Source organism: Cyprinodon tularosa, unplaced genomic scaffold (genome assembly GCF_016077235.1).
Source record: "Cyprinodon tularosa strain WSP-4 unplaced genomic scaffold, ASM1607723v1 ctg37, whole genome shotgun sequence".
Taxonomy (NCBI): Eukaryota; Metazoa; Chordata; class Actinopteri; order Cyprinodontiformes; family Cyprinodontidae; genus Cyprinodon; species Cyprinodon tularosa.
The window spans coordinates 2333663-2477841 of record NW_024039085.1 but is presented as its reverse complement, the minus strand read 5'-3'; the positions used below and the strand labels follow the sequence as shown (position 1 = coordinate 2477841).

General features: G+C 37.9%; 1 protein-coding gene and 1 long non-coding RNA gene across 9 annotated transcripts; one reads left to right on the top strand and one right to left on the bottom strand.

Moving 5' to 3' along the window:
• Window positions 1–37041: 37041 nt before the first annotated feature.
• LOC119790702 lies at window positions 37042–44921 on the top strand. Its single transcript, XR_005281752.1, has 3 exons — window positions 37042–37187; window positions 44523–44719; window positions 44829–44921. It is a non-coding gene; the product is annotated as an uncharacterized LOC119790702 (long non-coding RNA).
• A 30838-nt stretch (window positions 44922–75759) lies between these two features.
• LOC119790652 (muscular LMNA-interacting protein) lies at window positions 75760–141073 on the bottom strand. 8 transcript variants are annotated; one of them, XM_038296275.1, is made up of 12 exons: window positions 140912–141072; window positions 116773–116898; window positions 108391–108528; window positions 106568–108121; window positions 105167–105244; window positions 102321–102398; window positions 102155–102238; window positions 102013–102051; window positions 99088–99132; window positions 98095–98157; window positions 97834–97956; window positions 75760–76246 (listed from the first exon to the last, which is right to left on the bottom strand). In XM_038296275.1, exons 2-12 carry the CDS (start codon window positions 116884–116886, stop codon window positions 76025–76027), a joined length of 2538 nt encoding a protein of 845 aa, XP_038152203.1. In that variant the 5' UTR covers window positions 116887–116898; window positions 140912–141072; the 3' UTR covers window positions 75760–76024. The 8 variants fall into 8 exon arrangements, with proteins under 8 accessions (XP_038152203.1, XP_038152205.1, XP_038152204.1 ...); XM_038296277.1 differs by having other exon boundaries at window positions 102013–102048; XM_038296276.1 differs by having other exon boundaries at window positions 105167–105241.
• Between the last annotated feature and the right edge of the window lie 3106 nt (window positions 141074–144179).

Here is a 144179-nt window from a genome sequence, read left to right as displayed (position 1 = left end):
AGCAGAGCCTACGGGTTTGCGAGCGTAACAGAGCGCGGTTTGTGCGCGAAGAGAAGGAGGCAAGCGAGAGGAGAAAATATCTGTGCAAGAAGGATTAAATCTGAGAGAAGAAACAAAGAGAGAAGAGAAAATATTTGAGAGAGAGCGCATGTTTTGAGTGTGAGCATTATAAGTTTTGAGAGCAAGAAGATGAAATTCTTTTCTCAAATTGAAATGATGTGCTCTTGCATTATGGCAGGATAATTCTCCCATATCTATGTGCCACTAAGATACTCTAATTAGAGAGCAGTAGTGAAACTTCGATATTGTGTTTTCATGGCCTAGTTTACCTGACAGGATGTTTACATAAATCTGTTTTTAGGCTTTGCACAGACAAGATGTTTTTATTTATGGAGGAACAGCTCTACCGTATATAAAATAAATACATAAATAAATAAATGCTCAATAAATAAATAAATAAGCATTCAATTAATTGCCTCCAAAAATACAATGAATAAATATGTAGGTAGAAATTAAATTATACGGTGAGACATATATATATATATATGTATCTCTTAATTAGCTTCTTTATTTTTTCACCTTCTTTTGTAAACAGTTTTGTTTGTTACTTGAATCAACTGTTTAATTGAGGTCTTTTGTAGGGTTTTGTTTTCCCTAGAGATGTCCATTGAATGCAAACTCATAGCCATGTCTCGGTGTGTAGAACACTACACAGTACCTTTAATTTGGTTCTAATAACAGCAGATTGTTTACTAGTTTGTCTACTAGTAATTACTTTAGTTTTTATTTTAATATGCTGATCATAAAGCAATGTTTACACTGTGATATGTCATTGGCTGATCTTTAATAAATATTTTAACTAGTGTGTCAGACTCATTTTGAATTGACATTAGGTTGGTACAACGTTAAGTAGCTTCTGATGTAGTTAAGCTACTTTTAACACATTAGTGTAACTTAGCTTGCTATAATTCTTTAGGTGGTAGCTTTTGTGTAGTGAAGCTTAATTTATTGTTGAGTAGCTGATAGCTTAGCTCACTACACTGGACAAGTAGCTTGCCCAACACTGATCAGCCCCACCAAAAATATTTTTCACCAGTCGCCACTGGCCTGAGCGTGTCCTTGGATTTGAGCATCTTGCTCCTCCAACCGACGACGGAGGTGGTCTGCTGGGCCTTGTGTTTGGCCGCAGTGTTCTGTCATGATGGGTTTCAGAAAAGCCCAGTATGCAGAACACCACGGAGACTGATGAAAAGTTTAACAATGTTTATTGAGTACAAGCACATGGAATAAACACTGGAACTGGTTCAGGCCTGGGGGCAGGTTCACTGGAGTCTGTGAGGATGACAGTTCAGTTAGCTTGGGAGCAGAAGAGTTTGAGTTTGAGAGTTTCTGATGGATACCTTGAGGAGTCCGGGTTTGGCTTTGAGAGAGGAACTGTTGGGTCCAGAGATTGTTTAGTTCAGCAGAGTCCAATAACCGCTTCAGCGTCTTACTTCTAGCTGGAGGGCAGACCTTGGTTTTGGGTTTCCAGCTCTTAGTCCAGAGCTGCATGGGAATCCAGAGAAGAGTCTTCAGGTTTGGCTCAGAGGGCAGGCTCGGCAGGTTAAGCTCATCCAGAGCTCACAGGGAAACATGATTCCTGAAAGCAGAGACAAGGAGGTATTAGAATCCAATCTTGATCAGAGACAACAAAGATTCTCAGGAGATGCTAGGCTCAGGTGCTAACCAAACTGGATAAACACTGCGGCGTTGAGGCAAGGTCTGAAGGCAGGTTATATACTGGAGGATCCTCTAATAATGAGATGCGCCTCAGGTGTGTAGAAGGCTCAGCTCAGGAGGATCCACGGCGCACTCTGCTGGAGAAAGGTGGAACTTCTCCAGATCCCAACAAAAACTCCTTGCAACATTGCACTTTTTTGCATCTGGGATCTGGGATCTCCGAATCTCGTTTTTCAGAAGTGTTGTCCGACGTTCTAAATGCCATGTCGCCCTGACGCCCTACTTCCCCCCTGCGCCTGTGGAGCAACATGCCAATGCTGCGGGGATGCGTACGCGCAGTCATCTTATCCACAGTCCCTTCTTGTGAGCCATTTGGTATGTGCATTTTTCTACAGGCCAATACAAAACACCTGTTTTTTTTTTTTTTTTACTGCAGTGAAGTAGAAATTCAGCCACATACCACCTTAGGGAATAATGGTTGCCAAAGTTTTATATATATATATATATATATATATATATATATATATATATATATATATATATATATATATATATATATATATATATATATATAGCCTATATATATATATATATATATATATTTTTTTTTTTTTTTTTTTTTTTTTGGAGGGGGTGGGGGTGTCACTGTAAGATTTAAATTTCTTAATGCACTAGTTTGTACAAACTACAAACTACTTTGCCGCAAACCACAAAACGCGCAAAACCCTCATTTAAATAGGGTGTCTCCAACAGTTTTGCACCTTCCACCAGTCACGCAGTCACTCTTGTTAAATCACCCGCAAACCATGGTTCTGCCCCTCGCGCAAAATTCCAGTTTGCGAGCGCAAATTACTGCACGCAAAATTGGATCTTGATAAATCCGGCCCTTAGATGGGTAAGTATGGTTCTTGAATTTCCCTTATAACTCATTGGGCACATGTAAAGTTCTTTGTGGTTTATCAGTAATTGAAAGACGTTCTACAGACATCATAGGATTTGGACTTTTCTTGTCATTTTCATTAACCCTACACTTACCAGATGATGTAATAGGCCAAAAAGCCAATTATGTGTAGAACTGTCTCCTCTCAGTCCTTTTTCCTAATTTTAGATCACATTCTTATGGCCATTTCACAGTAAGTATTTCACAAGTGGGATCACTACCACAAAATCCTTAGTTGGAATATTGTTTATCTTAGAAAAAAAATTGACTTACCCAGAAGTTACTGGAAAGTAACCTAAAGTAGTATACAGTAAAGTAAAGTTCATCTTTGGCTAGTAAACGTCTACTGCCCAAACAACAAGACCCTCCAATCCAATCTCTTAAAGAATATGGTAAAGACTGACCACTTTAAAATTCTCTTTTATATGTTTTGTGTGGGAATTAAAAAACTTCTGCTACTGGCTTTATCGTCTGATTGGTTCTTCATCAGTTTCATCATCTGTTCTACTGGACTTTGTGACCATCTTGCACTGCTTTACACAAATCCTTTTTTTATCTACGGAACTGTTCTGAAAAAAAGAACATTGTTTGGTAGAGAGAAATGATTGCAGGCATAACAAAATGCATTCTCTATTGAGGGAATACTCAAAACGTATGATACGTGTCTTGGTGAAAATCGGTCTTCACATGACAACCTCGTCTTAAATGGGAAAATTAAGTCTTTTAACATTGGTCTCCAATGTCCAGAATTAATATCAATGTTTATCCCAGAGAGTCCTGTTTCAGTTTATGGTTTAAACACAAATTTGAGCAGGACTCACTATAACACAGACACAGTGCAGAACTTTAAAGTTATGCTGCCTTCATGTCTTATCGTAGTTATTGAGAAATACCAGGAAGCAACATGATAACTGCACTTCAACACCCACTCATGTTGCAATTGAGATGGATCTTTTAAAGAGCGGAAGGCCACTGTGACAAAGTGGGTGAGAACACCATTTGTCTCAGTTTATACATTTATTTTGTTTGCTTGATTTAACCATCTCTTTATTCTGTAGTTTGCATTCATTTACTATCCCGGGTTTGTTTATGTTTGTATTTTTACAGATAATTTAGTAAACATCTTGGTTTAAATCAGGTGATAACTTTTCAAGGTTTTGTTTGATTATGTAACTTTTGTTTTATTTTGGTGAACTTACCTTACCTGTCTTTCAGGAGGAAGTGTGACCTCACTTCCTGCAATTAGAGACTCCTGTGTAGAGCTGTGGTCACAGGAAGATACCAGAGGAAGAGGGGGGGATGAAAATCCTTTTACATTTTGTTAACTATTTAAAATCCTTGCCAATGTTACATTTAGATGTAGATATTTGTATGGTGTTTATTCAGAACATTTTGCTTAAAGTTATAGAATGTAACACCAAGCTAGGTAGAGAGTAAATGGAGCAGCCACATTTGTTAATGGAAGAGTCCATTGGAGGCCATTTTGTGTTTCAGACCAAACAGGTATAAGACAGAGCTGTTTGAGGTTCAGAAGGGAGAGGAACCAGGTCAGTGTAGCTGGGTGCACTTGACATTATTTATGGTTGATTTAAGTTCAGTTAATGTTCTGTTGAGCCATGTTAAACCTCTGAGTTATTTTTTTTGGAAATTTCTTTTGTAAATACTTTTTTTTACACCCTTGTTTTGCAATGTAAAAAAACCACCTGCTACATTGGACATCTGCCTACTGCCTTCTTCAGCCACTTGGCCAGGCTATCTCACATTTGGTGGCAGCGGTGACTCCCAGGCCAATTAAGAGGCAGTGAAGATGGTGAAGATGTCAACCCGGTCAAAGAGAGGCTTGGTTCCAGAAGGTGAAGCTGGAGAATTTGAAGAAGCCAGTGACCAACAAGGGGCAGTAAGTGGCTATGTTACCGGACAAGAAAATGTGGCTGAACTGACAAGGCTTTTGCAATCCTTGATGCAACAACAGGCTGAACGTGATGTCAGATTGGAACAAGATTATCAGCGGCAGGAAGACAGATGGAGGCAAATCCGGCATCAGTTTTCCCAGCTTCAACAGCAGGTGCATCAGGAGAAGATGGACAATCAGCAACTACGGGTGGTTCTAGCTTCTACCTCTGCTCAGTCAGGAGGACCTACTCCAGAACCACCTTCCCTTTCACAGGATGTACACCTACCTGACTCTGGACCAGCACATCAACCCAGTGGGATTCAGCATTCAAACCTGGTGAGACATTCTACCTGGAAAGGACCAAAAATGCATCCCTACAATGAAGGTGAGGACATTGAACATTATCTAACCACCTTTGAAAGAATTGCACATGCCTGCCAGTGGCCTCAGGATGAGTGGGCCCTTCAACCTAGGACCACTGCTAACTGGTAAAGCTCGTTCGGCATATATAGCCATGGATATTGATGACACTATGGACTATGCAAAAGTGAAGTGTGCTGTTTTGCAGAAGTTTGAAATAAGTGAGGACACCTATCGAAGGAGGTTTCGTTCCTGTACCATATGAGAAGGAGAAACCCCAAAGGAACTGCAGGTCCGGCTCAAGGACTGGTACATCAAATGGATGAAGCCTGAAACAAAGACAAAGGAACAAATCGGAGATGCCATCATCTTGGAACAGTTTCTTGAGGTACTGAATCCTGATGTTCGGACGTGGATTAGAGAGCACAATCCAAAGACTTCAAAGGAAGCAGCAGAACTGGCTGAAGCCTTCTTGTCAGCACGTCGACCATCGAAAGACTTCATTAAAGCTAAGTCACTTTCGTACTTTCCTTCAAACAAATCATCTGGTGGCACTGACTTTGGACTGAAGCATCCAAAACAGAACTGGAATAACTCAGATCCTGTCAGATCTGAGAACAGAAGTAAAATAAATAAAGCTTGCCATTTCTGTGGCCAAATAGGTCATTTTAAAGCACAATGTACTAAAAGATCTGCTAGTAAAAATTACATGTGTGCAGCTTTAAAAAATCGGCTCAGTAAGGAGGATAGAATTGTAGTTGATTTTCAGCAACATGAACCTTCTATAGGAGTGCTTATTGAGGATAAACCCTGTGTAGCTTTGCTAGATTCAGGAAGTAATCGCACTCTGGTTAGACAGGACAGTCTTCCAAGGGATGTAATATTTTCTGGAGCAATAGTTGATGTTGTATCCATGGTGACAATGTACCTTATCCTATTGCTGAGGTTTCAATTGAAGTTGAAGGTCAGAGTTACACCCTTTCAGTGGGAGTACTGCAAACACTGCCATATCAAGTGGTGTTGGGTCGTGATCTCCCAATACTGACAGAGCTAATAACCAGGCATTCCTGTCGGGCCGAAGTTAGTGAGAGTTTGCTAGCTATCACAAGGTCAAAGTCTGAGAAGCGACAGGATAATTCTTCCGGTTGGGATGAGTTACCTTTTGCAAAGGAGGATGTTCCATTGAGTGAGGTTAGCTTTAGCAAAAATGTGAGAAAGACCAAAAGGGTGAGAAGACGTGAAAAGGTCAGAGGAACAAAAATAGCCGGGCACAATTTAGAACCTTTAAAGTCTGAAGGTCTTCCCAGTGCTAGTGATGTTGCTAAGCTACAGAAAGAAGATCCAACACTTAAACCTTTGTTTGCTAAATGTGTTCATGAGTCAACTCTAGTTAAGGGCAGAGAGGAAGTATTTATGGTTAAGGGGGATCTGTTGTATCGCCGCAGCAGGATTGGTGACCAGTTGGTGATCCCACAGAGTTTGAGACCCATTATTTTGAAAATGAGTCATTCTATTCCCTGGGCAGGACATTTGGGGCAATCTAAGACATTTTCTAGAATGGTTCCCAAGTTTTACTGGCCCCAACAGTTCACTGACACAGTAAAATACTGCAAAGCTTGCCCACAGTGTCAACTAACAGCTCCAAACAGAAAATCTGATAGGGCTCCACTAGTTAGCATGCCTATCATTGATAAACCATTTTCACGCATTGCTATGGACATAGTTGGACCTTTAGAACGGAGTAAGGCAGGTTATAGGTATATACTTGTGGTCTGTGACTATGCCACAAGATATCCTGAAGCATTTCCCCTGAGGAAAATAAAGGCTCGTCAGATTGTAAACTGCCTTATATAGTTGTTCTCTAGAATGGGAATCCCTAAAGAAATCATCACAGATCAGGGCACCAACTTCACTTCAAAGCTGCTTAAAGAGGTCTACAGTCTGCTGGGAATTCAAGGTGTAAAGACCAGTCCCTATCATCCACAAACAGACGGTCTTGTGGAGAGATTCAACAAGACCTTAAAATCAATGCTCAGGAAGTTTGTGAATGATACAGGGTCAGATTGGGATCAATGGCTTCCATTTCTTCTATTTGCCTACAGAGAGGTTCCACAAGCGTCTACTGGGTTTTCACCATTCCAACTGCTTTATGGACATCCAGTCAGAGGTCCAATGGATGTTTTGAGAGAAGCTTGGGAAGGATATAGGTCAGAAAAGATGTGCACTGAGCTCTCATATGTTCTTAAAATGAGGGACAGGTTGGAGAAATTTCAAGAACTTGCCAACACTAATCTGGCTCATGCACAACAACAACAGAAGCGGAGGCACGATAGAGCTTCAAGAAGAAGAGTTTTTAGTGAAGGCCAAAAAGTTCTTCTTCTGTTGCCAACTTCAGAGAGCAGTCTTCTTGCAAAGTGGCAAGGACCATATCAAATCACAAAGAAGACAGGCCCAGTCACATATGAGCTTTATCTCCCGGACCGTCGGAAGACCCATCAAGTTTTTCACGTAAATCTGTTAAAAGAATGGACTGATCAGCCAGAGGCTGCAACTTCTATGTGGGCACGCACAGTTGTGGATGAGGATGAACCTCAGGAGCAGTACTTTCCTACTTCAACTGTCGAATCTGTACTACCAGACCTTCATCATTTATCATCAGAAAGACGTCATGAGGTGCAGCTTCTTATGACAGAGGAACTCTTCAGTCTGAAGCCAGGTCGTACACACCTCATTGAACACAAGATCACACTGCATTCACCAGATCAACGGCCAATCAGAGATACCACTTGCCGGATTCCAGCTAAACTACTGCCTGAGCTTAAGAATGAGCTCGAAGAAATGCTGGCTGCAGGGATCATCGAGGCTTCGTACAGTGAGTGGTGTAGTCCAGTGGTTCTTGTTCCGAAGAAAGATGATTCTAAACTTAGATTTTGTGTGAACTTTTCTAAGTTAAATTCTGTATCCGCTTTTGATCCTTATCCAATGCCGAGGGTTGATGAACTGATTGATCGCTTGGGACATGCTAACTTTCTGACAACCCTTGACCTCTGTAAAGGATATTGGCAGGTGCCATTGACGGAATCATCAAAGGACTTCACAACATTCAGAGTACCGAGTGGATTGTTCCGGTTCACTGTGATGCCTTTTGGTTTGCATGGAGCGCCAGCAACATTCCAAAGGTTAGTGGATCAGGTTTTAAGAGGTGCAGAACAGTACGCGGCTGCATACATTGATGACATTGTTATCTTCAGTCGAACATGGGAGGATCATCTGAAGCATCTTCAAGATGTGTTTCAACGCATCAAAAATGCAGGGCTTGTCATAAACGGCAAGAAATGTAACATCTCCAAACCTGAGGTGCAGTACCTAGGGTATCTGATTGGAGGTGGTAGTATCCGCCCTCAGATTGGAAAAGTGGAGGCAGTTGCTGCAGCACCCTTACCGAACACCAAGAAAAGACTTAGATCCTTCTTGGGATTAGTGGGTTGGTACCGTAGACTGATTCCCAACTTTTCTTCTAGGGCTGCTGTGCTAACAGACATGACAAGAAAATCTAGTCCTACAAAGCTAAAGTGGTCTGAAGAAACTGAGAATGCCTTTAATGATTTGAAAAATTGTCTGATTCAGAAACCTGTTTTGCAATGTCCAGATTTTGATCTACCCTTTACAGTACAGACCGATGCCTCTGATGTGGGTTTAGGAGCGGTCTTACTGCAAGGAGTGGAAGGACAGCAGTTGCCAGTTCAGTACATCAGCCGGAAACTTTTTCCAAGGGAGATGAGGTACTCAACTGTTGAAAAGGAAGCTTTGGCAGTTAAATGGGCCTTAGACACACTGAGATATTATCTAATTGGAAAAGAATTTGTTCTTGAAACTGATCATCGGGCTTTACAAAGGATCCACAACATTAAAGACACTAATGCAAGGATAACAAGATGGTATTTGTCCCTTCAGCCTTTTCGTTTTCAGGTCCAGTATCGACCAGGAAATAAGAATGTTATTGCAGACTTCCTGTCCCGTTACTCAGAGGAATAACGGCCTTAAGGGGGGGGGGAGTGTGACAAAGTGGGTGAGAACACCATTTGTCTCAGTTTATACATTTATTTTGTTTGCTTGATTTAACCATCTCTTTATTCTGTAGTTTGCATTCATTTACTATCCCGGGTTTGTTTATGTTTGCATTTTTACAGATAATTTAGTAAACATCTTGGTTTAAATCAGGTGATAACTTTTCAAGGTTTTGTTTGATTATGTAACTTTTGTTTTATTTTGGTGAACTTACCTTACCTGTCTTTCAGGAGGAAGTGTGACCTCACTTCCTTCAATTAGAGACTCCTGTGTAGAGCTGTGGTCACAGGAAGATACCAGAGGAAGAGGGGGGGATGAAAATCCTTTTACATTTTGTTAACTATTTAAAATCCTTGCCAATGTTACATTTAGATGTAGATATTTGTATGGTGTTTATTCAGAACATTTTGCTTGAAGTTATTGTATGTAACGCAAGCTTGGTAGAGAGTAAATGGATCAGCCACATTTGTTAATGGAAGAGTCCATTGGAGGCCATTTTGTGTTTCAGACCAAACAGGTATAAGACAGAGCTGTTTGAAGTTCAGAAGAGAGAGGAACCAGGTCAGTGTAGCTGGGTGCACTTGACATTAATTATGGTTGATTTAAGTTCAGTTAATGTTCTGTTGAGCCATGTTAAACCTCTGAGTTATTTTTTTTTTTGGAAATTTCTTTTGTAAATACTTTTCTTTGCACCCTTGTTTTGCAATGTAAATAAATCACCTGCTACATTGGACATCTGCCTACTGCCTTCTTCAGCCACTTGGCCAGGCTATCTCACAGCCACATAGTATAACGTGTGTGGACTTAAATGTAAAATACATATTAATTTAACAGGTAATATACATAATAAAAAAGCCTTATATTTTTATTTAAACAAAAAAGAAATTCTAAAAAAATAACACATTCAACTGCTCAAAAATTATAGCTTTTTTAAAAGAGCTTAAGTCGTAAAGGAACTGGTCTTCACGTGTCTGTGTGTGTGCAGCAGACCTGCTGTCTTTCTGGTCATCCCTTTAGCTGTGGGCAAGTAGCTGAAAATCACCTGGCGCAATTTCACGCCAGTCTACAATTCTGTAGGATTGGTGATGTCTACAGTATGGTCCACCTTGCACAGCTCTGCAGAAGTTATTTTTGTTCCAGGGGCAACAATTCTTCACCGAGTTTTCCTGTACCCTCTTTGAAGAGTTCCCTGCCGCATGTTTATTACTTTATCCCCTATGCTCAGAGGAGCAAATTCATCCTGAAATTACATATATGAATTAAAGCAAGTACAGCTCCCAATCTGTAAAGTGGAAATACAATTGTTTGTATTTGTATGACGGAAAAGATTTATTAGATTTTTTCTGGTAGAACCACTATTTTGAATGTCACCATGTCTGATTTAAAGGTGATTAAACAAAGTAAAAATGAAAAATATTTAGCCTTGCCAACATTTTCTAAAATAAACACTGCAAAACACCATGAAACCCCATTTGAAAGTCTGGATCAACTTTCGGACTGTATAGATACCATTTTGACTATAACTCAAGCAAATTTGGGCTTGAATAATTTGAAGCATGTTTGTTCCACAAAGGTTGTAGTTGAATGTGTGCTAGCCGGAAATGTGATTTTGGCACAGTGGTGCCAAAAGTGGCCAAATTGTGCCAAATGCATTTTTCCACTCATAAAAGTTCAGCCTGCCAGACAAATGTGCTGATTTACATTATGGAAGACCTTCTGCATAAAACAAAGCCTTTCCTAATAAGATTTAGCCATTGTTTCAATAAAATTTACCATTGAACACAATAATACTGTATCACCAAACGGAATAGGAAATAAGAATAACAGAGCAAGCTTATGTAATGCATGCTGGTTACATCAATCATCAAATGACACATTTGCCTCCAACACCTCCTGGGAAAGGTTTGAGGCCCTAGATTTCCAATGATGCTGGCCATTAGGGGTGTGGCTATAAATTAATACATACCTGCTGATGCATTACTCCCGCAGAGTCAAACATGTCAAGTAGAATTTTAAACCTCGTTTTATTTGTTTACACAGCTTTAAAACAAGTATTTGTGAAAAAAATAATTTTGAAACATGTTTTGGAAATTTTAAAGCCCCATTTTGAAAGGCATGTGGATGAAACACCACATGACTGTGTTTTGGCCATTTCTATAGATAGATAAACATCACAAGGTGTCAGAGGGGCCCAGTACCGGGCCCGCCGGGATCAAGGGGTTAATGATAATCCGTACTCGCATGCCGTTTAATTGCAGTTTTCCCTCGGCTGCTTACGTCCAAATCACATTGACAAAGTGTGCAGAAGCCATTGAATGGGTCTTGACTGCTTTTCATTATAAATTCACGCTCTTTTGTCCATTCCAACTTAAACAAGGTCTTGCATTTTTGCATGATGCTAACTTTCTGTCAATGTATAACTTAGCAGCAATCTGATCCTTGTTTAAATTTTTTGCAGGTATTTATCTCACACAGGACAACCCTTAGCCAATCATCTGTTAGACCAGATAGTCATGCAATTTTTTTTTCTGTTTTTTACATTTTATGATTGGATATTGTGCTGCAGCAAAAATGTAAAAAAAAAATCTCATGCCCCATAAAGGAGGACAAATAGGCATCCTGCTAGCTGGACGCCGGACAGTGTAATGGAAATCTGGACTTTCCGGCCCAAAGCCCGACATCTGGCAACCTTGGGTCAGAATAATCTTTGGCTCAAACATGTTCCTCATCTCAACCACAATAAAAGCACTTGAAGTCAAAGCCCTGTTAACTTCCACTTTACCATTAGAAAGGATCATCTTTACCAGACCACATGGAGGCAACATTGAAGGCACACAAATGCAAACCATCATTTTGTTCCATTTAAAATGTTCCATCTGTTTTTTCCTGTAGCTTTCCTTCCATTATGTTGTTGGAATTAATTGTCTCTGGCAACACATTTGATATTCCTTTTTCCACTATGAAAGTCTGCTTTTTCTATTTTAGAAGTGCTTTTAGTCCATGACTCACCCATGACTTTTTGTTTGAGAAAAATGGCATGTATGTAATCACAAAGACCAATGACGTCCCCCCGATGTGCTTCATACTGCATCTCTCAGTTCAGGCCCTCAAACATAGCCAAACCAGCCTGCTCATTCATGTATTCACATCTTGAATGTTTTTTACAGGCAGCCTTATGAAAAAACCTTTCATTGATAGTTACTGCTCCCAACTAGAAACAGCCTACAAGAGCTGTTGTTTTGAAACTTGTCATCAAACACTCTATAATCCCTTTGCTTCACTTTTTTTGTAAAGATTTGAACATATCATTCGAGAGAAGAAGACACACTAGCTACGCTTTGTATCTTACCTACTAACAAGTGACAGGATGGCGATATAATTCATTTCATCATGTTCTGCCAATCAGTTTATAGAAATCTATAATTTTAGGTTTTTAAAATGTAAAACTCTTAACTTTGGGTACATATTAGTTGTTTGTTTTTTCTCTCTAAATTTGTGGAATAACATACATTACTCAAGCAAAATTAAACAAGTAAGACATGACCTAACATGTTATGCTTCACCTGTTCAACAGGGTGTTTCAAATTACACCTGTTTTATGAGAATGCTTTAACCTTCATGAGGTTAAAAAATCCCTTTACCATCTAAATGTTTACACTTCTGGATCCCTTTTTTTAACACATCAGAATGCAGGTTTGCAAATCAAAACCCTTCAGAAGCTCTACATAAAACTGGCTAGATTTTAGCTCCAAACTACAAATAAAATATTCTGGGAACCTACAGTATAGCTTGTTTACATAGAACTTCATGCTGCTGAAGGTTCAGTTCAATGATTACAAATGTTTAAAAGAATGCAGAAAAAAATGTTGAGATCTCCTATTAAACATTTGTATATAAATAAGGAGTCCATTCCAGCAGGTTATGTTAGGTTATCTTTTTTGTGCAAAGAAGTAAAGAATATATTTAAATACATATTGAAGTTTTTAAACTACAAAGTAGTGTGATGAAGCACTAAATCCCTCTCATCGTGACAACAGAGTGATTTGTAACAATAGTCTCCTCCAAAGACTGTTCCTTCACTGTACTATAAGCCCCTCCGGAGTTTTGCTGCATAAAGGCCATAAAGAATAAGATTTGTGCAGTGCTGCCTGGTTATGTTTTAATCTTGGGTGTGTGGTAATAAAGTCATGGGGAGTGTTTTTTTTTTCTTCTTTTTTCTAAAGCTTCCTCCTTATGAGTCACCTCTGGTGACACCCGATCTTAGTCGTCACCGTGTCTCCAGGCTGTTCTCAGCTCCCACAGGCAAGTTTTAGCACGTCATATGATCAGTTAACCTGCAGCACTGACATATGGGAAAACACTGATCTAATCAAGCTAAAGGAAACAGAAAGAATTTGTTTCAAAGCCATTCTATTTGCAATTTTTGTGCTATACCTTTCCTTTGTAACTATTTTTACCTGACAGTAAACACAAACGCATTCTCTAAAACTTCACATCTGACAGAACTGTCATCCTACCTATTATAATTCCAAAAGTACTGAAATCCTTGTTAACTTTAGTAAAAACAGTACGATGAAGGTGACGATGAATGTAAAATATAGGTTTGAAACTAGCTCCTGCAATTACTGTGAAACACGCATAGCTTAATTTGTACTTTACCACTGAGGTTCACCTTTAAAAACAGGAAGATAGGTTGTTCAACCTGTTTCCTGTGCATGCATGAAATACTTTAAACAGTGGTTTGTACAGGGAGGGAATAGATTTTAACATTTTGTAAATGTGGAGAGACCACTTCCCTAGAAAAGGGATAACCACCGAATCACTTGCCATTGTTTTTTCTGAATAAACTTGTGCTGTCCTTCAGTCTGGCTTTGTCTAGCCATTGGTAGGATTTCCTGATATCCGCCACTTTGGTTAAGTTTCGGTCAGTCGTTGTTTTAGTCAACGATGATAACGAAATCATTTCGTTGACGCTCCTCTTTTTCATGACAATAACGAAAACTGACAAGCTAAACTTGGATCTTTGATGACTAAAACATGACTAGTCATAGGTTTGAGTTTTAGCCAAAGAGACAAGATGAGACTAAATGAAAAATAGCGGGGCGTCGGTCAGATGTTTAAACTGCATCATTGTGCTGTAATTTTCTAAGCAGTATTACCCGTATTGCTGCATCTTGTTCGAGCCTGATGCCACCTGCCGTGCAGCGCTACAAATGCTGCAAAACTTTGGATTGGTCTGGTACTGCACGTTCAGTCTGACAAACTGCTCTGATGTTCCATTTGTGCTTTTACAGATATGCGTCTTTGCACATGGAGCTCAGATTCTGCACTTTACGCTCCATTCTGATAGTTTGCTCTCAACAGTATGGCTCTTCCATCGCTACTTAATAAACTATGTGGCTGATCATCCTCTGCCAACTGTAAAAAATCCCTTTACTATCAATATTTTATTTCTCCCAGCCTACAAGAGGTGATGCTAAACATTCTTTAAGGAATCTCTAAATTATAACCAGAAAAATATTTGACGCATACTCTTTTTATTTTTGGATAAAGAGCCAGATGAAAAGATACATAGATCTTTGAATATTTCTCTCCGGTTGTTTTCGTTTCTATTTCATTAAATATGATGCAAATGTTTCCTTATATTGTCATTAAAACTTTTTCATGTTTCCTTTGAATATTTCAACCTTTTAGTCAACATATTCATTCAATTAAGGTCTGGATTGCCATGGCATTTCAAGGCAATTATTTAGGTTCTCTCTGTATTTTTTTTTGTATTAGACCCTTTGAATTTAAATCTAGTTTGACCCCTGAGCAGCTGTAACTAAGGTGCAAATTCTCAGAAATAAAGCCAAAATTGCCAAAGTAGAAAGAAGAATGTTATTGTTATTTGCTTTTTGGAGCAAGAAGATTTTATTTATCTTTGTTTGATGCATACCGTAATTCATTGTAGATCTGGAAGTGGAAACCTTGTATGTCTAAAAACCATATGAAGGTTATTTTGTTTCAAAACTATTTCTGCATTGTAAGTGTGAATTTGAAGCTGTAGAGAGAGTTACAGTCTAAGTTTTGTATTTGTAAAATAAAAAAAATAAATTCAGAAGAACAAATTTTTTTACACCTTCAAATTTTAAGTACAAGTACAGAAATTCTGTTCTACAAGTTGCCTCTGCAAGTTGTCAAAAACCTCTTACAATCTCAGTTTTTCTCCAAATGGTCCAGAACTATCGTTGCAAAACTATTTGTGCATTATAATTTTGGTTTTGTAGTTGTAGATATTTTTTTACTGTATCTGTCACAGTTACAAAAAAAAGTTACACCTCTTCAAATTCTTGAGTACAAGTACACAAATTGTGTTCTGTGAGATCATGTGAGAAACATCAAAAATGTATTCCATTCAATTTTACTACAGTTGATCTAAAAAAAAAGGTGCAAAACAAATTCAAACACTTGTTTTAAAATCTAAAGTGAAGGTGAAGTTATTGACTCCAGCTCAGAAAAAAATCTAAGCATTTAAAATTTAGGTAGACAATTGAATTTTGTTCTGTAGTGATTAGTCTTGCAGCAGATCTGGAGAAGCCAGAATATGTGTATCATATATCTTAGAAAGGGCATAGTCAACACATACTGGTCTCAAGCAAATAAGGAAAAGCTGAGCCCATTTGGTTAAAGAAAAAAAAAACTGCAATGAATACCGAAATAAGTACCAAATGAATACAAAAATAGTAATTATGAAAAACAGGATATAAACATCATATATAATGTAACTGAAACACCTTTCAAGCTGTTCTATGTGTTGCTATACTCTACTCTACTCTGAAAGCATTACTAACTCATTCTGTCAGAAAACAATCTCCAGCTGAGAACCTATGTTAGAAAGAAAAACATCAAGCACACTCGACTGGTGAAGTGCAGGACTATATTTACACAGCTCTGCTCAATCCACAGATTTTTGCTTGGTTGATTTTTTTAACATTATTTAAGGTGTACATATTTTCACTTAAGATGTGTAATAAGAAAATGTGAAGCCTCTTTATTACAGCAAAATATCTGCAAGATTTGCCTTTGTTAAGGAGCCTTCTATAATCTCCCGATTGGAACACTACGTGCTTTTCTTTAAGTCGCTTACGGTGAATCATACAAATGGGGATTTGGTTGTGTTCTCTAAAATTAGACACTGCGTAAGAATGCAATCTTCACAGGATTTTTTGATGGAAATATTTCGAACAAAAGCAGGTGCTTGCTGGTAAAAATATGACCTGCATTGTTGAAGATGTTGTTTGCCCTTTTTTATTTTTTAGATGTTTGCAGAACATCATTCCACAGTCGTCTGGCATCTAATAAAGCTTTAAATTGTTTATGTAAAGAGATTTTATATTGGTAAGAAGTAATAAAAACAGACATGTAACAGTTTCTTAAGGTAGACCTGGTCTTCCATAGGGTGACAGACTTGTTTCTCTAAATATCGCACGCACGCTTGGGATCTCGTCACACTTCTGCAATGCTGTTCCACTAACACACGAGTTTCTGTGGTGCTAATGAGACGGACCTCTTCTGTGAGCCTCCTCCTGATTGGCTGTGTGTACATGATCACACAGGAAGCCTAGCACTACTTACTGAGGAATATTAGTACTTCTTCAGGAAGAACTGCTGTGAATTCCACTTAACCCAAGTACTGATCCTGTTGCAGAAACCTCCACCACTGCCCTACCTCCAGCCATTGTCTTCACTTATAAAATTAAGTTGTCAGTCAAAGTCCTCCTGGCACTAGTTCCATTGTGATGCAAGGGCCAATCATGAAATGGCTCACAGCAGAGGTTTGTCGCCGCTCCACCTGTTCAACGTTGACACGTATTTGTGTCTAATATGTACTAATATGGGAGAATGTAGGATATATTTCCAATGCTGTATAAAATAATTTATTGCTGTCTTTCAGTTACTGTAAACTGTGTCGGTAAGCTTATCATTTTGATCCCTTGCTTTTTTTTGGTTTGCCTTAAAATCTATCCACAAAGCAGAATGCTGCATTGGCAGTAACACACTACTCCAACTATTCAAATGTTGCAAACCAAGTTCTGCTATTTAAACTTGACTGTAAGCACTGATGCTTAACTTGCTGTAGACCTGTGTCTACAGTAGGGTTGTCAAAATACTTACACTTCAAACTGGATATCCATACCAAGGAAAATTAGGTCATGCACTATACCATTTTTGATACTATGAGGATATAAAATGACAAATAATTAAAGTTATTAATAAGCTCTTTTGTTCCCTGTCTTTTTGTACTGGCTGAAGTGATTAATCCAGGTGTGCCTGACCTCAGTAACCAGTTACCATAATAATTATGCAGACATACCTCGGTTAATCAGTACATCCGGTAATAAAGGACAGAGCTGCCTTAAGTTCAGGAAGAATATATATATATATATATATATATATATATATATATATATATATATATATATATATATTTTTTATTTTTTTATAATATATAAAACACTTACATCCAAGAATCCCAGCGGCCAGCGCCAGCGGCCGGTTTTGGGACTACTGGATGACCCAATAGGTGAACTTCAAATCCGGGTGGGGGGGAGGGAAGCAGTGTCACCGCCACACTTACCCATCTACTTCATGCTTTTGACCCGGCCCCCCATTCCTACATGGCCTACATGTCCTGCATAGGCCAGCCAACGTGAGTCCCCGCCCCCACAGGAGGCATCCCACAGTCACTCACTCCACTAAGTGATGGAGCCAATCAACAGAGAATGGCCTGATGGGGATGCACATGCTGTTACTGATTGACACTGAGTTTTTCCTTACTTTTCCAATTCACGACGATAGTTTTCTTTGCGATACATAGCGCAATGAAAGCCATGCAAAAAAAATTTTTTCGAGAGAGCCTAAGTCAAAGTCACCCGGCAAGCAAAATGATGGGGAATGTGAAATTTTAAAACCCAGGCACAGTGATAAGTCTTTACATACCAGTACCCAGAGCCTCTGAACCAGTGTGTATAACCATAACGCATGAATATAATTATAAAGTTCATTGCCTGTGCACAGTGGACAGATATTAGATTGTATAAAACCCATCTTGAATAATCTTTGACCTGTATAGGGCACTCTGTGCAGGATTTTGTATTATATTAGTTGTAAATTGGGGTTTCTAGTCATGTTAGAAGTTCTTAGACATATCTGAGCCCAGATGTTTTGTTTAAAGCTGATTGATAAATCCTCTTCCTATTCATAATAGGACGAGATATTGTGTCATCTAGTTTAGTCAGTGTCCTGTATAATTTAGATAGCAGTTTTGGGGGGTTTAACTCTAGGAACTGTTATATATTGGTTACTAATCAAAGTTAGCCACTAGGCACTTTTCTTTACTTCAATATTATTTCTCCACTCTCCATGTCTCTGAAAAGAGCAGTGAATAATCATTAAAAGCCAGTAGCAACATCAGATTTGATTCTTAAATTTAGCCTCCGGTAACGTTCCATCAGAAATCTTTAAAGCATAAAAAATTGAAAATGTTTTGCAGAAAACAAGGGAAAATACTCAATTTTTTAAGCTATCAGGAACCATGTTGCATTTTTCTTATAATCCTAACCAAGAAGCAACATGGCCTAAAATAAACTATATCCTATAGATTCAGTACTAGTTATTCTAAGTAAAATATATATAATAAGTTTATTTTGGCTCCATGTGCTTCATTTATTTATTTTCTTTTTGGATGAGAGGAATGTATAGAAATCAGGCAATTTTGTTTATTCTGGAGGAGCTTCGCCTTGCCTTGCCTTACTTTGCCAGTACAATGTGGGACTCTCTTTGGCTTTAGTGATGCTATAAAATAAATGACTAAGGGGGCACTTCCTCCTCAACAGTGTTGAAAATAATATAACATGGCATAATAGACAAATTCTGAGATTCTAGTACATGAACTGACAATCTGCATGCGGTAGCTAAAGTTAAGACTCATGGGGGCAGCAGTTTTTGGCCAGTTGTAAACCGTGGTTTTACCTGTCAACGAGCTGCACCTGGTGTGTGCTTTTGCTGAAGAATATAATCGAGTTCCAGATTTGACATATTACTGCTTTGTGAAAGTATTTGGCCCCCTTCAACTTTTTGACCATTTGCTACATTTCAAGCTTCAAACATAAAGATCTAAAACATATTTTTTGTGAAGAATCAATAACAAGCTCGACAATAATGAGAAGTGGTTATTCCGCCCGCTTGATTAACACTTTTTAATGCCACCTTTTGCTGTGATTACAGCTGCAAGTCGCTTGTGGTATGTCGTTATCAGTTTTGCACTTTGAGAAAGAAGTTTTTGCCCATTCTTCCTTGCAAAACTGCTTCGAACTCAGTGAGGTTGGATGCACAGCATTTGTGAACAGGAGTTTTCAGTTCTTTCGATAGATTCTCGATTGGATTCAGGCCTGCACTTTGACTTGGCCATTCTAACACCTGGGTATGTTTATTTGTGAACCTTTTCATTGTAGACTTTGCTTTATGTTTTGGATCCTTGTCTTGTTGCCTCAGGCCGTTTACAGACTCCCACAGGTTTTCTTCTAAAATGTTCTTGGATTTGGCTACGTGATCTTCTTCTTCTCTGTCTCTGCTGAAAAAAGCAGGCCCAAACCATTATGCTGCCACCACCATTTTTAATAATCATGATGGTGTGTTGAGGGTGATGAGCTGTGTTGCTTTTTATGGGGAAACATAACATTTTGCATTGTTTCCAAAAAGTCTGATTTTGGTCATCTGACCAGAGCAACTTCTTCCACATGTTTGCTGTGTCTCCCATGTGGTTTGTGGCAAACTTTTATGGATATCTTTAAGAAATGTCTTTCTTCCATAAAACTCAGATTTGTCCAGTATATGGCTGATTGTTGTCCTATGGACAGAGTCTCCCACATCAGCTGTGGATTGTTGTCCTATGGACAGAGTCTCCCACATCAGCTGTGGATCTCTGCAGGTCATCCAGAGTGACCATGGGCCTGTTTGCTGCATCTCTGATCAATATTCTCCTTGTTTGAGCTGAAAGTTTAGAGGGACAGCTGGATCTCTGTCATTTAGCAGTGGTCTGATATTCCTTTCATTTCTATATCATCATTTACATAGTTCTCATTAGGGTGTTTAAAGCTTGGGGTATCTCTTTGTGTCCAAATCTGGCTTTAACATTCACAACAGTTTCTTGGACCTGCCTGGGGTGTCCTTGTTATTCAGGATACTCTCTGTACTATAAAAAAAACCACTGAGACGATCACAGAGCAGGCGCATTTATATGGTGGCTTAATGCATAGGTGGATTTTATTTATCATCATCATTCATATAGGTCAACAATGGATTATTCTGAATTCCTCACTGAACTTCTGGACAGAGTTTGCTGCACTGGAAGTAAAGGAGCCAATTTTAAATTTAATTCCTTAAGCTTGAAGCCTAATATGTGGCAAAAAGGTTGAAATCTTTAATGGTGGCAAAATACTTTTGCAAGGTATTGTATGTATTTAAAGTATTAGGCTGTTTAATTTTAATTACTGAAACAGCGTACCCAATGGATCTAACCCCTTATTTTAACTTTTTATTTTCGTCTATACACTCCTCCGCTGCAAGTTGGACAAGTTATAATTATCAGACTGTTGTCTGCAAGCCTAAGAGAAGGTTTGTGTAAAAAATATCCCACTAGATCAAGAGCTTTTAAAATATTTAGATCACAGCATGTCTGAGACCAATGATCATGCAATGCTGAATCTTATTTAATCCCAATCCTTCACCATTCTGATGCTTGGTTTAAACTAAGAAAGTTTTCTTCATCTTCTCCACATCATTAAATGCATCACTCAGCTGCTCTGCAAATGGCCAACTCACTAATGAAATACAGCAATTGATTTGCTGGGAATTCTTTTATTTTCCATTGGTTGCTCTCTATCTCATAAAAAAGAAGAATCAGGAGCTTTTAACATATTTTTCAGAATTTATATTTATGTAGATTTGTCCTAGATAATTACAAAGCATAATAACCAGAAACAGCTAATCAAAGGATCAAGAATTACATTTGTTCCTAATTAAACTAATGGCTATTCACTTATTATTAATTAAGTAAAAGAGAGTAGATAAATAGAGAAGATAAAGGAACATAAAGATCTAACAAACAAAGATGAATAACTAATTAATCTACAACCTAATTACAGGGTAAATTTAAATAGTTTTTTTTTTTATCTCTACGCTGATTTTTATGTTTTTTTTAACTATTTCCCATTCTTCTGTTTTTGTTAATGGTTTTATAATCTAATGACTTTATTTTATGTTCAAATTAAAGTCAATTTAAATCGAAAATATAAACAATTTGTCTCAAGTATTTTGTACAAAACAATAAATCACTGCAAAGTGAATGTGATGATTAATTCTGACAGCAGTAGTTTTTATATTTGCCAGCTTGACTTTTAAACATTCTAATCAATACAGTCTAATCAATATATTGACAGAGTCATTACAGTTACTGAGGCAACTCAGAGGCCTCGCTCCCCTGACTACCTTCAATCATTTATGTCAATGAGACAGATCAGGAAAATGAAAGTTTTCATTTTTATTCTTTGATTTTGAAAGGCTATTTGTTTACTGGCCAGAACCTCTTTTTTAATTGCTATCTCTAACAAATCAGAGTATGTGCCCAACAGCCAAATGAAATAAATCAATATTAATTAGAATAAAGAAACTATTATATCTGATCTAAAAACCAACCCATTATACTACAGGTTTCCTTCACTTTTGAATGCAAACAGAGGGCTGCAGTGGACTGCAGGACTGATCCAGACCTTTTGAACAATTTCACTTCACAATTCTGAATGTGTGGTGTCTTTTCAAGCATTTATGTTTGAAATAAATATTGTAATGCTAAGTTATTTAAATTCACTTTTTTTCTGTCACATTGATGTAATGCTGATGTTTTTAGAATGTGTTGTCACCCTGACTCCGCTTGTGAATAATCACTTCAGTGAGATTATGAAAAGACCTTACCAAACATGTGATTATGAACATTGTTGTCATTAGATCAGGAGATTCCTTAACACTCAGACCACTTATTCAATCCCTATCTTTCCACACTGTAATGCTTGGTTTCAGCTGTTGCATTTGTCTTCACCATTGCCACATGGATCAACAAACTTATCAGTAGCTCTCAGATACTGGAGACCAGCAGGTGAAGTGGTGGATATTCTTTAACTTTCCTCACTGCCTTGTGAATTAACAGATTAATGTTACTGTATTTTCCACACTATACGCACACTGTCAATTATTTATTTTTCATACTTTTTTCATGTATAAGGTGCATCGGACTATAAGGCACAGGTCATCTTCTTGCTTCCTCCCCTTTCGTACCATTGATTAATAATATTGAATTCTCCTGCAGCTGTTTTTATAGCCTTGAGTTTTAAGTCCACATTCGAAAACCTGTCTCTTGACAGGAGCCTTTTTAGGGTCCTTATACTGTAATATTATGGTGCATCACAGTATGTATTACTCTAACATGCTCCTGACTATTGTAGCTGTAATGCTGCAAGCGCTGTGGCTTTGTAGTTTACCAAAGCCATACAAAAACACTTGTGCTGGGTACAACACAAATTTTACAGAATGTGCTTTTTACAAGGGAACTCCTTCAATTTACACAGAAAGTAACGCCAATGTAAAGACTTTTTGAGAAATGCACTGGTATTCAAATATTAGTTGAGGTCAGAGTACAGTATACAACAATTTTCACCTCAAACCTGTTAAAAAACTGTAAAAGGGACTGCTTTTTACCAAATACAAATACCACATTAAGATGATGGAAAGGTTTTCTGTTAAGGGCTAATTATCAACGTTGTGGTCATCAAGCTCTTATTTAACTACACTCCAAGTAAGCTTCTGTTACTGTCCTTGAATGCATTTGTCCAAAAGACACCTGGGTCTTAGTTATAAAGCTTGTGCGTGTACAAAATGGGGTATGAAAACTTTGTACATTGGCTTCCACATAAAGGAAAGGATAGCTGGCTATAGATAAACAATCTATGATACATTTAGAATTTAAAATATATTTATTATTTATAGATAGAAATATTTTATAATTTATAATTTTTATGGGCAAAAAATTGATTGAGGCTTCATGCCCCAGTCAATTTATAAACCATCCAAAATAACTGACAAATAGTCGGAAACTACTAAATAAAATGTGCTATAGCCTAAACACATACTCATATTAACTCTATAAATATGTATGCTGTTTCACCAGATCATGAAGTTTTTTTTTTTATGATTATCAATTAAAGCTGCTATCCAATCTGTGGTTCATATTGGCTCTGACAGGCGCAAATTGGTATTAAACATATTTAACAATTAATTGACTCTGACTTAAGCCACTTTTAGAACAGAATAATCCTGTTCATTTATTCATAGAGCTGAGATATCATAGTCAGTGTTGGGCTCAATGTTGCTTTAATGTCCTTGTTAATGGGACTATTCCATATCAGACTAAATGTACAATAATAATACTTCATTTAATTTAAAGTGGCTACCAAATATCCAACTTTTAACCACACACACCAACACCTCATGTAATTTGCATTTCTTTCTGCTCTCTTGGTTGCCATTGGTAACCATTATATAGCATTGATTAACTGGCTCATTTCAATACAGAATGATATTCATGTGGTGCTCTGCATGGACCATTTATGGTGGATTGTGGTTGTGAAATGGACCCACCATGAAGTGGAACCTTGGATGCAACTTCTGAGGCACAGCTGTGATCCGGGACAATTGCTTGGTTCCGTGCGTACTTATTGGTTTATAAATCAGGATTTCTTTTAGTGTACTCCATTTTCAGATGTTTGCTATAAGTACACTTTTAGTATGGATTCCATGCAAATTTTCATAAATGAGACCGCTGGACCTTAACTCAAGCCTCAACAAAGGGTAAGCCTCATGTCCTTAAAGTCATAGCATTTGTTTATAACTCATCTGCCTGTCTACTGTCAGCCACATTCTCTAGAGCAATTACTGATATCACAAATTCAAATGACAGCTTATTTTACTTACCTGCCTATGTCCTGTAGAGCAGCCATTCTCAGTTTGTGGGCCCCTAAACTTACCTAACCACCACTTATCCACCGAAAAGAAATTCAAATAGTTACATCAGCCAAACTTGGTACTGCTCAAACTCTCCCCAGCATTAATTTGCTGCCAATTTCTTTCAGACCTCAGATCTGTTGGAGAAAATCTAGTTACTGACTGGATAGCAATTTGCTTTTGTTTTGCTGCTAATGACTGTTGACAGACAAGCCCATGACCTTTTTATTTTCAATTTTATGCATCAAAAAACACTGAAGAAAAACATTTGATATAGATTATTCCTCAATATTTTCCATTTAAATGTTGTTATGAATTCCTCTTATTGATAGGAGAAGAAATAATTATTGTTGTGTCAAATATTTCCTCTTTTGCTTAACACAGTAATTTAAAGTTGAAATCAAAACTATTCAGCTTGCAAAGGTAAATGAAACCTGATAATAGGTCTGATACGCACTGCTTACATGTATTATGCAGTGTGTTGGAGTGGTTAAGTGGAGGGTAAAAGAAGTATAATTTCATGACAAATAATGAACGTAAAACAAAACTGGGTTGGAAAGGAGCCAAAGTATAATGTATGTCTCTATTAAGCTTCTCAAAGTATCATGAACTATTAATACAAACTATATTAAAACATACTATGAAAATTACAATTATTTGTGACCAAATCCTACAAAAATTAAAGTGTTTATGAAATTCTGCTGTCAAAACAATCAGGAGATTGCTGCCAGTCATTTTGTGCTGGGTGCATCTACAAAGGCACCTATTATAATGCTTATTTTTCAAGTCTTAGCTAATACTGCCATGAGCTGTCCTTTCCCCCCAGTCACAAACCAAAGGGATTATTGCATATGGCTTATGCTTGCAGCTTAGTGGTTTGGTTTGTTTGTCTTCTCTTTATCATTGAACTCCAGCCTACCATTTACTAAGTGGTCAAAACAATAGCTGGGGCTTCTTTTTCCAAAGTTTTTTTTTTTTTTTTTTTTTTTTTTTTATTTAAGGCGCTATAAATATTTGTCTGTGTTCCCTTTTAAATTGTGAAATATATTATTCTGCTGCTTCAAGTAAATATAAACCCATCAAAAGTAGTAAAGACCTAAAAGAATCCCATTTATTGAGGTGCTTTTTGTATTTTTTTTTCTATGTCAGCTTATTGTGAGCAAGGTTAGAATGGTGACTTTAATTTCTTTAGCAGAGACTTGTTCATAATATCCTTCTCAGTTTTTCAACAATCTTAGAAAAAGGCTCAATTAAAAAAAACACAGAAACTTATAAATCATGCTGATAAATATAATATAAATACATATAATGCATACGATTCAATATCGCTTGTTTATATTTTAAGTTGGTCCTTATCTTAGGCTTAAATAAAGAAAATTGCAAGAACAAAGTCTGCACAAGTGAATAAGTTTATAATCCATCCATCCATCTTCTCCAGCTTATTCTGTCAGGGTCATCGTGGAGCTGGTACCTATCTCTAGCAGTCTATGGGCGAGAGGCAGAGTACACCCTGCACAGATCGCCAGTCTGCCGCAGTGCAACACAGAGACACACAAATGCATAAAACCATGCACACACAAAAACAAATCCTGAACGAGGGGCAAGGTTGTGGTAAGACACCAGGCGAAGGTCAAAAACAGAGGCAGGTAGTAAGTAGTTCAGGTATGGGGCAATATGGGGGCAAAGGTTGGAACCTGCAGCAGTGGTCCGTGTCCAGAAAGCAGAGATAAATGTAATGTCCATGGAGCGAAGCAGAACAGAGGGATTTAGGGAGCAAATTCAAGGTCATAACCATTAGATCAAAACTGACGAGACACTATTGCTTGATATCTACAAAACAGAACTGCTGTTTATAATCTATATTACTGCTGAAAAACAGACTGAAAAAATACAAATCGATATGTAGGGAGGATTTATTTTCATATTTCAGACTGCTTTGTATCACTAGACTAAGGTTAATTTCAATAACTTCATAAATACTAGGGCATATTTGCATTTATTATCATTGTTTTTTAATAGGATTACATTTGAAAGACCAGTTAAGTGGGAGTGGGTGATTGTTTGTGTTGTGAAGTTCAGGTCCTGATGTGTCTCGGCTTATCTCAGAGTAAAGTGACATACAGTTAATGACCAGAGATGATGGCACCTCTTTGTATATTAATCTAAAAGTCCTAGACATATGCATGTCCTGAAATTTGGTCAAATTACGTCCAATAATCTTTTTTTGGAGTTGATTGACACATCAGTACCTTGTTTTGCCTCTGAGAGTTTCAGCATGAACAAGACAGTGACGGATGAGGAGAGGATGGACTCTATGATTGGGGAATAAAAATGCACCATGAGTTTCTTTTGACAGATGATATTTGACTAGGATCACGGGAACAGATAAGACTGGGCTCCCCCAAAAGTCTGAAACCAATTCCACTGCTTTGACAGCGTTGAGTTGCAGGTTGTTATTTTTACATCAGGTCAGCTGGTTTTTCAATCCCACTTTGGAGGCAGAATGATTTAATCGTGACATGAGCCCAATGTGGATGCTGTCAACTGAAACATTTTTGAGTTTCACAAACTGATGACTGGAGGTATACCTGTTGTCTGCAAATCAATTATGTCATAAAAGATGAGGCTCTTGCTTTAAGAGGCCTGAGTAAATGCAGAATGCAAACTATCTGTGAAACTGGTGAGCCCTCTGGCTCAGGTTTCACTGCAGGATGGCCACCCAAATGGAATGAAAGCACTCAACAAGGAGGTCCAGTGCAAATGACGTGGTGTATATTTATTTACAGTGCTCTAACCAAAAAGTGCAGTAACAAAAAGACTTTCCAAAACATAAACAAAATCAACACGATGGTTGTTCAAAATAATAACTAATAATAAATCTAAGCACAGAGAGCAATACCTCTTTTGAACACGACAGTCTCAGGCACCAACCTTTCTCCTAGCATCCAACCCACAAACTGAGGAAAAAGTAGGGTTTTTATACAAACAGACATAATTGGCAAATTGCATGCCTACTGGACTAAATCACTGACTGATTGGATGAGACCACTATGCAAGAAAAAAAAGGTACAGCTGAAACAATGCACTACTTCATTTTCACTGTTAAATTACATGCCTAAGCAATCTACATTAACCACATTACTGTATGCATACATTCAATAAAACACATTTCTCATTACATCAACATTACACCTAAAAATAGCATTTTAAATGCATCAAACACTCAGTTTCACCCCGTCAGGTAATCAAAGCCTCTGATTGGCTGAATGAGACATAAATTATTCCCCTACCCACAGTTCGTGTTTCCCAGGGGAGGAGAAGTTGTCGGACCAGGAAGTGTGTGTGCGCGTTTGTGTTTGTGTGTGCAATGTGTGGAAACTGGAGCGGTATGGGATTATGGAGCGATATCGGCGGGTACCTCACCGAACGCTGCGATGGCTGGTCACTCAGGTAAGTACTGAAAGTTTTTGGAGTGTTGGCGTGACAAAGAGCTCTCATATGCGGTTGCCGGCTCCGCGAGTGAAAGTCTCAGATTCGTGTGTGCGCGCTTGTGTATGGAGGTGTGTGCAGGTGTGTGTGACGTTAGCCAGCTACATTGTAGCGTGCTGTTCTGTGGCATTTGTGAAAAGGGAGGGCTGCCTTTTCACATTTCCCCCTTCCTCTGGAGGCTCGCCACTTGGGTGGCGAGACAGATAATCCGCCACTGCATTCTGCGTGCCCGCCCGATAGCGGACCTGGAAACTGTATGGCTGCAAGGCCAAAAACCAACGGGTGATGCGGGTATTTGTGTCTTTCATCTGCCCGAGCCACTTCAAGGCCCGGTGGTCAGTCTCTAAAACAAACTGTCGACCCAAGAGATAGTAACGAAAGGAGTCCAGGGCCCATTTCACAGCAAGGCACTCCAATTCAACAGCAGAGTACCTTGTCTCTCTTGGAAAAAGTTTGCGGCTTATGTAAGCCACAGGTCGCTGCTGATCTCCTTCACCTTGAAGGAGCACGGCCCCCAGACCAACACCGGAGGCGTCAGTCTGGACGGTCATCGGCTGCTTGAAGTCTGGACTCTGCAGTACTGGCCCGCTGCAGAGGGCCTCCTTCAGGTCGTTGAAGGCCGTTTCATGCTGGTCCTCCCACCTGACTCGGACTGAGCCAGACTTCCTGGTGAGATTGGTGAGAGGGGCTGCTCTGGTGGCAAAGTTGGGGACGAACCTCCGGTACCACCCTGCGAGCCCCAAGAAAGAGCGGACCCCCTTCTTGGTCTCTGGCCGCGGGCAGTCCCGGATTGCCTGGAGCTTGTCTTGTTGAGGCTTGATGACTCCGCGTCCAACAATTTGCCCCAGGTAGCGCACCTCTTGCTGAACAAAGGCACACTTGTTGGGCTGGATGGTCAACCCCGCTTGGTGAATGCGGTGCAACACCTCGGCCAGGTGCTGCACATGCTCCGCCCAACTGCTGCTGTAGATGATGATGTCATCAAGATAAGCACCCGCGAAGGCGCCGGTGCCGTCCAGCACCCGGTCCATCAGGCGCTGGAATGTTGCAGGCGCCCCCTGCAGGCCGAAGGGCATCACCGTGAATTGAAAGAGGCCCTGGGGTGTCCTGAAGGCGGTGTAGGGTCTTGCTTCTTTTGCCAGGGGCACCTGCCAGTACCCCTTGCTAAGGTCCAGCGTGGTAATGTACTGGGCGCCTCCCAGACGCTCGATGAGGTCTTCAAGTCGGGGCATGGGGTAGGCGTCGAAGTGTGACTGAGCGTTCACCTGGCGGAAGTCAATGCAGAAGCGCATTGTGCCGTCCTTCTTCGGCACAAGGACCACTGGGCTGCTCCAGGCACTCTCCGAACGCTCAATCACCCCCAGTCTCTGCATGACCTGAAGCTCCTCCCGGAGAGCAGGTAACAGGCGCTCTGGAACTCTGTACATCCGTTGTCTGGCGGGTGTAGAGTCTTTCAGACGGATGGGGTGCTCTGCCACCGGTGTGTACCCCGGCTGGTCACTGAGCAGGCCTTCAGGAACAATGGCCTGTATCTCTTGCTGCTGCTGACGGGTTAGATGGGACAAGTCCAATGTCCCAGCTGGCTGTTCGGTCGGGAAGAATTGCTCAGGGGTGTCCTCCTCTTCCTTCACGGCCTGCACCAACAGCTGTGGACTAGGTGGTGCCTCCCTTTCATTCCACTCTTTCAGGAGGTTGACGTGGAACGCTTGCCGCTTCTTCCTCCTCTCTGGCATCTCCAGCTCATAGGTGGTAGGCCCCAACTGTCTGCTGATGCTGTAAGGACCCTGCCACCTCGCCAGCAACTTATTCTCTTCAGTGGGCAGGAGAAGGAGGACTTTCTGGCCAGGCTGGAAGGTTCTCTGTCGTGCACTCCGGTCGTACCAGGTGGTCTGGGTCACCTGGGCACTCTGGAGGTTGTCTCGAACGAGGCTGGCCATCTCCTCCATCCTGTCCCTCATGGCAATGACGTAGGAGATCACGTTGGAGGTGGTGGCCTTGGGCGACTCCCAGGCATCCTTCAGCAGGTCAAGGGGTCCGCGCACATGTCTGCCGTACAGGAGTTCGAACGGCGAGAACCCCGTGGATGCTTGAGGTACCTCACGGTAGGCAAACATCAGGTACGGCAGCCAGCGGTCCCAATCTTTGCCGTTGGCAGACACAAATTTCCTCAGCATACCTTTCAGTGTCTGATTGTACCTCTCAACAAGTCCATCTGTCTGGGGATGGTAGGGAGTGGTCCTGATCGCACTAATACCCAACAACCCATAAACCTGCTTTAAGGTGTTTGAAAGGAAAGCTGTTCCCTGATCCGTCAGTATTTCCCGGGGAATTCCCACCCTTGAGAATAACTGTAATAGTGCAGAGGCAATGGCTCTAGCCGTAACCTTGCGTAAGGGAAACACTTCAGGATAACGTGTGGCGTAATCACAGATTACCAAAATGTACTGGTGGCCTGATTGTGTGCGCTCTAAAGGTCCTACAATGTCCATACCTATTCGGGTGAATGGGACATCTATCACTGGCAACGGCTGAAGTGGATATGGCCTGACTTTGTGTTTGCTGTAAAGCTGGCATGTGGGGCATGTTTTGCAGTGTTTTTGCACATCAGTATACAACCCGGGCCAGAAGAATCTGTCTGAAATCCTCTGCAAAGTTTTCACACTTCCCAAATGTGCCGACCAAGGAATGTCATGACCCAAACACAAAATCTTCTGTCTTAGACAGGTCGGTATTACTAGCTGCTCTGCACTGCCACCTTCAGGCTGATGATACAGCAAGCCATCACGCACAAAGTAAAATTCACCCAGCAATGTCTTTTCCTGGCCTGTGCCCACACCATCCACTTCAACAACTTGGTCAAACAGCTCCTTCAGTGAAACATCTTGGTTTTGCAATTCTTTCAGATCATCAGGAACTTGCCACATCTCCTTCCCTGCATCAGGAACTGCCGCTAGCTCTTCACCAGACATGACTTTGACTGTGCCAACTAGTTTGTCATGCCTACGCTGTCGGCGTGTCTTCCTGTCTCTCATTTTTACAGGGGAACCAAAATCTTCTCCACTGTATGGCATTTCACGTAACAACTCCTGCGCCTTTTTAGCCTGTGCCCTGGTTGCAACGCAACTCATTGGGAGAGAAGCCTGCACCAGGTCTGGCAGAATCCCCACATCCTGACCTAAGACCACAGGATAATTCAAGCCTTTAACAACCCCGGCTTCTAACCTGAACATCTGATCTTGCACTTTAACAGACACAAGTGCTATGGGGTATTCATGGACATCACCATTCACACACACTACTCGCAGTTTCTCGCCAGTCAAAGCTTCAGGCTGCTGAACCAGGTGAGGTTGCACCAAAGTGTGGGTGCTGCCTGTGTCCAGGAGAGCCCTTGCCGGTTTATCATTCACAATCACACCCATTACTGGCACACTGTCAGCATACACAGCATCAGTCATAGGTCTAGGCACAGAAACCATACTGCAAGTAGCACCCCTAACCTTCTTCAGAGGACAAACTCTAGCCCAGTGACCTGGCTTACCACAATAATGACATACAGCCTGTGTGTTAGCAGGTGTATTGTGTGTTGTGGATGTGTCAGTAGGTCTAGGCTGAGAGGGGTGTTGAGGCATGTAATGTCTAGTGCTTGGGCCCCTACTCTGTGTACCACTCCCCGGACCAGGACCAACTCCACTCCCATATCCCACAGACTTACCCTTCGGCGGTTGAGGTGCTCTGTTGGGGCCTTGGAATCTGAAGTCCTTCGGTCCGCGGCGGGCTGACAGGTAACCATCCACGAGCTCTGCGGCCTTCAGGCCTGTGCTGGGGTTGTGCTCTTTGACCCACACTCTTACCTCCGGGGAGAGTGAGCGCAAGAATTGTTCCAGAATGAGCACTTCACCGATTTCTTCCACAGTGTGCTCCGCTGGGCGAATCCATTTTTGGTACAAGTCCTTCAGCCGGTTGTAGAATTCTTTCGGCGTCTCACCAGATTGAATGTTCGGCTCCCTGAACCGTGTTCGGTAGCTTTCGGCGTTTATCTCATATTTGGCTAAGATGGCATTCTTCACCTTGAAGTAGTCCACGGCTTCATAAGGATCCATGGCGACGTATGCAGCCCGAGCTTTGCCAGACAGGTACGGTACAAGGAATGTAGCCCACTGGGCTAAGGGCCACCTGTAGGCTGTGGCTAGACGTTCAAAGGTGGTCATGTATTGCTCCACATCATCGCTGTCCTCTAGCTTCGGCACTGCTGCTCTGGTCCATGTTGCTGGCGCTGGTGCTGCTGGATCAGGAAACAGGATCGATGGGCCTGCCGCTGGCATCCATGGGGCTGGTGGTGGTGCTGGATACCCTGCTGCCGGTGCTGCTTGGAGGGTTGCTGCCACTGGATGTGCCGGTGCTGCTGCTACTGTCATGAGGGCTGCTGCCGCTGGATGTGCCGCCACTGCTGGGAGGGTCGCTGCCGCTGGATGCGCCGCTGCTGCTGGGAGGGTCGCTGCCGCTGGATGCGCCGCTGCTGCTGGGAGGGTCGCTGCCACTGGATGCGCCGCCGCTGCTGGGAGGGTCGCTGCCGCTGGATGCGCCGCCGCTGCTGGGAGGGTCGCTGCCGCTGGATGCGCCGCCGCTGCTTGGAGGGTCGCTGCCGCTGGGAGGGTTGCTGGCTTTGCTCCATCTGGCTGCTGCTGCTGCTGCCCTCCCCTGGAACTCCTGCGATGGTCCTCCAGCTCATCACGGACGTTACCCAGTTGAACTTGAATGTTGCGCCACCGCTGCTCTTGTTTCTCCCTCTCTTTCTCCTGCGTCCGCATGGACCGTTGCAGTAGGCTGTACAGGTCTGAAAGGTTGAGTGCTTCTTGCGGCCTGTCGTCGTCATCAGGTTGTGTCTGTTGCTCTCCTCCTATGGCTCCTTCGACCTCTTCCTCACCTGGACCCAGGGGGTTGGTCTTCTTCAACTTCCTGTAAGCCATCTCACTCTGCTTGCACTTCTTTCTTGTTGACTTTCGTGTCGGCGCCACGATCCCACTCCTGACACCAAATGTGAAACTGGTGAGCCCTCTGGCTCAGGTTTCACTGCAGGATGGCCACCCAAATGGAATGAAAGCACTCAACAAGGAGGTCCAGTGCAAATGACGTGGTGTATATTTATTTACAGTGCTCTAACCAAAAAGTGCAGTAACAAAAAGACTTTCCAAAACATAAACAAAATCAACACGATGGTTGTTCAAAATAATAACTAATAATAAATCTAAGCACAGAGAGCAATACCTCTTTTGAACACGACAGTCTCAGGCACCAACCTTTCTCCTAGCATCCAACCCACAAACTGAGGAAAAAGTAGGGTTTTTATACAAACAGACATAATTGGCAAATTGCATGCCTACTGGACTAAATCACTGACTGATTGGATGAGACCACTATGCAAGAAAAAAAAGGTACAGCTGAAACAATGCACTACTTCATTTTCACTGTTAAATTACATGCCTAAGCAATCTACATTAACCACATTACTGTATGCATACATTCAATAAAACACATTTCTCATTACATCAACATTACACCTAAAAATAGCATTTTAAATGCATCAAACACTCAGTTTCACCCCGTCAGGTAATCAAAGCCTCTGATTGGCTGAATGAGACATAAATTATTCCCCTACCCACAGTTCGTGTTTCCCAGGGGAGGAGAAGTTGTCGGACCAGGAAGTGTGTGTGCGCGTTTGTGTTTGTGTGTGCAATGTGTGGAAACTGGAGCGGTATGGGATTATGGAGCGATATCGGCGGGTACCTCACCGAACGCTGCGATGGCTGGTCACTCAGGTAAGTACTGAAAGTTTTTGGAGTGTTGGCGTGACAAAGAGCTCTCATATGCGGTTGCCGGCTCCGCGAGTGAAAGTCTCAGATTCGTGTGTGCGCGCTTGTGTATGGAGGTGTGTGCAGGTGTGTGTGACGTTAGCCAGCTACATTGTAGCGTGCTGTTCTGTGGCATTTGTGAAAAGGGAGGGCTGCCTTTTCACACTATCCATCATCTTGGCCAATGACCGCAGGAGATTAGAAAAAGCCACCCCATGATTCTAAAAGCAAAATTAGATATATAAAAGTCAATGAAATTTTGAATGGTTTGAAATCTCTTTCCTCCTCAGTTCTTGTAAAAGAAATCTGACTTCCTATCTTCTTAGCAGCTGTTAAACAGAATCCTTAAAGTGCATACATGTACTGTTCACCTGCTGGTCTGTCCCACATCTTCACATCCAGGATCAAACTCAGAACCTTTCACTGAACCTCCTCCTAAAATACAATGAATTAACCCTGAAGGTCCTCTTATCTTCTTTGCAGGGGTTAAGTGCACAACTTGTGTACTGTATGAAGGTCTTAGTCCTTGACATGGCCATTACAGGCTCAAACCCTGGCCTGTTGACTTCTGCTACCTGCTCTTCCCACTCAACTCCCATTTCCTGACAGTCAATTTTCAAAAACAGTAAAAAAAAAAATAGACAAAACAAAATGGGGCCAGCAGGGCTAACAAAAAAAAAAAAAAAAAGGAGATGCATCGTGTGGAATTCACCCCTGTGTGTGAGAGACCTTCTACAAACTTCAAATATTATTGATTTTATTTAAACTGTTTTTTCTTTTCTTTTGGTATAGAGTCAAAACAAAAAAAACAAAACTGTTAAAGACAACAAGATATAGTAATATCAAATGTTCTAATGCTACATAACAGTCAAACTGGGATTCGTGTGTGAACATGAAAGAAAAACCCGGAAGAGTCACCGAACTAACTGGAATCTGACAAAAGTTATAACTAAAAAAAAATCAACAGTGCTTTTTACCACCCTTGACAGAATTATTTCAAAAAAATAAACCCATGAAATAGGCCTGATCGTACCCTTAACTTAATATTTTTTACACAGCCTATTAACACAACATTTTTAATCAATAAATCAAACAACTTTATTTATCCCAAACAGGGCAATTCAATTACCATCTCTCTGGTCAGTACCAATCAACAAATTATACAGTTTACAACATTCTTACTGAACCACATTCCAGACACACTGTCTGTGCAGCTGAGATATAAAAAATAATAATAATAAATGATTATAATAAATAAATAAAAACAACAGCAACATGTTTTGGTTCTGGCCAACAGAGTTTAAAAGCTGAATGGCTGAGGGAAGGGAATAAAGGAGTTTGAGTATCTGTTGGTTTCCTGTTTGGCAACAACATAACGCTGCTGTTCTCTGTTGCTCTCAGAATATGGTTAGTCTTTCTCTGGATGGATTTAGTTTTCTAAGCAATTCCAATCCTCCAAACAGAGCTCAGGTCTGACATCTGGACTCCTGTTACCTTACTACAGACCTTAACTATGCTGTTCAGGCTATTTTTTCTTTGAGGGATAATACATGATACAAACACATTAAAGCTGAAGTCTGTAAGTTTTTAAAAATCACTTTTTTGTCATATTGGCTAAAACTGTCCCTATGCCCAGACAGCAGTACATGTGATATGTAACCTGTGAAAAAAACTGCTTCAATTGGTCCCGCCTACTGCCTGTATTGCAATCTGGAAAGAATATTTCGGGACGAGACAAAACAACCAATCACAGCCAGAGGAGAGTCTGATGGAGTGTCAATCACAGCTCACACACGCTGAATCCCGCCCCCTCCCTCTCACCGCTGAACCTGCCGCTGCAGTCAGGAGGACGCGCGTGGAAGTCATGGCGGAGCGTTGTCGTCTATAATTCTCTTCTTGACGACTTAAAATTGAAGCTAAGTTTTATAAAAATTCAAAGTTCTTAAAAAGCAGAAAAAGTCTCAAACAAAGATCAAAAAATTCAGGCAGAGGCAGCTGAGTCCAGGTCCAGTGTGTTTATTGCTAAACACAACACATTCACACGGAGCTGGTCACCAGTGAGCATCAGCTGAACAAATGGTGAAGACAGCTCCCTTTTATACATTTCTTATCGGTGGAAAACCCCCTTCAGAACATATTTCAGTCTTTGGTAAAGGTCACATTGATATTTATCTGCAAATCACAGTGACATTCATAGACACATCTCATTCTTGTGAGAGCAATCTCTCAGGCCATGAAAACATCTGGTGCATTCAAATCAGAAACTTATGACAGTTTAATCACAAACATGTTGGAATACATCCTTTCCTTACTTCAAGCCATGTCAGTCTGGCCTAGTGCTCCCCCCTCGTGTCTCAGTCAAAGCATCACCCTTTCTGGGACCATTACCGCTCCGTGTGCCTTGAAAATAACAACTCTATTTATCACAAGTTGTATGGCCAAATTTTGCTGAGCTGGGCAACCTTGAGATGTCAAATGTTTCATTTTAATGAGTGTGCTTCTTATCACTAAGGGGCCTCAACCCTGCGTTCTCCTGCAGATTCCACTCCTTTAGGGCCAGGTGCAATGGCTACACACACTCACTGCTCTGTTTTTCTCCTTTTGGCCTTGAATGGCTCTTATAATACTCACTGCTCTGTTTTTCTCATTTTGGCCTTGAATGGCTCTTATAACACTATTTGTGAAAACAACTTTAAACTTATAAAACATTAACTTTATTTTATCTTATGATTAGTGCAGATTAATACACAACATTCCCCCCTTTGATCCTAAAAAGGATCAACTACGTGATTATGCAGGTGATGACTAATCTAAAACACCTTAAATGTGAGCTCACACAAGTGACAAAAGTTTATAAATATATATATTGTGCACACCAAACCAAACGTGAGATTAAACACACACCATATAGTAGAAGTGAGTAATATAAGATGTGGTGGAGAATGTGTAAATGTTAAACTGATAGAATGCAGAAAACAGAATATACAAAAACAAAGAGGGATCCCCGGTGATGACGAGATGGACAGTGGCTTCCCAGTAGGTGATGGTGGTTGATCATCAGGCCGCCTTTTGGGTGTCATCATCGGTTGATCCTCAGGCTGCCTGCTGGGTGTCATCATAGGTTTGCTCCAACCCGAAGGTGCACTGCTTGGCCCCTCTGCAGGATCTACCCAGCAAACACATGTGTGTGGGCCCCACATGGGATTTACTTGGTCAATGGGGGATCCAAGTGGGCATGGGCTGTAAATGGGCATCCAAAGTGGGACCCACTTGGGTGATCAATGTAGGACCGATATGAGCCAGCCCAGATGGGCAATACTCTATGGGCACCAGATGGGTAACAACTGGCAAATAAGTGTTGGTATAGCTGACTTAAATATAATTTTTAAAAATGTTTTAATTTGAAAATAATTCATGGAATAATGTCTAATAAATTATGCAGGGGCGCCATAATTTAAGATATTAAAACAGCTATGCTTAAATTAATATTTGATTAATAAAAGTATAGAATATAATAGTGATCCACATAAAAAACATATTGTAAATTGTAAGATGCTTCTAGGAAAAAAAAATAATTCAAAACTGAGTTAAAGATATTTTATATCTAGAGGTATTTTTTTTGACGCGCGCGATATTTCTGGAAATATCGCGAGTTGTTTTCAACCCCCTCCCCTCTGGAAGATTCTTTTCGCGCCTTTGGACGGAGTGAATGTTAGAGCTGGTATTTTTCCTGGACAAAGTGGAATAAAAGAACAAGTTTTCTGCTGTAAAGGTAAGTTTTTTTTTATTTCTCTTGAATCTATGTATATCAGAAATTATTGAAATGTGCTAAGGTTGTAAAGAAAGGTATTTTTTTTTTTTTTTACCTATTAAAAAAGGGGAGGATTAGAACATGCACGAATTTGTTAGGTCAAGGCTTATCCATAAAAGCTTTTTCATGTCTGAGCATTAAAGTCTGTGCTGGTTACCTCCTAGAAAATTGTGATTTTCCCCTTGAAAAATATAATCATGGAGTCTCTTTTTATTTGGCATCTTCTTCAATCTGTTCCTTATTTTCATCCATAAATGTCTATCCGTTGCACTCAAACACATCACCATTAAGCCTAGCAACAATAAAAGGAAAAAAAAAAATCCATCCCTCGTTTCCGTTTATGGATGGGGTCGAGTCGCGCAGGTGGCAGGGATTATTAAATCTAGCAAAATGGCGGGAGCTGATCGGGCCAGTTCATGCGCTGCTGTGAATGTTGCCTACAAACAAAGTATCGCGCACCTGCTGGATCAGATATACTACAACAGCGTTAGTAGTGAAGAGGTAAATTCACTGAACGGCTAGATGGGTATGAGTACTAAGGAAATGATAGATCAGAGTGTTTTTCAGTGGCACATTGTGGGCTGTTTAATGGTCTTAGAGAAATGTTAAATGTAAGAACAGAAATACCTATTAAGCCGTCTGTCCAAAAACCTCTAGAGATGGATTTAGTAGGGTTATTTTAAATCTGTTGAACGATTGATTTGGTATTCAACATAGATATAAATGATGCAAGAGATAAACAGTAAATAAACAAAATGCATTCCCATAAAACATATATATATATATATATATATTTTTAAATAAATACATTAAACAGATTAAAATTGCATTCCCAGAAAAAAAAAAAATATATATATATATATATTTATTTATTTATTTTTTAAATACATTTAACAGATTAAAATTGTTTCTAAGATCTGTCTATGTATTCCAGTTTGAAATGCTGATATTTTTGAGGAATACAGTGTTCTAAGTTAATTTAAAAAAAATTAAGGACTAAGGAGGTGGCTGTACCATAGAAAATGCATATCAGGCTGTATAATTTATCCAGTAGAGCAGAATGTAGTCCAGACTGTTTAATATTTAATGTGCATTTTATCACCTTTGCTTATAATTTTATACCCATATGTTAGAAATGAATAGGTTGTTATAAAGAACCGAATGGGACAAAGAATTTTCTGTATATTTCTTTTCAATAGCAATGTGGACTTTACCTGGAAAGCAGTGGTAATTTGCTTGTGAGATGGTGTTGTTGAAAGTTCCAAGCCTGTTTGACTTAAAGACAGGATGCGGGGGTTTAGATCAGCTAATGAAATGACAAAGAAAATCTGTAGAAAAAAAAAATGAAAAGAAACCCTGAGCTGGAGGAAGAAAAATTAATTGATGCACTGGACAGCTTTTTTTTATTTATTTCATTTTATAAATGATCTGTGCCCAAGTTGGCATCTGAGTTTTTTTTTTTTAAAGCTAAAGGACCAACAACAGCAATAACCCCCCCCCCCCACCAGAAGCTGGTTGTTTCTTTATGTCTAAAACACAAGTAATGCTATACATTTGGACAAAGAAAATATGATTACATGTAAATGTATGTTGATAGTGTTCATGATTAAAGACTTTGTGATAGTGTAACTTATGGAGGTTGTTACCAAAGTGACCAAAACATTTTTGCATTTTACCCCTTTCTAATTCCACACCATTTGTTTTCCATAAAATAAACGGAGCAGTCTGAGAGGACAAAGAGAAGAAAAATAGCTGCAAAAGTTGCTGAACATTTTTGGCTTGCTTCCCAGCAGAATGAGGCAGAGCATGATCTAGACTTTGATTATTTTGTGAATGAACCGCTTCAGGATATACATCATGATAGCGAAGATACTGGAGTCAGTCCACAGAATGAACAATCTACAGATATTTTTTATGATGCTTTGGATTCTGAAATATTTCCAGAAGACCTTGAAACTGAGGGGTGTCATTTTAATGAGTTTGATCTGGATGATAGTACAGATTCAGATGCTTTTTCAGACACACCAGATGATACAAAAGAACTTGCTGAGTGGGCTGCAGAACACAATGTCTCACATAATGCTTTGTCTGCCCTTCTTAAAATTCTTAGGCAAAAAGGTCTTAATGTACCATTAGATGCTCGAACATTGATGTCAACTACACGGAAATGTAATGTGATAAATGTGGCTGGGGGATCATACTACCATTTTGGAGTGAAGAATTCAATTGTTGCAGCACTGGAAAATTTAGATTTTGATCTAAAAGAACTAACGGATACTATAACACTTAGAATAAATGTGGATGGTCTACCTTTATTCCGCAGCAACAATGTAAGTCTGTGGCCTATTCTTGGTAGAATCAAGGAGATTCCAAATTCTGATGTTTTTGTGATTGGCCTTTACTCTGGTATGACTAAACCCTCTAATGTTCATGAGTACTTGAAGGAGTTTATACAAGATCTACATGCAATTATGCAAGTGGGGGTTCAGTATAATGCATGGGCGTAGGTTTGCATAGGGACCATAGGGACATGTCCCTACCAAAATTTTGGAAGGACCTATTTGTCCCTACCAATAATTGGATGTGAAAAACATGTTTATAATTTACTATACAGCAGCCGCTTCTTTTCCTCTCGCAGCTTCTCTGCCTGGTAGCTGCAGCTGCCTGCTCTTTCCTGTCCCTTTCACATAGCAGCGCATCAACTGTGCTGTGCGGTTTAACTCTGATTATTCTGCCTTAAGTTCCGCCTTCTCTCTTTCTGATTGCGTGTTTTCTAGTCTGTATGTGCGTGCGCGGGTGCTTGGAGCGCGAAAAAAAAGACTCTAAAATAAATTAATATTGGGCTACGAAACTAGTCCGAATTAAAAAATATATTATCTACGCTAAAACTGGCGAAAGCTTCTAATTGGAATTCTGTAAAGAAGCAGGAGAGAGTTTTTTGATTTGTGGAACTTGAAAAATGTAAGTTAACAACGTTAGGATTTCTTTTATTTTATCTTTTAATCAGATCAGCCAAAGGCTCCTTAAAGAAGATCTTTTATGAAATTAAACCAGGTGAAACAGAAAAGTTTTAACGTTTCCTTTGGAGGAGTTCTGGATGGAGAATATTGACAGACAAAAACTATTTTTTTTACATCTTAAATGCAAAATGTTTACATATATTTTACAATCTTGGTATAATTCCTGCTCTAAGGGTCGCTCTGTCGGCTAAAGGCACATTTTAGTGGCCCTATACTCCAGTTTACGATTAATCAATTACTGTACATAGTTCACGATTATTTAAATAATTTGTTAATATGATTAATTGTTTCAGCCATAGATAAAATACATGAAATTAGCTACACAGAGTAACTACAGCCCAGATGTACAAATTCTAATATTAATATTTTAAATGCTCAGTGTCAGTTCCTCTTCTAGTTCCAGTGCACATGTAAATACAATACATTTATATGCTGTCCCTTAAATGTATTATTTTGCATGATCCAGAGAGAGCATATTAGATAAAAAAAAATAAGAGTGGGTTTTACCTCTGCACAATTCTATATCATCAAAAGAAAACAGGATAAATCCACATATTATAGACTATATTTGGTTAAACAGACACTGTCTTAGTCGCAGATAAATTTAAATTCAATCCTTTTCAAAGTGGAAAAAGTCCTAATTCCACATTCATCAGAGCCAGTTATGCTTTAAATATTGATAAACAGCATCTAGTGCATGTAGTGTTTATAATATTTGTATTAATGTAGCAAGAAATGCTGCTGTTCTCTTTAAACAAAATGAGCCCTGAAGCTCACATTAAGCATAAAAAAGAGCATGCATATTTTTGCAAAGGACCAATGAAACTGAAGAATAGTGTCACTACCAAAGTTGAAATCAAACCTACGCCCTTGGTATAATGGTGTTCATTTCACTGTTGCTGCTCCAGATGCATTCATTTGTGATGCTCCAGCTCGTGCTTTTCTTAAATCTGTTAAGGGACACACTGGCTATTATGCATGTGAGCGTTGCACTCAAAAAGGTGTATATATGAATCGAAGACTATGTTTTCCTGAAGTTTCTGCTAAGCCAAGGACTGATGAGGCCTTTCGTGCTATGGCCTACAAAGAACACCAGGTTGGCGTGTCACCTTTGAATGAGATAGGCGTGAAGTTTTGTGCTGGACTACATGCACCTTGTGTGTCTGGGGGTAATGCGCAAGCTCATCTATCTTTGGCTAAAGGGTCCAAGAAACTGCAGACAGTCTATGCAAATTCTTACAATGATATCAGCATTTAGGATTTCTGTCAGGCAATACTTGCCTAAAAGTTTTGCACGGAAACCAAGGTCTCTCCTTGAAATTAGCATGTGGAAAGCAACTGAACTGAGGCAATTTCTACTTTACACAGGTCCAGTTGTTCTATTTAATAAAATACCAAGCCAAATGTATAGACACTTTATGCTTTTATCTGTATCTATAAGAATAATTCTAAGTCCGAATCTGTGTATTAATAACTGTGATTATGTAGAGGATATTTTGAAGCTGTTTGTGAAAGACTTTGGTTTAATTTATGGTCTTGAATTTGTTGGCTATAATGTACATTCTTTAATACACCTTTCTCAAGATGCACGAAAGTTTGGCCCCTTGGACAGCATTTCCTGCTTCCCATTTGAATCCTTCCTGGGAAAACTGAAAAAAATTGTGCGGAAACCTCAGAAACCAGTGGAACAAATTGTCAAACGCATCTACAGGTGCTGGTCATAAAATTAGAATATCATGAAAAAGTAGATTGATTTCAGTAATTCCATTTAAAAAGTGAAACTTGTATATTATATTCATACATTACATACAAATGAATATACTGAATATATAAATGCAGCATCTTTAATTTAATAAGAGCAATGTAATTCTGGTGCCAGTCCCCACTTCCTTTCTATGTCCAGAAGCCTCAATGGATGAATTTTTCTAGCAGATTGATATTTTACATAACAAATCATACATTCACTATTTCACATTTAATGTTCTTTCCAAAACCCAACTTTGTTACTGAATGGAAGTAATTTGACTAAAGTTTAAATATAACTCTGCCATAGGTTTGAATCCTTTGGTTTTTAACTGTAACAGTAATTAACCTTTGCAGACTTACACTTTCTGAAAATTTAATTTACACCTGAAGTGGATAAATTGAAATCAAACTTTTTAAACTTCAAATACAACTTTTAGTTTTCTAAGTCTGTGACTAAATTCAAAAGGATGAAAGTACAGGTGCTGGTCATAAAATTAGAATATCATGAAAAAGTAGATTGATTTCAGTAATTCCATTTAAAAAGTGAAACTTGTATATTATATTCATACATTACATACAAACTCATATATTTCAGATGTTTATTTTGTTTAATTTTGATGATTACAAATGACAACAAATGAAAATCTCAAATTCATCATATCAGAAAATTAGAATATTGTGAAAAGGTTCAAAATTGATGGCCCCTGGTGCCACACTCTAATCAGCTAATTAACTCAAACCACCTGCAAAAGCCTTTAAATGGTCTTTCAGTCTAGTTCTATAGGCTACACAATCATGGGGAAGACTGCTGACTTGACAGTTGTCCAAAAGACGACCATCGACACCTTGCACAAGGAGGGCAAGACACAAAAGGTCATCGCTAAAGAGGCTGGCTGTTCACAGAGCTCAGTGTCCAAGCACATTAATAGAGAGGCGAAGGGAAGGAAAAGATGTGGTCGAAAAAAGTGTACAAGCAAGAGAGATAACCGCACCCTGGAGAGGATTGTGAAACAAAACCCATTCAAAAATGTGGGGGAGATTCACAAAGAGTGGACTGCAGCTGGAGTGAGTGCTTCAAGAACCACCACACACAGACGTATGAAAGACATGGGTTTCTGCTGTCGCATTCCTTGTGTCAAGCCACTCTTGAACCACAGACAGCGTCAGAAGCGTCTTGCCTGGGCTAAAGAGAAACAGGACTGGACTGCTGGTGAGTGGTCCAAAGTCATGTTCTCTGATGAAAGTAAATTTTGCATTTCCTTTGGAAATCAAGGTCCCAGAGTCTGGAGGAAAAGAAGAGAGGCACTTCATCCACGTTGCTTGAAGTCCAGTGTAAAGTTTCCACAGTCAGTGATGGTTTGGGGTGCCATGTCATCTGCTGGTGTTGGTCCATTGTGTTTTCTGAGGTCCAGGGTCAACGCAGCCACATACCAGGAAGTTTTAGAGCACTTCATGCTTCCTGCAGCTGACCAACTTTTTGGAGATGCAGATTTCATTTTCCAACAGGACTTGGCACCTGCACACAGTGCCAAAGCTACCAGTACCTGGTTGAAGGACCATGGTATCCCTGTTCTTAATTGGCCAGCAAACTCTCCTGACCTTAACCCCATAGAAAATCTATGGGGTATTGTGAAGAAGAAGATGCAATACACCAGACCCAACAATTCAGAAGAGCTAAAAGCCACTATTAGAGCAACCTGGGCTATCATAACACCTGAGCAGTGCCACAGACTGATCGACTCCATGCCACGCCGCATTGCTGCAGTAATACAGGCCAAAGGAGGCCCAACTAAATACTGAGTGCTGTACATGCTCATACTTTTCATGTTCATACTTTTCAGTTGGCCAACATTTCTATAAATCCTTTGTTTTTATTGGTCTTCAGTAATATTCTAATTTTCTGATATGATGAATTTGAGATTTTCATTTGTTGTCATTTGTAATCATCAAAATTAAACCAAATAAACATCTGAAATATATGAGTTTGTATGTAATGTATGAATATAATATACAAGTTTCACTTTTTAAATGGAATTACTGAAATCAATCTACTTTTTCATGATATTCTAATTTTATGACCAGCACCTGTATGAAAGACAGACTTTCAAAAAAAAGAAAAAATATTTCTGTTTCCTCTCCTCCTAAACAGCCCCATAACTCTGGACCAATAACAAGTGATCTTGGAACCTGTAAGCAGTTCAGGAAATACACTGATGGACAGATATTGGTGTGTTGTTCCAAGGGTGATAACTGTTTCAATATAGAAGGAAGAATTGTTATTGTGACAAACATTTTACAGGATGGTCAAGCTGTCAAAGCACTCTGTCAGGTCTTTGAAAACTGTAATGCTTTTTTCACCTACCCATTGGACTCAACATGCCTTGGCATTTACTTTGTTGCAAATTTGTCTAAAAACATGCATGTTGTATCAGTTGATAAGTTGAAACAAAAAATGGTGCTGTTGCCACTGAAGTCTGGATTTGTAGTTTTGCCACTGCTGTTCTAGATGTTTCTTTTTCTTTCCCTCCAGCATGCTGCCATTTGCTGTTGTTGATTTTCTGGATGGTGGGGGTGTATCCATTGTTCCTTGCAAGTGGTTTACAGGACCAGCAGAAGACTCTTGTTTCTGGCCACCAGGGAGAGTAAATATCAACAAGGTGGTAAGGGATGAAATCTCTCCAAATACAGACTGGCCACAGTACAGAGTTCGCATCTTGGGGAAAGCTGGTGAGAAGCCTCATTATCTTCAAATATTTTTTCATTAAAGGTAGAAGAAGAAATGTTGCTGTAATTATCAACAACATTCTGTTTTGTATTGTATGTTATTGTTTTACAGAGAGCTATGAAAGTGCCAGAGTAAAACTGCGGAGGTCTGAGACAACATCTGATCTGCAGACCGAGTCAGATTCTGGAGGGAGATTGGGAAAAGGAAAGCGAAAGATTAGGTAATTATTTCCTTTTTAAAAGCACCTAAAAGAAACAGTGTATTAACAATATTATAAAAAAACAAAACACTAACATCAGATTGAAGTTTTTTGCTGTTGTAGCTCTAGTAAAAAAATGGAAATATAATTTCTACAAACCAGATGTAGCCCAATGTAGTGTTGCTTTGCCGGTTTTGTTTCAAACTAGCTATCTCATCCACAGTGTCTGTCACAGCTACTTTATCTTTATACCTATAAGCAGTTCAAAATCTCATGGTTTTTAAATAATTTTCTCATTTATTTAAAGGCCAGTGGTTCTGTCCAGCTCAGATGAGTGGGACGATCCTGCAGAACAACAAGAAACCTCAACACTGTCATCAGCAGAGGAGAGATCTTCAAGGATAACTCCCCACCCGAATGTCACCCATCCATTTGTTCAGCCACCAACACCCACAAGGCCTTCCCCTGTGGTTACACAACCAAATCCACAACGACTTGTACAGGACACAAATGCCAACATGTTTGTACATGTTCTAACCCTTTTGGAGGACATCAAAGACACTCAGAGGGTTCATAGTCGAATGCTACAGTCTCTGCTGAAACAACGCGATGGACCAGTTGCTGCTGTGTTACCCGAGGGTGCTCCGTTTCCCCTCCAGACAGTCCAAGATGTGGAAGCACTGGAGCAAAAGTTATTAGATCCTGTCTTCCTGAAAGAAGTGGTAAATATGAATTATTCTGTGCCTACATTTTTTTAATTTTATGTGCCTAAATTTTTTTAATTTTACGACCACCTGTGTATAATCAAGGAGAGTTGCTGTTTATTCAAACATTTTCAGTGGAATGAAGGAGTGGATAGAGATGTACAAAAGTTGATTTTTTTTTTTTTTCTGTAAATGCTACCTAGTCATTAATGCAATGCCAAAACCAATCCTTTTTTTTTTTTTTTTGGTTCATTATCACTTAACTCATTGCATCAGACTTTTAGACTTGACACTCAACACTCTAATTGAGATAATTTCAATATTGTCATGACTGTGTAGATGAAGTTTTGTAATTTTAGCTGACTGTAAGTACGATTAGTAAAATTTATTTTATCTTTTGTCCTAAGGTTGCTGTTGTGGCAGAGATTGGAGGAAGTACAGTTGATGAAGCTACCAGAATGATGGCTTTCATAATGGATAATCCCCTTTCTAGGGAATATAACTTTATTGGGCGCCATGGAAAGCGGGAATTTAGAGGCCTTAAGCTTTTTGAAGTGCTATATGGTAAGCTTATGAATTGTATTTCACAAAATCTTGATGTTCAAAAGATAGATTCTCACTCAAACTGTAGTTGTAATTCCAAACAATTTCATCATTAGCTAAAGTTTACATGCAGAAAAATGCTTAATTTTTTAAGTATTTCTAGATTAAAAGAAGTACTCAAATTACACTGTTTACATTAGATGAGCAGAAGTTAACAATCTTTGAATGACATGCTTTTATTTACACCAGGCTTTGTTGAGAATAAAAACTTTCTAATATGTACAGAGTAGGGCTGCATAACATATAATAAAATAATGCATTTTATTTAAAAGCGTCTTATCAAAACACACAAGGTCACTGTACACAGACATTGAAAACATAATAAACATTAAAACAACAATATAAAATAGAAATGCATCACAATATTAGTGTGCAGAATATTCATATTGCAAAGGACTCCTTAGAGCAGCTGTTATCTTATAGTAATATATAATTATCTTATTTTAAAAATGCTCATTCCATTAACAGATAATCTTATTTACCAAATTAAGGCAAAATACTCTTATTTCAAGAATATTAAATTCATGTTCTACTTATTTTTAATAAGTTATTTACTTATGTTTAGTTTACTTTTTGTAGTGTAGAATATAGTCTCCTGTTCTTTGTTCTTTTCAGGCAGTTTGAAAAGAAATGCTCTCACCAGCCAGATCACAAGAAAAGAGGCAGAAAAGGCAGCATCCAAGTGGCTTATTGGTGCAAGGGATAGAGGAGGAAACCGAATGGCAAGGGCTAAGTCACATAATGCATGACAGGTATAACTTGATGATTAGGTTGAGAGCAGTGGTTCTGCAATTTTTTTGCTCTTCTAACAAAAAAATTGTTACATTTTTTAAACTACTAATTAACAAATTATCACAGAACAAAAGGTATTGTGCCTGGCCAGATTCTGTGCATTTTTTCATGTGATACCGGTGGTGGGGAGGGGGGGGCTTAACATTATAATTACCATGGAAAAGGGGGACCTGCAGAAAAAGTTTAAAAACCACTGGTTTAGATAGACGGTACAAATTGGAGATGAAATTAATACTTTATTATTCAGTTGAAGTCAATTGTTATGGTTGTTATGGTAGGTCTTTTGGTTGTGTGTGTTTCCTCTTCTGATTCAACAAAAGTTCTGGAGGATAATGGCTGTTGGTAGGAACCAAGCTGGTAGTGAAAACTTTGTATGGATCACTGAGAAAGATCACAACTGCTGCATCATTGCATATATAGAGGTCTTTAAAACTTGTATGCCTACGGGTGTACTTCTTACTTTACAGTGCAGGTTGAATTATTTTAAACACTAAAGAAATGTAACATGGTCCTCACTGTGCTGATTTCCACAGAAATTGATCTTTCATTTGATATAGATAGATTGATTCTGCAAGGAGCAATATACAGGTAAAAGCCAGTAAATTAGAATATTTTGAAAAACTTGATTTATTTCAGTAATTGCATTCAAAAGGTGTAACTTGTACGTTATATTTATTCATTGCACACAGACTGATGCATTCAAATGTTTATTTCATTTAATTTTGATGATTTGAAGTGGCAACAAATGAAAATCCAAAATTCCGTGTTAGTTTGTTGGCTCTGCGCTGCCGTAGCGCAAAGATGTCTGCCTCCATGGCTGCGAGACCCGCTCCTATGTAATTATAAATAACGAATTCTAAGGCAACGCAAATGTTAAGGTTAAGAGGCTGAGCTCGTAGATGATGATAAATAACATAGTTATGTATAATATATTACATTTCTGACTGTATATCCCTGTAATTATTACACACTGTAGCTTTAAGGCTAATACAAAAAAGGGATTTTTAGAAATGTTGGCCAACTGAAAAGTATGAAAATGAAAAATATGAGCATGTACAATACTCAATACTTGGTTGGAGCTCCTTTTGCCTCAATTACTGCATTAATGCGGCGTGGCATGGAGTCGATGAGTTCTGGCACTGCTCAGGTGTTATGAGAGCCCAGGTTGCTCTGATAGTGGCCTTCAATTCTTCTGCGTTTTTGGGTCTGGCATTCTGCATCTTCCTTTTCACAATACCCCACAGATTTTCTATGGGGCTAAGGTCAGGGGAGTTGGCTGGCCAATTTAGAACAGGAATACCATGGTCCGTAAACCAGGCACGGGTAGATTTTGCGCTGTGTGCAGGCGCCAAGTCCTGTTGGAACCTGAAATCTCCATAGAGCAGGTCAGCAGCAGGAAGCATGAAGTGCTCTAAAACTTGCTGGTAGACGGCTGCGTTGACCCTGGATCTCAGGAAACAGAGTGGACCGACACCAGCAGATGACATGGCACCCCAAACCATCACTGATGGTGGAAACTTTACACTAGACTTCAGGCAACATGGATCCTGTACCTCTCCTGTCTTCCTCCAGACTCTGGGACCTCGATTTCCAAAGGAAATGCTAAATTTGCTTTCGTCAGAAAACATGACTCTGGACCACTCAGCAGCAGTCCAGCTCTTTTTTTCCTTAGCGCAGGTGAGACTCTTTTCACACTGTTCCTTGGTCAACAGTGGCTTGACACGAGGTATGCGGCAGTTGAAACCCATGTCTTTCAAGCGTCTCTTGGTGGTGGATCTTGAAGCACTGACTCCAGCAGCTGTCCACTCCTTGTGAATCTCCCCCACATTTTTGAATGGGTTTTTTTTCACAATCTTGACTAGGGCACGGTGATCCCTATCGCTTGTACACTTTTTCTGACCAAAGTTTTTCCTTCCCTTTGCCTCTCTATTAATGTGTTTGAACACAGAGCTCTGAGAACAGCCAGCCTCTTCAGCAACAACCTTTTGTGTCTTTCCCTCCTTGTGCAATGTGTTGATTGTCGCCTTTTGGACAGCTGTCAAATCTGAAATCTTCCCCATGTTTGTGTCGGCTTCAGAACTGGACTGAGAGACCATTTAAAGCCCTTTGCAGGTGTTTTGAGTTAATCAGCTGATTAGTTTGTGGCACCAAGTGTCTTCAAAATTTAACCCTTACACAATATTCTAATTTTGTGACACACAAATTTTGGATTTTTATTTGTTGCCACTTCAAATCATCAAAATTAAATGAAATAAACATTTGAATGCATCAGTCTGTGTGCAATGAATAAATATAATGTACAAGTTACACCTTTTGAATGCAATTACTGAAATAAATCAAGTTTTTCAAGATATTCTAATTTACTGGCTTTTACCTGTAGTTGTTTTGAGCTGCATAATTTTTTCCCCCCTTCAATTCAGATGGTGTTAGGTACAATATTTTCTCTTTCATTATTATGTTGGAGGGCTTCATTGATTGATCCTGTTGTAGAAATGTCCATTGCCATGGATACTTTAAGTCTTGAAAGAATTCCGTTTAGGATGTCAGGGATACTCTGATTACAGTGGTACTCGAGAGTATTGATAACCTCTAAATAAAGAAGAGGGAAAAAAAATCTGTCTGTAAAATAAGTTAAAATCGACCAAAGTAATAAATAAAAGTTCTATGAAAATCATGACACTGAATTTGAATTGTGTTTCAAAAGAAATGTTAAACAAACATTAAAAATCTGACAAGTGAACAAGCATGATAGGGCTCTGAAACAAACATTTTGTTGAGCAACCCTTTAAGACAATCACTGCTCTCAGTTTTTTTCTGTAAGGTATAAAAGGACTTTTATACCTGTTAAGAGGCGTTTCAGTCTACATTTCACAGGAAAGGTGCTCTAATGTGTCTGACACAGTTTTACTTCTTTGATTTTTTTTTTTTAACCATTATTTCCAACCGCAATTTAAAAGCAACATTTTATTTCACTACATTATGATTTTGTAAAGTTGTATTTATTATTGCTTTTTTCAATTTTCTGTTATAATTGCTACTTTGAATTTAGCATTTTCTTTAATTGGAGGCTGTTTGTAATCTTGAGCACGACTGTAGGTTTTATGCTGCTGATCCCTGATACTGATCACATCGATTCACTGTTAAGATTTTGATTTAGTTATAAATGGTGCTGCCAAAATCAAGGCAAATGAGTTTTTAAATTTTGACAGATCCTTCTTATGCTATTCTGCCACGGATGGTGAGTTTTTAAAATGTAACAAACTAGTTTTTAAAAAGTTACCAACTGCAGCTTTAAGCAGACATTTGATGTGAAAGTGGAGTATACTGGAGCTCGAAATACTATATTCCAGTAGCAAGAGCAGTTAATTTTCAGAGGCTGATTGTCTAACCCAGTAATAAATCTGATGCTATTTGTAAAAAAAAAACACCCAAAACAAAGTGCACTAATTTGTTTGTTTTTCCAGGACCAACAGATCGGAAGATGAGTGGTTTTCTGTTTCTTTATCAAAAGAGCTCATACCGACTTATTTTGAATATTTGTGCATTTCTGTAACCTTTTTTGTCAACATGTTCTCTAAACAAAATATGTTTTTTCATAAAAGAAGCCTACTGTTTTAAAATTGTATATTAAGCATTCTTAATAAAAAAAACAAACAGACTTTGTTGTACAAGTTATTTAAATCAGAATAGTTTTATCAAGTTAGGACTTTTACTCTAGGCTTTGTTAAATATTGAAGAATGGATAGCCTTTCTAAAAAGGCATAAGAATTTGTGTTTGTGGTCCACAATTAAGGAAATGGAGGATATTTTGTACCCATATGGTGTAAAAAAAAAAAAACTATCGATCCACCTTTTGGATTAAGTAGGTTTTCACATGAGATCCATCCAAATCCCATCATAGGCACCTTGGGGAATGGAGGTCAATTTTAAAAAGGATAAAAATAGCCGGGTCCCATGTGGGGAATCCAAGTGGGCCCCAAATATCAGCCTTGCTTCCACCCATCTGGACCCCACCTGTGTTTGTCAGGATATAAGCTGGGGCCCATTCAATGCCCATCACAAACCCAACTGGGCAAACACACTTGGGGCCACCATGGAAACTGAGGACAAAAACAGCTGGGTCCCAGGTGGGTAGCCCGAGCAGGCCCCACATATTAAACCCAGTTTTACCCATTTAGCTCCCACATGTGATCGCTGGCTAGGCACAATGTAGGGCCCATCCAAGGCCCATCATAAACCCAACTGGGCAAACACACTTGGGGCCACCATGGAAACTGAGGACAAAAACAGCTGGGTCCCAGGTGGGTAGCCCGAGCAGGCCCCACATATTAAACCCAGTTTTACCCATTTAGCTCCCACATGTGATCGCTGGCTAGGCACAATGTAGGGCCCATCCAAGGCCCATCATAAACCCAACTGGGCAAACACACTTGGGGCCACCATGGAAACTGAGGACAAAATTAGTTGGGTGCCAGTTGGGGTTCCCAAATGGGCCCCTAATATTAGCCCTGCTATGCCCCATTTGGGCCCCAAATGTGTGTGTTTGCTGGGTAGTAGGTGCCTGGGAGGAAGATATGGGCATCCTACCCCTAGTGACGGGCCTAACGACGCCAGTGCAGCTCGTAAATTCATTTGGTTTTCTTCATATTCATCATAACTAGCCTCTGCCATGTTCAATAATCTACCTGTGGGGACATAGTATGGCAAATTTAGGCATCATCTGAAGGCATAATATCTCTTATATCTATGGATTATTCAGCATGCAAGTTACTATCTCTACGTGAGTAAGTATATGTCCTTGTAATACAAAATATTTACATATATACACTGTTGTTATTAAAGAAATGCATGTACCTGGTGAGGGTGGAAGGTGATCATGGTTATGTTTTATATCTCTTGGTCCAATTGTATCTCTACAACTGGGAACTGACCAGTTACACTTACAACAAGTCTTGAGACCAGTCCCCGAACAAGGGGTATGATGCACACATAACTATCAATATAATCAATATTACTGCCCCTAAAATAATTCCTGCTGCCTTAAGATATTTTCCCCTTCCAAGCTTGTGAAACCAATCCCAGAATCCCTTCAGCTGAGTGTTCCAATTAGACTGCAGCACATGTTCATCCCTCATTCGTTTCATTTCCTGTAGGACTCCTGTGAGGCTACCATTTACATCTGTGTGCATGGGGATTAAAGTACAACAATCTTCCCCTATATAATCACATATTCCTTGGTCTCCAGCCATGCGGGATTCTAGCACGAACCTATGTTGTAGAACCATTAGTGAAGTTGCATGCAATTGTTCCTTTACCAAATCCAGGCCCTTTATTGTAAAGTTTATAAATCTTTGTTGATTATACCATAGGAGATTCACCCATCTACTATTTCCAGCTATGTACTGCGCATTGACAATAGTTCCCCAAATTGGTACCGCACCAGCCACTCTTCCGCTTTCTATCCAATCACTCCCTATGGCAATCTGTTCTTCAGGTACTCCATATGGGATCTGTTCCCAAGAAATATATACCTCATCTGATTTCTTCCACTCATGTTTAGGGGAAGTACTTCTTTTAGCGCGGTTGGGTATCTCATTAGATGTTACATTTGTACTTATTAGGTTATTTACTATTAACTTGAGTTGTCCTGTCAGCATTACTGGTGCACAGATGCCTTCCCACTGAGGGGGTAATATGGCCAACATTTGTGTCTCATTATGGCACATCCAAAAAATGTTACCTAAGGGGACAGATCCCCTCGCCAGGCTCAGTATTCGATACTGAGATACACTTGAAGGTTGGAACTCATAGATGACATGTCCCCCATTTGGGCCTTTTTCATACCCATGTGGGAGTGAGCCAACTCTCTTGCCAGTTCAAACAGGAAATCCACCCGTCTTTCCTTTCTCCCGGTGCATAATTGATAGAGCACAAGGGCATTCAGTGCTGCAATGTCTATCATGTTGTAGAACACTGCTACTGGCCAGCGCCTTGTTGCTGCACGGACAGTGTATTCCCGCACCATCTGGTCCATGACATCGACGCCGCACTTTGTTGTGTTGTAGAGTGTGATGGTGTTGGGCTTCTTTTTGGTGGTTTTTGCTCTCTCAATCGTGCTGTGCATGCTGCTGAGAACATACACAGTCTTCTTCCGCTTGGGCGCATACACCTTCAGTGTGGCACCAGTGGATGAAAATACCTGGGTGGTAAATTCATTGCGGTGCATCTGTCGAGTTGACGGTGGGATTTCTTGGCGAATCCTGTTGACTGTGCCGAGGATGGTTGTGTTCCGGCTGAATAGGCGTTTTGCAAGTGACAGTGATGTAAAGAAATTGTCTGTGGTAACATTTCTGCCCTTGTCCAAGAATGGTTCCATCAACCTCATAACTACACTCTCAGACACTCTCTCCCCACGAGGCCGAGTGGGGTCCTTGCCAAGATATGGGAGGATTTTGCAGACGTATTTGGTTTTCAAGTCACACGCCACCCAAAACTTGATACCAAACTTGTCTGGTTTAGTTGCAATGTACTGTAGGAAACAGCAGCGAGTCTTGCACGGGAAAAGTTGTTCGTCAATGGTGATGTGTTGACCAGGAATGTAGGATGTGATGCAGTTGGTGACAAACAATCCCCATATGAGCCCCAATCAAATTAACACATCAAGCCCCGTGACAGATATCGCTGGCAAAAAAAGGATTTCATCAGTCCCCATACTGATTTTTCTGCTCCAGCTCTCACAGATGATGCAACTGTCCTCCACACACCGCTGCAGTACTTTGAAAAGTTTGTCTCAGAAGACATGATTCAAGCTCTGGCAACCCATACAAATGAGTACAGCGTTCAAAGTAATGGAAGATCTGTGAACGCCACAATCAAGGAAATACAGAAAATGTTGGGCATGTACCTGAGGTTGGGCTTGGTCCAAATGGCGGGAACCCATATGTATTGGGAGACAGATACGCGGAACTCCCCAGTTGCTGATGTGATGCCCCACAACAGATTCCAATCACTTTTGACAATATTACATTTTATGAACAATTCAACAGTGTCAGAGACTGAAAAGAGGGACAAGAGGGACTCTGGAAAAATTCAGACAATGGCTTGAGCTTTCAATCACTGCACTATGGAACTATTGATTACACTATGGAAATACTGACTTGAATTATGTCTCATTTCTTTTACTTCTATATCTCTATATTATATCATAAATGTATCTGTCAACACTCTTTCCTGGTCATGTTAATCTTGTCTGCCTCAACTGACCTAGTATGTTTTTTTGCACATTTTTTTGCAACTCATAGAATGTTCTTTGCACAATTATCTTTATTACTCTTACTTGTACATAACCATTTGCAAGGATGTACTAAATGATTGAGACATATACAAAAGCATTTGAAATTTGATGAAAGTTATGATAAATGCCATTCTGTTGTGAGGAACTGCAAATTAGTTTTGGGATTTGTCCATGTTTTGAGAATGACATCTCAATTTCAAGAAATGAGCCAAACCAAGGGAGAAAAACTGTACAGTAACACACTGGGGAGTGTTAAAGAAAAATGATTATTTTTTAGACTTTATTACAGTTAATCTTATGGCATGTGTAAACACTCTCACTTGAACATATTTCTTAATTTTGAACAAGGCTGTGTTAATGATTTAAAACTACTAATGGGTAAGTATTCAAAGCACAGGAGGCCTTAAAATGAGTATCTCCTGGGGGGTGAATAACAGTTAAGCCTGCAGGAGAGATTTCTGCTTGGTTTACAGAAGGTCAAAAGTCTTCCAGAATAAACAACCAGGGATGGTGAGGCCCCCCGCATTCCACAAGCTGTCTGTGAGAGCTTATCTTGTGTTTTATGACTTTAGGAATTCTAGATGCCAGGACAAGCTTTCCGCCTTTTCTTGTTAAAACAAAAAAGCAAATGACCCCAGATGTTTGCAGTAAATAAGGGGAAGCCCTAGCAGTGTCAGAGATGGCGTTTGGTTGGAGGACCGAGGGCCAGCCCCTTTTTGAATGGATTAGATACAAGAGGATAAAGCTTTCTAAATAGAAGAAAAAGATCAGATTTGCCCTTGCAACTCTCCAAAGATGTCTCTGTACTCTTTGCTTTCTTTCCTCCTATGTCAGGTAATGGAATGTATGTCTCTGTTGTTCTGCAGTTTCTGTTGTAGGTTTGTGCATTGTCTTATTTCTAAAGTGTATGCATTGTCTTATATTGGATTAAACTCTGTAATTCTGTGACGTCAACACGCAATGTTGGTTTTATTACCAAGCGCAGCTCGCCGAGTGGACCTGGGGAAGGGAAGAATCAGAAGCCAATCTTTTTCCAAAGTTAACTATGTTAGAATATTTTCTTCCTTTACAGGAGAAGCTGTCTGTCCCTGTTTGTCTTGGCTGTTACCACTGTGAGGTGTGACCCCCTCACCCCACACACTGCCCATAACAGCCTCATTACCATGACAAAATGAGTGATTAGTGTATTCGGGAAAAGCCGTCGGGACAATTGACCCCTCCGTGGAAGTTCTAGGTAGGCGGAAAAATCCTGGTATTTCTAGTGTTAATACACAACAGCGACAGCCACCAGCGAAAGAGAAACTGCCCTTACTGCCCCTGGCGACAACTGCTTACACGGCAAAGACTTCAAAAAAGAAGATGTCGATGGAACAGCTGCCGCGTACGCTGCTTGGACGCTTCTGGTCGCATGCAGTAGCCGCGCAGATGCTGTGAGAGGGGTGGAGCTTGGAGGTGGGGCATGAGTAAAGCAGAGAGGGTGGGGGAGTGGCGTGAAACCTATTTTTCTTCAAATTTTCAGTCGAAGTCTGCTCTCTTCTCAATGTAACAGACTGCAGCTTTAAAGGAAAAAGATAAACTGTTACTTTCAATAAAGCCATATAAAGCCTCGGTCCTCCAACCAAACGCCAGCCCCTTTTTGAATGGATTAGATACAAGAGGATAAAGCTTTCTAAATAGAAGAAAAAGATCAGATTTGCCCTTGCAACTCTCCAAAGATGTCTCTGTACTCTTTGCTTTCTTTCCTCCTATTTCAGGTAATGGAATGTATGTCTCTGTTGTTCTGCAGTTTCTGTTGTAGGTTTGTGCATTGTCTTATTTCTAAAGTGTATGCATTGTCTTATATTGGATTAAACTCTGTAATTCTGTGACGTCAACACGCAATGTTGGTTTTATTACCAAGCGCAGCTCGCCGAGTGGACCTGGGGAAGGGAAGAATCAGAAGCCAATCTTTTTCCAAAGTTAACTATGTTAGAATATTTTCTTCCTTTACAATTGGGGGCTCGTGCCGGTTCTGGAGTCTCGGCGCGCGGCTGTTTGGTCCTGATTGATCCGTTTCGGCCCGACGCTTCGGTGTGGTAAGACAGTATTTGATTATTTTTCAGTTGTCTGAAGCGCCGTGTGGTCGCACCGGGGCTGATTTGCTGTGTGCGGCCTCACAGAATTCAGAAGCTGCAGAGGTAGATAGGATCCCTCCTAAATGAGTCGGTTGTTTAAGGATTTGAATAAATACACATTACAGGGAACTGTGGCTAGTTCAAACAGAGCCTTTACGTTAACTCTGACTTAAGCTGGGTTTTTTAAAAGAAGGTTTTATTGATTGATTAATTAATTAATTGATTAATTAATAAAGATTAATTTATTCTTTTTACCCTGAGGAGCAATGCCTGGGCCTCTAGAAAAAGTATTTTGGAAATTTGTGTATTGGTTAGTTTTGGCTTGTATCAGCCGGAGATTTCGACTCATCTCCAGTGGACTTATAATTATTTGGGTTAATTGGATCGAGTTGTATCACTCATGGAAAAGGACTAATAGCAGGTTAATTGGACCGAGTTGTATCACTCGTGGAAAATAAAGGACTAATAGCAGGTTGGATCACCTTTCTTTGGCACCCTTAAGCGGGTTGCTTATAGTATAAAGGACTAAAATAAATTATTTGATTTAACACGGGTTCAATCGCTCTCCCCAGCTGAAAAAGAAAAAACCTTTTGTCACTGGGCGGATTGAGTGATCGAATAAACTAAATTGAGGCTTATTTTCGCCTCGAGCTTGACCCAGCTCTGAAGTGTAGGACTGAGAAGTTGAAATGAGAATAAAAGGGATTTGTAAAATTGAAATTGGACAATTAAAAGATGCATCATACATTCTTTTAGCCGGCTCCTGACGTTTTCTTTTTTTTTTTTTCTGTCTTTTCTTGACTGAACTACAACGTTGTCTGTGTTTCTGTGTTTTGTATGTTTCTTTGTGTTTGTGGCTGTGTGTCTGTCTTCCCCCGTTATACTGTAGCCTATGTCCCACCACGCGCTGCTGTCTATTCGTCTGTCTGTGTCTGAATTGTGCTGAGATTGTGCGGAAGTGATTTGTGTTTCAAGATTGTGTTCTGAAATATTGTTAAATATTTTTGCTGGATGTTGTATTACTAACTTTCTGTTAAAATGTGCTTCTGTGGGACAGCGGTGTCTCCGTTTTGGATGCAAGTTTTGTTTCACAGTAGGGGGACTGATTGACCCCCCTTATTTGCATTTTGGGAGTGCTTCAGTTCTGTGCTATTTCCAGCTCACGCTTTCAGGATTCTTGGATTTTGATGTGAATTGCTTTAGGACTGTATTTTGTGTTGAAATGAAAAGTACAAAATAACAGATTTACAGATGTTTTTACTTTCTCAGCGGGTGAAATGTGTTGCATCAGTTCCAGGCTAGAGCACTGGAATGATCCAATTGTTTTTTATAATACTGTAACATTGACAATCACTTAAATTTCTAGGTTTCCTGACAGGATGGAACACCCTCACTGATTGTAAGAGAACAAAAATGAGAACATATGGATGTTTTTCTGCGTAACAGTGTTTTCTACACTGTTAATGTGGGACATGTTGAAACGCTAATGAATGACTTTGTTTCTTGTAGGACGATCTTCGTGTGCAGCCCATTTCGCATATTACATGACCACATGAACGGTTTTTGGGTTTTCCTACAGGGGGTCTAGGTAGCCATTTAATAACAGTGGGCTATCATGAAATACGGTTGTGTGTATAATTTGGAGTTTTTAAAAAGGTTCACTCAAAACTGAACAATATTAGAACTATTGGATAATAATGTCTTTTTATTATTTTTTTCAACCATGGTGTTATAATATTTGTGTTTAAGACTTTTACAGGATGAATTTTGGTTTGAAATCTGGGGTAACATCCTGCATCTTTCTTACAATGTGTTGATGAGTCTGCTTGAGTGTGAATGAGAGTGAATGTGGAGGCAGATGGCCTTTGAAGGGTTTTAGGATGCTCTATGTAAATATGACCTCAGTTTAGTGTGTAGCTGTGTGATATTTTTCTTATTTTAAACTATTTAGGTACACTGAAGGTTTTGTTTCATAAATATGTTTTTATTACTGCTTTAAGGGACAATTTTAAGGTAATGACGATTTCATATTTTGGTGTCACAATCTGGTTGAAGCTGAATCTTCTGCTTGTGCAGTGAAATTAATATGAAACGAGAATTCAGCCTTGGCTTAAAGCAGATAGATGTAGTTATTAGGAAATTGTGTTATCCACTTTGACTAACAACACTAACAAACTAACCTAAATTCTAACTAAATAAACTTGGTTTATATTTCATATGGGTGACTGATTGGACATGTTGAAATTTTAGCATAATGGGGGTAAGTTCTTCCATTTTTGTTTTTCCACCTCTAAATTGTTTTTCTTTTGGAAATAAGAAAACACAGGGGGATGTTATAAAGATAAGACATTACAGATGGAACTTTGAAATTTATATAATCTCAGTCTAGTTTGAATACTAGATGGAAGATTTGGAGAAATGGTGGAACATCTTATGATATTTTGGTTTTTCAGCAAATTATTATATAAAAGTGACATAGATTCCAAATTGTTTTCAAAATGAGAATTTTATTATATCAACAGGGGGAGAAGCAGAAGTAGACCCTAATTCCTGGTAAATTTTTGGATATGGTTAATGGTAAATTAGTTAATCAATAATTTTGATTTTTTTCGATTCAACAATAGTGAATTATGGATTTCTTTAATGTAGAGTCATATGGCCTTCCTGCTTTACTACAATATGGTGTATGTGATATAGAAGCTTCTACTAAATTAGATTTGATCATCTCAAATTGAACGGTTTCAAATAACATCTATGCCATGTCTATTTACATTTAAAATTGTTGATAGATTTCTGCATCACTGCTGACTTTGATTATATACAGTTGGGTGTAAATTGTTAATTTTGAGGAAAATTTTGGTTAAAACTGCTATGAAATTCAGATAAAATGTAAAGGATTTCTGAAATTTTGAAATAGGACTTTGTCTTGAAGCGTGGGACAACGATAAGGATGTTTGGTATTTAGTAGAACAATATGCAATTCATAATTATTTGACCAAGGGCAATTCCATCACAACTTTTATAAGTATCAGTACTTGGACATTCTAGAGTTTGTTCTAATTCTTTAATGAGTTTGTGAGGTTTTGATTTTAGAATTTGTAGTTGATATTTGGCACAAGCAGAGTGAATGTCATCGAGGTATTGACGTTTATTGATGTTGAACAGTAAGTGTCATTATTTTCTTAATTCTGGCACATCCGATCGTGGACTATTTTAACAAATTTCTATCTATTCTTTTTGCAGTTCAGGATTTGGGGCAGTTGGCCGTTTGTGCTATAAAAACAACAAATCTAGCGCCACACGGGAGGATGCATCACAAGATAAATTTTATTTATGATAGTGAAAGTAACAAAATGTGGCAAATATAAGTTTTGCTTTTTAATTACTTTGTATTATTTTTTCTCTGGCAGTTCTCCTTCCTTCTGACTTGATGGTAATCTTGGGGGAAGGGTCTTTTAAGCTCAGAGATCATGGGAAGATGTATTTGAAGGGATCTTCTTGATTACCGCATCAGGCCGCTGTTGTTGCTGAACAAAGACATGATGATGCTGAACTGTGCCCATCTTCTGCTGGACTGCTGTATGAAAGCCAAACGCTGTTGAGCGATTACGAAGGTCAGTGAAAGCGAACTGTTCTCCTGCTGTACATTATGATGCTGCACGTGATTGCAAAGTGCTGCTCATAGGACCTGGCAACAGATGTCTCCTTTGACTGTTGCTTTTCATGCCTGGCTGAAAACAAAAGGGACTCAAGCGTTATCTGGGGGAGTCTTCTATGGCTGGGAATCAGCAGTGAGTCGGGACCACAAAGATCATAGCCTTTTGTCCAAACCCGGACGGGGGTTTCAGTAGATGACTGGTCTGCTGGTTTCTATGTCCTGCTCTGTCGACCACGAAAGGCTGACCAAAGTTCATCAAAGCGGGACTGTATCCAGATGTTTCTGCACTGCTGTAATGACTGCTATTCTGGACACCTTCTGATTCAGCAGATAAAGAATTGGGGCATGGCAAGTCGCTCAGCGGTGGTCCTGTTGTGTGTTCTCATGTTTGATCCTGGATTCTCACCTCTGATCATGTGACCTGGGCGCCAGAGCCCACTCCTGGGGTTCCCTTCAGTCTGCAGGTTGGAGACGAAATGGGTGCCAACACAACTTGGTAGTGGTGAATAAGTTATTTTCTTTAAATTTTTGTAGTGTGTGATGCCATTGTTCTCTTCTTATTTTAGATATAGCACTGAGGCGCCCTGTTTTCTTCACGTCCTGCAGCCCTGCAGTGTAATTCTAGGTGTTGAGGACAACCCCATCTCCTGGGGTCAGAGGTTTTACGATGCAGTTAGGGGTTGGTGTGCACCAACTGTTACGACACTGCATTCCTCCATGATTCACTCTGTTGGTCTCACAAAATGCTAATGTGTTTTTTTCCCTTCCGGCCTGCAAAGAATGGGCAGGGACTAACTATTGCAATTACATTTTTTTTTAACTATAGCTGAATTGCATTGTGTGTTACGCTTCATCTACTAAGGAAGATGATCTAAATTTTTATTTGCATAGTACAGTGGCTACCATTCAGTAAAACTAAATTTAAATTTAAATGGAATTTGAAATTAAGGTGTTAAAGTGGATTGGGTGTCTATAGACTGACTTACTGAGCAAATGACACCAAGTTCTGTGTTGATTTCATAAATTTAATCAAACATTAAATTCTTTGCTTGAGGTGTGCAGATTGTAACAGCATCTGGGACACCGTGTTTGAATTGCATCCAACTGTGTTACATGAGGCTAAAGTTAGTGGTGATAGCGGATTTCATCTCAATGAGTTGTATAGGATTTTTATTGTATTCTATGACAGAACATTTGTTCTGTTATAGAAACAGGGGGACATGAATGGAATTGATCTGATAGGCAAATTTTTAGTTTGGATCTCTGCATTTACTTTTCGGAAAAAGAGGTTATTGAAGTTAAATCAAAATACATTAAATGTTTTACGGTGTATTACCAGCATTAAAGATGAGCTAACTATTTGGATATGAAATAAGTAAAATGTATAAATTGAATATACTAAACAAAATATTGACTATCAAATAATTTACATAAAATAGTGTTCTTAAACTAAGGAAGGTGATCATTGGATTGTTGTATCTCTATTCATATGTTTTAAAATAAGTTGTTTAACTAAGACATCCAGGAAGGTCTAAACTAAAGATTTACATCATTTAATAAATTTAGCTGTATTGAATCTCTCTCCAAAACTGAAAAGGCATTGATAATTGATAAACAATATAAAAAGGGTAATACATTATTCAATTAAATATTTTATAAATAGGTTTTCAAATGAATAAATGGATCAAAGGTAAAAATGGTTGAAATTTTTGGGATTTAAAATATGATTGGAATAAAGTAGGTCATTTTTGATATTTAGTGACTCATGTAAAGCAGGCTGATCATTCTTTAAGGTTTTAAAAAATAGAAAATATGATGATTGAAATTAAATTGGTCTAAATTGGAGATTTACAAATTAACAGTTATGGAACTGCTTCTAAAATACAGTTAAGTTTTGGGTTTAACATGATAGGAAACTTTCATTTCTCATGTAGGCCCTATATAAAAAGAGGGTCAAAGGATTGATAAAATACAACTCCAAAGTAGCAGATTTATAATACAAAAGGAAGACAGTGAAGCTGTCATAAAGTGTAGGATCAATCATTAACCAATCAACAGGGTTCTCTCCATATGAGCTCCAGACAGGACGGATGTTTCCAGGACCTGCTACCCGCATTCCAGGATGGAAAGGTAAGCTTGCACATTTATCTCATAAAGATTTCTTCAATGAGTTACAGGTCCTGGCAGCAGAATTTACAAAATACCAGACGTCACAGGAACGTCCAGGCTCGGGATCAGTTCGGGGAATCGACTGGGTGCGCCTGATGGTCATCAAAAGAAAGTGGTCTGAACCTCGCTTCGCCAGACCATACCGAGTCGTGGAGAGTACATCTCAGGCTGTCCGTCTACAAGAGAGAAGGAGACACGTGGTTCCATTGGAGTCAGTGCACATCAGCTGAGGAGCCACGGCGCACGCTGCAGGGCATACAGGAGAATCTACAGTCTCAACCTGCGGTCGAGGAGTGTCTGAGGGCCATCACAGCGCGGAGGAGGATCTGCATTTCCGGGCAGAAGTCTGCCAAAACCACTTCATTTTCCTGAATTACAAGGCTTAAAAGGCCCAGACAGGCACAATAATCCTGTTCCGGTGTCCTTCCATTGAGAAAAGGAGATTGCACCCTCTCCTTAAACTCACTGTTAAATTGGCATAATACTCCAATTTTCAGTGAGCAACGGACACTCAGGTGGAAAACCTGAGGTTTACAACCAAGGAGGAACACGTGAAGGATCCAGCTACAAGATCATCATTAACTTATCTTCTTTTTATTGCGTGTTTTCGTTTTTGCGAACTCTTCAAGAACATTCGTTTCTTTTTGCGCGTATTTTTGGATCGTTTCCTGACGAAGAATTCATATTCATTTTTGAAAGACTATCGAAGGAGCATAGAGACGAACTCTAACTTCTTATTGTTGAATTGTGAAAAAAAGAAAAAAAGGTCTTTTGTAATTTTTATGTGTTTATGATGTATTTTTTTTATGTTGTTATTGTTTTGTATTGACAAATTGTAATTTTTGTGGCGAGTATTGTCTTTTGAGTCTGCTGAGCATTTTTTGGTAATTTCGAGATATCTTGCTTTGGTTTTCTAATTTTATACTTGGGCTAATATTTCTATTGTGTGTTTTCTTCTATTGACATAACTGAGTTTTATGATTTTTCATGTTTGATAAGTGAAATGTATTTTAGTTTAGTTTTTACTGGTTAAAATTTTGTGGTTCATCAGGTGAGTATTAAATTGTTGGACAGCGCAAGATACATTTGATAAGTTTAGATTATGGAGTTCAGCTTCAGACACATGGCCTGGCAGGGGACCTAGGAGGTGCTGTTTAAAAAGGGGACTGTTATAAAATTGGGCTAATGTTTTAGTTTTTTAGTATACTAAATAGTTTTTTGGTTCCTCTATTAGAAGGCTTAATCATTTTATTTGTGAGGTCTGTATGTCTCAGACCTCAAAACGGGGACTGTTAAAGAAAAATGATTATTTTTTAGACTTTATTACAGTTAATCTTATGGCATGTGTAAACACTCTCACTTGAACATATTTCTTAATTTTGAACAAGGCTGTGTTAATGATTTAAAACTACTAATGGGTAAGTATTCAAAGCACAGGAGGCCTTAAAATGAGTATCTCCTGGGGGGTGAATAACAGTTAAGCCTGCAGGAGAGATTTCTGCTTGGTTTACAGAAGGTCAAAAGTCTTCCAGAATAAACAACCAGGGATGGTGAGGCCCCCCGCATTCCACAAGCTGTCTGTGAGAGCTTATCTTGTGTTTTATGACTTTAGGAATTCTAGATGCCAGGACAAGCTTTCCGCCTTTTCTTGTTAAAACAAAGAAGCAAATGACCCCAGATGTTTGCAGTAAATAAGGGGAAGCCCTAGCAGTGTCAGAGATGCCGTTTGGTTGGAGGACCGAGGGCCAGCCCCTTTTTGAATGGATTAGATACAAGAGGATAAAGCTTTCTAAATAGAAGAAAAAGATCAGATTTGCCCTTGCAACTCTCCAAAGATGTCTCTGTACTCTTTGCTTTCTTTCCTCCTATGTCAGGTAATGGAATGTATGTCTCTGTTGTTCTGCAGTTTCTGTTGTAGGTTTGTGCATTGTCTTATTTCTAAAGTGTATGCATTGTCTTATATTGGATTAAACTCTGTAATTCTGTGACGTCAACACGCAATGTTGGTTTTATTACCAAGCGCAGCTCGCCGAGTGGACCTGGGGAAGGGAAGAATCAGAAGCCAATCTTTTTCCAAAGTTAACTATGTTAGAATATTTTCTTCCTTTACAGGAGAAGCTGTCTGTCCCTGTTTGTCTTGGCTGTTACCACTGTGAGGTGTGACCCCCTCACCCCTCACCCCACACACTGCCCATAACAGCCTCATTACCATGACAAAATGAGTGATTAGTGTATTCGGGAAAAGCCGTCGGGACAATTGACCCCTCCGTGGAAGTTCTAGGTAGGCGGAAAAATCCTGGTATTTCTAGTGTTAATACACAACAGCGACAGCCACCAGCGAAAGAGAAACTGCCCTTACTGCCCCTGGCGACAACTGCTTACACGGCAAAGACTTCAAAAAAGAAGATGTCAATGGAACAGCTGCCGCGTACGCTGCTTGGACGCTTCTGGTCGCATGCAGTAGCCGCGCAGATGCTGTGAGAGGGGTGGAGCTTGGAGGTGGGGCATGAGTAAAGCAGAGAGGGTGGGGGAGTGGCGTGAAACCTATTTTTCTTCAAATTTTCAGTCGAAGTCTGCTCTCTTCTCAATGTAACAGACTGCAGCTTTAAAGGAAAAAGATAAACTGTTACTTTCAATAAAGCCATATAAAGCCATTCACCCAATTAAAATACTTTATGTGGCTGCATTTTATTACAGGCTGAAGAAAAATCAGCAAAGAAGATTCACGCATAGGAGAGGGTTTTTTTCTAGACGGTTATATATATTGTCTAAAAAATCTTTTAGCATCATTTCTCGCCTTATAAGCAAACTCTAGGAGGTCAAGTTGGTCCTCAATAAGAGAACGAATGTTTTCTTTTAACCCTTATACGGCACTCAATGAAATACTTTGAAAATCCAAATTTCCAGCCAATAGCTGCTGTAATTGGAATCCAGAAGAATACCTTACTAACTTTGTAACATTAAAAAAATATGTGTATTTTGATGGAAAAAATTTATGTCAATGTAACAATTAATGCCAACTTGCCCGATATATCAAATAAAATGACACAAGTGCTTCTATAAGAAAGTCATGAAAAACACTCTGAGAGTGAAAGAAATACATTTTTTTTGGTTCAACATAATCTTAGAGGCATAAATGCTGATACTGACACTTTTGTTTTTTAGTTTATAAACCTAAATATAATGGTTAACTAGACTTATTAACTTTTTATCTTTTTTTTTTTACTTTTTTTCCAACTGCAAATGCCAAAATAAGATGCACAGCCATGTAGCAGGATCTTTGCTTAATGGCTGGATATAGATCTTGTGCTTCTAGACCTCACTGAGGGACAGGGGGACTCCATTTGTAAGGGGTATGCATGTGATCAAAAACGGTAACTTGCTCTATAAAGAGCAACAGTTTTTATCACTAAAGATGTAAGGCCATTTTGTTGGAACTCATTAAGGCCACGTTCACATTGCAGGCCTTAATGCTTAATTCTGATTTTTTTTTTGTGAATGCTGATTTTTTGCGTTGTTGCTTACATTTCCAAACACAATATATGCAGCTAGTATTTGATCTCCTTTGTGAACTGCTTTCACAAAACGTAAGTGTCCCGCAGCAGAGGATGCAATGACGTCATAATTGCGCGTGCTCTGTGTTCACAGATGTGAACAGTGATAGGTAGTGCTGCAGCGCATCTTATAATCTTTAATTTCTTTCCCAAGCACAGCCAATGCATTAACAATAAAATCTCTTCATGAAGGTTCAAAATAAAGACTGCTCTCCACATTACCATCCACCATGGCTTTTGTTTTTCTTCCCGCTTCTGCGTGACAAGATCCAGAATAGTGACCTTTGTTGAGTACTATTGGTGTACAGATCGGATGAATGCGACCTGTCCGTTCAGTCACAGGTCACATTTGAAAAGATCAGATATATATTGGACTCAGGACCACATGGCCTAGTGGCCTGCGTTGCATTGGAAAAAATCTGATCTGTGTTGTTCAAAATGTCATGAAAAGGTCAGATACAGGTCGCATATGGGCTAAAAAGAAATAGGATTTGGGTCATTTCAGGCTGCAGTGTGAACATAGCCTTAGTTACTTACAGTGGTAGGATTTTGGGATCTAATCAGAAGTTTTCCACACTTTTGATATTTGCCCAGAATCTGCACATCTGGAAAGGTATATCAAACACACCATTGAGCTGTTTGGCACAGTACCTGAGAATGCATCCAGTAATACTCTCAGGGTAAGAGAGTGGTTATATGCAAGACAGATTTTGGAAACTCAGAAGTGACAGGCATCCAGCTCAACTCAGACATTAATGCCAAAAAAAAAGTCGCCACAAAAAAAAAAGGTAATTCAGTCTAATACTTTGTTAGACCGCCTTTAGCTTTGATTACGGGACGCATTCGCTTTGGCATTGTTTTGATAAGCTTCTGCAATGTAAAAAGATTTATTTCCATCCAGTGTTGCATTAATTTTTCACCAAGATCTTGCATTGATGATGGTAGAGTCTGACCGCTGCGCAAAGCCCTCTCTAGCACATCTCAAAGATTCTCAATTGGGTTGAGGTCTGGACTCTGACCCTGAACCAGTCTTTCACAATTTAAACCTGATGAATCCTGGCATTGACATCTTGGAATATGACTGTGCCATCAGGGAAGAAAAAGTCCATTCATGGAATAACCTGGTCAGTCAGTATATTCAGGTAGTTAGTTGACCTCATTGTTTGAGCACATACTGTTGCTGAACCTAGACCTGACCAACTACAGCAACCCCAGATCATAACACTGCCCCCACAGGCTTGTACAGTAGGCACTAGGCATGGTGGGTGCATCACTTCATTGCTCCACGGTCCAATCTTTATACTCCCTAGCAAATTGAAGCTTTTTCTTCCGGTTAGCCTCACTGATTAATGGTTTTCTTACGGCTACACAGCTGTTCAGTCCCAATCCCTTGGGACTCAACAGTTTCACTGAGTTTCAGTATTAAACATAGCCCTGAGTTCTGCTGTTGTTTTTCTTCGGTTTGACCTCACCACACGCCGATCACGATCATTCAGGATTTTGTTCCGGCCACATTACTTCCTTGAAGATGATGGGTCCCGACTATCCTTCCAGTTTTTAATAATGCGTTGGACAGTTCTTAATCCAATTTTAGTAGTTTCTGCAATCTCTTTAGATGTTTTCTCTGCTTGATGCATGCCAATGATTTGACCCTTCTCACACAGACTAACATCTTTTCCGCGACCACGGGATGTGTCTTTCGACATGGTTGTTTAGGAAATGAGAAGCAAGTCATTGCACCAGTTGGGGTTAAATAAGTTGTTGCCAGCTGAAAGATAATCGTCCATGCAGTAATTATCCAATAGGAGGATCATACCTATTTGCTTGGTTTAATCCAGGTGGCGACTTTTTTTTGGCCAGGCAGTGTATATATATATATATATATATATATATATATATATATATATATATATATATATATATATATATATATATATATATATATATATATATATATATATATATATATAAACATGTAGCACATTCTCCCAAAGGCTTTGCGGCTTTTCAACATATTATCTGGCAAATTCTAGACTTTTTTTTCTAGCTTTTTTATTATTTGTTTTCAACAATTGTGTCCTTCATGGTGATCTCTTTTTAGGTCCACCTTGGCTCAAACAACGAGAGATGGTGCAATCCGACACTGGTGTTCCTTGAGTTGGAAGTTCACTTTTAATCTCTTTAGTTTTCCTGGGCTCTTTTATGTACTTTCCGAATAACCATCTCTTCGATTTGTCATAACTTTTCCTTCTTTTTCCTCATCCACGGAGGTTGGCTACAGTCCTTAAATTTCTGATTATGTGTAATTGTAGTCACAGTAACATCAAGCTTCTTGGAGATGGTCTTATAGCCTTAACCTTTAACATGACTGTTTATCATTTTCTGTATAATCTCCTGGGACAGCTCTTTCCTTCAATTCATCTGGAGTGTGATACACGCCATATCACCAAACAACACAGTTACTACCTGTAGCCCTATACACAAGCCCAGAGACTAAGTGCAAGATTGTAGACACCTGTAGTGCTAATTAGTCGACATGCCTTGTTTAAAATCTCTCTTTGGTCACATCATTTTCAGTCTTTTCTACATGTAGGCCTACTATCATTTTTTTCCAGGCCTATTTAAAAATGCATTTTTTAGATTATTCAGTTGTAGGATGGTTGGAAAGCAATGTCTGACTTGCATTTGTTAATTTTCATAGAATTTTATTTATCATTATTTTTGTCAGATTCGAGTTATTTCTGAGCATTGTGCTTTTTCCTTTTATTAACATGCAGTAGCAACAATTTTGTCCAAGTGTTAAAAAAGCAAGAGGGAAACTAAGAGAAAATCAAGGTACATAGTGCCAGGGGAAGAAAAGCACTACATAATTTGAAGTGGATTGGTTAGGATGTGTTTTATAAATTTTATACAAGTGTATTAGAACAAGATTTATAAAGATCAATATGTAAGATAGTCATAATCATCTCAGCCTGAGTGAACACCAACAAAACTAACTGATAACTATGAAGGAAGTTTGAGCAAGATATTCAAAACAATATTTGAAAACAATGTGAATTCATCTGACATTATGACAAAAAAATCTAATAGGACTTGACAGATTCCTTGTGACTCTACAGATCTACAGCCTGTAACACAGAAGTTACTCTGTATAAGAAAGAAAGAGAAAGTCACATCAATAAAAAACAGCCAGACCTTGTCATTTCTAATGTTGAAGTTGGTCATCTGCAGCGAACCATTGTCATTGTCAGTATTCCTTCAAACTAATGTTGTCACATAAGAGAAAGAGAAGCATGTGTTGTTAAAATATAACAGTTGACAAATTCTCCTACAGTAGTAGCCACTGTTGTTGTGTAGCTTCATAAACCTACTATTTACATTTCACATATTTTTCCTTTGTCCAGTGTAAACATGGACAAAGAAAGAAACAGTTAGACAAGTTTTTTGGATCACATTCAAAGGACTGTGGCCTTGTGGTTACAGCATTGCGATTAGAATCCAGAGGTTCTGAGTTCAAGCCCCACTGCCACAGACTGACACTCTGGGTCCCTGAGCAAGACCCTTAACCCCACACTGTTCCCCTGGCGCCTCACAATGGCAGCCCACTACTACCCAAGGGTTAAATGCAAAGGATTCATTTCCTTGCTCTGTACTTGTGACAGTGTAAAAATATATATATAATTCTAAGTCTTGATGTTTGGCATCATAGGGATTTTAGTTTCATCCTACTTGAAGTGTTCAGAAATTTGGACCATTACACCAATCTCCTTAAGAGTCCTAATTAATCCCAATGTGAGAATGCAAGAGAATTCGTTTAAATTTGAACAAAATAACATCCACATGGAAGAAACAGAACAATAAGTGCTTCTTTTTCATTCTGTAGGTAAATAAAAGGATGATTAAGAAACACATTACAAGCCACTTTATGGAATAGAGAAGCGGTTGAAAGAGCTGTAAAATGTTGTACGGCCCACTTACCTTTTAGTGCTGGGCTCTAATGCATATTCACTGCTTGATGCACGTCAAAAGAATGACGTCTAATCGAGCATATCAAAGTTACTACTAAGGAAATCTAGAATGAAACCATCTTTATAGTTGTTCAAATATACTTTTTTAAAGACCTGCTTTTGTGCTTTGAGTGAGATAGCTCATACTGAGCTTTATCACTGGTTTGCATGGTTGTGCAAACTTTAATGTTGGAAAAAATAAAGACAATATTAACACTAATTCACATAGTTATGGTGGGTGTTGTGGTCAAGGAATTATAAAATGAGGCAACAACAGAGGTCAGTTAATACATACAATCTATTATTACCTTAAACATTTACTTAGAATAGATTGTACTGCTATTTTGAGAATTTCCCACTAAAAACAAAATATCTGGATGTTGAAAATAATATTTTTTATATATTTTTAAACAAAACCACACAAAATAATATGTATATTAACCCGTTATTGCATGTTAAGATGTTCACAAGATGTGGTGTGTGATTGAGCATGAGCCAAAGGCCTTATTAGAGTTTAAAAAGTAATCGATTTTCACCGGATGCCTATATGGTACCTATTTTTTGCTTGATGCAGTTGTGGCACATGTTTGACATTAAGTATTTCATCTGTCATATTGTTGTTCTCCATCCACACTAACTGCAGGTTAACTGTAACCTGCAGCTACAATGAGGGAGCCATTGTAACTCCATACTGATTACAAAACATGAGTTTGTCCTCTTTTCACTTTATTTCTGTATGATCTTTATTTAAATATAATCAGGGGCTATTGAAATAACCAGGACGACACTCTGAGAAAAATCTAATTGCAGAAACAACAATATAATAAATATGATCAAAATACAAATTCTATCATCCTTACTGAGGATTTCATTTTGCTAATCAAGCCAGCTTTGATATAACCAAAATAACTTGCCTATGAGGCTCTCCGGAGGCTTTTTATCTTCCTCTGCTGAGCTTCCACTTCCACACCCTTGTTAACTTGACAAATGGGACCAGAAATTAAAGCTTACGGCAGTCAACCTTGTTTAGGTGTAATTTAAATTGGGAATATAATCACTAAACATTACATTTTTGGAACATTGTTATGAGAAAATGCCAAATACTTTACTTAACACAAAATGGCAATGACAGTAGTTCCTGACTGCAAGATAATTTCCTGGCTCGTGTAGCTGGAAACTGACCAAGAGTTAAATCTGCAAAAAGAACAAGACAAGGAGGCAAAACTTAAAGCAAATGTCTGAAGGACATGATTAAATTAATCTTAACACCATTTTTATTCAACATTGATAAAACTGTATAAATGTGCAAAACATTTTAAACAAAACACTTGTAAAGGTTTTTTTTTACCTTTTGTTTATAGATGTGAGCAATTGTCTGATAAAAAAGGCATCTGTTTAAGATTCCTTGCAATTCAAGAAAGGAATATTGTCTTCAGTTTAAAATTTTGTTGTATGCTCGTAGTGAGAATCAGAGTGCCTTGCAAAAATACATATTAAGCGTTTGAATGTGTCCTTTTCAATATGTCTCTCATTCATCCACCTGAAGGAGTTTTTGGACCTCTACCGACAAGCATGGCGTTTTCAGATTAATTCATGTCCAAGCTGAAGAACTGTTTCCCAGTATGATGCTGCTGTAATTTTGTGGGATAGTGCGTAGTTACATACATAAAAATTCTACATTAGTAGCTCATTCTGATTGGATACCAAAATCTTCCAAATAAATTACTGCAATCTGTTAGCTTATTATATTTTACTTTTGGGTTTTACATTTCTTTTTTTTCACTATTGGAAAAGTAATCAAAGCACAGTGTGCATATTTACCATCACAACACCATGTGACCTAAGGTATGATATTTTGTGCATCAGTAAACAAGGAAGAGCCATAGACATATGTTGTGTCTCTGGGAGCAGCAGAGGGGCAAAAAGAAAGAGGGAAAGTGCATGATCAGGCATGAAATTATTAGAAAATACTGGATGTCCAGTTGTATTGCTCACATACATTGCTGTTTCACTGCCAGGTTTATTTAAGTACATACCCTCATTACTGTAATACCGATACCAGTGGTAGCAATGCTATTCTCAGGCTATTACTTAGAGTGCTTGAAAAGTTTAAACGAGATGTTATGCATACAATATTTGTCACAGTTTAAGTTTCAGATTTTGTAATAAGCTGCCAGCAGATGGTGAAGTCGTATGACAATTATTATGCCTGCTGCTGGTGTCAGGTGCAAAAATTTACTTATAGGATAAAAGATGACCAGGTAATTTTTTGGGGGACAAATCCTTCAAATAAAATAATTTATTTGAAGATGAATAATTAACATTTTTTGTGTGGTTTTATAGTCATAATATATGACTAGTTTCCTTTAAAGCTACTGTGTGTAATTCTCAGCAACATCTAATGGTCAGACTGCAGACTACTCTCCCTACTGCTTCTCTCACTCCAATACAAAGACCTCAAAATCCGCATTACCTTTCTTGTGAAGTGATGACAAGGTTTTTTTCTACTTAGGAAACTTTATAAATGCTATTTTATAAGTTTATAAGTTATATATATGTCTACATGTTGGGTGGAGATTTTATATAGGCCTAACTTGCCACAGTCACATTCAAGCGTAACGGGGATCTCTATAGTGACTAGGTTCTGAGTTCTGTGCTGACGTAGTGCAATGATGTCTGCTTCCATAAGTACGCTCCTCTGTAATTATAAATAGCAATTTATACACATATAGTTTAAACATAAAGATTGAGACTTTCAGTTAGTAGATGATAATATATACATACATACGCATATTTATGTATAATGTTACAATTTCTGTCAGTAAATCTCTGTAATTATTACACACTGTAGCTTTAAGTGTGATATAAAGTCAGTTTCACCTATGAAGTATTATGCATATTTGCCAAAGTTCAATTTTAAACTAATCCAACGGTCCTGTTGGCAGATTTTCTCTCCACTGCTGTAGTTTACTAAAGCTCCTTTAAAGTACATTTATTTTATTTTGATTAATACTGTTTTGTTTTAGTCTAACCCTGATATTTGTCCCTGAACTATTTGGCTTGTTCATTCATCCAAATAATTCTATTTTTTTTAGACTGAAGACCTTAGACGTTTGTCAAAGAACATCAGAGACTAAGTATATATACAGAGTTAAAGATGCACACAGATGGGCTCTTTTGCTAGGGTGTGTACAAATAGTTTCCCATCAGACAATATTCTTAAGGAAATTGACCAAAACGCTGCAAGCTTTTCTAAAATGCAGTGTAAAATCCACAGAGACTGCAGATACTCAGTGAGTGTAACCCTCGATTCACTACTGTGATTGAAGTAGGCATCTTGTATTTGAAGATTTATGATCAGGAGAAAATCACTGAGATGGGCTTTTAGAGGACAAACACTTTTATTAACTGTTAGCTGACTGCTGAGTGCCATCAGCCCAGGGTGAGGTTTTCTGAAATTGAAATACATTAAAGTTAACACCTCACAGGAAGGTTCTTAAGTACTGTGAGCTTTTCAGTGAAGAAGCTGAGATGACAGAATGGACAAACGTAAAGAGAGGATTTTGCTCTTTCTGAACTAAAATTTGTTTTTGTTCAGAAAACTTCCTATCCCGGCAGCATATCTGTATATTGCTGACTTCAAGTGAAAGACTAAGATCTTGGCAGCTGTAACATACCAAAGGAAAAATACCAGTCTTAATGTGGCTCATCATTTTACATATAAAATGTCAAACACACACTGCAGTGTTCTGCTATCATAGCATGGCATCAATAAAGGGGGTCATTAAGGGACTTGAAGAGAGAAATAAACATCTTGGTTTGCAGGAGTGCTAGATTTACCTAAATATTGAGACCATGCTCAAGTAATGTATTAAAAGCATATTGTTGGCTCATATTTATTACTATTACACTCTTGATGATATGACAGGCCGGTATTAATTGAGTCTTAGGGTTTTGTTGTGTCTCTGTTGCTTAATTGTTTATGTTATCTAGTTACTACCGTGGTAGTTAACTCGTTGTGGATCAGATTCTTAGTTTATTATTGTGTATTTAACAAAAAAAATTACTATCTTTGACTTTTTTCCCTGCATTCTTGTCTGCTTCTGTTCATTACCTTTTACCTAAACAGCTCTTTTACCTCCACAGCCCTCTTCTTTGATTTCAGGTGTTTCTATCTAGATTAGTCAACTATGTGGCCATCCAGCTTTTATTATTTTCCCCCTGCATATAAGATTTGCTCCACTCATAAAAAGTTTTCTCCACTCATAAAGGAAAGCATTCTAATCCACCCTACTGTGAAGCCCAAGGGTGCTCTGAGAAGCATGTGCAATCGAGCAGTCATACTTTAAAAGCCGATGATAAATGTGGAAGTCAGACAAAAACAAATGGAAGATGTAATTAAACCAACTATTAAAATTGCATGAGTTTTCATTTTCATTGCCTGTCTGGTGCCTAATTTCCACAGATTTTATACAATAACAGAACAGAAGGTAGTGGAGGTCGGGCGGCTCTTAATTAAAGGATGGGGTAACCTTTACTGCACCTCAAGCTACTTATTGAATAAAGAGAGCCTTAGGGCCATTTTTGTCATCTAGTCAAAGCTGAACAGGTCTGTGTCAAATATGAATTACCCTTTGATGATTTTCCGTACAATTAATACTGTTTTAGCTTTCCCCTTGTTTTAAGAGACATTGTGACAACCCCTGTTTATGAGAGACTGATTTCTATGGGGCCAAAATGGTAGCTTTAATATTTGCAAATGTGTGTGGAGAGTTGTGTGTCTGTATCTCGATTTGTGTGTGTGCAGTGGGATTTGAAAATGTGTAAATAAATCTGTAAATGTGTGAGGAGATTTGTGTGTCTGTACAACAATCTGCAAATGTGTAAAACTACTTGTGTGTAATCCGTTTTGCAAATGTGTAAAAAATCCACAAATCTGTATTCAGATCTGCAAATGTGTACTGAGATTTGCAAATGTGTAAAAAATCCACAAATCTGTATTCAGATCTGCAAATGTGTACTGAGACTTGCAAATGTGTAAAAAATCCACAAATCTGTATTCAGATCTGCAAATGTGTAGATCAATCTGTAAGCACACACAGAGACACTTGTGTCTGAAGTATTTTCGCTTCAAGACCCAGAGATACAGACAAATCATTGGTTACAAGTCAAGCGGTTTTTCGGTTGGCTCTCTTGGCCTGCGGTCAGGGCAGCATGTGAGCCTGCGAGCCTGCGCAAGGGGTTACAAATCGCGAAAATACACATACAAATCCTTCCACACATTTGTGCATCTCACGCGGCAGAAGAGTAGCAAAAATCACGTGTGTAAAGAGAGCCAACCGAAAAACCGCTTGACTTGTAACCAATGATTTGTCTGTATTTCTGGGTCTTGAAGCGAAAATACTTCAGACGCAAGTGTCTCTGTGTGTGCTTACAGATTGATCTACACATTTGCAAGTCTCAGTACACATTTGCAGATCTGAATACAGATTTGTGGATTTATTTTCACATTTGCAAGTCTCAGTACACATTTGCAGATCTGAATACAGATTTGTGGATTTTTTACACATTTGCAAATCTCAGTACACATTTGTAGATCTGAATACAGATTTGTGGATTTTTTACACATTTGCAAAATGGATTACACACAAGTAGTTTTACACATTTGCAGATTGTTGTACAGACACACAAATCTCCTCACACATTTACAGATTTATTTACACATTTTCAAATCCCACTGCACACACACAAATCGAGATACAGACACACAACTCTCCACACACATTTGCAAATATTAAAGCTACCATTTTGGCCCCATAGATTTCTATCCAATCCCTCTATATTTGTCTGCTTAAAAAGAAATCTATTGCATTTCTAAATGCTTTTTAAGTTGACAAGACAGCGTCTCAACATGTCAGAAGAAAGGAATTAAACATTTAACAAAAGACTAACAGATCACAGCTTTATTCTGTAATAAATGACTTACTGTTAAAAATATTACAAAGAATTTCGAGAGGGTGATCTTATATAATCAGTTTTTGGCAGTTGTATTATCCCTTTTTAATATAAGCTGCCTGCAACTGTTAGCAGCTACAAAGATTCAAGCCTTTACTCAATCTGATAAAGTGAAAATCGCCTTCTTATGCATAATTAGCTGCAATAGTATGTGATTGGCAGATAACTCTCTACTGAGAAACATTGGAATATAATACTTTACAAACAAGCTTCAAACACTTCCATGTTCCTGCCAGTGGTACCAAAAGATGTTCCCACTTCTTTTCCATTTGGACTGAGCTGCTCATCGGGTTCCTTAATGTGCAGCTCACAAACCGGGAACAGACTTCTGCTTTCTGCTGTCGTCTTATCTTCTACCAATTTTCCTTTTGAGTCCGTGAACAAATCAGTCCGTGCTGCTTCAAGTCTGATATTTTCCATCTGAAATGAAATAGAATATGATGGTCTCTAGGTCAATGTTGTTGTAATGATACAGGTCAGGGAGAAAATGGATGGAATCACAATACTAATGTTTTTCACCTTCTTTAAAAAGTTTTATCATGTATAGGAGGAAATATAGCTGGCTATAAAAAAAAATCTGATCATTTTAATGGAATAAGAATGGATTCATCTAAAGGGTTATGCTTGACCTTTCTACATGAAGTGCCAACTTAAAAGGTGTGTGGGTGTGTGTGTGTATCCAAGCTGATATTGGAGCTTTGAAAATCAGTTCCTTCAAGTCTAAGTTCATGGTTCTTAACTGGAGAAGGGTCCTGTATAGGTCAGAGGGGAGTTCCAGACTCAAGGGAAGGAGTTGAAGGACCTTCAAATCCTGTTCATGAGTGAGGGAAGAAAGGATTGGGAGTCTGAAAGATGGTTCTGCACTACTGTCATATGGTAGAGAAAAAACAGTTCCAAAAGGCAGAGCTTTTGAATGACTTGTCATTTTCCTTTGGATATCAATCCCCTATTGGTTGCGGGCAAGCCCCACCAGAATGGGACCCATTGGACGCATAAAGACGAAAGAGGGGCCTTGTCTGCAGGCTAACCCTAATCTCTAGATAGCAGCAGCAAGATTATTTAAAAAGATCTAAATTAAAGTTCTGCCGGTATTTCCAATGTAAGATGGCAGCATAAAATAGGAAGATGGGAGGGAAAAGCAAAAGAACAATCTTAAAATTTCTAAGTCCGCCTGGACACCAAAGAGATGTTTTAGGGTACATGACTAGACTGGAAAAATCGACATACATATTTTGGTAACAGCTTCTGTCTTTCTGTATGTTAAGCCCTCTTCACCTGAAACAAAATCATCGATTTATTGGGTAAAAGTTTTCATGTATATAGCAACCACAAGTTTTATACTTGCTGAACTTGTTTTAAATATTGCCCTTTGAACATAAAAACTGTCAAACTTTAACATTTAGGTTTAACAAATAAAACATAAAAGTCAAAGGTTGTGTTTTGAAGTTTTTCCATTCTTGTTTTCCATTCAAAAATACCAATATCTTGTTTTGCCTTTTTTGTTTGTTTAAAGATGCCCTTTAGGCTTATCAACATATAAATCTGCTCTGTGCTGTGGTGGCATTCACAAAGCTCAAACTAGTATTCTGCACGGTATTTCTACTAAGCGAAGTGTTATCATTTAGAATATACTGCTAACAAAGCATTTAAAAACCATTGACTTTCAGCCTTTTCGGAAAAAAAAACTAATATTCATTCTCACATGTTGGAAGAAAAGATCAATATGAACTTCAACATTCTGCAGTCAGGACATAACTTGATTCATGCCGTGAACAAAGCCTTGCTGTAAAAAAAAAAAAAAGGTCCATCTTACATTATGCCAAAAAAGATTTTTATACAGAAAATATTCTTTAACCAGCTTTTTCTCCCTTTTTCAAATTTCTAGAAAGCAACTGAAGTATTTCTCACTCACCATTCACAACAACCCACACGGTGCTTTTCCGTCTTGCTTTGAAATGTATGTAGTCAGCTCATTTATATTTCAGTCAAACTGCAGAATGTATATTCAGAGTCAGGTAAGACCACTGTATCTTTACCTTTACCGGCAAAAGTTTGACAGGTGACAGGGCTTGTGCTCATACAAAACATATAGATTTTATTCTATTCTGTGTAAAAGGAGAATAGATAACTAGCTTTGGCGGTTATAGGAAGATGTGTTTCTTCTTAACACCCACTACTTTTGTTTTCTAGTGGTAATTCTGTATTCAAAGTCATCAAACTATAAGTATAAGGCTGCTCAACAACAGAAAATAATCACCTTATTTGTTAATAAATTTAGTTAGTTAATTAGTTAGTTATTTAGTTAGTTAGTTAGTTTTTGTTGTAAAGCAACATTTTTTTATTACCAGGTTATCTTTTAATGAAATATTTCACTTTTGGCCTGTAAATTTCTTTCCTTCCAAAACTTTGACTTTGTTGCAGGGTTTTACTGTGCAGCCATTCTTTTGTCGAAACCCAACACATGCTTGGACTCACTGTGATGCTGCAAAATTAAATCTCTCTTTATCTTCAGCTAACAGACACCTGGAGGTTTCAGGTCAAAATGGCTGGTGTTTTGTTTTCATATTTCATCCACCTTGACATAAAGCACAGTTCCAACAGCCTTAGCTCAGCAAGGCTGCCTGCCCATTGTTTCACATGTTGTCTTATAGACATACACCATATGAATTTAGGCACTAAAGAAACTGAGCTTTACTTATTTTTTCTTAAAACTTCAGTCTCTATATGTATATTTTTTTCAAATAATGTAGCTTATGCTCTATTGTTGATTATATAACGGCTATCAGAAAAGGCACAGAAGCAGGGAAGTCAACATGTGACAGAATCAGACAAAAAAATAGTAGTTTTAAATCAGTGGGCTGGCTGTCAATGGCCAGTATATTTGGCATATAGTGAGAATGTTTGAAATATATAAAAAACACAAAAACATTTCTTGTATTAAATAATCATATAGATGAAAACACATTACCATTCTGACCAAAATGATTGAAAAATCCTTATTTCAATCTCATAATGTTTTATTTAAACAGCTTTGTTCTTGAGATTAACAAAATATAAAGGTTATAAAACTGTTATGTAAATACATTTTATGAATGTGTATGTGTATGTATGTGTGTTAGGATAGAAGATTTAAAAAAGCAACATTTTCCTCACAGTAAAGAAAACGCAATGGAGAAGAAAGAGATGGAGATCAATGACAGTTGCAACCAGAAACAATATACTGCTGAATCAAAACACAACTTTGATGCACTATTGTTGCATTTTCTTATATATGGGAAAATTCCTTAATCTTTACATAAATGTTTTGACCTGTTTAGAGTTACCTGTTCTGAATTAACAAGAGAGGAAGACCTATCAGCCCTCCAGCCTTAGAGTACCCCCTCAGGGAGACAGCAACTGTTTGAGTCAAGGCCAAGAGATGTGTAGAAAGCATGGGGAAGAAGCCCCCGTTGGTTTCAGAGAGAAAACAAAGTCTGAATCTACTGAACATACTTGTTGGTGTTCTATAAAAAGGCTGTTTCTAGCTTCTGACCTGGGCTTTCTTCTTTTGAGCTTCAGATGTTTGTGAATTCTTTTAAAATTTTTGAAGTGTCCTGGTGGGTATTTAGAAAACCTAAACTAGACTTGTAACTGTCAGTTTACCGCTCCAGATTTAGAGAAAGAAAAAAGAAAGAAAATCCAAATGGTTTAAACACTACTGCTGTTTGTTTTCATGATTCCCTTTAAATGGGGTCATGCAATTGTTTGTTTATATTTCAGAAGTGAATTAATCACTGTTAATTAATAATTTTTCTTAATTTCAAATCAGTTTTAAAAAATGCTTTATCGCTCCAAAAGGTAAATTATTAATATGAATTATAAATTATTAGTGTGATTGCTTATTTTTCTCAGTATGGATTCTTTTTATTTACTAGGTAAGTGTTCATACTGTTATTTTGAAAATGCATGTTTATTTTGTATTCCTCTCAGTCCTTTCATGACAATAGCAATTTGGTTCTTTGATTGAGAAAATTTACCATTCAGACTGATAGGCTGGTTTTATTATTTTAATACCAACTACTACTCCCCATAGATAAAGTGAAAGCTTTAGTGAAGCACCATCCACTATTTAAAGAACAGTGTGTAGAGAAATGGACACCTAGGCAGGGGTTTGATATTTTCTTTTGGGAGAAAACAATAACTTTTGTATAAAAAACAATAAGAAAAGTGAATTCATTTTTTTCTCTACAAAACATTGAAGTGGTTCTGAATATATGAGAGCTGAGTGATTGCGTCTCATTTGTTCGTTGTTTTATAGTTATGCAGATCTTGTTCAGGACTCATTCGGTGAGGATTGCCTTCTGGTTCTTTAACTTTTCCACTCGTCAGACTCACCAACTATTCTCTCTGCCTGTGCATTTTTCAGATCTACAGGGGCTGACAGGACTGTCTCACCTCTTGACAGTTAATTGCTAACTGCAGTCTGTGGAACTCATCCAGCTGTCTGCCTTTCACACTTCCAAACCTTGAATACCTGTAGTCTGTTTTAAATCTGCATGTTGTTCTTTTTTTTTTTTTGATCTACTTCATCATGGATCCATTGTTTGCATTTTTAAAAAGCACTTTCTTTTATGGCTGTAAGTGTCTTTTTGTTGCAGTGTTTTCTGTTTAGTCTTGAGAAGCAGCTACTGATTTTTTTCCATTACATTTACTTCTAAGTTTTCCCTAAGTATTGTTTTACAGCCTAATTTTCACTACAACATTTCGTAAGCTGGCATTAATTAGGTTGCTGTTGCATAGCACCACCTGGTTTGATTCTTGTTTGTCTTTGTGACCCAAAACACAACCTTGTCAGAACTGTCATCTTACTACCTGAATCTAAATATTTTGTCGCTCAGTCTGTTTTGTTTTTTGACAAAGGCCTCGTCTTTAGGTCTTAAAGATTAATTGATGTCATATTTGTTGTAGTCCAGTTTCCATTTAGCAGTTCTTGAGGCTGAGCTTGCAGTTGCTGAAAACTCACCTTATTATAATAATTATACATTTATACATTGTAGATTATATTATTCTTTTACATAAGCTTGAACATGGTGTGCAAAGACAAGGAACATGACTTGGCTGGTTCAGATCCAATTTGTCTGGTAGATTTCTGTTTCGTCATGCTAATGTTAAATTTTGTCACACAACCAAGTCACAGAATATCGCAGACTGGTTCTTTAGTATATTGTCTACTAGGATTATATAGAAATTCTTATATATATATTCCTATTAAAAAGTTATGATGAAAATAGGAGGAATTGATCGTTTTATATTATATAATTGTAATTTATTCTAACTAACAGAGCTTCCGCCCTCATTAGTTCTTTTCCCATCCAATTCTCGTAAAGATTTTCAGGAAAAAAGGAAAATGTGAATTAGATGTGATCCCATCTGGTTTTGTAGCGAATTAACCAGGCAACGCAAAGCTTAATGTTGTCATACGTTAAGGTTATGCATTGTTATAATAACCAGGGTAACCAGGGAGTGGAGGTAGCTAAGTAGCATGACTGCAGAGCAAATTAGTAATGGAGCAAAGTTTGATGAATATTGCAAGTTATACTCATGTCAATTAGTATGAGATACATACAGTAACATACCCTCTGTAGATGCCTAGAAAAATACAATTTGTCAAAGTAGTTACAAATAAAGTGAGAATCAATCCTGTTTTAGGCTATATTTTATTTGCTTATATAAACATTAATTTTACTGGTTTAAAATTGAGAGTTTTGGTGGACGGATCAATTTAAATGAAAACATTTTGTAGTTTTATGGAGACACGTTTTAGTCTATGTGCATTTTCTACTCTTGCTATCAACACCATTCCATAAGATTTCTGACAAAGTATTAAGAAAATGTTTAAAAGTTCCCTTTACGTTCAAATTTCAATTGATTATTTCATCAATGTGCGGGAAGGGAGGGAGTCCTATCCCAGGAATTTCTCGGCATAACACCATTGGTGAGTCTGACATAGTGGAAAAATTGCAAATCTTCTTTTGGAAAGTAAGCTTGTATGAGCGATTCAAACAGCAACTTTTAAACAGAGCGTACACAAGGAGAAATGGGCTCGTGCATGCTATGTTTCGCGACTAGCGTAACATAGCATAGCACATATACTGTTTTTCCAAAAAAAGTCAAAAACCACCTCAAGCCAATGTTAAAAATATTTTTTGATAAATTAAGGAAGTTTGTTTGAAATAATTGCCACTTCCATTAAAGACTTCTAATGGAAGACTCTAAAATGTTTATAAAACATTTTGATGAAAACAGCCTGTAACCCTAATATTAACACCATGAGAACTCCTCGGTCATTTTCTTGTTTTCGTTAGTGTCTGCCTTTTTGGACACCCTGCCGGTCCCAGCACACTGCAGATGTCTTCCTGTTTTAATGCCTTTGTGGCCTCCACTGTTGCCACATACTCGTTTAGTGGGTCATAACCCGATTTAGACTGCATTATAATCACCATTCAACTATAAGGAATCTCTCTATTTGTAATGCATTTGTTTGATTTTATCACACAGTTTATTTCCAAAAACATAGAGTTACTGCTTAAAATCCTTGAATTCATGTGTTTGAAGCACCTCTAATACCCACAAAGATTACTACGTACAATGGTACTTTGGCCAATTTGGTTTTTGAAACTGCAAAAATCAAAGTGATTTTAAACATTACTGATTAGTTGGTATATTTAAAATTATACTTCAAAGCCAATCTTCCAGGTGTTTTTTTTTTGTTTTGTTTTGCCTATTAGTCTATATCTATATACCTACAAAACATATATAGATAAAGATCCATAGATAAAGGTATATAGATAAAGCAGTGTTAAAGTTCACAGAGCCCAAGCTATGAAATACAGCTTAAAAGTTTGTATTTAGTAGTCCTACATAAACATTTAAGCAAAAGTATTTAGAGCTAATCTTTTAATTCTTCCAAAAATATGCCTAGCTGCTCCACCTTGTTTATTGTACTGGTTAGGCTCCTTTATAATCTCTGTAATCTCATTACTTTTTGGTATATCAATCTTAGACTAGAGATCATGTATAGGTATAGCCACCTACAAAGATGTTTAAATGACAACATGACTGCTTTTAAAGGGGTTACTATGCATAAAGGAATGTACAGATCTCTTGCTTTTAATTTTACACCATGTGAAGGAAAATGTAGGTCTTAAAAGGGAAAATAAGTCCCTTACTCTTTTTATACAGTTGTTTTCCAGAAAATCTACAGTAATAGGCCTACTTCTCATGGATATTTTTCCCATGAAAATCGGTTTTCCAATGTAGTAGACTGAATTGCAATGTGCATTCAACTAATTGTCCTCTGTGTATCTATTGTGGTAGGCAATGGGTTGAAAAACAAGAGTAAACGGTTAAAGAAATACTACTGAGGAGTTTTCAATTTTCCAGAAACTATTATTTTTTCAGTCAAATCAAGCATGAATAATACATTATTTAGTAGCACTGATGCCTTGCAGTAATAAGGTTCCGGGTTAAGTTCCCGGCCTGGGATATTTCTGCTATGAGTTTGCATGTTCTCCCTGAGCATGCGTGCGTTCTCTCCGTTTACTCCGGCTTCCTCTCAAAGTCCAAAAACATGACTGTTAGGTTAATAGGCTTCTCTAAATTCTCCTTAGGTGTGAGTGTGAGCATGAATGGTTGATTGTCCTGTTTGTCTTTGTGTTGCCCTGTGATAGACTGGCATCCTGTCCAGGGTGTTCCCCACCTCCCAACCACTGACAGCTGGAGGTTGATTGATTTTGAATGATTGATTTTATTGATTTCCCAGTGGAGAAATTTACTCGTTACCTCAGCTCAAATAGTCAAAAAGAGAAGAAGAAGAGGGTGCCAAAGTGCATCCACATATGACAGCTTGTTTTGTTTTGTTTGTTTTTTTTCTATAGCAGGATTATTATTCAGGGTTATTGCACAGGGTGTCTACATGGGTATTCATATATATATATATATATATATATATATATATATATATATTAGTGCTGTCAAAATTATCACGTTATTAACGCGTTAACGCGAGGCCATTTTAACGGCGATAATTTTTTTAACGTGAGATTAACGCTATGTGGTTTTATGGTACAATTTTTCCAAGTACATCCCGCTGCAGCCTGCGGGAAGGCGGGGCTATTTTCCCCCAGTCTATGCATTTCTCATAGGCTTCAAGAGCGGAGCTCCTCAAGGGAAAAAGACGCTCATACACTGGGTGACGCTAGTGCCTTTTCTTTAAGCCCCACCACCAACAAACAAGTTGAGTGTCTGGTAACTAGTAGCAACCTGAAATACGCCGAGAAAACTGATTACTGAGGTGAAATGGAATCTCGTAGCAGCACTCTTGCCGTCTCTGTACGCAACAGGTCGGTATCGCGTGTGTGTGTGTGTGGGTGGGTGTGTCTGTGTGTGGGTGGGTGGGTGTGTGTGTGTTCTCATTTTTGTTAAGAGGCTGAAAAGTAACTTTCTAGAGAGCATAGACTACCTTCATCTAGTGATGTCGGTCTATTGATTTTGATGTATTGATTGAAAATTGTTCATTATTACCTTGGTTAATTAACATCTAATGTTAACTCTACTAAATTTTATAGCAGTAGGGTAAAATGCTTGTCTTTGTTCAAAAGACTGTATTAACTGTAAAGACTGTCTTTTACATCAGCCTGTTTTCAGGGCCTTTTTTTTGCCTACATATTTGTTATTTTTTGCTACATGCCTCCCCATCTTCTTGCCATATGTTTCTATGGCATAAATCAGTGTCTGTGACCTGTTTTCATTTTAAAAAAAGAACATTGGCACAAACCTAGCCTGTATGTATTTTTTTGTATGTCATCGAGAGTATTTAAATGATTTTCAATCAGGAAAAAAATGTGCGATTAAAATGCGATTAATCGCGAGTTAACTCAGGCATTGATGCGATTAATCGCGATTAAAAAATTTAATCGATTGACAGCACTAATATATATATATATATATATATATATATATATATATATATATATATATATATATATATATATATACAGTTATTGCATCACTAGGTGTCTAATATAAAGAACCCGGTTACTGCACAGAGAATTAAATAGCAATTGCACATTATACATTGTACAAATTATTATCGTTATAGTGTGGCATTGTAGAGGCTGGTGGCAGCAGGGATGAATGACTCCTTTCTACAAACAGGGTGTAAAAGTCTTTCACTAAAGGAGCTGCTCAGCTCCTCTACACTCTGGTGCAGAGGGTGAAAGGGATTGTCCATGATGGATGCAAGCTTGGACAGCACCCTCTTCTCAGCCGATTCCTCCATTGAGCCGAGTGCGCAGTATATGACAGAAACAACCTTTCTCACCAGTTTGCTCAGTCTTTTTCTGTTTCACTCTGCACTGCCAGGGGCCCAGCCGACAACAACGCAGAGGAGGGCTTTTGCCCCAGCAAGGATGAGCGTGATGCAAAATGGATGGATAGATGGATCATTTAAATCTTCTGATTTATTTTCAGCAATAAATCTGAATTTATTCTGTAATTATCCATATTATTAGATCTATATATTCTCTATATATTGCAGTTTCAATCAAAAGTTTCAGGATTAAGAGTTATTTTTTTTTTTTTTTTGATTATATTGACTTATTTAATGCAGCTATTGTGATCATTATGTCACTTTATTTAGTTCACTGTTTAAGGTAAATTATTTGCTTAGAATTTTCTTTGCTAGGTTATTGCTAAGGCAATTTCTTATTATACTGTCACCTGTGGCAAAAAACATAGAACAACAGCACTCTTTTGCTCGTTCTCGTAGCTTGTGCTCTTACTTAACAAGTTTTTGTTGTTTTTTTTACTTTTTTAAACTTGCGTGGAGTTGCCATTGGTGTCTGAGTTGAGCTGGATGCCGGTTGCTATTAAGTATCGGCGAACTCCATCTTGAATACAAGCTATGATCGTTTGCTAGGTCGGACCCATTCAACGTGGACGTGCTTGACATTACATCTGCCGAACAGCTTCAGGAACTTCCGACCCGAAGTGCATTTAGGAAAATAGGCAACAGGCTTAAAGATGCATTGGTGCTGAACTACTGAGGTGTTCATCTGCTCATCAAACAATGTTTTATTCATAAGGAATCATATAAAAAGGCTATTTTTAAAGATATTTTTTCTGTTAAAATGTACATAATGTTTTTTTAAGGTAAGTTTTTAAGTTTTAGAAATTGTTGCATTTTACTCTGTCATCTCTTATAAATAGACTTGATCAATATATCTGACGAATGACACAGGGAGGCTGTCTATCATGCTTCAGGGGCAACAAAACTAGAAGGAATTACCACTTTAACTAAAAAGACTTCTATTTACAAAGTTTTAGGGGATGTATAGGTGAAAGAATCTTTAAATGAGGCATTAGCCACTTTTCAATGTGGCCTATTAAGTTCACGTTTGTCTGCTCTTTATTAGTAATGCCGTTCCCTTTGCCATAAGAAAACCACTAATCAGTGAGGCTAACTGGAAAAAAGGCTTCAATTTGCTAGGGAGCATAAAGATTGGACTGTAGAGCAATGGAAGAAGGTGATGTGGTCTGATGAGTCCAGATCTACCCTGTTCCAGAGTGATGGGCGAATCAGGGTAAGAAGAGAAGCAGGTGAAGTGATGCACCCACCATGCCTAGTGCCTACTGTACAAGCCTGTGGGGGCAGTGTTATGATCTGGGGTTGCTGCAGTTGGTCAGGTCTAGGTTCAGCAACAATATGTGCTCAAAGAATGAGGTCAACTGACTACCTAAATATACTGACTGACCAGGTTATTCCATCAATGGACTTTTTTCTTCCCTGATGGCACAGGCACATTCCAAGATGACAATACCAGGATTCATCGGGCTCAAATTGTGAAAGACTGGTTCAGGGAGCATGACACATCATTTTCACACATGGATTGGCCACCACAAAGTCCAGACCTCAACCCCATTGATAATCTTTGGGATGTGCTATAGAGGGCTTTGCGCAGCGGTCAGACTCTACCATCATCAATGCAAGATCTTGGTAAAAATGTATGCAACACTGAATGGAAATAAATCTTTTGACATTGCAGAAGCTTGTCGAAACAATGCCACAGCAGTCCAACACAGTATTAGAGTGAGTGACCTTTTTTTTGGTGGCGACTTTTTTTTTGGCCAGCCAGTGTACTTTGGTTCACTTTCCTCTGTCTGTATTTTGGTACAGCACAACATATATAAACCAACACAAAGCATCAGAGTCTAGGATTTGCACAGCTCAAACGTCGGAATAAAGGCAGCTTACAACTGGACAAAAACTGTTCGGATCTTTAGCTTGAGGTTGGGTCTACAAAGTAAAATTACAAAGACCAACATAGATAGAGTTTAGTACCCATGGCTGTCTCTCTGATGAAAACACTAAAGCCATAGAAGTTATTTACTCAGTGAAAGCAAAAGTAACATAATGGTGAAAAAAATTACCCTAACCCTGCAGCTATGGCAGCAATGTATTGTTCATAATAAACAATTATATGTGTTTGACAATCCAGGTCAAACACCAGACTTGATTATTATCTGTCTGTATCACCTGTAGCACACATCATACAAATCCAGTTAAGTGAGTTTGACCTATTCTGGATGGTACAATCTAATCTAGAAGCTGATCAAAAACTGAAACAGAAAATAACTTGCAGCTGCACTAAAAGCAAAAAAGAATTTTATGAGGAACTGTATTGCATATATGAATACAATTGCATGTTGAACCTCTCATGTGTTCTTTGTCATATCAAAAAAAAATGTTGCCATACTTTAGTGACTTGAGGTTGTAACATTGAATGTGAAAAGGTTCGAAGGAGGTAAATACTTTCCTGAGGCACTCTAAATGTTCCTATTTCTATCAATGAAATAAGAAATAAATTTGAAGGAAATAAATATATTGGACTGATTTCCCATCTTACAAAGTCTGTTAGCGAGCAAAAATTAAGTCTTAAACTGCACTTAAGCCAGTCTCTACAATAGGTTAGTGCTCTACTTCAGACCCTTTCTTCTCTTGCTCAAGGTTTATTATGTGTGCTTAAGTAACTTTCACTTAGAGAAGCTGTATTTTCAGTCTCAAAATCTGAGCCAATAAAATGCCAGATCCAGTGCTAATGTTGCTGTCTCCTTTGGGGATTTTTTTGCACCTAAAATGCAGAAAATAATTGCCGCATTGTAAGTGCATCTGACAGCTCATTGCCCAAAATAGGAAAAGGTAGATAGCAGAAAAGATGGCAAACAACAGCAAAAGGTGTAACCAGTAACATCCAATCATTGTGTTTTGCTGTTGTTGGACTTCATTTGGCAAGTTTATTTGCAGTTTAGTTGAGCTGTCTCAATTCAGTGGTTCAGGGGTTAATGAATATATTGCAGTAAAATATTTACTGTACAGTCTTCTTTGTAATTTATTGTAAATTCCCTAACCTTTCTTAGATTGCTGACTGATGTGTAATAAAACACCTGTAAGGTTAACTATCTTATTTTTTCAAGGCTCTAGACATTTTTAAGTTCACAATATTAAAGCTCTCCTTAATAAATATGGGTATAATCACATCTGAGATGTTGCACTGGGAATCCAATTAGCACAAATGCCAGAAAACTGTTAAGCAGACAGCTACTTAACAACAGATGTACATCACTTCAGCTCTGGCATAAGAATGCATCTGCACAATCCCCAGTGAGTGTCTGTAATTAGATGCCTCTCATTGACTTTGTGTGCAAATAAACCAATAAACCTAATCAACCACAGCTCAGTTTTGCAGTTGTCTGTGTCAAAAACCTGAACATAGAAGGTATAAATTCACACATTTAGAACTGACCAAATTTAAACTGTCTTTGTACAGGCATATAATTGTCTCTGTAAAATGCCTTTGCGATGGCATGTGTTGTGAAATGTGGTTATATAAATAAACTAAATTAAAATAGAATTTAATGTAATTCAAACAAATTTCCCCAGCCTCAACACTTGTTATCATAGTAAAAAGAATTTGCAACTTCTGACATTTATCAGGTTTTATAATCTAAATGGTGAGATCTTTACCAGAGTTCTCAAATTATTGAACTTACTCTGAGTGTTTAACACCATAGATTCCATTTTAATAAACACAATGGAAATGTTTCAAAAATAATTAAGTATTCTTTCCAGTATACATTATTTACATTCTTTAAATTTTAAGATGGTTTACTCTAACTCTTTTTAAACCATTTTAATTGAACAAAATGTTACACTATTTCTCAAAATTTAAGGAATTTCACAAAAATTTCCATCATAACAGAAGCTTTTGGGGAGAGGAGTCAAATTTTGGAGCCTAAAGATTTTTATGCACTCTTTTCAACCTGGGTGGTATGCCCATAAAGTGAAAATTGGGTTGAAACACAAAAAATAATGAGTAATTTATTTCAGATAAGTATTAAACTGAAACAAGCAACATCAGCTGATCAAAAGTTTAAGACTATATCTCAAAACCTCCACAACCCCCTAGGTTAAAACCACGAGTGGATATCCAATTTCTCTTAATCACTTCAATAATCACTTGTTGAGCTAGATGCTACTGTTTCCAGGTGACCAGATTGTTGTTCCAAGTGGTGAAGATGGCTTCACTGAAAGGTTCAAGCAGCAGGGCATGAAACGCAGAGGATGCCGGATTTTTGTAGCTTAGGTGACTGTGCTTAAAATATTTATCAGAAAGTTTAAAGTATCATGTGAGACAGCTTGAAGCAGCTCAATTGCCATCGCTTCATTAACTACATTACATCAGTGTAATATATATCAAATTAGGCATGTAAAATATTTTGCTGCATGGCTGTTATACTGTATCAAACTGTGAATCATTGATCGTTATTAGTAAGTGACAACCATATTGGTCTATTTATACAAGATATATAATTAAAGTCACTTCTAAAAATAACAATGATCGCACTGAATTCATTTTTAAGATCTAATCACTGATTGAAAAAATTATTAAAAATATACTTTTCACATGATTAGTTATGAGTCGTTCAGATACTGTCTCCATCTGAGAGGAAAACAGTAAGTTTGTGCATAATTTAGAATTAAATACCTGTTTTAGGGCTAGTTTAGAAGAGTGTGTAACATACTAAAGGTTTTTCAGCTGTGTTTATGTTCCACCCTCAGCTTAGATGCTTCACTGGTAAGCACCTGTGAGACGATAAGTAATCCCAGCAGCAGCCCCTGTAACCCATTGAGTTTCTGCACATGCAATAAACTCGTTTTACACTTTCCCTTGTATTTTGTCTGTTAATGTGTGTGATATGTTGTATGTTATAATGCTATTTCTAGTAAGATATACTCTTTTACTACACATGGACCTGAATTATCCACCACTGTTTTAGGGAGATGTTTATTTCTTAAACTGATGGAATTTGTTTTTTTGCAAAATTCAGTGCTGAGTAGGCGGATGTGTCCAAGGGCTTCTCGTTCGCTGCAAAGTCCCTTTGTATGTTGTTGTTGTCATGATGTTTGAGTTTGGCAGGTCTTTTAAAGAGCCTGATGTGTAGCAGTGCTTCGGTGGCAGAACAGTGTGGTGTTGATGTTTGCAGAAGTTTCAGAACGGATGAGTAAATAAAACTTTCATTAACATTCTGGTCGAACATCATAATTTGGTGAGAAATTCAAGTTCAAAGACGATGAGATTGTTGCAGCCCAAGGCGACAGAGGAAACGTTTAACAAAATGAGTTACCTATTAAGACTCAGCTTTTTGGATCAAGCGAACTAGATTTAAAGTTGGAATGAGAAGTGGAGAGAGAAGAAAGGGAGCATTTGAACTGATTTGCTCATTTGAAAGAATTGAAGCAGATGGAACCAAACATCCATTTAACAATTACAATTAGTGTTCTATTAATTTTGACATAAGAGAATACATTTTGTACAAACATCCAGTGAAAAGGATGTTGAAAAAAAAAATGAGCTACTGGGTCTATGGCTAAGAAGTGGAACAAAGACGGTTGGCTTTTACGGGTTTAGTGTGTGATATTTGGTGTAGCTCAGGAGAAAGATTCCATAGAGCTTAGAGATAAATCTCTGACTATTACACTGTTAAAGCCTCACTCTTGTGAGCCAGTCCCACAAGCTTCAAAACATGATGCCATTACAAAGACTAAAAGCAAACGTGTCTCCCAAATGTAGCCTAAACTTCTGAGTGAGTACAGAGTAAACCCTTTGAAACAGGCAACAGCTCATAAATAGATTCTTGCTCATCGTTACCTCTTGCTCCACAGCGATCACCAATAATATTCCTATAATATAGTAATAATATTGTTATATATAATATTCAATTCGGATCTGTTTGCCTGACCTCTCTTCGGATTCCTGCTGTTTTCTACCTGTGGACTGAACCTGGATCTACCTCCTGAATTCGACTTAAATTTCTCCTCACTACCTCTTCAGATCTCAGATCTTCTGGCCTGGACTTCGGTGAACCTCTTAGAAACTGGCTTTGGCTTCATTTTCCAGGAAAGTCCTGCCTTCCTTCATCTGCTTGGATCTGACCATCAGCCAGTTCAGCAGTCTTCAGGCTCCAGCTCCTGGAACGTTCGCTGTGTGCTGTTGGCAGTCATCTGACTGGATTCCACCCCTATATCCTTCCAAAAAAGTTAAAAAAAAAAAACAACCCACTGGACTTTGTTTCAAAGTTTGAAGTCGTTTCTTTTCCCATCCAGGAAGCTTTTTCAATTCAAAATGTCAGAAATAGCTTTGAGTTTTAGGCTTTATAGAGTGGACCAAAAAAAACCCTTTAGCTCCTTTGGAGTCAGGGTTGTTTGGCTTCTTTTTTAGCCTGCAGTACCCAATACCTGTCTATGCCTCTGAAAGGGGAGTCGTTAAAGGGAATTGTTGTCCTGGCTAAACAGGCGACAGGTTCTGTTCCCCTGTAAGGGGCTGGGGGTTGCGGTGATAGTGGGAAGGAATCAACTCAATCGCTGCATTGTAGGTTTTTGAAAGCTGAAATCTGAGTCCACCCCCTCTGTTTAAGGTTGTTTTTTCTTTCTTAACATAGATGGCTTCCTTCGCACCTCTCTCAAACCACCTGTCTTCTTTGTACAAAATGTGAATATTCTGGTCCTCAAAAGACTGTCCTTTGTCCATGAGGTATAGATGTACCGCCGAGTCTTGTCCGGAGGGGTCGCTCTTCTGTGTTGGGCCATGCGTCTGTGGAGAGGTTGTTTGGTTTTGTCCAATATAAAGATCAGAGCATTCCTCAGTGCATTAAATGCACTCCTCTTCTGGGCATCGACTGAACTCTACGACCAGAGATTACGGCCTTTGAAGCCATATAGCTGCTGAATCACAGACCTGATGTTTCCTAATACGGTAAATGCTTTTGAGTGTTACGCCTGTCTGTTTGCTTCAAATTCTGGGTCCTCTGTTCTGAGCCCTGACAGTTATGCCCCTCCACCCCCCTTGGCTGTAACCCAACCTGGCCAAAGTGCAAGGAGTAGGCACCCTGTGTCTGCAGAAATTCATTAGTGCAAAATCATAACTCATTTCAGTTTTTTAATTCATACTTCCTGCTGGTTTAAATGATAATTATTCAACGCTCAATTAAGCCAGGCTTAATTTGTGTCTAAATCACCTGAGAACTGTTGCTATCCAGAACATGAACTGAAGAAGACTCTTGGGTGAGAGGAGGAACGTCTTCTAAAAAACTTCACATCCAGTTGCCTAAACTGAATTTGTTATCCAGCTTCACCATTTCAGCTGATTTCTGATGCCCTCATTGTAATTCCCTAGTAGGATTATTGAGTAAAAATAATTGGTTATTATTAAATATTTATTCAATTTTAGAATAACAGAGGTATCTGTCCGTGGTTATTTTATACCTGTTGCATCAAGGGTCAGAAATTCCTTTTGATTTAACATCTTGATAATGCAGAAACATTTCTTGTGGTTTTGTTAATGATTAATAAATACCAAATGTAACTATAAATTCAAATTGTTAACAGTTAGTAATGTATAATTCAAACTCAGATTAACAACTGCTTTAAAAATAAATTTTATATCATGTGATTATCCAAGCTGTTAATTATAAATATATTTTCATAATTGATAAACAATGACTTTTAACAAAACACTGTTAGTTATAATCTACTATTTTAATATATGTTTGATATTTGTAATCAAATAACAGTGTAGGTGATGTGGTTCGGTCAGCAGTGCCATCCTCACCTTCCAGTAAAAAGAACTAATCTCCTCTGGAGCAATGATCTTAGATAAACTGAAAAGGTATTTCCCACATGTATTGTGACTTATAATCCTTCTGAATCAAATGCCCCGCAGTCTCAAAATGCTGTATTTACCCTGTCTGGCACCTCTTTGAAAAGGTCTAATGTGTAAAAATAACTCATAATTTCCCTGAGAGTTGATCCTTCCTCTGAAAAATACTCAGCAGCTGATCAGCCTAAAGTGGGTTCAGAGTCAGATTTTATTTCCATCCCTTTTGAAGAGGATCTTATTGAGTAATTAGTAACTCCTTCCCTCAGTCATTCTGTTTAATTTATATATTTTTTAAATGGCAGCAATATTTGCTAATTATTGAAATATAACTAGGAATTAATATTAGACTTAGACAACCTTTATTGTAATTTTGTATACAAGTAGTGTATACAAAATGAATAATATCCTCATTATCCCACAGATTATTTTATATTTTATTTAGTAACTCTTCTTAAAACTACAGTTTTGCTATCCCAGCATGGCTTATGACTGATATACTACACTGATGTGATCTACTTTAAAGTTTACTGACATGATGCTGTTTTAACTCCAATTACTTTAATAGATTGACTTTATTTGGTTGTTTCAGGATATCAACGTAATCTTAGTTTGGAACCTCTATACATAAATAGCATATCTCACTAATGTTAGATGATTTTTGGTTGGTTGTTTTTATGTGGAACAGTAATAAATGTTAAAAATATGTAGTTATTCTTGCATCCCAGCCTCAGCTCAGTAACCTTCATTTTATAAGCACCTGTGAGAATGAGCCTATGAAGACCTCTGTATGTTTTTCATTCTCACTCTGCTGCCAGCCATCAGCAGCAGCGGTTCCTGCAGCCTATGAGGGTGGCTTTTCTAACTCTAAATAATTCAGTGCACTATACTAGTGAACATCAACACTCACCCTGTTCTTGTGTCATTTATGTTCAATGTTCAAGCTGCTGTCATTTTGTGTAAAACGAAGAATTTCCTTCTTAGAAGAGTGAGACTCATGAGAGGAACTCATGAGAGGTCCAGCAGATTTGGCTATTCAGTTCAATTTAAACATATATGAATAGCTAGTAGAAATAAATGATCTTTAAAAGTAATAATCCAATTTTTGTTTGAAATAAAGACAGGAGAACAAACCTTCTCTTTTCCCCACTAAGATTCTTGCAGCGCACTGCAAGTCCCTGACATCTGCAGAACTTCCAGCTGGTTTTATTTTTATCATTATTTCTGACACAGACGACAGACATTGTTATCTAAATGTTTTGAATTAGATTTCTTCTCTGAAAAAGTAAACCAAGGCTCTGTTGGAATAGAAAAAAAATCTATATTTTCCCCAACCACAGTCTGAGGGTAGACAAAACCCTCAGAACAAAACAAAAAAAACGTACCCTGCTGAGTTTCTGTGTGAGACCTAATCCAGCGATGAGGGGATGGTGGAGAGGCCCAGAGAGAAACAGCAATATACCGTACCAAGCAGCTAACAGGCAGACTTAAAAGTGATATCTACAAGTTTAACTCCTTCCGGCCAGTAAGTGGTGCACCAGCGCTCCTCAACTCTCGTTTTGTACCGTTTGCCTGGTCCGCTAATGCTTATACTAGCCATATCAAATAGGGTTGCTAATTGTCCATTAAAAGAAGGTATCTGTCCATGTTTAAGAAATAAAATAGGTGTCTAATTCATTTCAGGTTTGATTTAAATGTTTAAAAAATCAATTAACACATAAAGGCAAAATAAATTCATATAGTAGGTAGAGTGGAAGACAATACCTGTGCAATAATAATAATAATTGAACTTTCTTGATCTCCCACTGGAAAAAATTTACCTCTGCTTTTAACCCATCCTCTTGGGGAGCAGTGGGCTGCCGTTGTGTGGTGCCCGGGGAGCGGTGTGGGGTTAAGGTTCTTGCTCAGAAACTCAGAGATCAGGCTGTTAGGATCGAACTGGGTACTTGCATCCTTAGAGTGCACTGCTCTAACCACGAGGCCCCTCATTAAATAATGTCCCTTATTTAATGTTTACTGAGTTGGCAGCCCTGAAACCAAACATGTAATTTACTAGTTAAGAAAAAAAGTGGCATTATGCTTTGCTTTCTTACATTGGCATTGTTCTAAAGCTTGAAAAATCATAACCCTCGCTTTGTTTCTTTTTTTGTTATTTCGTTGGCTTGAGCTCCATCTCACATGACTTCCAGCTACTATTACTGTTAGTGAGGAATCCTTTCCCGTCAAAGTTTCCATGGTACCCAGAAATAAATCCTTATTTGTTTTTAACCCTTCAAAAATAGGGATTTAGCAAAATGAAAATTATTGGCCGAAAACCAAAGAATTAGGAAGCCAAGGCCAAAAACCAAAACACTAAAAGAATCAAGAAATAATCAATTAGCCCTAGTATGAGTAATACATTTATTTTTCACCATAGGTCTGTGGAGAAGCTGTTTCTGGAATAGTTTTGATGAAAAAGTTGCAGCTATGACATTAAGTATGTTTTCCTTAATCATACTAACTAAGCTTAAATCAACGTGGTTAAAATTGGGTTGCTTTTGCATTTATAAAACATAATCTAATTTCTGCAGCAGTATGATTTCAGATTTGGCCTTCAAGTAAGACTCAAAATGAAACAAGTCGACTTTTCTTGACTTTGCTCATTAACCAGCTCCCAACAATAGAGATTTATTTTAATTTCCTTATTTAAAGTGTAGATACCTGTTTCATAAGGTTGTGAAATAATATAAATTCATGCTGACCTAGAGCACATCATTATCTATAAATAGGAATAAATGAAATAGTATTAGAAAGCATTTGAAATAATTATTATGAAATATACAGTTACTTGCAAAGGTATTGATACACTTTTGGTGTTTCAACAATTTGTCACATTACAACCACAAACATAAACATATTCTATTGGAATCTTAAGGTAAAGACTAACACAAACGCATGATATAAAACAACTTCTACAAATAAAAACTGAAAAGTGTGGTAGGAAAAACTGGTGAATCCACTTTTCTCTGGGTGCAAACAATTGCCTTCCTAAGTTGCCTGATGATCGCTGGTGACTAAACAGAGACCACCTGTATTTAATCTAATACTCAGCACAAATACACCTGCTCAGAGGTTGGTTACGAGAAGATATGGGAGTAAAGAGCATCACGAAAGCCAAAGAACACACCGGAATGGTTAGGAATAAAGAAATGAAAAAATGTTAAGCAATCCTAGGCTATAAAAAGAACGAACAAGAAGAGTACTGATGATAAATGCAGCTAAGAGGCCCATGGTGAATCTGGTCGAAGATCCACAGCTCAGATGGGGAAACCTACCCACAGGTCAACTACTAGTTGTGCACTGCACAAATGTGGTCTTTATGGAAGAGTGGCAAGAAAAAGGCATTGCTAAAAGAAAACCATATGAAGTCACATTAGCAGTTTGCTAGAAGCCATATTGGGGACATAAACATGTGAAAGAAGGTGCTGGGGTCTGACAAAACCAAACACCAGACTGACTGAGCTAAATACAGGCCAATATTTAAACAAACATCTGTTGTAGTCTGCAAAAGGCACAAGACTGGGGCAGAGGATCATGTTCCAGGTGGACAAAGACCTTAAAAAAAACATGGCTACAGTTTAAAACAAAAAATATTCTTGTTAGAATAACCCAGTCAAAGTTGAGAAATAAACCCCAAACAATAATCTGTCCGGGCGATCTAAAAACTGCCATTCACAAAGGCTCCTCATCTAAACTAAATGAGTCTTAGCTGTTTTGCAAAAAAATGTTGTCACTAATTTCAGTCACTAGATGAGTGGGTGGTAGAGAGGTATAATTGCAGCTGTAAATGCAGTAAAAAGTGGCTCGGGAAAGTATGACTCAAAGTAGGATTCAGACATGTTAAGTTATTTAGCCTCATCCAAAATTTCATTTTAATGAGTTTCTGATTTTTTACTTGCAGCTGTTTCATGCTAGTTTTGGATCAGATATTTTAGACTGAGGGTTGTTAGTGACAGGTTGGTGCTGTTTGGAAAGCTAAGTAATGGAAGACAAACCTAATCTTGAATTGGTGTATTCTGCTGATTCGTCCATCTGGCTGATAATCAGTAATAAGGGGAAACATGTTTGCAAGGAAACAGGAAATTCTTAGAAACTAGAAGCCCAAGCTATGCTAAGAAATGTCCCAGACTTAACCCAACGGGGGAAAAAGAACAGCTGCATCGTGGATAAATAGAAAACAAACCTCAAGGAAATAACTGGTTTCAAAATTCAACGGGATGTATGATCTATAGATAAAATGTAGAACTAAAGACTAGATCAGAAAATACTAAAAAAAAAACTAATAGTGAAAATACACATCTTCTTTAAAGTCTAATGTCTTGGTACGTTGGGAATATATGTAGAGCAGTACCTTTTTTTTTTGTTGCTTGGATGCACATCTGCAGTCACAGGCAGAGATAAAAAATACTCAGTTGAATCTTTCCCCCTGTGATTGGTCAGACTTCTCATTATTTGATGTGACACAGAGCCTCCTCCTCTACAGTCACCTGAGCAACACACATCTAAACAGTTTGCTATCCTGCTTCTCTGTTACCTACAGATTATAACAGGGCTTATTTGATATATTTTCCCTCTGCTTTCATTGAGCTAACTCATCAATTTCACCAGTGACCTGTTATGTTTTTAGCTACTGGATTTTCTAAATAGATAAAGGCCATTGGCTATGTCCTAAATATAGGCCTGCCATTATATCATGAACCTTAATATGAATCTCACCTTTTCCCTCTGAGTTATGGCTTGCTTAAAATACTTCCTCAAGGAAATTGATTTAAACCAGTCTTCGACCTCATCTGTCAGTCTAGGAATAGCTGTCATCGGGCGAATCACCCCGGGTTTTGTCTAGAGTGAAAAAAACAACAACATTAGCTTGTTTCCACAGGCAGCTTTAAAATACACACCTCAAAAGGTTTGGGGTTTTTTTTTTGCTTTTTCATAAAAGCTGTAGCAGCAGCTTTATTTAGGTAAAAGATTTTGTACCTTTTCAATATCTGTCAGTTTTCTCTCCTTATTGGCAGATGGGTGCAAGCTGCACAAAGATGCCTAAACAAAGAGAAAGCATTCAATGCCTGCTGGAAATAATGACAAAAGTCTGCATGGAAAACTGCATTTAAGTGTATAAATGACATCTCTTTATTGATTACCTTTTTTTTCTTGCCGTCTACATTTACAGAATGAAAATAATGCTCTATGGATCAGATTAGACAAGAAGAGCACTGAGTCGCTATGTATATAACAGTAATTTATTTAAAATGCAAAAGCAAATTTTTTTTGAATACGTTGTTTAGTTTGGAATTTCTCCTTTATGCCATTCCCAGTGAAATGTAGTTAATGTTCCTATTGTATATTAAATTTAAGAAAGATCCTTTTGTGAATGTGAATTAAAATATGTTTTGTTAAATATCTGTAAATTTCCAAGAGGGATATTCATTTACTAGCTACATTTGACTTTAAAAGATAGAGATTGAAGTATAATGGAAGCTTCCTCTTATAATATTTAATTTGAAACAAATATCGAAACATAAATCCCTTTATAATCACTGAAGTCAAATCTAAATAATAGGATTTTAAAGTAGGGGTTGCCTTTTCTACTGGTTTCTTTATGCACATGCTGCCAAAATAAATTTGCTCTCTTTGATTTTCTCACCAAAAATGGAAATCTCTAAAGGAGCTTACCTGCTCTTTTTAATTTTATGCATCAAGCTTAGAAATTGGGATTCTAACTGCACTTAAATTTAAAATAAATTCTTTCAACATGCAGGCAGCATCCACCTTTCATGTTTTTATCAATATGCTTCCCAGTGGAAAAATATCCCTTAGGTGATAAAATGCTGACATGACAGTCATAAATTCCTTAAACACTTTGGTGAAAATTCTAATGATGAAGCAGCAACTTTTAGCAGCTTTAACAGAAGCTCTGTTGGGATCAAGACCTTGATATGGCTGGAAAGGGAAAAAATGACAGCTACTCACGTATTTGGTTTCACGCCCAAAGGACTTTGAAAATGCAGGATTGTGCTGGAAATGACAAAGCAAAAAGAAATCTAATAAAAAGAAAACAGTGCATTTCCACCTATCAATGTGGAACACTTTTATAAATTCAGTCACAACCATAAAAGCAAAAAAGGTGCTTTTATACTTAAGGTACTTAGTCATCTTATTTTTTATATCATTATATGTTTATTTCTCTTTGTCTTGTGTATTTCTCAAACAAATTGCCCGCGGTGGGATAAAGAAAGCGTCTAATTCTGTAAGTCTAAGTTTATATTTAGAGTATGTTAGGATTTTTTCATCTCTAAAGGAAAGATGTATTTGCCTCAGTAAACTTATTTTTTTGTCAGCCCTGATTTAGTCCAGTCTGGACAAGCAGCTTCCCTCAACCCACAACAAACTGACATAAACTGGATGACTCTTTGAACTGATCGTGTTTCCTCTACAAACTTCATGAGCCTGCCTCCTTTGATAAAAAATTAAGAAATGTGTTTTTCTCATTGATGCAAATTTTATAGAAATTTCAATCTCTCTTACTGCTAATGTTTAAGTACTGAGAATTTGTGTTTCTACAACTGACTGAAGGAATTCTGGAAGTGTTTGTTTCTTAAAAACTTTTTTTTGTTGCTCAAACTCAAACTTATGGCTAATGCCTCTCCTGTCTGCATCCTGTTAGTCTACTGGGATTAACACGCTTCAGAAAGGACAGTAAAAAGAAAACGTGGGATATAACTCCTCCATTCCTTGAAGTAAGCCACTTTTGAACCCTAGACGGCATCTAATGTAGCTTGCCCGAGCTGTAGAGGAAAGCGACAAGACTGCTAATCTGATCCAGCATGAAGTTTCCACAAACACTGATGATTTAGGAGCAAACCCCTTATGTTGCTCCACTGTGTTTTATTTATTCCTATATCAGAGTGGTCCTTTACAGTAAATGACCTGTTGACAAGCTTTCTGGACATGCGCATTTCAATTTTCAGCAGGATCAACAGTCATTGTTAAAGCTGTCATCACCTGGAAATCTAACTTCTTCATCTTTAAAGGTGTGTGTTGGTGTTGGGCGTTAGTTAAAACCGGCCCGACAACCTGGAGTCTGAGAACAGCTGAGTTTTTTCTATGTCGTTCAAACCAGGAAAAGCCCACATAGCCACGGCCTCCATCAAGCATGGCTTTGGTCCTTGGTATTATTCGTACAAAGGTGCCTCAAACTGTTGTGAGTTGCAAAAATAAACAAGCAAATGTTTTTAGTTTGCCTCCATGTGTGGACCATATTACAAAGAAGCAGTTAAGTTTATCCTTGATAGCAATGTTCAACTGACTCTCCCTGTAACCACTTATGTCTGTGCATTTTGCATCATAATGTTTCAGCATTGGGAAAATGTCAGGTGAAGATGGCTTTAAAATCAGGGACTCACCTGCAAAGTCACTAAGTGTCGCTGCTTGTGTAACTTTTTCCATTGTGTAGGAGAGCAGGAAACTATAGTAAAGAAACTATGGCATCTTTTAATGTTACTAATGCTATCTCTCCATGTAATACTTACAGATTTTAGTCATGTTTTGTTTTAAACCCCCTCATTTTGTTGCTCTACCATATGGTACTTTATAAACTGCTCTGCATGTTTTTGTTTATCTGAGCAGAGGACATATTGCATGAAGTGCTTCAGTATTGTTATATCTGTACATGAAGGCATACAGACACAAGTCAAATTGTTGTGTGAGAAAATAAAAAGATGGAACGAAAAGGGGGTCAGAATGAACATTTTATTATTTTTCTCCTTTACAACGTTAAATTATACACTTCAATAACTATGCAGAAATAAGTAGAAATTTGTTGGAATAAGTTTATTTAATTACCCTTAATTTGAGCAGGAAAATAAAACGATCTGCCAATGAAATTAGTATGTCTAGCCATAAATTAAGATAATTAAGTATTACGAACTTGAAATAAGAAGCTGCAGTTGTTGTTTTTTTTCTTATTTTAAATGTAAATTATCTTATTACATTGGCAGAGTGTCTCACTTAACTGCTCAGTTCAAAAGAATATACACTTATTTTAAGAAAAATTGAATTACTTAGATTTCCGTTTTTTGCACTGTAGACAATTGCAGAGGGATTATACTAAGTTATGACTCCTTCAAATAGAAGGAGAAAATAAACAGCAGATCCAACTTCTCAGACAACCAGAATGTTCTGTTAAAGTTGCCTGAGCTCTGTTATCACCTCAGCTCCATCTGAGGCTGTTTGCCTCCATATTACCTGCTTCAATCCAGTAATTAATGCAGTAGAAGCATTGATGTAAAAACAGCCATACTTTCTGAATCCTTTCCACTGGTTTACACTGTGATATATAAACATATAATCCTTATTTTATTGGAAATAAATAAATACTTGATTTATTTTTTATAATATGAACAGCAACTTTTAAAATAAACTCCTAAAGTAATTATATTCACAAAGATATTATTTTACTGGTGACTTGTCCAGAGTGTACCACCCCTCCCACTGGATGTCTGATGAAGGTAGGCCCCAGCCCCCTCCAACATTACAAGGACAAGGAATGTTATGAATGCATACCTGCATGCATTCATAACTTTTTATTAAGCCTTACAATTCGTAAATCAACTGGTAAAAAATGTGTTTTTGAAGGACTGCATGCTGACCTTTCCATATTCCAGTGATGAGTAGTAATGGTTATTTTTTATGTGAAAATAGACATTTAAAACAAATACCTAATTTAATAAACAGACACGATTTTGCACTGTTTTTTAGTTAATAAATTATTTCCTGGTCTAAATCCAGCAAAAAACTGTTTTAATTTCCTAATCTAATTCCCAAGACTTGAAAATCAACTGCTGGAGTTATTACAACCCATCATTTTCTGAATGAGGATTCAGTAACAAATCTTACCTCAAAATGCTTCTTGGTAGGCGATGACTTTGAGGTCTTCTAGCCACAGGATGTGTTGTAATAATACATTTAAGAAATAATTAGAGTAATTAACTTTCAACACTATGAACCATCATTTGTTGTAAAGAATGACTGAACTCACTGGTGGACCGGTGTTTGCAAGTATCTCATCAATAACTGCATAGAGTTCCTCTGACTTTTGCCGGAGTTCAGCAGGGGAGCACATCTACAGACAGAACAGAAATATTAACACTTTTGTTTGAAGTATGATGTATGAATGCAATAAAAGATTTTTTTTCTAGTCTTACCTCTTCATGGGTGTCTATATCAGATCTGTCCTGGGTGTTGCTATAATTAAATTTTTCCTCTACCTCTTCATCTATAGCCTGTGAATACAAAGAAAGTTTCAATCCAAGAATTTTGTTTTCTTTCGAAGTGTCAAATCCTTATAAATGGCACCTTTTCCTCCGAAATCATGTCCATATTCTTTACTTAAGATCCATGTTAATGGAATTATGTAGTTGCATAAAAACTCGCCATATCTGGTTTCCATAACTCTGGCTGGACTTCTTCAAATTCATTTCTTAAAATGTGTTTTAAGAAATATATTTCTCCTAAAAGCCTAAAGACTTATCATTTCATAAGGAAAAAAAATCTCTATATACATTGACTGTCAACTCTAATTGTGTCAAATTAATAATAAAAGTAGCAGACTGTTTAAAGTGCCCCCATAAGTATTGTCTACATGTAAACATGTCATTTTTTTTTTTTTTTTTTTTTTTATTAAAGAAACAAAGTTGTATGTCAAAAAAGATATTCACAAAATCTATTGTATATGTTAAATTCAAATTTAAAAATACTTTATTAATCCAAAAGGGAAGTTAAATTTTAAAGTAACTCAAAGTGTTTTTTTTTTTGGTTTGGTTTTTCATTAAATTGTTTTAGGTGTTGATAGCTGTAAGCAGAAAGGATCTTCTGCACCGGTGTATAAAAAGCCTCTATGAAAGTATGAAAGTAATTTCCCTCTGGGATTATTAAAGTATTTCTGATTCTGATTCTGAAAATCTTATGAAGATGATATTGTGATCTTCTTCACTTCATTAAAAATCTTTCTTTTTGAAATAATCTCCAGAGGTTCCAGCGGAGTTCCTAGGACAGAGTCGGCTTTCTTTATTAGCTTGATGAGCTTATTCAAGTCGTTTGCTCTGATGCTGTTACCCCAGCATCAGGAGCAGGAAGAGATCACACTCTGATAGTTATAAAGGATATGTAGCCTCATGCAAGGTTGTGTAGTAACAAAGTTAAAATACTTTACTACTGTACTTAAGAATATTTTGGATTACTTTATATTTTAGAGTCTCTGTATTCCAGTTAGTGATTAATTGATTACTAAATTTGATAGATAGATAGATAGATAGATAGATAGATAGATAGATAGATAGATAGATAGATAGATAGATAGATAAATAGATAGATAGATAGATAGATAGACAGACAGACAGACAGACAGACAGACAGACAGACAGACAGACAGACAGACAGACAGACAGACAGACAGACAGATATACAACCATTGCATGATATCTACATACCAGACAGTTGGCTAATTAAGTTTGCTGTCCCACCATCAAAAAGGTAAGCGTGTGGATTTTATCTCCTCTAGACCTTAAACTGGGACAACATGTTTTGCTCAGAGGAGATAAGGAAGAATAAAGGGATCTTTGATGCTGTGGGAATCCCCTTCAAAGTGAATGGCATCATGATTTAAAATAAATATATGCTACTCTTTGCCAGAAAACTGAAAATAGGTCATCGTTATTTCTATTAGCAAGCTGATGATCCAGAAGAGACAGAAAAAAATATAAAAGGCTGATACACAAATCAACCTTTTTTTATTTTATCTCATTCCTCTGACCTTACTCCAGCAAAAACATGTTGGCTGAGATGAAAAAAAAAGAGCAGAGGTGAATAGAAGGGTGTCTGACCAATCTGGAGAGCTTCCACAAAAATGTATGATGAAAGACCTTTCTATCTTTTAAGGAAATATTATTATCTATGTTTGACAAAGAAGAAGCCTTGGTTATGTCATTTTATCAAATATTTAGTTGTGTAAAGTATTAAAAAGACAGGTACTGTACAAACAAATGTTGCACAACTGATTTTGTAAGAAACAAATGTTATTTGGGATTTGTTCTCCAATCTATTGATACATTCATTTACGGTACTTAGATTTCTATTGTTAGATTGTTTTTGCTGCATTAAAGTTGGACTTCATATCTTTAAAAATAAACATTAAAGCTGAACTAAACTGTCAATAGAGGCATACAATCTAGGTTTTTAGGCGAACTTGTGGATAATCTGTGAAGCGTTTTTCAGACTAGAAAAAAAAATATTACAAGCACGAAAAAAGCTAGAAGAAATGTTTTATAAATGTTTTAAGACAAAAAAGAAATGAAGAATTAAGACCAGAGAGTTTGAAAAATGGTCCGAAAGAGCTAGTAAGGTTCTGCTTATTCTTTTAAGATTCAACAAAATTATTCTGCAAAAGTTAGATGTTTATTTGGGTTTAAGTAAAACAAAAATGGCAATAATAAAGAAAAAACTCAATTGTACAAAACCTTCATTAATAATCATGAGCAAGGATGTTGCCTTATGTTGCTTTTCTTAGATAATATTTGAGAATTATAAGGAAAAATACTTTGCATTTTTGAGAGGTGAGACTGTTGTAATGTGCAAATGCTTCAGACAGCTCTGCTGAATAACAAGTTGATAAATATATATCTTACAAAAAAAAGGCTTGGGTATATATATAAATCAAGAAAAATGTTCTCATGGGAAACTGCAGAAAAAAGCCAGGGTGCAATTTTTACTACACCTCTTGTGAAGTGCCCAAAGAAAGTGTTACGTGGAAAGGACCAAATATTCAAATAATTGTTTAAAAAAATACCACTTAACATGTTCAGGAAATATTTAATCATAAATTATAAACTTTACAGGTTTGATTTAAACTTTCTTTTGCACTTCTACTGATATTATCATGTAAATTATTCCCACCGACACCTGGCAAATTTATTGGGGATTAAAACCGTCTTCTGGATGTTTAACAGGATAACTGGATGAATTAGAGGGATTAGAGTTAAATATGTGAACTCACTTGCTGGTCCAAGAGAATTGTGTTTGTTGGGATTGCAGCCAGTGATTTGTAGCTTGACTTAATCTTGTGTGCCTGCTGCTTAGGGGAAGGGAAAGAATAAAGCAGACAATGAATACAAATTAATCATTATAATTGCTGCTGCAGATTTCTGGCAGTTTATGCAAGAATATTCTTGTAAAATGTATGGAGATAAGAATCACTATGCATTTTAAACTTCTTGGAGCAGGTGTTTTAACTCACTTCTGAACAAAACAGCCCATTTGCATCTCTCTTAATGTTACCACCTTTTTCTTAATGTTCTGTTTAATGTTATCCCACGTATCAGCCAAACACAAAGTAGCAGCTGTTGTGTGTGTATGCATGCTACATTTGTTTTGATTTTGATTTATTAAATGTATCATTTTATTCCACTTTAATACCTAAATAAAACCCTGTTCAGCCAACTTGCTTCAGAAGTCAACCAATAAATAAATAAGGCCCAACTCTATGTAATTAATATGAAAAACGCTGCTTTGTGAAGCTGGCAGTGGTTCATAATCCTATGAGAATCTTGTGTCAACTCATCAATTGTCATTGACATAACAAACATAGCATTTGCAATTATGGGGAGGATGTTCATACGAAAGTATCAGAGGGACATGACTGCTCTAGGCTTCCGTAGAAACAAACCCCAAAGCCTTGTAATACTATTTACAGCAAAAAGTTGCTCCCCAAATCATTGATTTAGCTTAACTTGCATTCAGCCCTTCCTTTTTCTATCATATTCAGTTTTCCTTTTTCTATCACAATTATCTACCTTTGCTTGCTTGTCAGAGATAATTCAATATATGTTATTATTTGTTCGCAATGTGAAAGACTTTTAAAAGAAAAAAATATAAGACAATATTCTATTTGCAAGATCTTGTGTGTGGCTTATTCATTGTTCCAGACAACAAGGGTGCTTTGCTGCCCAGATGGCTCATTACTGTAAATGTCCTTCAGTTTATGTTTTCTTAATAATGAGTCACAAAACCACTGACTCATTCATACAAAAAGTTATTAAGTTTCCCTGTTAAAATAAGTATAAAACAAACAAAAAAATCAACTTCATCCACCAGCTTTTGAAGTCTAAATCCTATCGTGTTTTTTTCTATTCCAAGGCAGATTCATATTAGAAATAACATGACTACCAGATGTGTTGTCTTCAGCACTAATGTGAAAATCTCTACCAATTGATACCAGCAGCAATGGGTCATGTGACAAACACAAACAGAAATCTAAATACAGAGCACAACACTTGATATCCTAACACCAGATGACATGTCATTTTAACTACTGTGCGTGAGAGAACAGTGTGAGCCAGGAAAAGAAATAACATCACCAGTGCTTCAGACTCATGCTTGTGACAGACAAGGACACTACCTTTCTTTTTTTATCCTCCCTGCCTGAGCAGTCTGAAATCCCACTTCCTGGCCTTGGGGATGGCGTGGAGCATTGGGACCAGGAAGGCGAAGAGGTGAAGTCTTTGCTTGGTGGGGCAGGAGAGGGTGTAGGAGTGGCTGAATTGGTGGGGGATGACCAACCAGGAAAAGCTACTGTTTTGTAGCAAGAAGGAGATAGGTTGTGACCTTTCTGAAAAGTCTGAAGTGTGGAAACAGGGCGGCTCCCCTCTGACTTGTCACCCCCAGACTTTGTTGTTTCTTGCAAATCCAACAGAGAGGAACCTGTTTCCAAAGGTGTATTTTGTTCAGGAGCGGGACGCAGAGGAGACGGGAAGCCAGGCTGAGATCTTAGCTGCTGAGACAGCCTTTGGAGCCTTGAGAGAGATGAATTTGGTGGGCAAGTCCATTTCAGAGGCACAGAGTTCTCACGCTCTTTAATAGATTTAGAGGTTGAGGGAATTACCTTTTTGGAGTTATTTGTATGGTCTGTGAGGAGCATGGTAGGGCTTAGCTTTTGCAGCTTAGAAATAAAGCTGTTGGTACAAGCCCTCATGGCAGGTTTTTCATGCCGCACCATGGAAATGGATTTTAAACTTGGGAGCAGAGGTGGGAAGGTTTCAGGGATCGTGTTGCTTTTATTTAGTGGAGGTGAAATTACCAGCTCTCTCCTAAGTTGACTGCTTGTCACCTGAATTTGAGGACCTTCCATGAGGGGTTTGCTTGACTCTGCAGCTAGAGGTGAAGGGTGAAACCTGCTGGGCTCCCAGTTAGCACGGTTTCGACTGTCTACAGAGGTGGGCATAGAGAACCGGGAGGAAATCTCCAGGGGAACAGAGGCCACACTGGAGGCAGCTGAGCATGCATTGCAGACAGACAGAGTCACAGGGTTAACAGGCCAGCAGGGGGTGTAAGGCCTCTGCAGCCCAGAAGACAGCACAGGAAGACGACCTTTTCTAAGTATTGCAGTGAGGAGGGAGAGCCGGGTGAGAGGGGGGCGACGCCGGGAAGGGGGACTTTGCTGACAAGTGGAAGAGGACAGACTGTCACAGGATGAGAAACAGGACTGAGGAGTATGAATCAGACTTGAGCCAGGAGCAAGAACGTGCCTCCTGATCTGAACCACAGAAGGAGAGAAGACTCCAGAGCGGATAGATGAACACTGAGAAACAGTTCTGCTAAAAGAAGTAGGAGAAGCCACAGAGGACGGCTGCATGGAGTACCAACTCCGCTCTTTATCCAAGCCCTCTGAAAGAATGGACTCTCTGGAGGAAGAAGGGGTGGGGAAGAGGTCTGGAGAATTTATGGGACTAGTTCTGTCTTCTGACACAGACACTGTGTTTGCCATGTACCCCAAGCTATGTTCAGAATGCCCAGAGATATCGTAGCACTGCTGCCAGGAACTGCCCCTGCATTTATCAACAACTGTTTCCATAGAGACTGTCGCCGTGGCCTCATGCTTGGGTGTATTTTCAGAACAGGCACTGACTGAAGGAGACTTGGATCCACAGAAGCTTTCATGATCTGGTGGACTATACTAAAAAAATAGATTAGATAGATTTTATTTTCCAATTTTGTCTAAGAATGAATCTAATATAAGATAAGCTAAAACCTCTTGGACATGCAGAATAAAATGTCAGTTACAATTAATTTATACTTGCCTTACTTTCTTATAAATAATCTGTTTACTAAAGATTGCATCCTTAAGGTTCCAATTGAACACATTGTAGCAATATTTCTTCTGTAGATAACTAATCTTGAATGAATAATAAAATAATTCCTTTTCTTTTACTCATTTTAATGTACCTGAGGTTCTTGCTCCAGTTGGATAAGTTTCCGTACTCCTTCCTCATAAACGTCCTTGATAAAGACAATCTCCGCTTTGCAAATGTCTTCCTGTGACATGGCCTCTCCGGTTGTCCTCTCCTGGGACACAGCAATGCTCTGATCAGGGAGAGAGAAAAAACATCTATGTGGACCAGCACTAGTGAAACCCGAGAAGAGCTGAGGTAAGGGCCCAAGCTAATCAGCATGTCAGTCCAAATCCCATGTCTAGATATATGCAGTTCCCAACTCAGTCTGTAGAAATGGCTGTTTTGTTTGAGGCTCGTTTATTGTTTTAACATCCTTAGAAAACACATTTAGATGTGACCTTTCATATATTCTACCTGTTGTCTTCTAGGTCACTTCAAAATGCCCTTGACAGACCATTTGATCTGGCTACGTCAACCTTTAATCCCTTGATAATTAAGTCCCAGACTCTTTAAAATGCTAATGTTTTAAAGAACCTTTGAGTGGAGAAGAATTGTGACAGAATGCCCCTAAAAAAAATTTAAATAATCTCACATACCTTTTTTTATTTTGGTCATTTGAAAGGTCAGCTACCTAACAAAATCATGCAACATTAAGCTGATAAAAGCAAATTTGTGATTTTTGTTAAATATTTATCAGACCTCTACTACTTTAATAAAAATTTTCCTGAGATGAATAACAAGCTGAGATGTTTCCTCAAAAAATTAAAAGTTTTTATTAGATTCTTTCAGTACTATTAAGGTCCAAATTTTTTCACACCTCTAAAAGACTTAAGAGTAACCTTTATATATTACAAATATCTTTCTCCTGCCTTCTATATGGATCTGAAATCTGAATTTGAAAAATATATATCTGGATGGAAGCCGTAGATTAGGTTCATGGCAAACAGAACCTCCAGTCTCATGGAATGCTCCTCACCAAACATTACTCATTCAAATACTCTCATGCCAGCATTTGGAATGGTTTAAAAAAATGCATGCCTCCCACTGAGTAATTTATAAATAACTTTTTTCTTTTTTTTTTTTTGTCCAAATTCATATTTCTATTACATTGATTTATAGGCTCTTTGTATATGAGATATGCATTTACTATTAAAGATGTATATATGTATATAAAATGTTAACATTTCTTTAAAAAAAATCTATTGGAGCTTAGTTTTTCAACGTGGGATTCACAAAGGTACTGCAGGGGATGTCATTAAGATTTTTATTCATAAGCTTGTGCCAGTTCACTTGCCACCATCTTCACTAATATCTTAATCAAGCCTGTGTGAGATTCCCTTATGCTTTAAAATGCTGCATCATCATCTTGGTCTCCTAGAAACACACTGGGTACAGGGTAAAATCAGTACAGGTCATTTCCCCTGATGGAATCACCTATAGGTTCCATGCAGTTTGCTCACCAAGCAAACAAGTCTGCAGGTGATGCAGTCAACCTGGGACCATATTTTATCCTGTACCCCTTTGAAAAACCACAATATACACCACAATCATGTTTGTGGACTTCAGCTCAGCCTTCAACATTGTCAGTCCTGAAGAGCACCAAGCTCATAATGCCTGCTTTAGCGGATCATCAGCAGAGACTCCTGCACATGGGGTGTGTTCTTCCCCCATGGTTCTCTCCGCATACAAATGACTGCACTGCAATGGACTGCACCTGAATTTTGCAGACATGCCTAGTCATCGGTCATCCATGTCATGGTAACCACAAAACAGGCTTAGATCAGAAACAACCAGACTTTCGCTTAGTTTTCCTGAAAACATTTTGACACTTAGCATCACCATTGGCTCAAATGTTTTTATTCATGATGAAAATTACCCTAAAAACATAGAAATTCATTCATTGGGAGCCTCTTGAATAACCATGAATCAGACAAATAAAAGGCCTATAGAATGAGAACTTCAGAATGAGAACTTCTAGAAAAAATAGAAAGTTTGTTGCTGGATGGCTTTCAATTGTAGGTTACTGTTAATTATTTTCAATCAATATCATACTAAGGATTAAAAAATGTAAATTTATGCAATTACTAAAAAAATGAAAAGCTGCAAGATAAACATATTGTGATATTTACATTGTTCTTAAAGAGTCTTGAAAAACTAATTTGAATTTTGTTCAAAATGTTGCTGCCCAATGTGCATTTCTTTTCTAAAATCCGAGTAACTTCAAATATCAGAGCATTAGAAAAAGCAAAAAGACATTTTCAAAGATATCTGCCTTTGTGCTTTCACCTCAAGTAATTTAGACAGCTGAAGGCAATCTGCGATTTACAAAAGACCAAGGACAAAGAGGAAGAACACACTCTAATTTAAAGTGGCATAGTCATTTGACAGAGAATTCATACACTTGTGCTACAAAGCTCTTGCTGGTGACTTGACTGCAAATTCATAAGCGGAACTTGAGAGTGCTATTTCTGAACTTTACTATGAATTCAGGAGGTTCTGGGTACAAAAACCTTATTATATATATATATATATATATATATATATATATATATATATATATATATATATATATATATATATATATATATATATATATATATATATATATATATATATATATATATATATATATATATATATATATATATATATATTATCTCCATGGATTCCTGAACCTCTTAAAGTATTTCTTGGTAGTTATTTCTAGTACACTGTGACTTTTGCCTTTGTTTGAACCTTGTGTCATGCATTGTGTTAGATCTTCTGTGTAGGAGACATCATTCTCTTGATGTTCTTGTATACAAACTTAATTATGCTCTGGTCAGGGAAGTGCAAACATCAAGGAAGAACCCTGAACTTGATTCCTCTGAAGAATTCCTCAGTGAATTGATGGTTAAGATAGTGTTTCTTTAAAGCAGGCAGACTTTCTTGATGCTTAGATTTTCAACAGTGGGGTGTTCACAATTGTATAGCATTGTATAGCATTGCTTTTGGCAGAAAAAAAATATCTCTATCTGGAGCTATTTTTATGCTTACAGTTAGGCTTATCTTATCATTTTACAGTCATAAAACCAAGTCCAAAAATATATTAGACTTACAACAAAAGCACATTTGGTACACAAACCACAGAACCAAGACTTTTGTTGTTTGTTTGCATTTTTTTAAGAACAAACAAAACAACTATCCTCATTTATGTGTTTGATGAATTTAGTGCTATGCTCAATGTGACTTCCTAAAGGCTTACCAATCCTTGGGGGGTATAACATTGCAGTAATTTCATAAAGTAATAGGGTCATTCCCCCACCCTTTAGTAAAAAAATGCTTTGAAGTCAACATCAGGGAGCCTGCAAGCTGACTTCAGGCATCCAGCACTGAGGTGCCATTCTGATGTCTATGTTGGATAAACATCTATTAGCAATCCTTCACCTTAGGGGGCCAACACCTGCCCTGTGGAAAGGTTATTTTTAATGTTGCAATGCACTTTAACATTATCTGTACATATCCTTGTGCCCTGATAAAATAAAACGGAAAAAAAAATTAAAAAGAAATTGTATGATGCTTGTTTCTGTTAATATCTAATTTCTGTTTTAAAATGTCATGCTTCTAAATGTTCACATGATTTGTAGCATTGCATCTAATTGGACTTCTGAGGTCACTTTTGAAAAATCTTTGATGTTCGAACCTCACATAGCCAGAGATATCTGAATATGGTTAAAATTTTCTCAATTTAAAATGGAATATCTCAACATTTGATTGGTGGATGATGCAACTGAGATGTAATTTTCGCACAAAAATGTACTTATTCTCAATATGATGCTTCAATACTTTTGGTGGAGGTTAACCAAGGTTTGGAAGTATGTTTCTGGAAAGGTTTTAGCCTTTACTCCGAAAGTTCACGTTTGAGGTCAAACAGTGGCCGTTTTTAAGAGAAAACAAAAGAGACAAACAAAGAGAATCAGCTCCTCCAAATCCGAGGCCATGGTTCTCGACCGGAAAAAGGTGGCATGTCCCCTTCGGGTTGGAGGGGAGTCCTTGCCTCAAGTGGAGGAGTTCAAGTATCTTGGGGTCCTGTTCACGAGTGAGGGAAGAATGGAGCGGGAGATCGATAGACGGATCGGTGCGGCTGCTGCAATAATGCGGACGCTGCACCGGTCTGTCCTGGTGAAGAGAGAGCTGAGCGAAAAGGCAAAGCTCTCAATTTACCGGTCGGTCTACGTTCCTACCCTCACCTATGGTCATGAAATTTGGATCATGACCGAAAGAACGAGATCCCGGATACAAGCGGCTGAAATGAGCTTTCTCTGCAGGGTGGCTGGGCTCTCCCTTAGAGATAGGGTGAGGAGCTCGGTCATTCGGGAGAGGCTCAGTGTAGAGCCGGTTCTCCTCCACATCGAGAGGAGTCAGTTGAGGTGGCTCGGACATCTTCTTCGGATGCCCCCTGGACGCCTCCCTCGGGAGGTGTTCCAGGCATGTCCCACCGGGAGGAGGCCCAGGGGACGGCCCAGGACACGCTGGAGAGACTATGTCTCTCGGCTGGCCTGGGAGCGTCTAGGGCTTCCACCAACAGAGCTGGAGGAGATGTCTGCGGAGAGGGAAGTCTGGGAGTCTCTGCTTAGTCTGCTGCCCCCGCGACCCGGTTCCGGATAAAGCGGGAGACGACGAGTACGAGTACGAGTACGAGTGGCCGTTTTTACAAAAAACTTCAAGAAGGGATTGAGCTATGTATTTTATTTTTGAAAAGGTCAAGGTTGACAAAAGTAACTCTGTCCTTTTGTCAACCTTGACTCAGCAGACTTGAATGGGGATAGCTGGCTAGCAGACTGAGGGAGGAATATAATGCTGACGTCTAAGATGGGTGAATAACAAAACAACGTCCAAAAACATGAAAAATACAGAGAAATATTTGTTACAAGAGAATGAAGATGACATGCAGGGGCGTGCACACATAGACACTAGGTGGTGCTAAAGCACTAGGAAGTTTGCCCTCTATCAAAGAAAATGCCCTTTTGAAACTCGTTTTTTTTTATTATTATTATTAATATTATTAAGATTTTACTGAGGTCGGTTTTGAAATGATCTTTTGAAAACCTGAGCCATTAAAAACGACTGAAACAATGCCCCGAAATGACCGACCTACTTGCGCACACCCGACCAGCCTCTCTCTCTTCCTTTGTCACGTGAACTCGCTCGGTCGCCTGCAGGGCATGCCAGATGCGCAGCATCATAGCAGTTTTCAGATAGCCGGAACGGTCGCTGACAGGCTGCTTCTCCCGTGCCCCATTAGCCAGGTAATATACAGATCAAGCAGAATCATTTTGTTGAGCATTAAAATGTCTCATTCAGCAGCACCAAACACGCATTTTGCCGACTGGTCACCAGATAAACTAGTTGTCTCCTTGTAAGATGCTATTTTACTTTTTATATTTTGTATCCATATTTTTTATCTTAAGTGTATACATTAGTCTATTTTATTGCATGACGTATACCCACAGTTTTTAGATATTTTTATAATTTTATTTACCTATTCCATATTATATGTTTCATGTTGCACGATTGTACCATAAAAAATTCCTAGTTTGTGAACTCCTTCACTAACAATGGCAATAAACCTGATTCTGATTCTGAAAGTTTTACACTGTAGCCCAAGTCAATGACAGATAATGTGAGGACGACCACATAGGCTACAAATTATTTTGGTAGAGTTTGCAATTGCAAATCTACGGAAGAGGATTAGGGCCACTGAAAAAAAAAAAAATAAGTTAACTGATTTTTAAATTTTATTTCAGTTTAGTATGGGAAAAAAGTCAGAATGCTGACTTTAATCTCATAATTCTAACTTTTTTCTCATAATTCTGACTTTTTGCTGAGAATTCTGACTTTTTGCTCAGTATTCTGACTTTAATCTCAGAATTCTGACAATAAAAAAGTCAAAATTCTGACTTTTTTCCCATGTTAAACTGAAATAAAATTTAAAAATCAGTTAACTTTTTTTTTTTTCAGTGGTCCTAATCCTCTTCTGTACAAATCTATGTGTTAAGACAAACGTTTTCTGTTGTATAGGTTTTGTTAGGCAACATAAATTAACACATTTTGGTCTCTTTATTGTCTTAATTGTATATTGATTTAGTAATTGCAGCACAATGCCAAGAAAGGAGGGTTAATCATATTGAAAAATCTTAAAAGCTGTTCACATTTTATTTTTAAGTGGTTTGTGCAGCAGGTATTAAAATAGCTATTATTTTGTAGGCTACCATAAGTCATATCCACGTGACAAGACTTCCAGTCATGTTGCCCTAATAGCCCATTATTTAAACTAATGTGGCATATTTATTAAAGGTAATATTATTATTATTATCATTATTATTATTGTCATGATGGTTATTATTAATATATTGTAGCCAGTCACAGCAGGGAAGCTCTATACCATCAACATATAACAGGACAGGAGATGAGGAAGAGTTCAGGGAAGACACAGAGACAGAAAAAGACCAGGATGAGGGAGAACAGATGGGTGAGGGAAAACAGGGAGATGAGCCAGATGAAAGAAGTATGCTTTAGTCTGTTCTGTTGGTGATGTGACTTTTTTCCATTGAAAACTCACGTTTAGAGAATGTTACAAATAAAAGTCAAATTTCATTCAACATGCGTTTATTTTTTTTTATAATTAAGTGTTACACGTGCGCTAAAAAGTGCCCTCCCCCCCTCCTGAGCACCTGCCCCCCAAAATGTCTGTGCACGCCTCTGATGACATGTATAAAAGTACTTAACCAGCCAACAACAAAATTGGTACAAAGTTTAATGCACTGAACTCTTAAACCATTATCGTTTTGAAAATGTAATGGCAAACAGAAAAAAATCCGGATCATATTTTAAGTGCCAAAACTCTAACAATGAGCTTATTTTGCTAATATTATGCAAATGCTTTGTAAAAGAGGCTACTGATCCTCAATTAGCTTCCCCTGGCTTGCACTCAGGGCTCCAATTCATTATGATGCTTTTTGTCTAGTTGGTGTGAGGACTCTCAGGAGGTCACTCAGATTGTTCTGCTTCAAGCTCACTCATCCATGATTTCTGCAATGGTTTGGGGTCATGCTGCAACAAGAGAGTAAAATTATCTTAAATGTCTAGGGTAGCTGAAGCATACTGAAGATATTTTTACTAAATTTAAGATGCTTAATCCCCCCTATAAAAAACCCCACAGTGTAAACCCAGCTGCACCAAACTTTACTCTTACAAAAGTAAAATCATGTAAGCATGATTTTATTTTCATTTATAGACATACATAAGTGCTGATTATCTCAGACTGGAGTGTAGCTGCTCAGCCATGGTAACCCAGTTCATAAAGCTTTTTTGGTATAGTTCTAGAGCTAATTTAAAGCACAAATGAAGTTTGCAGGTTTGTAGTTACTGACTCTGAGAAAATTCTTGAGCTCACTGAGCATTATGCACCCAGCATCCCCTGACACGTTTCTGTGATCTTATGTAGCAAACCATTTAATAAGACAATTCTTGCTGTCTCCAGTTGCTGGAAATTTGTATTATATCTATTTAGCTGTTGATAGGTTGCACATTATCAAAGCAAAAACCTAAAAATTCATTGGGGTTCTAAAAGGAATGCATTCTTTCACAAACTGTGGAAGAAGTCAGTGCACCTAGATACTGAGTGTTTACAACTGTAGTCATGCCACTGAAAGGAACATCTGGGCATGATGATATGGAGGAGTGAGTTAATGCTTTTAGCAATAAAATGTGTAAGTATATTCCTACAACTCTTTTTATTTAATGGGTGTGACACAATTGGCATATCAAAAGCTTCTGCAGTAGGTAAATTTATTCTTCCCATTTTTCCCTAAAGATGAGGTATAAATGGAGGTGCCTTTCTACAACGCTATAGGAAAGTGAGATTGATTACTCCCCCTTAGCAAAGAAATTTAATCCTGAAGCTCCTTACATGATTAATCACTTCAGAGGAAAATCTTTTCACACAGGTGACAGTTGCAGAAATAGATTTTCTGCCTCATGAACCTTTTTGGGTTGGAGCATTATTTTTCTATTTTCAGAAAAATATCAGCCCAGCATGTTTTGTGTGTTGTTTTTTTTGTTTGTTTTTTTTTTGTAATCTGCTTGCTGAAAAGCAGCATGTTAATAATTATTTTGATCACCTTCATACTTTGGCAGCGAGGACTTGGATCACCGCCATCTGGATCTGCCCACAGCAAAACGAGCGTAGCAAACCGCAGCACTGTTTCTCTGTATTTCTTTCAATCTAAGTTGAGCTCTGTAGTGATGTATGTGCAAAAAACAACAACTTAAATTTTAAAAATTTTGCTGATCACTCTTTTGAACCTGAACAGTTGAATAACAGGTTCTAAAACAAGTCTTCTAAAGTCTTACTTTGTTACCCTTTAGGTCTGCACTGCTGCAGCTTCTGTACCTTATCTGATTTTCCTTTTAGGGTTTCAGACCTCTCATCCTTGGCAAGAATGCTTTCAACTGGAAGCTTGTGCACCAGAGGCACAAAGGTGAAAACTGCAGGCTTAGCGGGCATCCCTGTTGAAACCTGCAAACGCAAGAACAAAAAAAATATTTAATTATTATTTTTACTGAGACTAACACAAAATATCAACTTGCAATTAATGCTGACTGCAATACAATAGATGTTCTTGCCATTACGAAAGTTTCAGGACAGGTTAAGGTTGAGGGTTATGTAACTATTCCTTACTGCTGATGATCTATCATTACTTAGATACACACACCCTCAACACACCGCACCCACAAACACTTGAGTTAATTAAGAACTATGCGGTTCAAAGCTATGACACACCCAGATTCAGGGAAAGGATTTAACTGAGGTCAAATCAATTCATGTTCTCCTCAAGCCAAGTTTTAAAATAAAAAATGAACATTCAAATTTAAATTAAAAATCCATGTACTTCTTTGCTGTCATTTGACACAACATAGCATTTAGATTAAGTAATTGGAAGTGTTTTTAAACTGAAACACTGTGAAGAAAAGGGTGAAAGAAGTTGTTTTTTGGTACGTATGAGTTTAATGTGACAGAATCTTTACCAATACAGCATTTTTATCCTTAATGCCAAAACACAAAGTTAAAGATAAATACAAACACACCGTGTTAAAGATGAGGAAGTACAGTCAAGTATAAAAAAGTAATAAAAGTACTGGTCCAAATAGTAGGCTGTAAAGACTGTATTCCCTTAGGACTTTTATAGGTCATTCCATCCCCACGTGAAAATAATCCATATCAGAATAATCAATACTATAAAACCGATATTCTTAGATAAATATTTATGTCACAATCGATAGAAATGGAGTAGCTCAGGATCGAATGTGCAAGCCTCTTCTGAATAAGTGCTGAAAAATGGCCAGCAAGTCTACAAAATCGCCTTGTTTGCCTCTTCAGTCAAATTAGCAGCTTTGCCTGAAGCTTACAGAAGCTGACCAGAAACTAATAAGAGCCTCTGGCAACCTGATTGAAGTTCATCAGCATGATAGAAAAATTAGCAAAAAAACAGAAAGTGAAAAAGACTCTTGATGAATGCATTTGTATGGACCACATATGTTTTTTCCTCCAGTACATTAACACCACAAATGTTTCTATTTTGCTACAAGGGAAGGATTCTTAACTATAATTTTATTCCAAATGGGTCCTAGCTTGCCTACTAATTTTTGGTTTTGGACTAATTAGGACTTAATTATGATTAAATAGAACACTATGCTTTCAAACATGTTGCCCTCTCTTCAACTCAAGTATTTTTATGTTTTGAGGAAATTGCATAGTCTTATGCGCACAAGGCTGAGGGAGTATTTTGTCTTTGTCGTGATGCTAATTGTAGTGAAGTTGTATGATATTGTAAAATAATTTATTGGCTATTGTATATGTACTATATATTGTATATTGAGTGTTTCTAACATTCAATATACAAGTCAGTCAAGAGAGGTTCTTTAAAAAATTATATATAAAAATAAAAAAAAGCTACAAATTATTCTAAAAGAACAAGTCATTTGACTGGTCTGCTAACAATGTTCCCCTTTCTGTAAAGTTATAAAACCAAACTCTTCAGAATAAGTCAGACAAAACAAATGTTTTAAAAACTTTAGGATCTGCAAAAAAAGAGAAAAAATACAGGCAAAAACTTGTGGCATTGGAAATGGAATTAAAATTTCAAAAACCATATTTGAATTGCCTATAGCGAATATTTATATGCAAAATTCAGAAGTAATTGTAGTAGTTTGAAAGTGAAGTAAAGTAAAGTAAAAATAATAAAACCTTTATGTATCTAAAATTCCCATTTTGTGGGTGGACCCTGAGATAGACCAGAGTAATTGAACAGAGATTCCTATTATGTTAAATGAATAGCAGCAATTTTTTCCAGTTTGCATTAAATGTATTACACAAAAAGGAAGCATCAGGTAAATAAGTGTCATTGTATATACATGCGTATGGGGGTTTTCCTATCCTGTAATATATAAATGGCTGCTTTTGTGGGACACTGGCAGAGCTCCCATGGTTTCAAGACATAAGGGGAATACTGAAAATGCAAAACCTGTTGCACACTATACTAATCAAGTGTATTAACAGCAACAAGTAGCCCAGCTGTAACTGTTAGCCTCTCATTTCTTTACCACACACTTCTTGTGCTTGTCATAGATTAAATGCATGTTTCAGTTTCAAATATTAATTACATTTGTTATTTAGCTTCACGTCAATAAATTCTTTTTCAATGTGGTGAACTTCACTTTCAAACTATTGAATATTGCATCTACAGATGTGCATTTCAAATTTAAGTTTCTGATTGTAGAGGTTTCTGCCCATAGGAAAAACTCAACTAATTTCAAAGTGAAAATAAAGCCGAAAAAACAGTCATGAATGTTTTTCATAAAACCTGAAAGTTATACTTTATTTGATTCCTTACACTATACCCATCCATTTTATAGTGTCTTTGACCCAAGAAGACAAAGTTCCTTCTTTCCTTTCAAAGAAAGGAATTAAATCATTTTATTCAGTCATCTTGACAGGTTATATACTCCGAAATAGATCTGTTCCATCAAATTCTGACTTTTCACATTTAGAATCCATACGATTCCCACATCCAAAGCAAAATAAATAGTTTAGAAAACTTTCTCTTGTTTTCTTATAAATTCTGGACACCCAAGAGGAGACAATCCTTATTTCATTGTAGGGCATCTTGGGTTATTCAAGCATCATATAAATTAAAATATAATGAAAAAATAATATGTCTCACTAAAAAACTACTCATATATTTACTAGCAGAGCAAATAAAAGTACTGCATTTCAAAGTTAGCTGATAAAAAAAAGTTTGTTTTTTTATAATTGCTTTTTTTTTAGGAAAAACGTATGCAATGTACTATAACATGTTTACAATACATTTTCTTATAACAGAGATGAATGGCTTCGCTGACGTAGTTTTTTATCCAGAAGATTTGTTTTTAGGGTCAAACTATGTAAATATTCTAAAGCCCGCAAGAAACTGCTCTGAGCATTATGAGAACATCAGAGATTCACAATCATTGGGCAACTTTTTATTCATGTTTGCAGTTCCAGGGGCTTTTTTCTGCTTTATTAAACAATAAGATCTTATATTTTCAAACTATTATTTTGCTTTGAAGCTGATTTTCCTATTTTCAAATAATATTTTTACTTTGAAGGTCCACCCACTAGAGCCATTTCAGGGAGCATTCTTTATTTTTATGCAATTTAATTCAGTCCTTTTGAAGTTGAGCTTTTAGCCCAATTGTCTTTCAGTTAGAGCTTGTTATCCAAGACAGTCAAATTGTTATACTACTTTGGTTCAGAAACCCCAATAATACAAAGTAAAACCTTATGTCAACCTCTACACCGACAATACAAGGATCCCATTTTACTAAATTAGAAAATTATCTTTCAGTTTTATGTGGAATTATTTGTTTGCATGTCCAAACAATGGAATGGGGAGTGTGGGTCCATAGTAAAAAATAGGCTTAGGATCTACTGTAAGGTTTAACATTATGTGCATTGCATGATTTTGAATGAATTAATCATTAAAGAATGAATAACTTTATTTCAGACAATCAATTGCAAATTTAGAGTATACAAACAACTAGTGGCTAGCTAGCTCAAGTGGTAAGTCACCCATCCTGCAAACAAGAGGCCTGGGTTTGTATCCCAGCTCGGGGGAATGAACTGCCAGTGTGGGTCTTTAGGCAAGACCCTTCACTGCTTTGGGGAGTGGTGGCTAGTGGTTAGGGCGTTGCACTTGGAAGGTTCTGAGTTCAAGCCTCACTGCCACAGACTGCCACTCTGGCTCCCTGAGCAAAGACCTTTAACCCCACACTGCTACCCAGGTGTCGCACAATGGCAGCCCATGGGTTAAAAGGTAAAGAGTTAATTTCCCTCTGTACTTGTTACAGTGTAAGGACAACAAAACGATGAAGAAAAAAAAAACACTATTTATGAGTAATTACATTACAAGTTTTTTTTAAGTCTGAAAAGAGTTAAAAAGAAGTGAAACTTTCTTTTAACAGTCCTTAACATTAACAATCATCCCAATTCCTACTTAACATCTGAGTCTGTACTCCAAAAGTCCATTAAAACATGAAACAAATAAGAAAAGAGAATAATTAGTCGCTAGTATTCTAATATGCTAATAAACCCAGAGAAAGTGGTTATATGCAGACAGAGATGGCTCACTTTCCGTACTTGAGTAAAAGTACAGATACTTGTGTTAAAAAATACTCTGGTAAAAGTGGAAGTACTGATTAAACTTCTTTACTCAAGTAAAAGTAACAAAGTACAGGCTTGTAAATTTACTTAAAGTATAAAAGTAAAAGTAGAAACCACTGTTTTCATGCCGTTGCCTACATTTTAGATGGATGTCTGCCAATAGGACTAGATTTCCGTTGTCTTCATTTCCAATCATCTCGTCGTCCATACTAATCTAATCCATGCTAACACCACCGCCACCAAGCTGCAATGATTTGCCGCGAATGAATACCACCGAATCTGTTGATTCATCTTGTAGTGGTGCGTCAAATGCAACGTAGATTCCCATCCAATTAGATTGAATTTGGTATTGATGACGTGAAAAATAATAACGGTAACTCCACTGAAATGATTCAAAACTAAAGTAACGAGCCAATTTTTAAAAATGTAAGGAGTAGAAAGTACAGATATTTGTGTAAAAATGTAAGGAGTAGAAGTAAAAAGTCGCCATAAAAATAAGTAGTAAAGTAAAGTAAAAATATCAGAAAAATCTACTTGAGTACAGTAACGAAGTATTTGTACTTCGTTACTTCCCATCTCTGTATGCAGACGATGTGGCTTGTGAACCACACTTTAACATCTCCTATCCAACCAAATTCTCTGATACACATGCTGATTCCACAGAAAGAAATACTTTCATAATAAATTCCCATCATATTTTGATTTATAGCAGGTAACAATGTCTCAGATTTTTTAATTGCAAATGGAAAAGTGTAATTTTTGTGTCTCTAATGGTATAAAAATGAAAGTAAGTCTTTATTTTAGAAAATACATTATAAAGTACAGATCATGAAAAACCTTAATACTGTAAAACGTAAATGTATTTGGTTACTGTACACTCCTCACTCTTTGAAAGGTTTGTAATGCACATTTTTTAGTATTCAAAAATGACTCCACTGAATATTTTGTGCTTATTGACTGTTGTTTTTAAGAACACCTCAAGTAAATACTGTATATATGCTCATTAATAGTTCTCTAATGGAAACTGAAACTTACAAATGGTGTTGCACAAGAATAATAAGAAGGTGAGACTGGGCAGGATAACAGGCAGACTTGATGGAGAAACAGAAAGCAGGGGATTGGATAGAGTTGGAGAATGACAAATAACCTGAGGAGTTATCAGGGGAAATGTGGAGCTATTGAGGTAGAGGGAAGGCCGTGCAGCTGAATGATAGACCAGTTAACACAAGGAAGCTGAACCACAGAACATATAGACAATTGACAAAGGGGAAAAGGGAATTACTAAACTGAATAAAAACAATAAAATACACAACAAACAGAACACAAGAAAGCTGATACAAGAAACAAACTACAAGGGCAAAACCTGGTAGATCATAAAATAAACTAGGAAATTAGAAAACAAAAACAGAAATACAATGCATAAAAATAAAGATGAAACTAGACCCTATTTATTTCATACTATTCTTTTGAAATTTTAGTGGAAGTTTTTATAAAGGAATGAACTTACTTTAATCTGATCAAATTTTGCATTAAGGAACAGTGATTAAATATCTTTCTTTTTGTTATTCAAACCATAAGGGCTCTATCATCATTATTATGTTTTGATAAGGAGAGTGAACTGACCCAGAGATTACATCCTCCATCAATGGAAATGAGATGGTTTTTTTATTAATAAGAAAAGCTTAATTTTAACAGCTATGAGTTTTGAGAAATTCTATAACTACTTATCTGCATAACTGATTAGATCTATGACCTACCAGGATGCAATAAAGGGATATCCAGCGGCTAAATGTGAGTTTGATTTGTTTGTGTATATACTGTATAATGCAGTAAAACAACCAGTTTATCCATTTGATTTAACAGATGTCATTAAGTCAGACACACAAAAATTGATGTTGGGATTAATGGCATTATATAATAACATTGTTAATAACTGCAATAGTTTTTTATTGAAAAAGTAATCTAATTACATTTTACATATTGGTAAGGGCGCTATTTACTTAAAATCTAAAATAGCATGTCAACTCAGTCAAGCAAATTGTTGTCTTAAGTGTACTCTCTCTGCTGTGGGGAGACATTTTACACCTCTGCACAAACATGGAGCTGAAATAGACATACATGATGCAGATTGCTGTATGGAGCTGATAGAGGCATACATGACCCCCAACCCGACTGGCTTAGGAGCCACTAATTGGATGGATGTTAAGCATGTCTTTACACAGGCTCTTTCCAAACACCTGGAATTGTAGCTCCTACCTCCTGTTCCTAGCTCCTATCCCATTACATAAGAACACTATCCAGGCTGGGAAAGGAACTCCGGGTAGGAAATCTTAATAATATCAGATTATAAAATTGTATTAATTCTCAAACAACATCAGTCTCCTCACTATTACTTACTTAAAAAAAAATCTGTCACTCCTTTATTTTTTTTATTATCATTGTTTTTTCCAAATACTCATCCAGATGAATCCACAGTTTTACTTTATGCACTGAGATACACAGCAGGACCTTTTGAAATCCTACTTCCTTCTTTTGTTTTTATTGCCTGATCTTAAAAATCAAGAACTCTGTCAAAGTAACTTGCAATCTGTTCTTTTTTTATTTAAAGATAACTAATAAAATCTTTAAATTAACTTTTAGTTTCTAAATATTTCAATAATTGTTTATTTGTTTAATCTAAATCCAAGAATGTGTCCTTTATAGTAAAACTATCCACTTTCTTGACAATTACAATTTTGGCCCTTTGAAAAATTAGAAAAGCTGTCTCCATCTGTCAAAAGTAATTCATACATTGGGAATACCTTAGATATATATTTCTTTTGTTATTTTCTAGTTTTTTTAGTAACTATGCCACACTTGACAGCTTAAGAAAAAAATCAGGTGATTAGTTCTGACCTTAGATGAACATACTTTATTTGATCAGCTTCCTTAGTTCATTCATAGGTTATTTCATAGGAAAAATATTTATTGGTATTTTATCAGTTAAAAGACCTGTTGTATTTGAACCCCACTAAGAAATGCCTCTTCAGTGTAGTTAATACAAATGTTATGAAATAAAGTAACATTAGTACTAATAATTCTCGGGTTTGATGATTATTTACCAGATTCAAACTTCTGCTCAAAATCTGAGGGGATTTTGATTCAATCAAAATTGAAATCTCTACATATGAACTACCTTTTCCTTTGAAGTAATCAATCAACAAGATATTCACATCTCTCTCTGAAATGTTCTAATCTTGAGCCTGGTGTTTTGTTTATACAAGTTCCAAAAATTTTCCTTGAATTTTTCTTTTCCATTTCATCAAAAGCAAATAATATGCATTGTTTTTTAAATCTCAAGGAACTTCAGACAGACAATGCAAAACACCCACTTTTGTCCTTTACTTTAATTATATAAACAAGATCCTACCGTTCCATATCAACATTTATAGATATATTTTACCATGTTTCAGACAATACTATTACTTGAAAGCAGCTTTTTCAGATATTCATGCATTTTATTTACATTTGTATGAAAACTTCTGGAGTTAAGTAAAGTGCAAACTTTTCTTAATGCACAGAACAATTAAATTGTCTATCTGTATTATATTTTGTTTAACAAATAACTATTTGGATTAATGTTGTTTTCCTAGTAATGTATTCTGTGAAAAAAACAAACATTTAAACTGATTCTGTTGCTGGTATTATCTTGAAATATTTATTATCAAAGGGAGGGATGAAGTTGAAGAAAAAGACAGGAAAGACAAATAAATCATGTTTTATTTTGTCTATTTCCTTCTCTGTCCTTTTATGTTTCTTGAGAAAAGCATTATATCTATCCATCATTTCATGACCCTGGGTTCCTGTCTTAGCATATGGGCTGACTCCCATTTAGCGATCTGCAGTGTTGACTCCAGATCAATCTCCTCCTCTGGAAGGTTAATATGAACTCAGCCAGTCCAACTGCAGCAGCTTGGGGGTTATCAAACACCTTCACTTAAATTCTCTGAAAAACTTTCAGTCTTGCTGGAGATAAAATCTATACCGTTACTTGACTTTCCCTTTGATTACAGTAGGTTCTTTGCTCATGTCTTTATATTTTGCATGTTCCTTAGGAACAGAATCCTTCGATCATTTACCTGTACAATTTTTACTCTCAGTACAGCATACAGCCCTTGGTTTTATGGCATATAATTGAAATCCAACAAGAATAGCTCTGGGGCCTTCCCTTGTTCTAGGGAAGCACCGGGTGCAGCCTCTCCACGTCCAATTCATCCGTCACTTCCAGTTTTTTGTGAATCACTCTGTTCACAAAATCAATTGTGTTATTTCCTTCACAGTTTTCTGGCACTGAGCAAATTCACATGTTGTTTCTCTAGGCTTGACTTTCAATTCCTCACAACTGATTTCTAATTTTCTTTGCATTTGGAGTACATATCTGACGATGGTGACGATTGACGATGTGGCAACCTCTGTCATTTCCTCTTGATTGTTCTCCATTTGTTTTTGTCATTTTCCTGTTGTTTGCTTTCCTTTTTCTGCTTGGATACGTTGTCATATATTGTCACTACTCTTATTCCCCACTCTTTTTCCAGTGATTTTCCATCTTTTAGTCTGTTTAATCCAGAGTTAAAACCATTTTCATTTAGTTGTTTGCTTTAACAGATTGCCAAATGGTAACAGATAGGCATGAAATGGGACAATGGCCACAAGAAAAAATTCACTGGGTGTCATCTTGGTATTATAATAAAGTGAAATAAAGAGAGAACAATAATGTCAATAAATCAAAAGACTGAGAATATGATTTAGCAGTACAACATAGCATTATTTTGTCTGAAACTAAACAATAGTCTCTTGCTAAATGGTTTTGTCTGCAAAGATTGACCCATGCAACAAATCTATAAGAGCCCCTTCTTCAATAACCCTGGACAACAGGTGTTTAGCTGAAATGATCCCTCCAGTCCAGTATACAGGCTAAAAATAAAGCCCAGCAGGTAAAGCACGAAAAACATTAACTCACAAACAGAATCAGCCACAGGTTCTTCATACTGTGGGCTGTGTCTATTAGTGTCTAATGTGAAGGGAATCTTCACCCTTTGAAGCTTTCCTCCAGCTTTCAATTCTTTTTCCACAACTTTACTTTTTCTCACAAAATGTTTATCATGTTGTCAATGCAACAGAGACTTATATATATATATAGATAGATAGATAGATAGATAGATAGATAGATAGATAGATAGATAGATAGATAGATAGATAGATAGATAGATAGATAGATAGATAGATAGATAGGTAGGTAGGTAGGTAGGTAGGTAGGTAGGTAGGTAGGTAGGTAGGTAGGTAGGTAGGTAGGTAGGTAGGTAGGTAGGTAGGTAGGTAGGTAGGTAGGTAGGTAGGTAGGTAGGTAGGTAGGTAGGTAGGTAGGTAGGTAGGTAGGTAGGTAGGTAGGTAGGTAGGTAGGTAGGTAGGTAGGTAGGTAGGTAGGTAGGTAGGTAGGTAGGTAGGTAGGTAGGTAGGTAGGTAGGTAGGTAGGTAGGTAGGTAGGTAGGTAGGTAGGTAGGTAGGTAGGTAGGTAGGTAGGTAGGTAGGTAGGTAGGTAGGTAGGTAGGTAGGTAGGTAGGTAGGTAGGTAGGTAGATAGATAGATAGATAGATAGATAGATAGATAGATAGATAGATAGATAGATAGATAGATAGATAGATAGATAGATAGATAGATAGAGAGAGAGAGAGAGAGAGAGAGAGAGAGAGAGAGAGAGAGAGAGAGAGAGAGAGAGAGAAAGACACTGTGTCTGTCACTGTTGTGTCCAGAGGCTGGAGGCGCTCCCAGGAGACAGGTCAGTGTACAACTAGAAACATGAAAGAGGCCGTAGGAGACCAACAGCCCAGCACCAGAACTGCTATCTTCAACCTTGTAGGAGTAAAAGAAGGAGCACTGCCAAAGCTCTAATAAAAAGACCTCTAGGAGGCCGCAAATGTGCATGTGTCTGCATAAATGGTTTGAAACCAACTCCACAAGAATGGTACGAGGGCCAAAAGTCAGATGGGCTTGTGCTCCAAGCCAAACACTGTGCACGAGGCTTCAGATTTCCCACGGGACCCTCAGGATTGGCAAATTCACCACTGGGGCTCTCTGCTCTTCATAGATGACAGTAGGTTCCTCCTGAGCACATGTGACAGATATGACATAGTCTGGAGACCCTAGGAGCCTGCAACATCAATCATCATGACCAGTAAGTAATGGTTTAGGATGGCATTTCTTCAGAAGACAGTACAATCCTCCATGTGCTTGCCAGAGGTAGCCATGACTGCCATTATGCTAAGATATAAGATCCTCAGACTTCTTGTGAGACCCCTTGTGAGACCATATGCTCACAAGGGGTGAGCATATGGCCCTTGGTTCCTCCTAATGCAGAGCAATGCTAGACCCCGTGGGGCTGGAGTGTGTCTGCAGTTCCTGCAAGTTGAAAGCATTGAAACTATGGACCGGCCTGCTCGTTACCCAAACCTGAATGCGACTGAGCACATCTGGGACATCATGTCTCAATCCAACCACCATCATGTTTCACCACAGACTGTCCAGGAGTTGGCGGATTCCTTAGTCCATATCTGGGAGGAGATCTATCAAAAGACTACCTGCCACCTTATCAGTAGCAAGCCCAGGCATTTTAGGGAGATAATACAGGAAAGTGGAGACCACACACAAAACTGAACCCCATTTTGACATGTTTTATAAACATTACATTAAAGTTGGAACAGCTTGTAGTGTGTTTTTCCACTTTAATTAATTCATTCAGATCTCAGAAGTGTTATTTGAATGTTCTTCTTTGTTTATATATGTATGTATATATATATATATATATATATATATATATATATATATATATATATATATATATATATATATATATATATATATATATATATATATATATATATATATATATATATATATATATATATATATATATATATATATATATACATACATATATATATCAGTGCCTCCAAATCCGAGACCATGGCCTTCAGCCGGATAAGGGTAGAGTGCCTTCTACTGTTTGGGGAGGATGTACTGCCTACTGTTGGAGGAGTTTTCTTGGGGTCTTGTTTACGAATGAGGGAAAGATGGGGCTGGAAATCGACAGGCGGATTGGTGCGGCGTCTATTGTGGAGCGGGTGCTGTAACAGTCCATTGTGGTGAAGAGAGAGCTGAGCCAAAAAGCAAAGCTCTTGATTTATCAGTCGATCTATGTTCCTACCCTTATCTATGGCCATGAGATTTGGGTCATGAACGAAAGAACGAGATCCTGGATACAAGCAGCCAAATGGGTTTTCTCCGTAGTGTCTTTGGGGTCTCCCTTAATGATAGGGTGAGGAGTTCAGTCGTTAGGGGAAGACTGAGAGTAGAGCCGCTGCTATGTAGCCATTGTTCGAGAATCTAGCCCTTCCCACTTCTAAATTCCTCTTGGGCTCAAAGTTCGAAACCAACCTTGGTTTGACTTTGAACTTACTGAGTATTTCTCTTTGTTATAGTTCTTCTAAAGTCTTCCTGGTTGGGTGGAAATAATCCTCTCACTTCTGCTAATTATCTCCTTCCCAAAGTCACACCATTTTTCAACAAATGATTTAGATAGCCAAGGAGCCAGGGACAATTTTATGGCATTGTTCATTATTGTTCATTGGGCTATAGGAAAATTGCTAAGACCTCCACATATACTTAAGAACCTGTTGGGAGCTGGAGAAGTTCCATCTTTCTCCAGCAGAGTCCGCCATGGATCCTCCTGAGCTGAGCCTTCGACACACCTGAGGCGCATCTCATCATCAGAGGATCCTCAGTATATAACCTGCCTTCAGACCTTGCCTCGACGCCGCAGTGTTAAATCCAGTTTGGTTAGCACCTGAGCCTAGCATCTTCTGAGAACCTTTGTTGCTCTTGAATCCAGATAGGATTCTAATCCTTTTTGTCTCTGCTTTCAGGAATCCTGTTTTTCTCTTGTGAGCTCTGGATGAGCTTAACCTGCCGAGCCTGCCCTCTGAGCCAAACCTGAAGACTCTTCTCTGGATTCCCATGCAGTTCTGGACTAAGAGCTGGAAACCCAAAGCCAAGGTCTGCCCTCACGCTAGAAGTAAGACGCTGAAGCAGTTATCCGACTCTACTGAACTAAACAATCTCTGGACCCAACAGTTCCTCTCTCAAAGCCTAAACCGGACTTCTCAAGGTATAAACCTGAAACTCTCAAACTCAAACTCAACTGCGTCCAAGCTAACTGAACTATCTCCCACACAGACTCCAGTGAACCAGCCCCCCAGGCCTGAACCAGTACCTGTGTTATTTCCATGTGCTTGTGAACAATAAACTTGTTAAACTTTTCTTCAGTCTCTGTGGTGTTCTGCATATTGGGCTTTTCAGTAACCCATCATGACAGAACCAGAGCCATATATTTATTTGACACCATCAAAGAACTTATCCTTACAAGGGTGACACAAAAATCCATTGTCCACACTCCTATATAAATTCTAACATGCTTTATTAGTAGACTCTGGCAGATGATTAATCATTACACCATTCTAGGTCTATATATACTGGCACTCTAACCCAAACTGAGGACCAAACAGCCTGTTCCACTGCTTAAGATGAAATTACTAGGTGTATTTTAAACTTGAACAAAGAACAAAAAAATCTTTTACCTTCTCTTAATGCATGCGGCTGACCTTTAAAAATTGTTTCTTACTCACTACTTCCCAGAGTCAAACCGTATCTTGTGCACACACCCTGGCTTTCCTTCTTTTATTCCATTTAACAAGAACCTCGGCCTTTCCTTCAACTGCCTAACACCAGGCACAATTGAATCTGGTTCCCTAAATCTTTATCTGAAAAGTACTGGACTTGGGTTGCTACACTTAAGAATAAGAAACACATTACTTCAGTCCTTGGGTGGTGAAATTGGTTGGAATCTTCTTTCCCATTCCATCTTAGGTCTTACTCTTCAATCTTTAGAACCACTGGCCAAGCTTAAAACTACACTAAATAACAACGCTGTCTTGATCCATCAAATATTGATTATGGACTAAATAGCAACAAGAACTGGAACTTTGGTTTCATCTCTCTCATCTCAGGGAATGTCTTCTTTGTTGATGCAAGTTCCAACACTGGTCGGTTTTTTTCCTCCAAGGATGAAGAACTGAGCACTTAAAGAAGGGCTCGGTATTAATCCTACTCCTCAACCCACTCCCTCTCTCTCTTTCTTCCTCTCAAAGGGAGTTCATACAGGCAAGTGGAGGCGGCATACCCTACTGAGCCTCACTGTGACCTGTTTTAAGGAAATTACATCAAAGTTGGATCAGACTGTAGTGTATTTTTGCACTTTAATATTGCGTGATCCCTTTATTGTTGTATCGTGTGTACATACACACTTGTGTATATATTTATATAGAAGAGGATTTCAAATGTTGATGTCATGATTTGTAAATAGGAAAATACTACAATCTAGCGGTAAAGAGAGTTAAAGATTGACCTCAATAATCATTTCACTCAACTGAGTACCTAAAAGCATATTTTCTATCTTTGAGGTGAAATCAAATTATTACAAGGCCAGCATTTGAACAGTCATAAGGGTCTTAAACTGATAAAACTAACTAATCAGCATTATGAGCATATCTGATGCTGGAGATAATTTTTAGAACTTTTTACTGGCCCTGAATAATTATAAAATACACAGGACAAACAGTGAATATATCGGAAATGTTTCTTACATAACATTACAGTATTCCTCAGACATCAAAATCTTTCTTTTTAAAAGCAGCATTTGAACATGTGGCCATGTTTATATCAACACTATGTTGCATATGTTATTGCATTCTATTTAAGATCCAGTAGTTTTGTGATATATGTTGCTCATCTAATTTAAAGGGCGGAAGTAAACATAGTCTTAGATTAAAATATTAATGTATTTAAAATGACACATCCATTTCTGGCGGTGTGATCTCAATCAAAAAAGAAAAAGAAAACAATAGAAGCCAAGCAGGCTGATAATAGGAAGCGGAATAATCAAGGGAATTGTCTTCTCCGTATTTGCATCATCTAATAAATTAGACAAGAAAATACATAATTAAACTGATATCTTGCAACTGTTTTTTGACTACTGGTTAATCTACCCGCCTAAATGTCATGAGATTTATCTGTTTGTATCCATAATAATGCAATAAATTATTGACAACTATCTTATTAAATAAATCATTTCTGCTCTACCTATTCATTGTATGACCTCTAAAAATAATTCCCTTATGTGGCACTACATGATTGGAATATATCAATGCATTCGCTACATACTGCTTAAACTTGTGGAGACAGATATGAAACAAACATTAGAAATGGGTTTGTGGCAGAAAGCAGCCATCATAATGAAAGTATTTACAGATCATAAGAAATTATTACATTGTTTCCTTTATTTGCATTGAGGTTTATTTTACAGACTTAAAACTATTTAGAGCTAACAAAATACAGCTATTATTTAAAATTGTACACCATCTCTCAATATAAGGAATTAACAAATAAGTCTAACTAGGCTCATCAAAGAATGTATAATCTTCTTAAAAGTGAAAGAAATACCATACTACACAAACAAAATTTTTATTTGTTAGATAAAGATTAAACGTACTCAATAAATACAAATCTTAAAGATTAATCATGTATTTATGTGATATTGATCATATGAAGGCATTTTATTGCAATTTATGAAAGGAGTAAAAGAGGTTTTTGACATGTTCAAAGAGATTAGTTTCTGAAACATGAAATAAAACCATACATTTCCCTATCATCCATCCACACATCAATCTAGCAAGTGTCCTATTAAAGATGGATTTTGTGGACACTGAGGGCCGGATTTATCAAGATGCAATTTTGCGTGCAGTAATTTGCGCTAGGCAAACTGGAATTTTGCGCGAGGGGCTGAACCATGGTTTGCGGGTGATTTAACAAGAGCGATTGCGTAACTGGTGGCAGGTGCAAAACTGTTGGAGACGCCCTATTTAAATGATGGTTTTGCACGTTTTGTGTTTTGCGGCAAAGTAGTTTGTAGTTTGTGCAAACTAGTGCATTAATAAATTTTAATCTTAAAGTGACACCCCCACCCCCTCCAAAAAAAAAAAAAAAACAGGTGTTTTGTATTGGTCTGTAGAAAAATGCACATACCAAATGGCTCACAATGGGACTGTGGATGAGATGACTGCGCGTACGCATCCCCGCAGCATTGGCATGTTGCTCCACAGGCGCAGAGGTCGGGGTTCTCCGGTAGGGCGTCAGGGCGACATGGCATTTAGAACGTCGGACAGCACTTCTGAAAAACGAGATTGGGAGATCCCAGATGCAAAAAAGTGCAATGTTGCAAGGAGTTTTGTGATATCCGGGGTATTGCGTGGGTCCTCCTTGTGGCTGGCTCCAAATCCATTCGGAGTTCCCCCAACAGCTCCAAAATGGCAATGCTGGATAAACGATATGTTTTGATGATCGTTTTCTCGTTCATTCCAAAAATATTAACACGGAGTGAAAAAATGCGTTCTCTGCGTCTCCTTGCTTCATTTCCATGTCTCCTTCTTGCGACAATAACAGCTGCCATATGTGCGCAATTACGCATACAGACCATTTGCACCTTCTTTTGAAACGTGTTAAATATAGAGTCAGATACCGTTAGCAAAATTGCTTTCAGGTTTGATAAATCACTTTGCGAGTGCTTAATTAATATATTTACATGTTCTCCTCCCACAAGACGCACTTTTGCGTGTAAACGCCCCATATTGCATATTCATTGCAGAAAAAGTACTAAATGGATAAGAGGCGCTACATTTTTTAGCATGCGCAGTGAAACAGCTCACGTTTTTATACACGTAAACCTTTGATAGATCCGGCCCTTAGAGACAACCGACATGCAGCTTAACTCAGACACCAATGGCAACTCCAGGTAAGGTGAAAAAAGTGGGGAAAAAAGACCTTATTAAGTACCAGTACAAGCTATGAGAATGAGCCGAAGAATACTGCAGCTCTGTGTTTCTGCTACAGATGACGGTATAATTGGAAAGCACTGTAATACCTTTTTATTAAGCTTAATGCTTTTTAAAAAAATGGATTTTGAAAGGTGTTTTTTCTAAAGACATCCATATTGGGGTCTGATTGGCAGTGGAACAAGACCAGAGTAAATATTAGGGCAACTTTAATCCAAATAAGTCAAGATGCTCCTTTCAAAATACCTTCAGTATTTATAATTTCTTACCCCAGGTAACATCACACTTCTAAACAAAAGTCCTGTGTGTCAGAGCAGTAAACTGCTGTGCTTGTTCAATGAATGCATGTGTCATTTCAACTTGTCGCCAGAGGGGGCAAACGTCTGCAAAATCTTCTGAACTTGCGCTACACTCCTTTAAGAAAGTTTTTCCCGTCATAATGTCTGATTAGACTCTATTCATAAACACAATCCTCTAGTCAGTCTTTTCCCCCCGAGCCCTAAAATCAGCAAATATCAAAACATCTTCAAAAGAACAATTTAGTCTAACTGCTACTGCAGAATGACAGTACCAGACAGACATATCTCAGATGTCCCCTTTATCAGTAAATTATAGAAAAAGCTGTGTTTCAACCATTGAGTACCTTCCTTACACTTCAAAATCTTCCAGTCAGCCTTCCTTGCCCACCACAGTAAAGAGACTTTCCTTGTCAAGATGTTCTATGACATCCTAATAAATGGAGGGTGTGGAGAAACCACAGTACTGGTATTATTGAACCATAATGCAGCATCCCAGACTGTTGATGACTAGATTTTGTTAGGTCCCCAGTAAAAGTGGACTGGCCTTTCTGGGAAAGAGCTGGACTAGCTTAAATGTAGGACAGAGGCATGTATGTAACTTTATATCAAAGACCAGAAATACCTCATGTGGTGTTCCCCAAAGGTTTGTATTTGGGCCACTTCTATTGAGTACCTAAATGTTCCCCATAACTCAGATTTTAATAAACATCTAAATCAGTTAACATGCAGAACTGTTCACTATGAACCCAGTCCAGCTCCGGGTAAATGCATAAAAGTAATCAATGCATGGATGTGCCAACATTTTCTTTAGCCTAAAAATCCAACACCAAAACTGAACTAATATTTTTTTGACTCAAAGGAAGGGTGATGAGCTTTCATTATTGCAGCTAGAATTCACTGATCAGACTCAAAATCTGTGTGGGATGGATTAAGACCTGAACACTTAGATGTACACAGTGACTGTAGTAAACCTGAAGAAAGTTTTCAGGATTAAAGGACTACTACTGGATGGGATTAAACTGATTTCAGATAATAAAGTAAAAAATCTTGGTGTTATTTTTGATCAGGACCTGTCATTTAAATCCCATATCAAAGAGGTTTCTAGAATTTCCTTCTTTCATCTGAGGAACATTGCAAAAATTAGAAATATCCTGTCCAGGGGTGATGCTGAGAAACTAGTCCATGCATTTGTTACTTCAAGGCTGGACTATTGTAATTCTTTACTATCAGGAAGTCCACAAACTGTAGTTAAAAGCCTTCAGCTGATCCAAAATGCTGCAGCCAGAGTTCTAATGAAAATTAAAAAGAGAGATCATATCTCGCCTATCCTGGCTTCTCTTCATTGGCTTCCTGTTAAATCAAGAATAGAATTTAAAATCCTCCTTCTCACATATAAAGCCTTAAATGGCCAAGCTCCATCTTATATCAGAGATCTGATTTTTCCTTATGTTCCTAACAGAGCACTTCGCTCTCAATCTGCAAGTTTACTAGTGGTTCCTAGAATTTCTAAAAGTAGAATGGGAGGCAGATCTTTTAGTTATCAGGCTCCTCTCCTGTGGAACCAACTACCAGTTTTAGTCCGTGAGGCAGACACCCTGTCTACTTTTAAGGCTAGGCTTAAAACTTTCCTTTTTGATAAAGCTTATAGTTAGGGTGGCTCAGGTTATCCTGAGCTATCTCTATAGTTATGCTGCTATAGGCTTAGACTTTTGGAGGACATAGGGACCCCCATTTCATCATTCTGCTTCATTCTCTCTCTGTTCTCCTATTCTACAGAATCTGTTAGTTCAATCTCTAACCTTCTGCTCTCTCTGCTTTTCCTCAGAGTAGCTTTGCCTCGTCTGTTCCTGTTTGGCTGTGACGTCATCCTGGAAAGAAACATCAGCTGTGCTGCTTCTATCAACACCCTTGTTTATAGATGTTGGAGATCGGCCTGTTTTCCAGTGTGGTCCTGTTTCTCTGACTGTGACTGAGTGGATGTGCTCTCTTCGTCCTCTGGCATGGGAGCTGCCTTGGAGCTCGTCTGCCTGGCTGTGTGTTTCCTGGACGGGGCCGCCTTTTACAGCTGCTTTTTGTATCTCTGCTTCTGTCTCCTTGAACCCCAGTCGGCCTCGGCAGATGGCCGCTCACACTGAGCCTGGTTCTGCTGGAGGTTTCTTCCTGTTAAAAGGGAGTTTTTCCTCTCCACTGTCGCTACAAGCATGCTTAGTGTGGGGGATTGTATTTGAGTCAATGAGTCAATGCAATCAACTGGTTTTCCTTAGATAGAAAACTTTGTATCAATTTGACTGTATGATCTGGTTGAACTGTAAAGTGCCTTGAGATGACATGTGTTGTGAATTTGGCGCTATATAAATAAACTGAATTGAATTGAATACTGTATCTTATAAAAACTTACCCATGAGTTTATCTATAAATAGTTGATCACTGCAAAGGTGTCTTTACAGGACTGCCTAAAAAGATAATAATTCAACTGCAGTTGACGCTGAATGCTGTTGGATTAAATATGTATGTTTATTAATGACCCAGACCATTCAGCTTTACTGGTTCAAGTATACTCAGCATACCCTGTATCGAAAAAGAGATGTAGAAGTAGTATTTGGTCCTTATGCTTTTCTTACTAACCCCAAGAATACTTTAGAAGCACTTAAACCCTAAGTTGCTTTAAAACAAGGTTAAACCCCAATTTTTAGAGCTGCCTTCAATTGTTCTTTTTCAAATGTGAACTAAAACCTCATTAGATTAAGTTAGAAGTCCAACATTTTCTTTACCTTCCTCTGTCATGCATTTCCAATGTCTTTTTTCTGTTTGGCTTTCTTTCCTTAGGCTCGTTTTATATAAAGCACTTTGAATTATGTTGTTTCTGAAATATGCTGCACAAACAAATTTTGCTTTCCTTTGCTTTATGATGTGCTCTCATACACGTTTTTTAAAATCCATCTTCTCTTTCAATCATATCCCTGATCACATTTCTTTTAAAATTCCAATATGAGGGCTGACAACTCACAGTAAAATATTTTTAGATGCCTTCTGAGGCGTGTAGCACCATAATGCTACTTTTTAGAATAGGCTTAAAACTTTCCTTTCGATAAAGCTTATAATTAGAGTGGCTCAAATTATCCTGAGCTAGTAAATCTTTTGTTATCCCGCTATAGGCTCTGGCTGCTGGAAGACATAGAGACCACTTTACATCGTTCTGTTTCATTGTATCTCTATTTAGCTCATTTTGTACTTGTTTCTTCAACCCCTGACGTTTTGTTTCTCTGCTTTTCTCATCATGGTAGATTTATCTGGTATGTTCCAGTTTGGCTGTGACACCACATAACCACTTGACTCTCACTGCATGCATAATAAGGGATCACTGTAGAATCTATGAGTAGATGCAATCAGCTGATTTTTTTTAGATAGGAAACCTATAACTATTCTGATTGTATTGTCTCTGTAAAGTGACAAAGAGTGAGAAAGAGGCATATAAATAAACTGAAGTAGACTGAATTGAATAATATTGGTGGAAGCAACTGAAAAATGTAGTTTCCATGTTAAGTAGGGTGACCAAACGTCCGTATTTCCCGGGACATATCCGTATTTCACGTCCTGTCCCGGGTTTTTTTTAGAAAGTGAGGAAATGTCCTGATTTCACTGCGCACAACGCTCCGTGTGACGTAATCCCTGAGCCGCGTCAGTGCGGGCAGCCCTGTTCTTAATCAGAGGCTCTGTTCGAAAACCTAGGACGCATCCTCCAAGGACGCGGTCTACCTAGACTGGATCCTTCGAAGTCCTTGAAAATAAGGAGGCCGGAAGAGTTTTGGCTGTAAATTCGAACAGTTCCTCCCTTCAGCGGGTTTTACCGCCGTATGCTCTGTTGCTTAGCAACCGTGAAAGTTGACACACAAAGCAGGAAAAGAATGAATACCGAGGTTTTCAAAACTGTTTGTTTATGTATTTATTTTTTTAAAAGTTAAAGTGAACAAAGACTTCACTCACAAGAATCCAGAATGGAATAAAGATTCCAACCACCGGGAGCAGGAACAAATCAAATCAAATGTAATGATAGAAACCTTAGTCAGTTAAATAACCTGCTGCTGTCATTCTGCACATCTCTGATGTTGCTGCTATTTTCAAATATCCATTACTGTAAAAATGTCCACAGCTGCATATTGGTTATTAATTCTCCAGTTTTATATTGTTAAAACACTTTACAGAATTTTATTTTTTATATTTTAAAGCTACAGTGTGTAATAATTACAGGGATATACAGTCAGAAATGTAATATATTATACATAACTATGTTATTTATCATCATCTACGAGCTCAGCCTCTTAACCTTAATATTTGCGTTGCCTTAGAATTCGTTATTTATATTTACATAGGAGCGGGTCTCGCAGCCGTGGAGGCAGACATCTTTGCGCTACGGCAGCATTATGAAAAAAGCAGCTAGCCAACAAACTAGCGATTGCGAGATCGCCCATTACGCTCGAAAGTAACTATGGCAAGTTGAGAGAGATGAACTGAGACTGTGCTGAACACACAGACTAATGAAATACTATCTGTAAAATTATCTATGTAAACAAACCTCATCACTTGAGAAGGTAGGTGATGCGACGTCATGGAAGACATTTTGTCCCGTAACGCTCGCCGTACTGTTGGGGGGGAGAAGCGGTGGGGGGAGATGTTCATGTTGCTGCGGTCTGCAGTCTGGACGTTAGATGTCGCTGAAAATTACACACTGTAGCTTTAACTCTTCCCTATTATTTTATTCTTAGACATTTTTCTAAGGTCCTCATTTGTGTGACCATTTTCAATAATCTTTCTGCTGCTGTAAATTTGCCCATTGTAGGACAATAAAGGGATTTTCTATTCTATTCTATAAAAGGGGTAGAGAGATATAAGTATATCTAAACAATGTATCTACAAAATGTATCTGCAAAATCTCTAATATTCAACAACAAAAAATACTTAGTTAAGCATATTGTGCAAAACAACAATAAAAAAATTAAACTCCTATCAGATTTATAGTTCCCACTCTGCAGATTTATTAGAATCTGTCCTTGAATTACAGCCAAACCCATTTACACAGTAACAGATTAAAACCTTTAGATAAATGAAACATTACCGCCACATATCTGACTCTATAACCATTAAAACAACTAGTAACAAGTAACATTTCCTCTCATCACGGAGCAAATCCCGATGATGAGACATTTGTTCTTTCAATCAAACCCCCCCCCCCCCCCCCCCGCTCCAAGGTGTCCTGGTTTTCCCAAATGAAAATATGGTCACCCTAATGTTAAGGCCTCATAAATAGGTGTAGATAAAAAATGATCTAAAAGGAGGAACCCGGTCTTAGAATAATTATTACCTGGTGCAATATCCTGCTGATAGTACCCTTTAGGAGTTGGGGAGATTGGAAGGACATATTGTGTTTTTGACGTGGTTCAGTTGGCACTAAAAAGCCAAAAACAAATCCAGGATGTATCCAATCCTGACTGTTACATCATCACTAAACTGAAGCACTGACATGAGGCAGAATAAATATACACGTTCATGCTGTTTGGGAAAAAGACTGGCCCTTATTTGTGATGGATTTAAAGCAGGATGTTTACATACTGTTTTATTATATTTTCTTATGTGGTCATGTTATTACAAACCTGTTGTCTGTTCATCAGCTGAGGAACCAGAAGGAGTAAGTTTACCCTGTGGAAGACTGACCATGTGTTTCCCGCCAGTAAAGCGGTCCTAAAAATGAATCACTGTCAGTGCTGCCCAGATCATACCGTCCTCATGGGTCACATTTTAGCTGGTCTTGGTTCAGAGTGTTTACAGTCCTTACTGTGTGAGTGTCTAGTTACTGCTTCTGGCATGTTAGTCTAGCACAAGAAGCACTTTGTCCCTTTCACCCTCCGTGTGTAGATTTTTACAGCCACTCACATTAGGAGTCACCTTCCAGAAAGTGACGAATGAACTTTAATTAATCTAAAAAAAGAAAGGCTATTAAAGCACTTTCAAAGTGCGCCTACTGTTGTTCCTGCAGCCTGATGGTGCCTTTCTTTCTAAGCCCATTCCTACAAGTTGTGACAAAAGATTAACATTATTCTCCTGCTACCATCTGCGTTTGTTCTTGAATACTTATTTAATCACCACAATTAAATCCTTGCAAACTGTGAATGGCCTACACCACTGACCTTAAAATCAGTATCAAGATAGCTGTGCTCCATGCATGCATGAACAGTTGGGTGTGCTGGGAAGTAAAGAGTTTAATTACATACAAACTCATAGTCCCTCCCTTCAGACATTGAAAGTGGGTGTAAATTTAAACCCCCGCCAGCTGCTACTGAACCCACGGGGTTCTATATCTGGACTAAGGGTGTGCAAAATAATCGTCAAATCGATGCATCGTGATTCTAATTTTTGTGATCTACTGAATCGATTCTTGAAGGCAAGAATCGATTATTAAAAAATAAAAATGAACAAATAAAATACATTAATGGTTGGCGCACATCAATCAAACCAAGTGGAATACAACTTCCAGTCCAGCAGATGTCGCTGCGGATGTGTTGACGCCTGCTGCTTTGTGTCATAAGCATGTCCGGACTGATTATCCTCATTTTGTTATTTTAAGTTTGATGAATCCTAAGATCTTTTTGTTAGTGTGTCCATGCCAGTAATAGTAATATTTCTGTCCAGTATTTGTTTTCATGGCAACACCTCCAAAAGTAATTTAAATAAATACAGCTATGTATGAATTCAGTTGCTTTCAGTTATGTATCAATTGAAGACACTATCCAGATCATACACAGCCAGTCAGCCACTGGTAAGGGCTGTATCTTTTTCTTACAGTGTTCAGTGAAAATATCCCAATGCATCGCAATATTTCAAGTATCGTGATGCATCGTGATAGAATCGCATCGTGGCATGTGAATCGTGATTCGAATCGAATCGTGACTTCTTTGCCAATACCCACCCCTAATCTGGACTATAAACAAATACTGAGATTATAAGTTTGCACCTTATGCAACAAATGACAACAGTAGAAACAGTAGAAAAATGTTCATATTTCAGTCAGTGTAATTTTCTGTGCAGTTTAATAAAAAGGGTTACGAAAATGAAAATTTGGAAGTATAGATATCAGATTTATATCACTATTTTGCTCATTCGTACTTTGATGCCAATTATAACTGGGTTTCTAAAACAACTGAAACTATATTTAAAGCGATTTTCCACTTCATTCCAGGTTAGAAGCCTAGTCAAGTATCAAGTGTTTGTCTCTGTAGTGTCCATGTGTTTATATGTGTATGCCTAGAGGGTGGTAACACGTAGTAGGGGGCTGAGTGAGAAAGAGGCATCAAGCTGTTGTTACATAAAATCAAAACCTAAATAGATTTCTCATTCATGCTGTATTTTGCTTCAGGGTAAAATATTTGAATACACCCAGATTTAAAAACCAACAACAAAAGTAGTTAGCTGAGATAATGCAACAGAAAACACCAAAGAGAAGAATTATTTTACATATTAGAAAGTACACATATGTTATGATGTATCTTAAAACCTTCTTACCTTTCCTATGTTTTATTGAGTCACTCTGCTCTGATTCCTCTCCATTTAAAAGCTTTGCTCCAGGCTTGGGTTCAAAAACAAGGCTTTAGATGTCATCAAAGCAAGGTCCCCACTGTTCAGCTCCCATCATGAATCTGAATGAGCAACAGTGTCAACCTGTGTTGTCCAACAGATCTCCTTTTATAGATGGCTTATGTCCACAAATAGCATACAGACACTAGTCTGCATACTGGGAAGAAAAAAACAATGTGTTACATTCCAGGAATCCCAAATTACAATAGTTCCACCCTAGAACCTTATTTTACTTTTCTATTAATGGGATGATTTTTTATTTTTTATCAGCAAAACTCCTTGACATCCCATCAAAAACACACACATTTTAGAGATTTCTAAAAAGATATTTCCTGTTTTAAAGTGAATTTCAGAAATTTGATGGAAACTTTTATAAGTTAAATGTATCAAATAATAAATTACAGAAGACAGACTTATAAAATTAGGACTTACAGAACTTGCTTTGCTTTGAATATAGTAAAGAACAATATTTCTGCTTAAATACAAAGCCTAATTTATATAGAAAGTATCAGCTGTTTTATTATGCATCTAAATGATCCAGATCCAGGGTATTCAACAGTCTGCTGTGACCATTAAGGTAAGGTATTTTCCAATAATAAGCTATTAGGCAGCTTGAGTCTAATTCTGTTTCTTGCTTTTTTGTTGCCTGTATCTCTGTCTATATGTCTCCCTATCAGGGAGAGAAAGCAGACCACTGTTCTTATCCTTCTCATACACTACATTCTTTATTTCTGTCACGGTAGTACTTGTCAAGTTTTCTTCCTTCCTGCTCCTTTCCCCTGCCTTTCTACCAGGAGCTACCATAACATAAAGTATGGTCCAATAGCGCCACCTCTTTTCATATATGTTATTTATTGCGCAATGTCAAAACCTGGTAGGAGACTCTAGACTATGTGAGCAGATCGGAGCATGGAGTGAACAGTGGAGCGGAGCAGAAGAAATATGGTAGAGCGCAGAGCGGTTTTAAATGTAAAGGCCGGAGCAAGGATTTCGCTCCACCCCAGTTCGCTCCAACTTTATTTAAATTAAAACCTAGGCCAATGCCTATGCTGTAGTCTGTGCCTATAATCTGCTATAGTCTATGTTTCAACTTTACCACGGAATCGCCGAGATGAGGATTGCATATTGGCTGTTAAAATGTGGGATAAAATATCATAAAAACATTCATTAACTATACTTAACAATACAGAGTGGGTTTACATAAAGTGATCATTGTGGTAAAAGCCTGTTTATGAAAATGGATAGCATACATGCATTTTACGCTATTATCTGATTTGAAATGGGATGCAAAGTGGCCTTTTTTAATGTAGTATAGTAAAATAAATTAATAATTAAATAGGAAACGCGGGGCAACATGAATGTAGCGAGGTTTTACGTTCACAGCTGGGAAACAGTGCGGTAATCTAACAGCAAGTTAAATAAGACAATATACATGTATCGGTCACATCACTTAATTAAACACCATTTGTCCCAGAGCCCTGGCATAATAACATGAAGGAAAAATGTCAGAAAATGCCTTCTCCTGAAAATTTCAGGAGGGGGGCAAGAAAATTAAAGCACAAAGCGGATTTTGAGCGGCGTGTCCTGGCGCAAGTTTGAGCGGCGAAGTGAATGAGCGAATATCCTCCTGAACAGGGAGTGGAAATTGCGCAGTGCTCAGCTCCATTCACATGCTCTGGGAGACTGATATGCAAAGTGTAAAGGTGAAACCAAACTCAGTGAACGTATAATGATATGGTAGTAGTAGAAATGGGATAAAAAGTATTCTAAAGGCCAATTTGTACTTCTGACACATAGCCTCTGCAACCGTCAAATCTGTCTCTGTCGTCGTGCACCTTTAAAAAAATCCTGACTATACATCGTAAAGTCGTGAACCCGCGCAGACCTCAAGCGGAAGTGTGCAGACAAAAAGCAGCTGTGATTGGTCCTTGGTATGCCTTTCCGGCTGTCTGTATGGTTGTCCTTTTCAGTTCTGTGCCGGGGCCATTTTTAAAAATCGAGGAGTAATAACAACAATGGATTACCACAATGAAAGGTTAATCGAGCAGGTTCAGAAATACAACCACTTGTACAATGCCTCAGACAACATTGTTTTGGAAAGTAAACACTGCCGCCGGGGCCGTCGAAGAAGTTATCGTGACCAGTTCTCGAATAGGCTCCCCCTAGTGCTTTGGCAGGAAACTGCTGTGCATCCCTAGAAATTCCAGACCGACGTTGCAGATGCATACCAGCAAAACTGGTTCGCGACCAAACACAAGCAACATTTGATGTGTGCGGTTGCAGAAGTATAACCTGCCCTTAATCGTTCAACCAGTCCTGCAGTCACAGAAAGTCAAGAACATTCAAATAAAACTTAAATAAATTAGCCTTTGAAAGAAAGGACTTTGAATGCAACTTAAAGACAATTACATAAATAAAGATAAGATATGAGATGTCTATCTCGCAGTCTGTGCGAGATAGACACTCGCACAGACTGCCACTCATTTGTGATGGTGTAATGACAATAAAAGATTAAAAAAAATGCAAAAACAATATAACCAGGGTATGTACTTTTTTTAAAGCACACAGATAAAACTGCAGACAATACCAACAAGTGCTGGAGGGGAACTATTCAAACTCATTACTGTATGGAAATAGAAAAGAAATTCACTCAAAACATTCTGTGAAATGGTACCGCAGTCATATACCGTATTTTCACGACCATAAGGCGCACCGGACTAAAAGGCGCACTCTCAGTTATGTGTCCCATTTCTGTATTTAACACACACATAATGCGCACCGGACTATAGGGCGCGTTTTTTATATACAGGTACAAGTCCTCTACTACCTTTAAATACCTCTACTGCGTATTTAAAAATACAGCGGGGGCAAAACTGAGTATGACTGTGCTTTATTCATGTATTTATTACAAAGTATTAATCAAACCTAGAAGCTGGCCGTGAGACAGATGACACAGCGCTGTGATCACTCCTAAATTAACTTAAAATCCTGAAACCTGCTGACGGAATATGTTCGCTTTTATTGCCGGTATCCTGGTGCCTGCAGCTAAAATTATTTAGATGAAAAACACCTGCCAGCAGCCGCGGTGAACCCCAGGCTGCCCAGCCTACAGGCTGCTGATGAAGAGATTTCTGCTGTCAGCGCACCGCTGGTATGTGGGGGTCTGAGCGCCTCCGACAGAAATAGATAATCTGGA

What these genes read in the sequence shown, in the direction of transcription:
- LOC119790652 (XM_038296275.1), bottom strand. Translation starts at nt 116,886, where the DNA reads ATGCCCGCTAAGCCTGCAGTTTTCACCTTTGTGCCTCTGGTGCACAAG. An exon ending in CTACCAAGAAGCATTTTGAG is followed by an intron (nt 99,133 to 102,012) that starts GTAAGATTTGTT and finishes TGTCATTTCCAG; the next exon opens with CACAATCCTGCATTTTCAAA. An exon ending in CCATAACTCAGAGGGAAAAG is followed by an intron (nt 76,247 to 97,833) that starts GTGAGATTCATA and finishes ATTTCATTTCAG; the next exon opens with ATGGAAAATATCAGACTTGA.